The 126,895-nt window shown below is 45.0% G+C and overlaps 2 protein-coding genes across 2 annotated transcripts; one reads left to right on the top strand and one right to left on the bottom strand.

Moving 5' to 3' along the window:
* Positions 1-40,008: 40,008 nt before the first annotated feature.
* On the bottom strand, positions 40,009-49,976 carry MRPL14 (mitochondrial ribosomal protein L14). The gene is made up of 3 exons (XM_083175755.1): positions 49,458-49,976; positions 42,281-42,361; positions 40,009-40,427 (listed from the first exon to the last, which is right to left on the bottom strand). The coding sequence occupies exons 2-3, from the start codon at positions 42,355-42,357 to the stop codon at positions 40,061-40,063; spliced, it is 444 nt and encodes a 147-aa protein (XP_083031881.1). The 5' UTR covers positions 42,358-42,361; positions 49,458-49,976; the 3' UTR covers positions 40,009-40,060.
* An 81-nt stretch (positions 49,977-50,057) lies between these two features.
* Positions 50,058-99,330, top strand: ACTR2 (actin related protein 2). The gene is made up of 9 exons (XM_083175754.1): positions 50,058-50,297; positions 67,537-67,647; positions 76,257-76,472; positions 85,723-85,795; positions 86,630-86,766; positions 91,501-91,650; positions 92,748-92,893; positions 94,030-94,162; positions 97,085-99,330. Exons 1-9 carry the CDS (start codon positions 50,250-50,252, stop codon positions 97,253-97,255), a joined length of 1,185 nt encoding a protein of 394 aa, XP_083031880.1. The 5' UTR covers positions 50,058-50,249; the 3' UTR covers positions 97,256-99,330.
* Positions 99,331-126,895: the final 27,565 nt, after the last annotated feature.

Raw genomic sequence — 126,895 nt, 5'->3', positions numbered from 1 at the left:
TCACTAACATTAAACAATGCAAGAACCATTCTCAGATGATCTGTTGAGGTTTGGGAGATTTATTTCCCCACAGAGGAATGCACAGTGCTTTTGGAATAAGTTATGTAAGAGAACCACTCTGTGCCTAACTAAGGTTAATGAAGGCCAGCTTTACCAGCAATGGTTTTGTAACGCTTTACAACATCATAATCATCAAGATTTTTTTTTGTGCAATACTCAGAAATAACTTTTGGCCTTAGCATGATTCACTTCCACATCCCTTTATTGTGAAAAGTAGACTAATGGTGATACTAACATCTCAAACAACCCTTTTAACATACAAAAAAAGAGAAAAGAGGAATGTGCTGAATTAAGACAGGCAAATGGTTATAGTAATGTACAGCCGCGATGTGCGCGGAGCGGTTTGTGCAGAGCGGAGCTTTGTCTATTGTTCATAGGCAAAGCCCCGTGATTAGCAGGAAAGACAGTGCCAGAACTGTCTTTCCCTGCGGGCGATGGTGACGCATGGGACCACACACCATGCTATAGCGGCACCGCGGGCCGCGCATTAGGATACCATGCGGCTGAATGCTGTGCGATTTTGACTAACTTGCTATGCAATTTTGAAGTATAGTCAAAACTCGCACCGGGTGTCCACAGCTATAGAGATTCACTAGAACAGGGTTCCTCAAACTATTTTGCTCTGGGACCCCATCAGACAATAAAAATAATTACAGGACCCCAGCAAGTGACTGCAGAAGGTCATCACATCACATGTGTAGTCAGCAGACAGCACATACATGGCAGCATTGTGAAGGCACAAAATGATGGGAGGAGTCTAAAATAACAGACAATTCAACAGATTTTTCAGACTCCTTGAATCACTGACTGAGATTAGAAATGTCATCAGCCTGATGGTCAGCAACATGGAGTCATGACCCCATGCTGAGAAGGCCAGGACCCACTTTGGGGTCAGGACCCACAGTTTGAGAACAGCTGCACTAGAGATAAGAACACTGATGTGTAACACTAGAAAATTAGCAACTCAATAAGGATCAATGGTAATCAATGGTAAATATTAAAATATCAACAAATAATAATAAAAAGATAAATCACTCAAATTTATATCCAGTGTCTATTGTGATTCGATTTGGATTATATAGTCTAAATGGAATCGAAAATGACACTGAATCAAACAATGTTAGCTGCCTTCGATGCAGATTTGGTCCCGATGCGCGGCATCAGATCTAAAGCTGAAATAGACTTGCCTGCCTGCTTCGATCTGCCAGATGGAAGGCAGTTCAATGCAGCCCCCTCCATCGTCCTGCGCGCTGTCCTCAAGCCACCCATCCATCCCTCCTCGTCAATGCCGGCACCCCCCGGGTCCCAGCGATATTGAATTGGTATAGATGGCCACCAGGTTGAAGCATGTTTCCCCCTTTAAATAGCATCACATGCGTTTTACATGTTGCTAATTGAGCTCTAAATGAGTAACTAGGTAAATGTATCTATTTATATATAAGGTGCGCCCAAATGAAAAGGAGACTTTTGCTGTAGCGGCTTTGTATCTAATCGCAGTGGGTTAATATGTTTGACGATAGATGGCGTGTCGTTTATTCCCGGTTGCGCATGGGTAGTGAACGGCTTTGTCTCAGTCGGATGCGTGATGGGTTCTCTGCACAAACTTTGCCATACAACTTAGCTTGTTGTGGATTATGTGATGCACAGTTCCCTTGCTTATTGACAGTGCAGCAATGTCACGAGCGTCGATCCAACGATTCTGACAAATGAGATGCTCCAAAGCCAAAGTCGTGGCAGGGTTGGCAATAACGTGGGCCTGCCTGGGCTGTGGCAAGTCCTTGATGCTTTCGCATCCCACCTCATCACGCTGACACCACCAGAATACGGTGCACCGTGCGAGACACCGCTCTCTGTACACTGCCTTCATTCTGAGATACATTTCTGAAGCATGCTCGCCTACTGCATGAAGAAACTGGATAACAGCTCTTTGCGCTGATCTGGAGGAATCCATCATGCATCCAATCACGCAAAACAACTTTCCAGGAATTAAGAAAATAAGGCAAAGCCGTTCATTTCACATACGAAATTGGGAAAACCGTCACGCCATCTATCGGCAAACACATTAACCCACTGCCATTAGAGACTTTGTGCCCTTTCTCCGGAATTTATACCAGGTCTTGTGTACTTATTCGCAATAAGCGGAAGGGTTTACAGGAAATTAGACCTGGTGTATTTAAGGCCCTTATTCTGATCGGTGCGGCCCGATCAGAATATGCGGCCACGACCGTGCAGGCGAATCCCCGCCTTCCATACGGATCGCCACCTGCCGTCCGTACGCGGATATGTGGCGATCCGCATGAAAGTGGACGGGGATACGCCTCCTCCGTCTTGGGAGCAGCCCCTGCATTCGATGGTCGCCGAACATCGAATGCAGGGCCGCACGCTCCACTAGGTCCCGCCACACAAGACCACACGAACACTTGTCCGTGTGAAATCATGTATGGGGGCGGGCAGCTGACATCCGGCGATGTCAGATGCCCGCCCCCTACACACGCGTCACGGCTTCATTACCATGCATACGCCCCGCGTTTGCATGGGAACGCCCATGAAACGCGGGGCGTATGCATAGGGTAATGAGGCTAAGTAGCCTCTCACGCCCCTCTACGCCCCCTGTGCGGCGTGTTAAGAATACGTGCGGCGAAATCGCCTGCACATGCGCAGAGTAACCTCTGCACATGCGCAGACGATAACCATCGGCGGGACGACCGCATGCGGAGAAATCCGCACCGATCAGAATAAGGCCCTAAATGTGGTTAAGTACTTAGTACTGTGAAAGGATACCGCCACAAGGGTATCGGTCCAGCGTGAGAGATACGCTGATAAGATTCACTACGTGGTGCTACGCATTGGTTCAACGTAGTTATGTATAAAGGTAATACGTTTTACGGACACAGTACGTAAACTGCGCAACTCACTTATTATCCATTGGTTTGGGATTTATTCGACTTTAACAATTGAGGGCTCCTCCAGTCATTTCATACTTTAAAGCGCTGTACCATGCGTAGGACTTGAGCTTACCAGCAAAAGGGTGGAAGTGACGTCATTTAACCCTTGCTGGAAAAGCCAAGTCTGCGTCGATACAGAACTTGAAAGGTACTAAAATGTACCCGCGGACAATGGCCCTTTTTCAGATCTGATTGCAGTACAAATTTGTTTGGAAAATGGGCAAAACCATGTGCACTGCAGGTGTGGCAGATGTAACATGTATAGAGAGAGTTAAATTTGGGTGGGGTGTGTTGAAAATGAAATCTAAATTGCAGTGTAAAAATAATGTATTAATAAAGTAATAAAGTATTTACCCTGCACAGAAACAAAATAACTCACACAAATCTAACTCTCTCTGCACATGTTACATCTGCCCCACCTGCATTGCACATGGTTTTGCCCATTTTCCAAACAAATTTGTACTGCGATCAGATCTGAATAAAGGCCAATAAGTGATGTGTTTAAAGTATATGCTGTGTTTACATTGGGTTTGTTACACTTCTGTTTGCCACAAGTAGTTTAATGGGGTATCTGGCAGAGTAGAAGGCTGATGTCAGCAACACATTCAAAGGCACAGGTAAGAGTACACTAAACAGCACAGAGACAGTTGTTCCCAAAGCAGTGCCCAATGGTGCGGAAGGGTACAAATTTACCCTTTGCGCACGTTGGAGGCTCCTTATGGAAAGGTAGATAGAGATGGGGTGATACCTGTAAAGTTTATTAACATGCAGAATCCTTGGACACGATTGGAACGTTGGTCAATTAACTTAAATTTCCCTGATCCTAGAAGAGATCTGTCACTTTGTCAAAATTGTATTAAGGTTCTGGGAAATTCTGATGAACCCACCAATAAGGATTGGCGGAGCATATTGAGAGCTTGTCTCCCTTCACACATAGACATCCCGAAATTCATTCAGGATAGTGGTGTGAAGGATGATAAGTAGAGACAGGATTATATGCAACATAAAAAGCTAGAAATATGCATGCAAATATGCATGAAAAATACTTAAAATATGCATAAAAAGTGTTAAAATATGCCGCATTAAATAATAAAAAAGTAATTTTTAACTTATTTATTTAAAAATCAGCATACGATTAGTTGCAAATAAACCTCAATAATAGGCCCACAGCATTTGCAGATGTCTAGCGCTGTACACAGGATTTGTTTTCTTCCTGGCTGCTACAGCAGACTGCAGCGTCCAAAGCTCTTCTTGCATCAACTACACGGACCCTCATCTCCAGCGCCGATGGATCAAATGTCAGCATAATGTGTGAGGGCGGTGCAGTGGAAGGTTTCCTCCCTGCGCCGCATACTCACTGTGACACGGCATTTCCTCCGCGCCGCGTCATGGCACAACCCTTCCCATCACCTCCTCTGCTGCAGAAGTCTGTATCTTGGTGTAAAGTCCCAGGCCAGGGTCAGGCAAAGGTTCAGGAGCTTCATAATGGCATCCACCCGACTGACTTTTATCAACATGGATTGGCAGCCTAGAGCAGTGTCAGACATAGCGTACATCCAAGGTTCCCCACACTGCGCACATATTGCCCCAGCCTGTACACTCTACCATTACCTGACCAGCAGCAGCAGGGCAAAGCAGTGCTGTGACTCACGGGTGGGAAGAGGACGGGGCCTAAAATATGCACCATCACTAGATTGTAGGTAAAATATGCAATAACCAGTGAGAATGGGCAAAATATGCAAATGCATATGCAAATATGCAAATGCATATAATCCTGTCTCTAATGATAAGACTTTGACTGAGGAAGGCAACCAGGAAAAAATATGCCTAATAAATCTACAATTGGGTGTATATTTCCCTGCGAGGGTTGAGTATAAGAAGATGTTCACTATCATACAGAAAGATAGTGAATCTACCAGTGAATATTTCAACCAGGCATTACAGGCGGTGTCAAAACACACTGGTATCCTTAACCCCAAAAACAATACACATCTTAGAGGAAGGATTGTCTCTGTGCTAATAGAGGGGTCTTAAGGAAAACTTGAAGATCAGAATACAGACTGCTTTTCCTAACTGGAGAAGCATGACAGTAGATGCCTTGAAGGAATCTGCTATTGACCATGACAAAAATATTAAGAAACATCGAGAGATACAGACTGAGAAATGAATGACTGATAGCATCCAGAATTTCAGTAGTGCCGCAATCGAACGCACACAATACATGACATCTAGGGATGTAGGCAAGAAGCAAATGGTGTGCTTCAACTGCAATAAACAGGGACACATAGCCAGAAACTGCAGGTCAGGGAACCACAGGAGAAATGACACACTTAGAAAGGACTGGGAACCACACCGAGGGGAGACACAAAGATACCCACCACAAAGACAATGGGAGGAGACAGACAGGTCACAACATATGACACCCACCCCATCTGTTAGCCGACACTGTCCTAAGGGCGACACAAATGCGCTAATAGGAAGCAGATCACACCTGTATCCAACAGCCGTGTAGAGTGACGCAACATCTGAAGGAAGAGCCTCAGGTGCGGGTAAGTGTAGCAGGTGAAAAACAAACCTTTTTGTTTGATACAAGGGAGGCCTGGTCTGTTCTCAACATCTCCTCTTGATTTATGTTGTACCAAGCAAACGGTAGCTACAATTGGGGTAACAGGAAAGGTGCAGCATTACCCATTGACAAAATCAGCAGAGGTTATCGTCGGGCCCTTGCATACCAAACACTCTTTTCTGTTGGCTGCGGCGGCTCAGACTAATCTTTTAGGTAGAGACCTGCTCTGTAAAAGGGGCTGTGTCATTTACTGTACCCCAGAAGGTGTATTCTTAGATTCACCTGGAAATTTTGCACAAGAGGTGCAAGTTTTGCTGGATTCCCCTCAGAAATTAATGCTGCCCTCTACTGTTTCTAGCCCATCTAAGGTAGCTGAAATTACAGCTTAAATACAGAGTTCCCTTTGGACTAAAGATGGACAGGACGCTAGATTGATGGCAAATGTAACTCCAGTAGAAATCCGTTTAAAAGCTGGAAGAATAGCGCCCAAAATACTGCAATACCTTTTAAAACCTGAGGTCGAGCTGGGAGTGTACCCAGTGATATAGCGATTGTTGCAACAGGAAATCCTAGTTCGTACCTCTAGCATGGCCAATAGTCTCATCCCCTGTGTAAAAGAGTGGGGGGAGGGGCTACAGATTAGTGCAGGATTTAGGAGGGGTAAACAAAGTAGTTGAGAGCCAATTACCCATAGTGCCAAACCCAGCTTTCATCCAGAAAAAAATAAATTCTGCTCCACTGTACCCATCCCACTGTCATTGACCCCTGCTCTGTTTTCTCTTCTGTTCCTTATATCCTGACATCTCTAACATCTTCTCCCAGGTGCATAATTGCTTATAGTCCTTTCAGCCCATAAGTAACTTGATACTGATACAATGGGTCAATGATTTAGTGTTATGTTCTGACTCACCACTGTCATCAGTAGCTGACACTAGAGATCTACTGATGTAACTCTCAGAGACAGGACATAAGGTATTAAAGGACAAACTGCAACTATGCCAGACCAGGGTTAAGTATCAGGGACACTGTATTAACCAAGGGCTGAGACACCTCACTGATGACAGAATCCAAGCAATTCAAGACACACTCTTACCGCAGACCCAGCAGCAAATCCATACTGTCCTAGGCCTGTGGGGATACTGTCGTAACTGAATCCCAGGTTTCTCTATTTTGGGCATTTCTACTGCACAAAATGGTCTCCTCTACTAAGCCAGACCGGGTCTTGCATACTGAGAAATCCGAGCTGGTTTTTGAGGACCTAAAGTCAAGCCTAACAAGGGTTCCAGCACTGGGAATGCCAGATTATAAGAAACCATTCGAATTGTATAGTGCAAATCAGCTGTATGTGTGGCAGATGTTCTTAATCAAAACATGGTGATGCTAACAGACCGATAGCGTACTACAGTGGCCAACTGGACACAGTGGCACACTCACTCCCAACTTGTTTACTAAGGGTAGCTGAATAAGACTAATAAACAAGAGTAAGGAAGTGGTGGTAGGACATGATTTAACTGTTTATGCTCCTCATGCTGTTTCAGCTCTCCTACATTTTGCTCAGACTCGACATGTGTCATCAGCACGGTTCACCAAGTAGGAACTGGCACTGATGGCCCCAGTAAACATTACCATAAAGAGATGCAACACATTAAACCCAGCCACATTCCTTCCTCATGTGCCCTCCAAGGCACAAAGGGTGGGGGTTGATGGGAATGTTGCTGAAAATGTTAAGGCCGAATTTGGTGAAAGTGATGACAAACATGATCGCATGACCTACTTGAATCAGACTTTTACAGAACGTCCTGACATAAGCGACAGCCCATTAGGTGAGGTAGACATAACCTTTTTCACCGATGGCAGCTGTCATAGACAAACGGAAATGGGAGAGCTGTGCACATGGTATGCGGTGGTAGATGGAGAAGGTATTGTGGAGGCTGAACCCCTGGATCACTCTGCACAAGTAGCTGAACTGGTGGCACTGACCAGGGCATGTGAACTGGCAAAAGGGAGATTAGTCAAAATATATACTAACTCTAGATATGCTTTTGGGAGCAGAGCATGATTTCAGGGCCCTATGGCGCCTCTGAAATTTCATGACGGCGGTTGGCAAGCTAGTGGCGTATGCATCATACATTAAGAGACTTCTGGTAACTAACCAGCTACCAGACAGAGCGGCTGTTATCAAACAGAAGGCCCATACATCGGATAAGGATCCGGTGTCCTTTGGTAACAGCCGCGCTGATGAAGCAGCGAAAAATATTTTTATTTCTGTTTTTCTCTTTCCTCCTATAAACATTTGTACATTTAACATGATCTACATCAAAACTCACAGAGATGCAGAATTTGTGTTCCTCACAGGAGAAGGTGGTATGGAAATCAAAGGGATGTGGCCAAGAGTCCACCAGACTCTGGAGAGATGGACAAGGAAAACCAGTGGCCCCAAGAGCATACCTTCCTAGCCTGGCAGAAGTGGCTCATGGGCTGACCCATCTTGGCAAGGAAAGGTATGTGCAAATTGGCCAAGGCATACTGGTGTGCCCCAGGGTTCACTTCACAAGCAGGTAGAGTGGCAATGCCATGCCTCATCTGTTTGAGAAAGAACATTGGAAAAACAATTCCAACAGAGCCATCCCACATACCTCATATCATATAGTTGCCACCCTGTAAAAATTTAAAGTATGTATTAGATTGTGTTGACATGTTTTCCAATTGTGTGTAGGCATTCCCTGCTGCCTCCAACATTGCTACTTTCACTGAAAGGTGAATATGTCAAAAATTTGTTTGTAGTTATGGTATCCCAAAGGTTATCGAGAGTGATAGAAGCACTCATTTCATTGGAGAAATCTTCCAAGTCATATGTAAACTCCGGGAATTAAAAGTAAACTTCATACTCCACGTCGACCCCAAGCAAGTGCCAAGGTTGATAGAATGAATGGTACTATTAAGAATAAACTGGGTAAAGTTATGGCTAAAAAAAGGGTTACTATGGCCAGAGGCACTGCCTATTGTGTTGTATAGTATTAGAATCACTCCCAGAGCTCCACTTCATCTGTCCCCGTTTAAATATCGCTTGGCCGGCAGCCACACGTTATAATAAATCCACAGGAGGATCTTAGATGTAACCACGAACTGACTTTACAACACATATTAAAGATGAAGTGACACCTGAGAATGCAGCAAAGGAAAATGAACTTGTTGACACCTGACATGCCTGTTGAGAACTGTCATAACCTTGAACCAGGAGATTTGTTGTGTTCCATAATTTGCCACACACAGGTTGCTTGATAGACCGTTGGGAAGGACCATACCAAGTCTTATTGACCAGCACTACCTCCATAAAAGTCCTAGAGAGAGAGACTTGGGTATATTGCCACTGCAAGAAGGCCACAAACCTGTAAGTTCCTTGTATTGAGAGCGAAAGAGAGGAAATATTGCGAGAAGCATTGTTCTGGGAGGTCTGAAAAGCAGCAAAGGTCAAGCAACCTGTACAAGCTACAGAAAGGACAGTGTGACAAAGCCCCACTGGTAAAAGGACGGAAAGATTACTATAAACAGTTTTGGTACTTGTTTCCTAGAACGGCCACACCGATGTTGATCGGGTCGGTCGCATCACATCGATTGCATGCGACCAAATCACATGCGATGCGACCGATGTGATGGTCCAAATTTTTACATTGATTGAAATGTGAATAGGGTCCCTGGGACCCTATTTTACATTGGATTCAATGTAAAAGTCTCCCCAGACCCCAATTTTATCCCCCTCAACGGCACCCCACGATTGACGCCAACCCGAAGCGTGGTGAGCGTAGCGAGCCCGCGAGGGGCGGCGGTACGCGTCCTCCGACCTTTTCTTACCCCTACTATCCACGTCGGAGTGGAGTTAAGAATATAAAGTGTGGCGAGCGCAGCGAGCCACCGAGCCCGAATCGTGGCGAGCGGACGCGTATAACTTCACAGGTACGCCACGCTTTGGGCTCGGTGTCTCGCTGCGCTCGCCACACTTTATATTCTTAACTCCACGCCGACGTGGATAGTAGGGGTATGAATAGGTCGGAGGACGCGTACCGCCGCCCCTCGCGGGCTCGCTACGCTTGCCACGCTTCGGGTTGGCGTCAATCGTGGGGTGACGTTCACAATGGGGGGGGGCATATACAATGAGAAATGGGCCATATTGGCCCATTTCCCATTTTTTTCCCGATTACAATGTTAAAAATATTTTAACATTGAACCCTTTGGCACAATCGGGTGCATCGCGTCGGTCGCGTCGCGTGGACCTGATTTTGCCTTTGCCGGCAAAATGGACCTGATTTCAAAGGAAATCGGGTCTATCAGGGGTAATCGTATACCTTAAGTTAAGGTACACGATTACCCCCGATTGTGGCCGTTCTAGGAAACAAGTACCACAGTTTTTTTTCTCTTGGTTCTATTTTTGTTTCCCGTTCTCTTTCCCAAATCAAGGACATTGTTTTTAGTTGCTGTCAAGTTGTAGAACAACCGGGGTTCTGAAAGTGTGTTAACCGACCCAGATCAGGTTGAGATAGAATCTCTAAGTAAGCCTGATAAGTTACCCAGAACCAGAGTTGGTAAGAAGGTGTTATAGTGGTGATAAAACATACAGAAATCATGTGTATAAGGCCGAGAGACACCAATGAAGATGAGGGTTTGGAATATGACTCTATGATGGAAACCAGGAAATGTATATAATTATGCTACCCAGTGTTTTATTTTTTTGTCCCCAAATCTGTTTCTTGTTGTCCAATGTCCTCCGATCTCTTTTAGGTTAGGTGAAGTCCCCACGTCCTACCAATGGTACTAGGTATCCTGCCATGCATAGAAGGGTTGTTTCCCATTCCCACTTATATGTCCCCAATGAATAAATAATTAGGTAAATGTGCTCCCCATTTATCCATAATCTAGGATTAGCTATAGCGCATAATGATTAATTCCCCTTAAATGTAAAACCCTGTACCTCAAATATTTTATTATTGTTATGAATTTTTGTGTTTATAGATATTTTGAAATGTGACAGTTTTATTTTACTGTCAACGGGGGGGACTGTCGAAGTCGGTTGCATCCATGCCACACTAGCATGGTACGGCCGCCATTTTGGTTCGCTGAGTTACGTAATATAGAAACAAGCAGGAATAATTGTGCGAACCCTGTGTGCGTCCATACTAACACACATAAATTCATACTCCACACTCTCAAATAATAAAATATAGTTATATGGTTTAATACTGCTACACATAGTATTAATGGTAACACACGATCTCCACAAGACATATTTAGTACCTGGATGATCAGCGTCTCACACGCAGCTCTCCGGCTCTTGTATGAAATGCGCATCATTTACCATTCAAAAGTTATGGACATTATATCTATTAAACTATACATTGCCATGAGGAAAGACCCACAAGGAAAATTCAGTTGGAACCAGTTGCACAGCAGGAACCCCTAGAGACGATGACGAAGGATCTGAACAAAAAAAACAGCTGTGCATCTTTACTGTACCAATCAGGGGAAGCGAAACCTGACCTCTTGACCAATGGAGAACTTTATTGTATCCCTTTGCCTGGACCCTATATAATGATGCGCACGGAGTCAGGACAGTCTATTTGCTTTTTCTATCCCACTGTGCTCAGGATTCTGAATATAGTGCCCCGGTCCAGGTGAGGAGCGCCAGCGTGAGAGACGATAAACTGTGCCTTTTGTATTGTTGTACTTGTATTTGAGCTGATTTGTACTTGCATCTGTTTTTCCCCTTATTCATTAATCATTGTTAAGTATTGTATAGGGATTTATATATTATGTTGTTTCTTATTTCTGTTACCCCTTTGTCCATTAGGGACTCAATACATGCAGTGAAGGACTTTGTACCCTTTCTCCGGAATTTATACCAAGTCTTGGGTACTTATTCGCAATAAGCGGAAGGATTTACAGGAATTATACCTGGTATATTTAAGTGTGTTTCAGTACTGTGAAAGGATACCGCCACAAGGGTATCGGTCCAGCATGAGATATACGCTGATAAGGTTCACTACATGGCACTATGCATTGTTCGCCCCTAGTTAGGTATAAAGGTAATAAGTTAACGGACACAGTACGTAAACTGCGCAACTCACTTATTATCCATTGGTTTGGGATTTATTAGACTTTCAGAATTCAGGTCACAACATGTGAAGCAGAATCGGCCCCTATGTCTCCTATAACAAGATGGCGTCAATTTTAATTAAATCCTAAGGTCCAATTCAGGTTGGCTCGCTAGGCAGTGTACATTCGCTGCCTAGCGACCCCATAAACGCTGCTCTCCGACCAGTAAATGATTTTTTTACCCTTCGGTAATAAAAGTCAGTCTATACTGACTTTTATGTCTGTCAGTCATCGCCATGCCTGGTTCTTAAGGGGAGCACCCAGCATTTTTATGGGGTTGCCCATAAAATGCTGGTCCTTGCCAGGGCCGGTGTAAGGGGGGGGGGGGCACCGCGCTACTCCACCTGCTTGAGGGGGTGCTGGTGCGCTCATGGCAGGGGATGCTATACGGGGGCGAACTGGGGGAGGTTTGGTGCAGCCTGTGGCCGTATCGCTACAGGGCAGGGGGTCTGCGGCCGCCTCCAACCTTTTCCATGGGGGGGGGGAATGGGGTGCGTGTGGTCGTATCGCTACATGGCCACCTCCGACCTGTTCCAGGAGAGGGTTGGGGGTTTGTGGCACCGCTCACCTGGCTCCACAGGGGAAGGGGGTGCGGGCAGCCTCACCGCTCACCCACCACCGACCTGCTCCAGGTCCACAGGGGTGCCGCTCACCAGGCTCCACTGAGCGGGGGAGTGGCTGCTCCCAAGTGCCCCCCCAACAAATTTAACTCTCTCTGCACATGTTACATCTGCCCCACCAGCAGTGCACATGGTTTTGCCCATTTTCCAAACAAATTTGTACTGCAATCAGATCTGAGTAAGGGCCTATGTGTGGCATTCTCGTCAGATTATTTACAGCCATTTATTACAATCTTTCTGTCTGGGTATCAGTTCTACTGGATAAAGATTTCCAATGTGTACTTTGGAATTCACGCCTAAAGAGCTGATCGTGCTGAAACAGGTATCAAGTCCACACTGATTGGGTGATTCATAGCTATGATGCAACACTCCCATACAGTCATTGTGAATGTGCAGACCTCACTTTGTGCAAGGTGGTTGAGTCATCCATTTAGGAGTAACCAGAACATAATAATTAGTTAAAAACATAATAATTAGTTAAAAAAATATGCATCAGTATTGTAGGAAGTAAGTGATGTGCTGTCAGGGCCGTCTTTTCATATGGGCTTAATGGGCTCTTGCCCAGGGGCCCCATGTGTATAAGGACCCTATGCTGATAGCTGAGGGTCCCCTTTTTCCAGGGATACCAGAATTTTTAAAATCGGCCCTGGGGAACTGGAGATATCCAACTTCAAAGCAGCAGTCCACATCCGACCTGTTAATTGCAATTCCCAGTCATATTTCTCAGGTTCTCTCTGACATAAAGTTTTTCTGAGAATATATTCCAAAATATGGGATTCTCCCCTTTCTGTCAACACTAGAGGCTTGTCTCTATCATGCCCAGAACCAGAGATAGCAGCCTTCCAGCAGCCAGTCCCTGCTCCAGCTCCAAACGTCTGGTGTACAGTTTTATATTTTTGTCAATGGAATGGTCTGGCTCCTGATCAATGATCCCCAAGTTCCCAGCACCACCTGAAAGTTGGTACTCTAGGTTTTTATACTATTGAAGGCTAAGAAATCTATTTCCAGATAATGGCGATATCTGCAGTCATACAAGCTGCCCTTCCACCGGAAAATTACGAATATTAAGCCCACTCCATTATCCAACCCTCCCCTGGGTATAAAACACCCCCTACCTCCCTGGAAGTCATTTACATGGGACCCTTCATTCAGCTCAGTGCCCCCTTCCACACGTTAGTGTTCTCCCTCCCACCACCTGTGCAGTAAAGGAGTAATTAGCAGAAGTTACTGCTCCAGGTCCTACATGTTGAATGGAAGATAGAGCACCCCCTGCCACCCGTGGGACATCAAAGCTGCTGCTGATAGCAGCCCCCACCCCTAGGAGGGGAGAATGGGTAAGGGCCCCAGTGCATTGCTTTGCCCAGGGGCCCACTCTGCTGTTAAGATGGCCCTGTGTGCTGTTAGCCAATCCAAACAGAATCTTCTTGTTACATTCTGTCTTGCATGGCAATAGGGGCAGTGTGCTGCAAAGGAAACAGGGGTGTTCATTTGTTAATCCCAGGGAAGCCATACATTTGGAGTACAGATGCATTTGGAGTACAGGAAAGGTGTCTCTTATCTGCTAGATTAAATACATTTTTCCCCTGCAGCCAGGGACAGCTGAAGAGATGTGACTGATTAAACAGAGGAGCTGTGATGCGCCTTAAGAAGGCAAGTTGGGAGTGTTGTTTGCCTGTCAGTTTTTGAGGAAGAGGAGGAGTCTAGTGTGTAAAAGAGTGTCATGATGGATGTGAAAAACCCAGGGAAAAGTTGGCTGAGAAGACGACAGGGGACATAGACGACCACTTTCAGCCTGGTCCTTTAGCAGATTAGTGGTAGTCCAAGACTTACTCAGATGGTTCGGTTTTTGTGAATTGATCTGGAATGCATCGTTATTTGCTGTGCATTCGTAATTTTGAAAGGGGTGGTTATTCTTTCTTTCGCTGTGCAGAAGCATGCCAATATCTCCACTGTCAGAATTTGTATTGAGGCGGCAGCTTTGCTAATCTCAGGAGCTGCATGAAATGTGATCAGGGTTCCTTCAATAATCGGCCTTCTGAGAAGTGCAAGGAAAAACCATATATACTTTGTGTACAGACTAGCAGACCCCAAAAATGGCCACTATACAACAGTCCCTGTTACCTCCCCCAAAGCGTCCCTTCCTGTCCATTACTTTGCAAATGAATCCTCATTGAGAGCAACTATGATAATGGACTTTCACAGATGTGCAGGTCAGACATATCTTGGGAGAAAAGGGAGGTGTTTTTGCTGGTCGCACAAGACACAGATATGGTGGACCCCCTAGAGTGATTCGTACGTCATAATATGGTGTATCACTTAAATGGGGGTGTGCTACCAACGGACATATAGGTAATGGAGAATTGAAGAAGGAGAGAGAAGAAATGTCCTTAATGGGTGCACCAAGAAGATATTAAAACTTAACCTTTATTTATGATTATTCTAAGAACTGCAAGATAAAAATTATACACATATAACAACAGACAAAGGTGGGGTTCATACAATTTAAAAACTAGGTGGTGGGCAGATGTGGCAGAAACTTTATTCAAGTATCAGTGTGTTTTAGACAGTCTATGGTCCTGGTCTGTACAGATAGGAATAATTCTACTGTCAGTTTCAGGAAATTAATGCGAAAGCGGGTTCAAAATGAAAAACCTCTTTGGTATTAATGCTTTCTAGGGCGCTTAGCTCATACAATGAGTAAGTAAGGTCTGGTCGGCTCAAAAAAGTGGGGTATGGGCGTAATCATAGGATCAGTACACACTGTGATAGTTGCACAGTGTGTATGTGTCCATGCACTAATGACTCCGATAACGGAGGATCCCTAAACGCCGTGGCCCCCTTGGGGTGTGCGTGTTAGACCGGAGCTACTTTTCCACAGTAGTAAAGGGCCAATTGCCTCATATCTAAGGGTGCACTATCAGGCGTGGAGACGCTCTTAGATTAGATAGTGTCAAACCCTGCCTGTGGAAACTCCCACGGACGTGCCACTCCGTGATATGATAGTGTATATTCCTCACTGGTAGGGAGTAGCGTGGCTGCACTGCTAAAATGGTCTGTGCCGCACATTCAATGGAGCTGCCTCCGATTGAACTGTTGGACTCACACGTGAGCGCCTTGAAGAAGGCTCTGGCGTCACTTCACTGTCTAAGTACAGAATCAAAATACATCAATATGAAAAATAATCCAGACTAGATGGTGACTATAATTTATTTCTTCAGGTATACCTATGGGTTCTACAGTAGAAGAGGACTGGCCTACGTTGGAACCTATAGGTAAGTATGTGTGAGTGAATGTAATATGAATGAAAGGTTTTTTATTTTTCAAAGGTGTCTGTGTGTATTATTTGACTATCGGTTAAGTATCAGCTGGCCTTTTCATGCCCCGCATGCTGGGGCCAGGGCCGGCAATAGAAATCTTGGGGCCCCATACACTTATATCTCTGCCCCCCACCTCCCCAAATACTTTCACTGCGCCGCGACACTGCACCCCCGTGAGCCATTGTTCCCCGGCTAGCTTAATCACTAATGGGTGTGGGATAACAAGGAGCGTGTGGTGAAGGGCTGTGAGCAAGAAGGTGTGGGTAGCGTGTGTGAGGTGACAGGATGAGTGGGGACAAGGAGTGTGGGGTGATGGGCTGTGTGCTGAAAGGTGGGGTAGCAGGGACGGGCTGGGCCGGGGGGGCAGGGTGCCACATGCCCCCCCTGGCCAGTATCTACTGGCTGGGGCTTGGCCGGCTGTGTGCATCTTGCACATCCGTGCTGCCGCCTCTGGGTTCTGCCGCAGACAGCCTTCTGTAAGGCGATGGCCCCTCCAAAAATGGCCGCCACCTTGGAGGAGACAGACAGTAGAGGTACTGCCATACCCCTAGTGTCTGTCAGTGTAGCCAGCGCTACCCGGAAGTGCGGATTTGGGTAGCGCTGGCACGCTTTTTAAGGAATGGTGTAGTTCCCCTCAGTTACAGTTACTACATTGTGTAATAGCACTTTTTCATTATCCCAGCTAGTTCCTGTTTTGCAAATGTAACTATTTCCCCCCTGTATGTACCCTGGCTCCCCCATGCCAAAAAATATATCACTCCCTCTGGCAACAAGCACTCCCCCCTATGGAGTGCTACATGCCCCTTCCTCCAGCAATGAGCATGTAGCACTCCATAGCAAGAAGCATGTAATTTCCCCTAGCAATGAGCATGTAACATCTCCCCTGGCAATGGACATGTAAATCCCCCATGGCAACAAGAATGAAACCCCTGGCAAGAAGCATGTAACCCCTGGCAATATACCTCTGACAGTGAGCATGTAGGTAAGTAGTAAGTTATGTGGTATAATATGTAATACATTATTATGTTTAATGGGCATTATTGTGTTGGCTTTATGTTTAATGGGCATTACGGTGTTGGCTTTATGTGTAAAGGGCATTATGGTGTGTGGCATTATGTGCAATGGGCATTACGGTGTTGGCATTATGTGTAATGGACATTAAAGAATGTCGCATTGTTTATTGGGCATTACATTGTTGGCATTATGTGTAATGGGCATTACGGTGTGTGGCATTATGTTTAATTAGCATTACAGTGTGTGGCATTATGTTTAATGGACATTATGGTGTTGGCTTTATGTGTAATGGGCATTATGGTGTTGGCATTATGTGTAATGGGCATTACAGTATGGCATGTGTAATGGGCATTATGGTGTGGCATTATGTTTAAAGGGCATTACGGTGTGTGGCATTATGTGTAATAGGCATTACAGTGTAAAATTTTGCAACGTGCCTTCGGTGCGCACTGTCCCCGTTTCTGGTGTATGTGTGTATGGGGAAATGATTGTTTAATCCTTGCTGCATACTAGAGGGGAGAAGGGAGAGGGTAGGGTGGTGAAACAATGGCGATAGTGGTGTGCCACTTGCTTGTGTTGCCCCCCAGACTGAAAGTTGCCAGCCAGCCCCTGTGGGGTAGCATGTGTGGGGTGACAGGATAAGTGACGACAAGAGTGTGGGGTGGTGAGCTATGATCAGGAAAGTGGGGATAGTGTGCGTGGGGTGACAGGATGAGTGGGGATGAGTGGGGATGGAGGGCTCCTCCTGCATGGGGCTGCAAAAATGTTCAGAGAGTGACTTCATTGAGAGTGAAGAATAGATGCGGTACTCAGGAGGTGAAGCTGCTGGCAGGTCACTGTGACTTGTCCTGCCAGTCCGTGGGGTACAAGGTACCTCCCCCTATTGCGTGTAGGTGCCGGTGGCTGTGTCTCATGCAGGGGAAGTGGCAGCCGCATCTCCCTGTTTCGACCGGTACCCCCTGCCGCACTTGCTGCGCTGGTGCTCACTTTCTCCTACCACCTTATCTATATTTAGCTCAGCTGAAGCAGATCTGTGGGATGGCTGTGGGCAAACAACAGCATTCCGAGCAGTTGGCGGCTCTCAATGGGGCAGATGTATCATAGCAGCGCTTATCGCGCCGCTATGATACTTCCTGCTTCGCCTCAATAGCGAGGAAGGGACATCGACAAGATGTATTAACATCTTGTCTGCCGAAGCGGGGGAGCGCTAACTCCCCCCTTCGGCGATGTCCCTTTCTGAAGATAGCGCATCAGTTAATACTGATGCGCTATCTCCTGTCCCCCGGCCGGCCGCACTGGGCATGCGCGGGATCTCGCAGTTCACGCGAGATCACCAGCGCAGCCCACAGATGACAGCAGGGACAGCGCTGTCCCTGCTGTTTAGATAGGGCTTGGCCAGCCTGATGCTGGCGAAGCCAAATCCGGCTTCGTGCGGAACGGTCAGCGATGCTGACCGTTCATACATTCGGCCTGCTATCATTTTGATAGCAGCGCCGATATGGACAGGGGCGCATAGCGCCCCTATCCATTACCGCATCTCACCTCTATCATACATGGGGGAGAAGCGGTATCAGTGCACATAACGTGCGCTGATACCCCTTCTCCCCCATATCGACGGATCATACATCTGCCCCAATATGCTCTACGGTCCCTCAGATCACTGAGACCAGTCACAACTGTCCCCCTTGACCCCCCAGTCTCCGGGCCTGGCTGGGACTTGTGGTTCTCCAAGTCCCTGCATGTGGGGGAGGCTTGCTGGGACTTGTAGTTCCATAGCTTAACCCAATAGTTTATTAGTATACTTTTTACACATTTTGGCTATCAGCTCGGTGCCCAGAGGCACTGAGGACAGCCTCAGGCTTCAGGAAGTAGCCTGGGGGGGGGGAACACCCCTTTATTGTGAGGTCCCCATTCCCCAGGGTCCCAGTCCAGGCTGAACAGTTAGGGTTTAATGCTTTGGCCGGGGAAACTGATCTAAAAAGTTTCCCCCAGCTGTGGCATTACCCTGCTGACTGTTTGGGCCCGGTGCTGGTTTTCAAAATACAGGGACCGGCCCATGAGCCTGGTGCTGGTTATAGAAATACAGGGGACCCCAATTTTTTGGCCCTGAATTTCTACAACCAGAACTGGTTCACTGAGCCCGGGGCTGGTTATAGCCGGGTGGGGGGTTATTTTTCCATTTTTTTACACTTGGAAGCCTGCATGGATCTGACTGATCCATGCAGGCTTATGCAAAACACGCTGCAAAAACATGTTCTACTTGTCATTAGTATTTGTTGGTGAATTCATATGCATATAGCCGTGTTCTATCGATGGCGTATCCATTCGTAATAGCTGAATACGGCCTTATTACATACAGCCGATCAGCCGCATTCAGCTGATTATAAATCAGCCGGTCACATTGACCCCACCACATCCGATCTTAGTAAATTTACCCCATAGCATCTGCTCTCACTTATACTACATGCTTTATCACTCCAGTTGCTATATCATACTTCCCAACATTCAGAACTTAGGCTTCGGGACCTTTTGCGTGAAGGTGGGGTCAGTCCTAAAAGGGGGTAGAGCCCTGGGCGGGTGGGTGTAGATTTTTGTGGAGGGGGCATGGTCTAGTGCAGGGGTGTCTAACCTTTCACCTTCCCTGGGCCACATTAGAAGATGAAAATTTGGTTTGGGCCGCACATAAAATAAAATAACAGTAACGATACTTGATCATCCAAAAAAAACATAGACAACATAGTTAACATATTAAACTTAATTGGAAATGAAGTTTGTGAGATGTTTGACATTGTTTCTCACATTCTGACACAGAGAATAAGCCGAAATTCACATTCTGACAAAGGGAATAAGCCAAAATTCACAATGTGACACAGGGAATGAGTAAAAATTCACATTGTGACACACAGAATAAGCCAAAATTCACATTGTGACACAGAAAATAAGCTGAAATACACATTCTGACACAGGGAATGAGTAAAAATTCACATTCTGACACAGGGTGCCAGATAACACATATGCCCCCACAGTGCCATATAACACATATGCCCCCACAGTGCCATATGACACATATGCCCCCACAGTGCCATATGACACATATGCCCCCACAGTGCCATATAACACATATTCCCCCACAGTGCCATATAACACATATGCCCCCACAGTGCCATATAACACATATGCCCCCACAGTGCCATATAACACATATGCCCCCACAGTGCCATATGACACATATGCCCCCACAGTGCCATATAACACATATGCCCCCACAGTGCCATATGACACATATGCCCCCACAGTGCCATATAACACATATTCCCCCACAGTGCCATATAACACATATGCCCCCACAGTGCCATATAACACATATGCCCCCACAGTGCCATATGACACATATGCCCCCACAGTGCCATATGACACATATGCCCCCACAGTGCCATATGACACATATGCCCCCACAGTGCCATATAACACATATTCCCCCACAGTGCCATATAACACATATGCCCCCACAGTGCCATATAACACATATGCCCCCACAGTGCCATATAACACATATGCCCCCACAGTGCCATATAACACATATGCCCCCACAGTGCCATATAACACATATTCCCCCACAGTGCCATATAACACATATGCCCCCACAGTGCCATATAACACATATGCCCCCACAGTGCCATATAACACATATGCCCCCACAGTGCCATATAACACATATGCCCCCACAGTGCCATATAACACATATGCCCCCACAGTGCCATATGACACATATGCCCCCACAGTGCCATATGACACATATGCCCCCACAGTGCCATATAACACATATGCCCCCACAGTGCCATATGACACATATGCCCCCAAAGTGCCATATAACACACATGCCCCCACAGTGCCATATGACACATATGCCCCCACAGTGCCATATGACACACATGCCCCCACAGTGCCAGATGACACACATGCCCCCACAGTGCCAGATGACACACATGCCCCCACAGTGCCAGGTGACACACATGCCCCCACAGTGCCAGGTGACACACATGCCCCCACAGTGCCAGGTGACACATATGCCCCCACAGTGCCAGGTGACACACATGCCCCACAGTTCCTCTTCTTCACCCCCCCCCCCCAAACCACGCCACCCCACCCGACCTGTAATAAGTCTTACTATTTTTGCTGCGCCGTCCGCCCCTCCACCTTCAGCACTGCAGCAGGACCCAGCGCTGTCTTTATGCCGCCAGATATGCTTTGCTTTCCTTCCCTCCCTATGGCCGCCGACTGCACGTTGAGTGCCAGCCTCCACCAACTCCTTTTGGCGCCTGACCATCTTGTAAGCGCCGTACGTCAGTGCGCGGGTGTGTGATGACGTCACCCGTGCACCCGTGCACCTCCGCAAAGGACTGCTGGGACCGGGCTTCAGAAGAAACATCATGCCTCACAACAGCCATTGAAGCCCGTTCCCAGCAGGTTTTTTTTCTCTCTTTTCAGATTTTCCCAGGCCGCGAGTTTAAAAAATTGCACTGGGCCGCATTGCTAGCCGACCTGGGCCGCATGCGGCCCGCGGGCCGCGGGTATGACAGGCCTGGTCTAGTGGCACAAACCCCATTTTTTTTTGGGGGGGGGGCATGCCAACCTATACCCTAGCAGCTGGGCCGGCATCCTCCCTGCCCTCCCTCCCTCCTCCCTGCACTGAAGAGGTGCCGTGCGCAATTGTATGTAAAAAAAAAAAATCAATTTATTAAAAAATGTATTGCAAAATTGATTACAATTCTGTTAGAATAGTGCACCTGCATTCTTTCTTTTTGTGTGTGGCACTTAAAGTCTCAGCAAAGCAATACCTCTCATTACATGTAGTCATAGCCGGTGCAATCCCCGTCAGCACCCCAGGGGAGGATTTCAGTGCGGCACTAGATTATTGCCGGGGGTGCCGCAATGACCACGCCGCACAGTGCAGCACGGAGTTGCCACTGATGACCACCGGGGGGGGGGGGGGGGGGGTGCCCTTGGTGCCCTCCAAAATAAAAGTATACGCAGATGTACTTTTGGTGCTGGCGGCACTCCAAATGGGTCTTTTCATTCAAGCAAGTAAGAAGCTGACACCGTACACAGCTATAGTGCTAACAGTTTCGGAAATGTAATTCCTACGTCAGAGGCATTACATTTTCGAAAACTGTTAGCACTATAGCTGTGTACGGTGTCAGCTTCTTGCTTGCTTGAATGAAAAGACCCCTTTGGAGTGCCGTCAGCACCGTAACTACACATATATATATATATATATATATATATATATATATATATATATATATATATAGAGCAATGTAATGTCCGGCACTCCCCGCTTTCTGGAGCTCCTGTGCCCGGGTGCCTTCCCCAGTGATGAACTCACCACCAATACAGTATAGCAATAATGGGCGTCACTCCGGGGCTTGCGTGGAAAAACTCAGTGGAAGGGGACCCGCCGACGGAGGAGGACGCTATACGGCGGGTCCCCTATATGTAAGTTGATTTTTTTGTATCACATTGTTGTTTGCACTTGTTCCATACTTTGGTCCTGATGAAGGGTTTATCCCGAAACGGCGTAGACCGTAAGGAATAATAAACTTCCACTGAGTTTTTCCACGCAAGCCCCGGAGTGACGCCCATTATTGCTATACTATATATATATATATATATATATATATATATATATATATATATATGTAGCGAATAGATAAAGAGAGGGGCGCTCCATAGTGCATAAAAACAGTTTTATTCAGATAAACAGCAAACAGCAGCAGAAAATGGTCACAAGTTGCTCGTACCAAGTAATTCAACAGTTGTGGGCTGGATACCACATGGTCTAATCAAATAGATGTTACCAGGCCAAAGCAGGTCCAACGGGAGTCCGGGGCACCGTCAGGAGCACAGCCCACGCCGCTTTTCCCCAAAGGGATACACAGCGTGCCGGGAACCTAGGCAGGAACAGACCGCCGGAGGACGCCTGGAAGCAGGACAGCGAGCGTCACCGTAGCCACGCCCTACGTGGCTACGGTGACGCTCGCTGTCCTGCTTCCAGGCGTCCTCCGGCGGTCTGTTCCTGCCTAGGTTCCCGGCACGCTGTGTATCCCTTTGGGGAAAAGCGGCGTGGGCTGTGCTCCTGACGGTGCCCCGGACTCCCGTTGGACCTGCTTTGGCCTGGTAACATCTATTTGATTAGACCATGTGGTATCCAGCCCACAACTGTTGAATTACTTGGTACGAGCAACTTGTGACCATTTTCTGCTGCTGTTTGCTGTTTATCTGAATAAAACTGTTTTTATGCACTATGGAGCGCCCCTCTCTTTATCTATTCGCTACAGATTTCCTTTACTCCTGAGGATCCAAGGAGTCACCTTTTGAGGGAGCTGCAGTCTTATTAGGACTTGGTGCTTATACAGCCCTGTGAATCAGAGGCTTTCTTATGCTGGACTGAGGACTTTATAGCGCTATATATCCACTCTCTGTGTATATATATATATATATATATATATATTCATAGGCCGCTGGCTAATTACTTAGGTTAATCAATGTTATTATTAATTAGGTAGTAGCAGTAGTATAGCTAGGTGCCACGGTGCCCGGAGCATGGGCATGTTTCGAAATCCCCCCCCCCCCCCGGTTTGAAGTGGGCTCTTGTGCACCAAAAAGGGGGTGCAGCCTAACATTATACATCACACCGTAATGCCCTATTATCATGTAGTGTTCAAGATTGGTTACTAATACCATTCAGTGAGCTTTTTTACTTACTCAGTATTAACCCCTCCTTTGCATGCACCTGAGTGGTATTACTGAACTAATTGAGCATCTACCACTATCCATATGGGGATCAGATGATGTCAGCAGCCAACCAGTCTCAGTGCCGCAGGAGCAGCTGTGTGCGGCTGCACATGCGCACCAGCCCTAATCCCCCCCTCGCCGTGGCCATTTTTGGTTCTGTAAGACTGAGGCTGGAAGCGGCCATCTTGGTTTTGGGCACAGTGCTGCGGCCACTAACCGCAGGGATGGCGGTCTTGCAGTCCGCAGCACAGCCAGGGGGGGGCCCTCACTTAGTGGCTGAAAAATGCTGGCGCACCAGAAAAACCCTCCCCTGGCTCCTGTTACAATAATGTGCTAGAAGTATTGGGCCTGATTCATGTCTGTTAGTTAGAAAAAAAAGCAAGTCATTTTTTGTCTAGAACAAATCATGTTGCCATGCATAGTTTTTCTGTGCAAAGCAAATACTGGCTGCTTTTGCATGTAGACCACAAATGTGACAGCTTTATTTTTACACTGCAAATTAGATTTTATTTTGGACACACCCCACCCAAATCTAAATCTCTCTTTGCATATTACGTGTGCCCCACCTGCAGTGCAACATGGTCTTGCTCAGTTTTACTTTACTTACAAATATGAATCAGGCCCAATGCAATGTTCATCAAATAAAGTAAAATGGGAGACCTCTGCTGGTCGGGATTGGTACAGCTCCTTTGTGTTTATTTGCTCTCAGTACTGAAATGACCTTACACAGTAACTGTATCTTTAAACTATTTGCCACAAAGTTTCTTGTTTGAGGCATCTATAATTCCTGAAAAACAGGTTAACCATCTAACTGTCATTAAGCACATGATCGAAAAAAATACATTTGTTTATGCATTTCTGGTAGTAGAACACTGATGGCAATGAAACGCTACTTTATAATTAATAAGAACTTGAGTTCATAAATAAAACAAACCACCAGACATTTGTTATTGACAAAGAGCTAATGGCCACCTTCAGAAATCCTGTCAGGCAGAGACATTACTGATGAGATATATAACATTATCTTATTCCTTTGCTAACCTCCATTTTCACATAACCTAGGCCCTTATTCTGGTTGGTGCGGTAATATCCGCGTGCGTTCGTGCCGCCGATGTTTTGTGTCTGCGCATGTGCAGAGGCGTCTCTGCGCATGTGCGAGCGGGGCGTACGGCCAAATCCCGCATGACATGTGAACACTACGAACAGGGGGTGGAGAGGGGCGTGAAGGGCTATTTGGGCTCATTACCATATGCATACGCCCCGCGTTTCATGGGCGTTCCCATGCAAACGCTGGGCGTACGTATGGTAATGCGGCCGTGACGCACGTGTATGGGGCGGACATATGACATCGCCGGATGTCAGCTGCCCGCCCAGATCCCTGCTTTTGCACGGAAAAATGTCCGTGTGGTCTGAGGTTGCGGGAGCTGGTGGACCACTCGGTCCTGCATTCGATGGTCTGAGACCATCGAATGATGGGGGAGGTTCCCTGAGATGGAGGAGGCGTATTCCATGAAAAATACATGTGCGGTCCGTTCGGCCACCTTCTTACCGCGTACGGACGGAGTTGGCAATCCGTATGGAAGGCGGGGTTTCGCACGCACGGTCTTGGCCGCATATTCGGATCCGGCCGCACCGATCAGAATAAGGGCCCTAAATAGGGCATAACTGAATGTGTACAGAGGGTGCAACTACTATGGGGCCCTGAGCCTTGGGGGCCTGATAGGAGCAGCAAGAACAAGTGACACTGTATCGACAAACGACTTGCCACATTATTATGTATGTAACACACGGGGGGAGATATATTGCTCAGTTTCTCCTTTTCATCAGCGACCAGAGATGGTCGCTGATGAGAAGGAACCTCTGCCGGGCGGTGCCGCAGAGGGAATCAGCTGGTCAGCGATTAAAATGGGGCTGAAAACGGGAGCGCGCACCCGGCGATTTATCGCCGGGGCACACTTCCATCACTGGCAATATGGTCGCCAGCAACCATATTCCCAGCGATTATAGCCCCTATCGCCCCCGTGTGTACACAGCTTTAGATTTGGGTGGGGTTTGTACTTCAAACTGATATCTATATTGCAGTGTAAAAATAATGCAGCCAGTATTTACACAGAAACAATAAAACACCCAAATCTAACTCTCTCTGCACATTTTACATCAGGCCCCCCCCCCCCCACACACACACACACACACCTGCAGCGCACATGGTTTTGTCCATTAGAGAGTGATTGTGCCTTGCTGAGTGAATCAGAACAACCCCCCAATGTTAGGGTGATGTCATATGACTTCAGCGCCCGCCCCGAATTCGGCCATCTGTGGCCAGAATATAATTCAATGTAGACTTTTATTAGCGAATGGGGAAAAACAATCATTCAATGGTAAGGGACCATCAAATGTTTTTTTCCCCTAGCAGCTGCATTGGAGCAGATGTGTATGCTAAAGCATCTGCTCACATGCTAGTGAGCGGATTCGGATGGTGGTGGTCCGAAGTTCGATGGGTTGGGTTAAGCAGCTATACATGACTGAAACTAACCTTAATGAGCACGATGAGAGTGCCGGAAAAAATCAATTGCATATCTCCTGCCGCTTTAGATGGATCAGGCGCATATGACAATTGAATATATCACGATTAATGATCATTTTGGTGGCCTCAATGGTTCATCTTCAGTGGCTGCAAAATTGTTCAGTGGCTTATTAACTAAATACTATTGATTGTAGTCAGCGATGGACTGGGCTGCGCCCTGGCATTTGTGCATGCGCGCAACCTTTGCACCACGCATGCATGCGGGAATAGCGATGATGATGCCAGGCAAGCCTGGCCAAGGCTTGCCTGGCATCATCATCATCTGAAGCAAGTCATCTAAAGCAAGCAATGAGTTAGAACTGGAGTTTGGACTTGATTTGGACATAGACCGAAACACTGCCACATTTTATTTTGCTTTTCCCAAATTACTATCTGTCTCAGCCTCTGAGGAAAGCTATGTATTACTCTTTGTTTTACTGTTTCTTTACCATGATCTTCATCATATACCTCTACCCCCACTGTATGCAAAGCCTGTATGCTGTTCCTTCACTGATTACACACCCTGCCAGCAACAAGCTGGCAGGGTGTGTCAGCTTTGGAAGAAAAGTGGTTCATAAATACAAATATTATTACTGCTGCCTTTGAGCAGCATAATCAAGATGGCGCCGCTGATGGCTGCCTAGGAGCTGTGCAGCTCAGCCAAATATGTTCCCTGTGTGATAACTGTACTGTCTCTGCTTGTATTGTTACCTACCTGGCTGTTTCGGCGACCAGTGGCGCCGCTGATGGCTGCCAAGGCACTGTTCAGCTTGGTGGGTATGTGTTCCCTGTGTGATAACTGTACTGTCTCTGCCTAATGTTACCTACCTGGCTGTAGCAGTGACCAGTGGCGCCGCTGATGGCTGCCTAGGCGCTGTGCAACTCGGTGGGCATGTGTTCCCCACATGTAATGTCTTAATGTAATGTATGTAATGCCTTCTCCCCCCGCCCCCCCCCCCCTTCATCCCTGCTTGATGCTGCACTGTAAATCCACAAAAAACTCCTAGTGTGCGCAACAGTGGTGTAGCTAGGTGCCACGGCGCCCGGAGCAAGGGCATGTTTCGTTCCCCCCCCCCCCAATTTGTAGTGGGTGAGGCTCCTGTGCAGTGAAAAGTGGGCGCAGCCCAACATTATACCACACACTGTAATGCCCATTGCACATTTTAGCGAACTTTGTAATACCAATTACACATAAAGCCACACATGATGCCCATTGCATACTATATAACACACCACAATGCCCATCACATACTATATAGCACACCGTAATGCCCTTCGTATACTATATAACACACCATAATGCCCATTACATACTATACAACAAACCGTAATGCCCATTACACATTTGACACATATGTGCCACTTAACTAGATGCTTGATGGCAGGGGCTTCATGCTCGATGCCAAGGGGGACTGAAATTGCTTGTTGCCAAGGTGGACTAAAATTGCTCGTTGCCAAGGGGGACAGAACTGTGCAATAGGTCAGGATATCGACGTTGGCATCCTGACTATCGCTAGGAGACTGGCAGCAGATTACCAATATCAATGAAGATGTCAGGGTCGGAATCCTGACTTGTGGGTTGACGAATGTAATTATGCTGGCATGGGTTAGGGTTAGGGCGGAGAAGGGTAGGGAGTTAAGTTTAGATACTGGGGGGGTGGGGGGAATCAGGATTAGGCAGTGGTGACAGGGGTTAGGCACTTAGAAGGGGAGGGGTAGTGTTATGCTGTACAGTAGGGGGTTTAGGGGTTTAGGCAGCATGGTACAGAGGGTACAAAGTGGCACTCCAGTGCATTTATGTGTCTTGATAAAGTAGTACCATCTCAAGCAAGTACAGTATGTATCTAATAGGTAAAAAGCAGCACTCCAGAAAACTTATAGAGAAAGTACCTCCTGTTGTCCACGCTGCAGTTCTCAGCTTCTGTGCTGGGGTTAGGAGGGCAGCTGAGCTTGTGCAGGGGATGGCCATGAAGAGGAGGATAAACCACTTGCTGCTGAAGTCACCCAGGATACTGGCTCTGCTCTCCCCACATACATGCAACAGCCTTTCGACCTGCTGCTGCTCCCAGAGGCTGTCCCCTCGCGGTTTTGCAGTGTCCTTCCTCTCTGCCAGGAAGCAGCAGCTTCATGTGAAGAGTGAGTCAGCCGCCCGGCCTCATCGCTTGGCAGGGACCGGGCGAGCACGGCAGGAGGCAGCCGCCGGGCGCCGACGCACGCTGCCGGTTAGTACTATTTGCGTAGGGGGGCGGGCCGGCGGCGCCATTCAACCAATCGGCGCCCTGAGCATGAGCTCTGGTGGCTCCGCCCTCCCTACGCCTCTGGTGCACAAGCATACATGGCTAATAAAGTTGATTCTGATTCTTCTGATTCTGATGCCCCTCTCTCTCCTGGACCTCAGCAGCACACAGAGAAAGCCACTGGACCCGCCGCAAGTCCAGTGGCTCTCTCTGTGCGCCGATCGGGAAGAGGAGCCTCCTCTTACAAGAAGAAATCGTCCCACCTGACCATCGGCCCCTCTGGCATTTGCCAGAAGTCTAGTTCAGCCCTTATAGTAGTGGACAGAGAGATTGAATCTGGTTCCAGTTAGAAAGAATGTTAAATTAGGATTCCCATGCGAAAATTTAGCATGCAAATAAAATACAAATTTTATAGCGAGGTTGGTGGTTTGTAGTAGGATGAAAAAAGAACCAGTTCATTTGTAGCCATTTTGCGTAGCCGAGCAAAAACTGATCACCTTAAGGGGCCTACACATGGGGAGATGGTGAAGCGTTCAGTGCAGAACTGGAAAATGGTACCTCATTCATCGATTTTGGTTAAGTATGAAGGGTGAAAAAGTAGGTTTTATTTATTTTTATTTAAATTTTAGACATACCTCAGGTCCAGGCCTCTTAGCAACCTGTCTGCAGAGACAGGGAAGGAGATATCAGGGCCTGTGTGCCAGCCTCCGACATGCATCCTGCAGTGAGGCTGAGCTGCAGGAGCTCTAAGTAGGTGAGCAGGCTGTGTTAGGTGTCAGGTGGTGGGGGACAGAGACTGCACAGCGGTCTGTTAGCAGCACTGGTGGCAATGTGCCAGTGCTGCTAGTGTTTTTAGCGCATATAATCCGCCATATCCAGGGCAGCGGTAAGGTGGATTGGTGGAGCTTGACTTCATTTTTTAAACAAATAATACAATGTATTGTAAATTAACAATTTGTCATAAGTGGAGAACTTAATCTTTAAAATGGTACCTCATTTATGGATTTTGGTTAAGGATGAAGGGAGAAAATTAAATTTTCGCATGGGCCATCTAGTAGGTTTTATTTATTTTTCCTTAAATTTTAGACATACCTCAGGAGGAGCCCTTCCGCTCTTATTATAGAAAAGGGGTTGGGATCATTTGGTCTACAGCATTATGGTCGAAAGTCATTAGGTTGACACCATTAGGTCAACATGGGTCTAGGTCAACATGGTAGTAGGTTGAAAGGTCATTCGTTCGACAGGTTCAACAGGTCATTAGTTCAACAGGTCATTAGTTCAACAGGTCATTAGTTTGACATTGTCTAGGTCGACAGTCAAAAGGTCGACATGGGGTTTTTAACAGATTTTTGAGCCGACATGAGGTATGGTGGGAGAATAAAATAGGGGGGGGGGGGGGGGCAACGCCTGCACAGTGGTCTGGTAGCAGCATTGTCTGTAATGTACCAGTGCTGCTAGTCTTAGGGGGGTATTCAATGTCAGGGGCACGGCTGTCGAGCTAGCGCGACAGCCGTGCCCCTGTCCCGTTCTTGGTGAGCTCGCCTGGAGCTCGGCAGTCGGGATTCAATGTCCCGGCCGCCGAGCGGCGAGAAGGGGGCGTGGCCGCGAGTTGCGGCCGGGAAGTGACGAGCTGCAGCCGGCAGCTCGTCACTTCCCGGCTGTTCTCGGCAGAACGAGCCCGACAGCTAGAGATGTCGGGCTCGTTCTGACAGGAAACCCTGTTCAATGCTGTCGGGGAAGACAGCATTGAATAGGGCCCGTCGAGCATCTCCCGCGATTGAATCTCCCCCTTAGCACGTGAAATCCCAAGTTTTTCAAAAGCAGAGAGGATCCGGGGATCCCCCATGTTTTTCATACACTGAGCAGATCTGGTGTGGTGGGAAGGCGGAGCTTACTGCACCAAACTAAATTTTTAACTTTGATTTGTAAACAAACAATACAATGTGCAAATTAACAATTCGTTGGACCCGGAGAACTTAATCTTTCAAATTGTACCTCATTTATCGATATTCTTTAAGTATGAAGGGAGAAAAATACCTTCCTTTGAATAATATTCCAGTGGTTCTATACCGACGCAGCCTACTGCCCAGTATGAAGACTTTGAGGCAACTCAACAAGTTTAACCCTTTGAGCGCCAAGTGAATTTGTCAAAATAGGTTTGAAAATTGGCAAGCAAAATTTTTAATTCATCATAATGACCTGTGATGTTTATCTTATATAGGAAATAACAAGGGGTTTATGTCAACAGTGCTTAAATGTGGAGGGGTCACAGGCGTTTGTATATCAGCAGCCACTTGAATGAAGGAATGCCAGGCCCTCAATATATAAACAAGAAAAACACACAAAAATCAAGTGGCGCTTAAAGTACAAACAAACATCAATGATAAAAAATATAAATTTATTTTAAGCAGCATATATTAATATACAGAAAACCTCCCGGGGGTATTAGAAATAGCATATATTAGTATAGTACAATAAATTCATAGAAATAACACATAGGAGCAATCTCTGATGAGAATGGTTGTATCTGATAACTGTCACCCAAATATAATCCACAATATGTCAAACGGAGAAGCATTGGAAAAATTAGATGAAAGGATTGTTCAAGTGGAAATCTGCAATTTCACGGGGATTAAAATATTAATGAACAAGTAGTCAGTGCAACTGAATTCAATACCGTGTACCTTTAGGTGCCAATGGGGTGACATGTCCCAGTCAGTGGTAAACCCCCGTTTCTGACTGTGCCCACGGTCCGAACTTTGGTAGTGTCTAGATCCCCTTCAGTTTTGACAATTTTCCCATCATGCCCTGGGTCCACGTATACCTGGAGGGGGAATATAAATCTGTGGCGAGTGAAGCGAGCCACCGTTCCCGAAGCGTGCGAGCGCAGCGAGCCCGCGAGGGTACAATACAGCTAAAATAAAACAAAATAACCTACACCTACATGAATTACAGATAAAATAAAAAACATTCTGAGGGCATCTAACAACTTCCGCCCTCACTGAACATCACATCCTGTAATCAAAACTGAAGGGGATCTAGTCTCTACCGTCCTACTTTAGCCTCCTTTATATAAAAAGGGTTCGCACAGCCGATAGTGTTATTACATGCGCTGCCTGGATCTTGTTATACAGAAGGCTGATGTACCTCTCAGTTCCTGGCGGGGGCCTCAGTCCACAGTGGCTACAATTCCCACCTGCAGAGATGAGATCTCCAGGGGTGCTTGTTCGGTTCGCTGTGAGTCTGCATCACTGATGGAGTCTGGAGCCCAGGACCATCTTATATGCTTATTAAAATAAATTTATATTTTTTTATCATTGTTGTTTGTATTTTAAGCGCCACTTGATTTTTACACAGGTAATATAGAATTTTTTTCACAACATTTTTTATTTGAATTGAAATAACAAATGTGAGAGATACTGCCATTTTTAGCAGATATTTAAATATCTCTCACAGCGATGTTGGCACTCAAACGGTTAAAAAGTTCTCATTAACCCTGTGGTTAATTCTTGTGAATGAGTGGACACACCCGTGCAAGCAGAACCGGTGCATTTCATTTCACTGACCAATTTCATAATCAAAGAAAATCTCTATGAGATCCATCATTCTGGGGACGTTTCACTATAACAGAAAAGAAGGTTGCAGCTGCTATCCAAAATCGCTGTGTGACCTAGATCATTTACCTTTTTATAGAACAAATACACTGAAAGTAAAAATGCAGAAATGTGACTTCGCATTGGTTGCTAACCTACTTAAAAAGAAAATGACATTAATTGGGCGCAGAACCTGTCTGTAGAAGGAAGAGGAGTGTTACTGAAGTGAACTAGCACAAGAGTCCTTGTGACAACCACAGATTCTTCAGTGCAGGAAGGACCCAGCGGAAATGTATTTGCTTCCTGTAGGGAAGTAACAAGCTTCTCTAAAGATGTGAAAGGAATGGCGCTGCTCTGAATGCAAAGAGGACAAAAACTGAATGGGAGTGGTCCCATTTTGTATCATACAGTATGTGAACCCAAATAATCATCTGTAACATTGTCTGGCTAATGAATATAACTTTTTACCATTGTCACATATTTAATGTTTGTAAAAAATGAAGTAAAGTGTAAAATACCAGCCTATTGCTGGGTACACACTGATGCGATTCCCACGGCTGCTGATATAGCTAACTATATCGGCGATTCTGCAGGAGACTGATATAGTACATAGCTCTGCCAGACGCCCTCTAGTGGCTGCCAGTATACCACAGAGAAGCAGCGTGATTGCCAGTACACATGGGGCCCGATTCTGGTTTATTCAGTCGCTGGCATGTCCGCACCGGGGACCGATGTTTCTGTCCTGCGCTTGCGCATATCTGCATGTGCCGGGCTTCTGTGCGGGTGACTTCGGAGATTTGCATAGTCTCTGTGGTGCTCGCACAGGGGGTTGCGGGATGGAAGTGATCAGGGGACGTTCACATGCAAACACCCTGCATTTCCTGGGCATAGCCACCAAAACGCTGGGTGCGCCCATACAAACGCAGATGGGCACCTACCTTCCAGGGGGCGGGCAGCCAACGTCACATAACGTCGTCTGCCCGCCCAGTTCTCTGACCTGGACGCCGCAAGTGGTCTAAGTCAGCCCAGACTGGCTTAGATTTGCAAGCGGGTAGAAATCATGGTACTTGTGTAGTTTCACGGCGGCAGTTGCGTGGTCAGCGTAGCGTCCCTGTCAGAATGAGCGTAGTGTTCCTGCAGCCAGCGTAGTTAAAAGTAGCGCAGTGTTTCCGCAAGCGCCCCTGTCAGAATCAGCGTAGTGTTCCCGCGGCCACTTCGCGTAGCCAGCATCCCTGTCAGAGCCAGCATACTGTTCCCGCGGCCAGACACAACTCCATCCACTTCTGCTGCAGTTTCTGTCAATGCAGAATCAGAAGAAGAACGGTTTCATTTTTTTTTCTTTCTTCTTGATAATTTCTATATTATTGTACTTTAAGTTGCTTTCTTCTTCTTCTTCTTATTAACTAAAATCCAGTTACCAGTTAACACATGTCATCATTACTGTCTCAGATGTATGATATGGCAGGTGTGAATGTGTTCCTGAAATACCCCACTATCCACGTCAGCCCAAAGCGTGGCGAGCGCAGCGAGCCCCGTGAGGGAACGCGGATTACTTTACATGTATTCCGTGTCCGCTCGCCACACTTCACGCTCGGTGGCTCGTCACACTTTATAAAATCAACTACACGCCAATGTGGATAGTGGGGGTATGAAAAGGTCGGGAGGACGCGCAACGCGTCCGCTCGCCACGCTTCGGGCTGGCGTGGATAGTATGAGTTTCAAATCGCACGTGCTACCGAACCCCTAACCCTGTCGGCAGGGTTGCTGTACCCTGCCGCAATAGCTACTCAGACGCAGAAGCGTATCAGATGCTCCTGCATCTCGGACAGATGGAGTGCCTCTCCGCCGGCGCCCGCATGATCCCCACTCCGCCAGAGAGGTGCACACTAGGCTTGCCAGGGAAGCCGGGAACAGAGATGCAGTTCTCAGCAACAGTACAGTGAGTAGCTGCCTCACGGGGACACTACGCTGACCATGCAGGGTTGCCGTGGAGTCACTACGCTAGGCAGCCGTTGGGCTACACTGATAAGGTAGCTTAGGCTGCCGCCGTGAAACTACACAAGTAAGGCAGCCGTTGGGCTACGCTGATAACGTAGCTTAGGCTGCCGCCGTGGAGTCACTACGCTAGGCAGCCGTTGGGCTACGCTGATAACGTAGCTTAGGCTGCTGCCGGTAAACTACACAAGTAAGGCAGCCGTTGGGCTACGCTAATAATGTAGCTTCAAACGTAGCGTAAGCTGCCGCCATGAAACTACACGTACCGAAATCATTTGATAGTCGGCGACCGTCGAATGATTTCGGACCCGCACTCTACCCTGTGTATGGATGTTTATGAAAAACATTCCTTCACAGTGTGGCCGGGATATTTGCATAGCGGCGGTGGACGGGCATTCGTACGCCCGGCAAGCGGTGTTAGAAGGCTCGCTAAGCAGTGAACTACCGCTGCTTAGCGAGCCAACCAGAATGACCCCATGGTTCGATGTGGTCTATTTTTCTATTCAATTTAGGCCCCATGGCATTGATATTGAATAGACTGTGCAGACAAGACTATATAGTCCATATTGAATGTGTTTGCCTAGTGGTGTGATTCGATCAAATCTGGATTGAATAGCAAGGCATTCGCACCGTGTGTACAACCCTTCAGGCTTGTATTATATAGGATATATGTTATCACTTTGGAATGTAATGACAGTTGGTAGAACCTCTGACCAGGGACCAGGGACAAACTTGGGCTGCTTTTCAGCCCTGGTGTTTGAGCATGTGCCAAGTAGGGGGCAGGTAGAGAACCAGAGTTCTGCGCTGTGTGTAACGAGCGGCTGTGGAGACAGATAAAAGTTTTGTGATAATTAAATGTCAGATAAACATGAGTTTGGTTTAGTTGCAGATGTATATAAGATGCTCGCAGCACAGCAGATGCCCAATTTGGTCTGTGAAGCAGCACAATTTGCTGGGCCCTAGATTTTTCCAAAGACAATACAGATGTGGTTCAGATTTTGGAAGGTCAATAATCATTTAAAAAGGAGTATATGGGAGTATCCAAAGGGTGACTCCATGAACTCTGAGTCCCCTGCTGTGCCACTGATGAAATTTAGTCATGTACAATTAGACTGCTGCCAGTTAATGGTATAAGTGCACCAAGATTTAAATCTATGCTCAGATCTCACTATTACTGGGTATACACATCACTGCCCACCAGGAGGCTCCCTGTATGATGCTAGAACAGTGGTTCCCAACCCTGGTCCTCAAGTGCATGTTTTCCAGGTCTCCGAACAGAATCACAAGTAAAATAATTAGCTCGACCTGCGGATCTTTTAAAATGTGTCAGTGAATAATGAGTGCACCTGGCGGGTGACCTAGGAATCGTGCACTGTTGGGGGTACATGAGGACCAACTAGAAGGTAGCTGAAGACTGTTATGGATAAGATACCTTAGTGGTGTATTCTTGCATAGACGTTGCATGTTCTGTGGACACAGAATATGAGAAATCTGATTTTGCCCAATAATGTACATTGGCTGATACCCTGGGACTAGGGATGCCAATCCAGGGGCATTTTTTATCTTTTTGGTACTTGTGTAGTTTCACGGCGCCACGTTAAGCTATGCTGTCAGCGTAGGCCAACCGCAGCCTAGCGTAGTCAGTGTAGTGTCCCCGCGGCAGCCCTGCGTAGTCAGTGTAGTGTCCCTGCAAGCTGCAGCTCTGTCCCGAGCGTCCCTGGAAAGCCTAGTGAGCGCCTCTCATACAGCGCCGGTAATCGCCAGATCCCTGGCGGATGCTGGCGGAGAGGCGCTCCACCTGCCTGGGACGCACAAGTGTCTCATATGCAAGTACGTCTCAGTAATTAATGTGGCAGGGTACAGCAACCCTGCCCGTGTCCGCTTCAGGGAGATGGTCAGGGTTAGGGGTTCGGTCGTGTGTGCGTCTCGTGCACAAATGGGGGTGTGCAAGTGTGTCTCATGGACAATAAAGGATGCATTTGCCAGTGCTTCAGGTTACATACTGGCAAATGCCTCCCTTTCAAACCCCCACTATCCACGTCATCCCAAAGCATGGCGAGCGCAGCGTGCCCCGCGAGGGGACATGGTACGCGTCCTCCCGACCTGTTCATACCCCCACTATCCACATCGGCGCGGAGTTAATTTTATAAAGTGTGGCGACTGCAGCGAGCCACCGAGCCAGAAGCGCGGTGAGCAATGCGAGGGAATGCGGAAAACAAGCCCGAAGCGTGGCGAGCGCACGCGAAATACACCTAAAGTAATCCGCTGCGCTCACCACGTTTCCAGCTCATTTTCCATGTGCGCTCTCCATGCTTCGGGCGTGCCACACTTTATAAAATAAACTCTGCGCCGACGTGGATAGTGGGGGTATGAACATGTCGGGAGGACGCATACCGCTTTGGGCTGCGCTCGCCACGCTTTTGGCTGACGTGGATAGTGGGGTTGTTTCAGGAACACATTCACACCTGTCATGTCAGGCAGGTTAAAAATGGACAATGGTTCCCACACAATGTAATAAGGGTTGAAGTATCCAATCCTGTGATTTCTGGCAAGCTGCTCACCTTTCATAGACCTGGTCAGCACTTGTTTCTTCAGCTCAGACTTTGCCTCAGATCCTCCTATGGCTGTGCCTTCTGGCTATGTGCGACACCATAGGGGTCACCCCATGCGGCTGCATGCCAGCCCGCCTGCTCAGTGAAGTCTTCTATAGGCGGCTGGTTATAACTAAGCAAAGAACTGACACATGGGTAAGGCCCATACACACATGGTGACTTTGAGCTGAAATCAGCTCAGTTATGCTGTTTGAGCTGCTGTCAGCTCAGAAGCCGCCCAGTGTGTACTGCCTGGTGATGAGTGGTGAGCGCTAATGCACACTCCTGCATTGCTGGCTCATTTGATGGTACTACCAGCAGATGAGCGACAGGGTGGACAGCTCTCCATAGCATCCTGCTTTGGAAAGCCATCTACTCCTGGGAAAATCGCTTAGACAGGCGAAAATCGCTCTGTGTGTATGCACTGAGCGATTTTCCCCATCATCGCTGTGCATACATGCTGGCCAAAAAACGCCCAGTTTGTATGCACCTTAACACCAAGGGGTATATTCAATGCCGGGGGCGAGCTGTGACAGCGAGCAGGGCTGCGTGCTCGCGGTCACAGCTCGCCCTGTCAGTAGTCAACTGAACCCCCGTGCATACGCCAGTTCCCACTTGCTCCGTTTTTGTAGCGAGGGCGAATCGGCGCATGTGGCCATAGAAGCAGCGAGACTCACGGCTGAATGCAGCCGGCTCCCTGCATTAGCCGCAAGCCTCGCTGTTTGGGGGAATCCTCGCTGTCCTGTGGCAATGAGGATTTCCCCGGAACATAGAATAGGGTGATCGGCCGGCACAGGGGTTAAACAGCGAGGATCGTTGGTTTTCTGCGATCCCCGCCGTTTAACCCCTTTGCTGACCGCACTGAATACGGGCCCAACAGTCTATAGTGTGAATCAAAACTCAGGAGGTATGGGAGCCAGTGCTTGCTGCTAGTGCAGGCCTAGTCAACCTGTGGTTCTCCAGCTGTTGTGAAATTAGACATCCCAGCATGCCTTGCCACAGTTTTGCTATTAGTGAATGCTAAAACTGTGGCAAGACATGCTGGGATGTGTAGTTTCACAACAGCTGGAGGGCCACAGGTTGGTTAGGACTGGCCTAGTGCTTGGGCTAACCCTGCAAAACTTGCTGAAGTGCCAGTGTGCTGTTAGGACGGTGAGGAAAGTGAATGTGTGACCGTGTCACACACAGTCACACATTTATGTGTGTGAGGAGCTGAGGAGGAGGTTGGAGTGATATTTTTATATTTTTCTTTAGAGGCTAGGCTGTAGTAACTCCTTTTTAGGTTAGAAAAAGTACATAACCGCAGTTTCATTTAGTAACTCATCACTGGGAATCCCAGGATTGAGATTTTTTTCAATTCTGGGATTGTATAAATGAGGCAGTATCGGCTTCTCTAGTCCAGTTGTTGTTCAGATCAAACATGAAAGAAGAAATTTGACCATAGAAAAATTGCTGGTGTCATACAGGGTGACCGAGTATTTCAAACTGCATAGCTCTTCATGCACTGAAGTCTGTAAAAATGTACAGGGAATGGTGCAAAACACAAATATTATTCAATTAGTGGCAGCTCTCGTGAGAAAGGTCAATGGAAAGTGGCCACAGCAGGTCAAGCTGACAGTTACCAAAATAACCATGTGGGATGCAGAAGAACCGGTGGGCTAGACACAGAAGACAAACCTACTCTACTGGTTACACAGACTGTGAGGCAGAAGCAAACCCCCATATATTAGGACAAGTCGGACCTAATTTCCCCTGAGCTCCCCTGGCAGCTGCCGGGAGAGCTCACTTCGATTTCACACTTGATGTGCTATTTTTTACATGGGATAAATCGCATGGAATAAATATCATAATTCCTGGGGAGCTGTGGGGGCAGGAAAAACAAAAACCTGGGCAGTGTGGGGTCCGTGCAGTGTGAGACTCCCGGGGGCTGGAGGTGCAACAGCGGGGCAGGGCAGCCTGCAATGTCTGGGAAGAGCTGAGCGGAAACTGCGGACAGCGTGCTCTCTTGCTCAGGCCTATCTTTTGAATGCTTCACCACTGGCACACACCTACGGATCGGACCAACACATCGTGGGTGCTAAGAAGCACCCGGGATGTGCCGCTGATGGCTCAGATCTAACCTGCAGCAGGTGAAAATCTGTAGGGTCCGACCCGATGCGCACGGGACCGCACATCGGGTCAGATAGGATGTCAAACACATTTGAATAGGCCCGATTTCTTGGCCCGATCCGTCGGAATCGGCCCAAATCGGATAAGTGTATGGGCACCTGAACATAGGGCGATGTTTAAAAGATAAGGCCCCTTCCTCATTACCATCAACAATCCAAAACTGATCACAAAAATGTGGCAGTCGGATGTAGAGGTTGCACTATTGTGTATCCATAATGCACAGGTTCTCAAACTCGGTCCTCGGGATCCCACACAGCGCATGGTTTTGCAGGTCTCCTCACAGAATCACAAGAGAAATAATTAGCTCCACCTGTGATCTTTTGAAATGTGTCAATAAGTAATGAATGCACCTGCCGGGTGACCTGGAAAACCTGAACCGTGTGGGGTCCTGAGGACCGAGTTTGAGAACCACTGCCATAATATGAAGGTCATAAGTCAATCCTGCATATACAACACTGTAACAGGTATAAAAAGCTGTGGTTTGTGGAAAGTGCAGATTTCATTGAATAAATGGTGAGGCTTACTGCAGCAATGTGGCGTCTGCTTTGCCATTATAGAAGAAAAAAAAAAAAAAAGACCCTGCCTCTTATGGATCAATTGTCAAAATCTCTGCACTTTCCACAACCCACATGCTATCTGGCCATCAAAATGCTCTTTCTGTAACTTTCTGAGCTTCTGAAGTAGGCGAATTTCTTGGTGCCCGCAGTATTAAATTGCCTTCAAACACCCCAAAGTGTCCACACACTCTTATTACTTAAAACAAATAAAGCAGAACTGAAAGGGAAAAAAAAAAAAGATTTTGTTGGAATGGGTGGAACAGCAGCAAAGTGGCAGAAGACTTAAGGTGTTTTATCCACGCATGTTTTATCTTCAGATCTGGCTGGTTGGAACAAAAACATGGTTATGGATGAGAGCAAATGACAGTTGACCATTTGCTTGGAAATGCTGGAAAACTGACAAACTGTCACTCATCCATAACCATGTTTTTGTTCCAACCAGCCAGATCTGAAGATAAATCTTACTAGTGTATGGGCACCATTAGAGTGGGGACTTTGCATGCCCAAGAGATTTATAAAAAACCTTGATGTATGCCAGGCGGTCAATTATAGAACATTGGGGCAGATGTATTTAGCCTGGTGAACTCATAAGGTTGAAGGTGATAACGCACAAGCCAATCAGTTGTGTTTGAATAATTACAGTTATGAGCTGATTGGCTGGTGCGTTATCACTTTCCACTGTATCACTTCACCAGGCTAGATACATGTGCCGCAGTGCTGCAAAGCCAAAGTGTTTTGTGCTGAGCATCAGAAACTAGATCCAATGGTGGAGAGCAACATTAATCTACAACGATGCACCAAGAATAATTATTTCTGAAATAAACCCTGAGAACTGTATGTACATAGATTTATATAGGTTTATTGAAGAAAACTGATTCAAACAGGTCACAATCATACCAATGTCTGTGCAATGGCAATCACCTTGGAATATTTGCCGTCTGCCTTTCTTAGGCAGGATGAAATTGGGGTCTTTATTCTGGTTCCTACTGGATTCCCATTGTCCTCTATAAGTACCACATTGTTGGAGTCAAAGCGTGGAGTCATGTTGGCGCCCGGCATCTTGTGGCCGACTATAAGAGCTTTCTTTTTTTGCCCCTTGATGGCTAAGAGGATTTCATCTCCGACCTTCCCTACACCCGACTTGTTATATACATGGATACAGCGAGGGGCCTTGTGATATGGTGTATTCCCCAGCGCACTGTTATCCACCACTCGGACTCTAGTCAACTTCTGGACTGCTCCAACGGATGCAGAGAAGCTGAGGGACAGAAAACATGCCGTGTCACAGAATGTGGAGAAAGAGCCAAATGGATGTGTAAAGGAACAGGGGAGAGGCAAGTGCCCTGACGTCTGTGTGCTAGGAGGAGGGGATAGGTCAGTGTTGTCATGAGTCTGTATTAGGAGGAGTAGCGATATCTCTATGTCCTGATGTCTGCGCGGTAGGAGGAGGGGAGAGGTCAGTGTCGTGATTACTGTATTAGGAGGAGTAGAGATTGCTATACAGTATGTCCTGATGTCGTTGTGCTAGGAGGAGGGGAGAGGTCAGTGTCGTGATTACTGTAATAGGAGGAGGGGAGAGGTCAGTGTCGTGATGACTGTATTAGGAGGAGTAGAGATATCTATATGTCCTGATGTCTGTGTGCTAGGAGGAGGGGAGAGGTCAGTGTCGTGATTACTGTAATAGGAGGAGGGAAGAGGTCAGTGTCGTGATTACTGTAATAGGAGGAGGGAAGAGGTCAGTGTCGTGATTACTGTATTAGGAGGAGTGGAGATTGCTATACAGTATGTCCTGATGTCGTTGTGCTAGGAGGAGGGAAGAGGTCAGTGTCGTGATTACTGTAATAGGAGGAGGGAAGAGGTCAGTGTCGTGATTACTGTATTAGGAGGAGTGGAGATTGCTATACAGTATGTCCTGATGTCATTGTGCTAGGAGGAGGGGAGAGGTCAGTGTTGTGATTACTGTAATAGGAGGAGGGGAGGGGTCAGTGTCAGGATGACTGTATTAGGAGGAGTAGAGATATCTGTATGTCCTGATGTCTGTGCGCTAGGAGAAGGGGAGAGGTCAGTGTTGTGATTACTGTAATAGGAGGAGTAGAGATATCTACATGTCCTGATGTCTGTGCGCTAGGAGGAGGGGAGAGGTCAGTGTCGTGATTACTGTATTAGGAGGAGTGGAGATTGCTATACAGTATGTCCTGATGTCGTTGTGCTAGGAGGAGGGGAGAGGTCAGTGTTGTGATTACTGTAATAGGAGGAGGGGAGGGGTCAGTGTCAGGATGACTGTATTAGGAGGAGTAGAGATATCTGTATGTCCTGATGTCTGTGCGCTAGGAGAAGGGGAGAGGTCAGTGTTGTGATTACTGTAATAGGAGGAGTAGAGATATCTACATGTCCTGATGTCTGTGCGCTAGGAGGAGGGGAGAGGTCAGTGTCGTGATTACTGTATTAGGAGGAGTAGAGATTGCTATACAGTATGTCCTGTTGTCGTTGTGCTAGGAGGAGGGGAGAGGTCAGTGTCGTGATTACTGTAATAGGAGGAGGGGAGAGGTCAGTGTCGTGATTACTGTATTAGGAGGAGTAGAGATTGCTATACAGTATGTCCTGTTGTCGTTGTGCTAGGAGGAGGGGAGAGGTCAGTGTTGTGATTACTGTAATAGGAGGAGGGGAGAGGTCAGTGTCGTGATGACTGTATTAGGAGGAGTAGAGATTGCTATACAGTATGTCCTGATGTCATTGTGCTAGGAGGAGGGGAGAGGTCAGTGTCGTGATAACTCTGTATTAGAAGTAGAGAGGAGTCCTGATATCTGTGCATTAAGAGGAGGGGAGAAGGCAGTGTCCTAGGGTTATATTTACAGAGGTGGCTTTCAGGCGAACATTTTAGCGGCACTCGCAATAAAAGTAAAACCAGGTTTTACACCTAACACGAGTGCCACTTATAACTTTCACCTAAAAGCTGCCGAGAATTAGTAGCTTATTAAAGTCTCCGCTTCGTAAATATAGCCCCTGATTTCTGTGTATTAGGTAAAAGGCAGCATCCAGATGTCTCTCAAATAGGAGTAGGGGAAACATCTGTAAGTCCTGTCTGTATAAGAGCTATGTCAATACACTTACCTGAAGGTCTGTTTGTGGACAGCCTGGTGCCAGGACTGGGAAATTACAAGTCTCGCTGCTCTGTCCAACATGGCCATACTCCTGCCGGCAGATAGAAAGGATTAGTGAACAGCGAAACATTTATATAGTAACTCTTTTATTGCTGGATAGAATGAGGTTGTGGGTGGAGACAACTACTATGTATCTTGAGCACATTAGTAGCATACTGTACATTTCTAGCACCTGTACATTTAGATTTACCTTTTTCCATGCATCTAGTGCTTACTGCATTATTAAACCAGCTCACACGACCAGCTCCTCATTAGTTAAAAAGATATAATATAGACAACCTTGAATAATTACAGCTGGTACTGGAGGCAGCATTATTGGAAGAGGAATTGATTCCATTTTTTACTGAATCTCCATGAGCACCTCTCAGGGGCAAACGCAGGATTTTCAGAAGGGGGTTTCCAGAGGGGCAGAGCAAAGCCGGGTCAGTTAAAGTATTATAGATAGACCAAATGTATATAAATAATAATAACTATATATAGTGGAGTTGGCTTATTATTCATAATTTTCTGGTGGGAGGACAGCTTGCTTGTCTGCAGATATCTCCAGTTCCCGAAAATAGATTTCTTAGATTTTAATGGAATTAAAAACTAGAGAATCCCACGGTATTGGGGACTAGGGGATCATATTTCAGGAGGCAGAGCAATCTGCCAACGAGTATATAAAACTAGATACTAGGTGTGTGGAGCTGGAGCAGTAACCAGCTGCTGGAAGGCTGAAATCACTGGTTCTGGGCATAGTAGAGACAAGCTACTTGTGTCAATCAAAGGATGAGAGTCCCTGCTTTTGGAATATACTCTCAGAAAAACTCTAAGTCAGACAGAACCTGAAATATCTGACTGGGAAGAGCAATTAACAGGCTTGGATGGGGACCACTGCTTTGAAGTCAGATATCTCAGGTTCCCAAGGGCCGATTTTTAAAATTCTTGTACCCCTTGAAAGAAGGGACCCTCAGCTTTCAGCCTAGGGCCCTAAGACTCCTAGGGGTGTTTCTGTGTACTCAGAAACCCCCCCTGCATGCGCTACTGCCTCTCATAGTAGGGAATTCCATAGTCTGACAGACTGCCCCAATCCTGACACAGAGATAATGGACTTCCTATGAGGGACAGTGCCACCACTGGAACCTTAGCAACATAGTGCTCAATATGAATACCGCTTGTCCACTACCACAATAACACTTGTTATTGCTGGGTCACCGCTCAGCGGAAAAAAAGACTCTGAAAAACTTATTTGTGTCCAGTTACCCAGGAATCCAACCTAGGCAGCTACAAGGTTAGAGCCCTGGAGGGACCCGTTAAAATCCTATGGAGAGCCAATCACCAGCACTTAGAGATGATCTCAGCTTGAAGTGTCGGCAGAGGCAAGACCCGCCACTAACCTATGCACAGCCTGCGGTGTGAATAGGATTTCAAGAAGCTGTGACACAACATGAAATACGTGTTCACTTACTGGGATCAGACCTGGGTTTTAAATAGAAAAAGGGTATAATATTCTCTCCCTTTGACTACATTCAATTTCATGTGAGCATTTTTTAATTCGTAGGACAGCAGGGTCATCTGAAATTTTATATATATATATATATATATATATATATATATATTGCTCTGTGCCTGGACTTCCCTGGTAATGTATGATTGCCATCACCTGTGGGGAGCTAGGTAATGGATAAGAAAGGTGTTTCACCACAGGTGATGGCAATCATACATTACCAGGGAAGTCCAGGAACAGAGCATTTTCTCCCTGAAGGACAGGGTCAGGTAGGCCACCCTGATATATATACCAACGTTGATGTAAGAGCTGTGAGCAACGCTGGCATTTTTAGTGGATATTTTGAAGATCTCCCACATTTTACATCTGTTCCCCTGCAGTGCACATGGTTTTGTCCATTTAAGAAGGAATTTGCCAGAAGGAGTGAACCAGAATAACCCCCATTGTCCTCCATCCATGACCTTGTCATCTCCAACTCCCTTAGGGCAGGATGTACTAAGCCGAAAATGCGGTAAACCCCCCGTTTTACGGCATTTTCATATGTACTAAAACCCCACCGCCTCCACCGACCCCCCTCTCTCTGGCTTACCTTGCATCAGGCCTCCTGGACCCAGAAGGTTAACCCTTCCTCCCCCTAGTAAAGCAGCCGGACGTCCTTCCGGGTGCAGGGGGGAGAAGGAAGGAGGGGCCGGGGACAGCCTGCTTAGCTGTGCCCGGCATGAGGGGAGGAGGCGCCCAGGAGGTGACGGAGACATTACAGGTATCACGGGGGACCTCTGTCACCGCACCGCGATGCCAACCACATATGTTAGTACATATGCACTGGCATCGCGGTGGACGGGCATTGAAGTATATTAATACATCCTGCCCTTAACCTCCTCCCAATGACAGAAATAAGCCTGTACTTAGCTGACACCCCTTATTATGCCTCATTCTCATTTGGTGTCCTTTCCTTCTTTTATTCCTCTAGACCTGGTGACTGCCATCCTGCCATCTTTCTCCTGCTGCCCCTTCCAGCGTATGGGTCTTAACTCCATCTTGTCTACTTTAACTTCATTCCAGCACTAACCCCCTTTCCCACCCCGATTTTGCCAAAAGCGTGGTCACTAAAGGCATGCTCAATGCTCTTGACCCTGCCATCACCTCCTCCACACACTCCAACATGAATTTCAGTTGATAAAATATCCTATCAGGTACTACCAAACAGTCTACATATTTCACCTCTAGCTTAGCCACCATATACTCCTTCTGTCCTCCTATCTGGCCATATTCTCATCCACTTCCCCACAATCTAATGTATCATCAATGACACCGATCATGTGATTGTCTACTCTACCACATCACCATCAGAAGAAGGTAGACTGTGGTTCCATTGCATGTTGAAACCTTCATAAAATACTAGTCCATATAATATGGCACATTTACCGCAAAAAATAGGAGCAAAATGTTACCGTATTCTACCTATGTAAAGACACATTCTTGCTCTGAGACCCAATCTCTTTAATATTGTACTGTGCAGGTTTACCTTTCAGATGGCATTAGCCATATCCTCTTGTGGGGTACTTCAGTTAGAATACAAAATTCCCAGCTATAATACTTGGTAATGGTTTTATTTATTTTACCAAGGTGAGCCCAAAGAGGTGCGCAGTAAGCAGGGCAGGATTAAAAGGGGCAAAGGGGATCAGTACCCCTGGGCCCCCCTCTAGCTAGGGGCACCCTGTGGTTGGCATGTATTTTACTTTTTTTTTTGTAGCTAAAGCAGTGGTTCCCAAACTGTGCGCCGTGGCTCCCTGGGGTGCCGCGGCGCCAGTGTCCCTAGAGCAGGGACGAATATAGAGGGGAGCAATCACCCCCCACCCCAGGCAGCCAGAAGTCCTGCTCCCTCCCTTCCTCTCACCCCGCACATACAGAAATGCAGCAGCAGTGTCCCTGCCTGGCATCCTACTACTGCCGCCTCCGGCCATCCCCTACCCCTCCCTCACTGTCCATGTCTCTTTACCTGCAGTCTAGCAGTGCTGTCAGTCTCACAGTGGAGTGAGCTAGGTCCCCAGCACTGAGAGTGGAGACCCTGCCGAGTCCTGACCTCCGTGCAGGGCCCTGGCTCACTCCGCTGTCAGACTGACAGCACTAGGCTGCGGGTAAGGTGCCGTGCACAGTGTGGGAGGGGAAGGGGATGGCTGGAGGCGGCAGTAGTAGGACGCCGGGCAGGGAAACTGCTGCTGGGTGTCTGTCAGTGCGGGGTAAGAGGAAGGAAAGGAGCATGACTTCTGGCTGCCTAGGGGGGGACGATCGGAGGCTAGTGTGCCAGGAGGTGGGCTGCAGATGGTGCAGTGTGCCAGGAGGTGGGCTGCAGATGGAGCAGTGTGCCAGGAGTTGTGGGTGGAGACAGGGTGTTAGGTGGGTACTGTTGGCAGGGGTTAAGCGAGTACAGTGTGGCAGTGTGGGTGGTTTAGGTGAGTGCAGTGGGTTAGGTGGGTACAGTGTAGCAGGGGCTGGCAGTGCAGGTTGGCACAGTGGCGAAAGGGGTTAGGTGGGTGCAGTGGGATAGATGGGTGCAGTGTCCTGCTCGCTGCTGTCCCTGGCCACACCGTGTGTGCTAGGGACCACTGGTCGCATGGAAATTTCCGCACGGGCCACCTACTTACCCATATTAATTATTTTGGCTTAAGGGTGATTTGAAAAAGTCATGGAGACCCAAAGGTGCCTTGGACTGAAAAAGTTTGGGAACCACTGAGCTAAAGGTTTTGTGCATGGGAGCAGAGGCGTAGCTAGGGCGGAGCGTGAGCTCCGGGCGCTGTAAGTTGACATGGCGCTGGAGCCACGCACCGCGAACGGCATCCATGCCCTGCCCTGCTGTATACCGCTCGCCCGCTGTCTTCTGAGTTTTACTCAGAATTGAGTCTAAGGTCTTCAGAAAAATGTCCGCCGGCCTCCTGCACTGAGGACATGTCTAGTGCAGAAGGCCGGATGTAGGGGGCTAGCAGGAAGTAGCCTGTGTCGAACACACTTAACTGCTGCCTGCCTTGGTGTCCACTGTGTCCAGCATTGAGAATTAGGTAAGACAGGGGGAGCAGCCTGTGGTGTCCTGTTGAAAGACAGGGGGAGCAGCCAGTGGGGTCCTGTAAATATACAGGGGGAGCATCCTGTGGTGTCCTGTTGAAAGATGGGGAGCAGCCTGTGGGGTCCTGTTGTTATACAGGGGGTGCAGCCTGTGGGGTGCTGTTATTATACAGGGGGAGCAGCCTGTGGTGTCCTTTTAATACAGGGGGAGCAGCCTGTGGTCTCCTGTTATTATACAGAGGGAGCAACCTGTGGTGTCCTGTTATTATACAGAGGGAGCAGCCTGTGGTGTCCTGTTATTATACAGAGGGAGCAGCCTGTGGTGTCCTGTTATTATACGGGGGATCAGCCTGCGGGGTCCTGTTATTATACAGGGGAAGCATCCTGTGGGGGTCCTGTAATTATACAGGGGAAGCAGCCTGTGGGGTCCTGTTATTATACAGGGGAAGCAGCCTGTGGGGTCCTGTTATTATACAGGGGAAGCAGCCTGTGGGGTCCTGTTATTATACAGGGGAAGCAGCCTGTGGGGGTCCTGTTACTATACAGAGGGAGCAGCCTGTGGGGTCATGTTGGTATTATTATTGTACAGGGGGAGCAGCCTGAGGGTGCATACATAATAATGTAACAGGGTGGTGGTGGCAATCATTAATGGTGCTGAGCATCGGGTTCCAAGGCACATTGCAGTGCATTACTGGGAGTTAACCAAGTCCCATGACACTTTGCACAAGAGGGCAGGGGCTGGAGCTCATTACATGCTTCTCTGGCCCATGGAGGACAGCAGCAGCAACCTAGCCATGGGAGGGTTTCTAATCAGAGGCAGCACTGAGCCTGTGAGGTCTCCTACAGAGTAATGCTGCTTTCAGACCGCAAAACTGGCTTTGACCCTGTATTTGGAAACGTTTCCAAAAACGGGTCTGCCAGGTAAAACCCCTTTCACACCGCATCTCTTAAACCCCCGGGGGGTTAACACCCCCAAATCCCCCCCCCCAGGGCTTACAACCCCCCCCCCCTCCCTAGGGCTAACAACCCCCCCCCGTGCAGCCGGTACCTCCGTTGCGTGATCCGGCACTGCAGTTGGTCGGGGAAGCACTTATGAAAAAAAGCGTCTTTCAGAAAATGGCTGCCCCATAGGAAAACCAGTTTTAAAAAACTGTCTTTCGTATGGGGGCAGCCATTTTCCGAAAGTCACTTTTCTTATAAGAAAAGTGACTTTCGGAAAATGGCTGCCCCCATACGAAAGACAGTTTTTTAAAACAGGTTTTCCTATGGGGCAGCCATTTTCTGAAAGACACTTTTTTTTCCATAAGTGCTTCCCCGACCATACTTCACTGCCGGGATCCACAACGAAGGTACCAGCTGCACGGCGGGTGTCGACACACGCGCCGCGTGGGGTGGTGTCGACACATGCACAGGGGGGGGGGAGCGATACGCGCGGGGGGGGGGAGCGACACGCGCGGGGGGGGGGGGGGGGGGGGGGGGGAAAATCGACACGCGCGGGGGGGGGGGGGGGGCGGCGGCGGGCGGCTCCAGTGCTGCGAATATTTAATGAGTGCTCATTAAATATTCGCTGCTCTGAATTTAGGACCCAGCTCATTGATCCCAAAATACCGGGTCTGAAACGGGTAGGACCCTGCATTTTAACCGGTTTGAAAAAACTGTATTTTCAAACCGGTTAATTGGATCTGCACCTTTCAGACCGCACAGATTACCGTTTTAAAACGGTAAAAAAACGGCAATATACCGTTTACAAAGTGCGGTCTGAAAGGGGCATAAGGTGCAGAGGGACAAACACAGGCTTTTCATGTAGTATGTATATCCACCCCCTGCAGTTACCCATTGACCAAGTTTATACTGCCTTTACTCTGTGTTTTGACAGTGCAATATTCTCCCATGCAGTTTGCAGCCAGTAATGACAAGTGCAAGGGGGCCCCCCTGGCTAAAGTGCCCAGGGCCCCCTGAAGGCTTAATCTGGCACAGGCGGTAAGGCCTGGTGGGTAGTGTTCATTCTAGCACCCTGCATCTTGAAAACCCATGCAGTTCCTCTTCCCTGCGTGGGGTGTCGCTCTCTGCTGTGTTGCTTGTAGCACATGTCTGGTCTGCATATCAGTTCTGACATACAGTCCACACTGTGCTGGAAGCACCACAGCAAAGAAGATACTCCCATACAGGTGAAAAGGAACTGCACAGATTTTCAAAAATGCAGAACGCTAAAATGAACAATACTGATGGGCATGTAGGAGGTGAGCAGCGAGAGCATGTAGGGGTGATGTTGAAAGGCATTACAATTAAAAGGTGTCACATTTTTTTATGAGGATGTGTTGCCAGTAGCAACCAATCAGCTTCCATCTATCATCTAGCTATAGTACTAGAAGATAACTAGGTTGCTATACACAGAATCCCCACGTGTCCCCTTTAGAAGGTTTGATACATGTCCCCCCCCTTACACCATGACTGGGGGCTACCACTACAATATCAGAAACTTGCACTCACATCTACACTCGCAACGATAGGAGTGTGAGCAGATCCCCGGCACATCTACCTGCTCCATTATACAACCACAGAATCCCCCAATGTCACTTACTGTCTGACCGTGTGCTCCTGTCTGTCGTGTGAGGGGACAGCTGGGGCTGCCTGAGTTGCACTCCGGCTCTTCCTCACTAGAAGCACAACTCGGTCTGACTCTGACTACGAATCGTCCCCGCTCTCAGGCCACTGACATTGCTCATGCTGCGCAGGACATACGGTCACTGGCTACAACAAAATGTCTCCCGGAGGCAACGTGACTACAGCATCCCCGCTGTCACTGCTTCTGACGTCCTCACTGGCGGCCATGTTTACTGATGGAATTATAGCCAGTTTGCCTTGGTTCGTAATAGACCTACCACAATACAGATATGCGGGTTCACATAATCTGGATCCCCAAGCAGTGATAGATATACCCCTATACTGTGTAAGGGCAGCACACTGAGCCACAGTGTAGCCAGAATTACGCTCTAGTGTGTGGCGTATGGTTATCTAGGAGGAGTGAGATGTGGGATACTACACAGCCATTAACCTATAGTAATGCGCTAAATACGTAGCCAGGAAGAAATATGGCGTCAGCGGGCTATGAATGAGCAGCCGGCTGAACGGCTCGCCTCTCTCCATCCACGCTCACCCAGCCACCGCTTTCGATTCGCCCGCCCACACCCACGGCGAACGTCCTGTGTGCTGCTCTCTGATTGGCTGGTCGCGGGTGACGCGTCGGATCACGTGCTCGCACCCACCGGAGGAGAAGGAGAAGTACTAGTGGCGGTGTCGGGCGGGGGACACACTTCCGGTCTAATCAGTAACTGAGAGCTCGGCGGCTCCGGCGGAGGAGGGAGGCACCGACATGGACAGCCAAGGCAGGAAGGTGGTGGTGTGCGACAACGGGACGGGGGTGAGTCCTGCAGCACGGGCGCGCATTGGGCGTTGGTTGTCACCCCCCCCCCTAGCCCGGGCAGTCAGTGGGGCGTCTGCAGCAGCACACCCAGTGCCGGCATTGCCAGCATCCCGGGATGCTGAGCCCACAGAGGGGGCCCTGGGGACCTTACACCACTGTGATCCCAGATTCTTCTGCTTCCACCGTACTGGCTGGTGAACGTGACCCCAGTATTTGTGCAACCCTGTTCTTGTGTGTGTGTGTGTGTGTGTGTGTGTGTGTGTGTGTGTGTGTGTGTGTGTGTGTGTGTGTGTGTGTGTGTATGTATGTATATATATATATATATATATATATATATATATATATATATATATATATATATATTTCCTTTGACTTGTCATACATAGTGTGTACACTATAGAAAATGAACTACAGTAGGTGTGTATGTAAAACACTACTGAACATGTTACTGCATACCTGTGTGCCCCCCCCCCCCCCAACCGGTGACATATGACATTGCATTAGTGAGTGGCACCTGGAAGCCTCTGGCAGGGCAGGGGTTACAGTCCTGTCCCCGCCTGCTGGGCTGGAATGAGAGCTGCAGGCCCCAGCCTGATCAGAGGCTCTCTGTACCTTGACATGTGTAGGTGGCGGGGTAGCCTTTATCTTCTATCCTGTATCAAAGAGCACAATACCAGACTGTGTCAGTGACATCCCATCACACAGAGCAGGCATGTCCAACGTTGGCCCTCCAGATGTTTTGAAACTACACATCCCAGCATGCTTTGCCACAGTTTTGCTGTTAGAGAATGCTAAAACTTTTGCAAAGCATGCTGGGATGTGTAGTTTCAAAACATCTGGAGGGCCAACGTTGGACATGCCTGACACAGAGCATCTTCTGCATGCTGTGCCTAAGCGCTGAGTACTCATCATTCTCAGTGGTCTTAGCCTGTGTGCTAATCCATTGCTGCTGCTGATCAGTTGCTATATTGGGGAGAGCTGTCAGCAGGGATGCAGTGCTTTGCTGTACACTTCCCTCCTGTTGTCACAGGACAGGGTAGATGGGGTGCTGCGTATACACTGCACATTATGTATCTTCATTCCGGTAATGGTCTCTTACGCTACAGAATTTCTCATTTCTACAGAATATGAATGAGATGTATGCTTGGATTGGCCGTTTATTAGGTATGCCATGTCTGGGTGTGTTTAGATTACAGGCAATGAAGGTGTTCTTGAGTTTGGTACCTTTGCTTTCTCTGACAACAAGTAGGAAAGCTTCTATTGACTTTGTTATATAGTTGTAGCTGTGTGTGCTTGAGGAATTAACACTATGAAAGTATGACTTATTTTTTTTCCTGTTTCTCTTTTTTTCCTTTTTATTTTTTTTTATTGGTGCAGGTCATTTTATTTCTACCAAATGTTCATTGGTTAATCCTATTATATTTTGTGTGAATTCTTTCCAAAGTTGATACATTTTATATCAATCCTGCCACCCATTTTTTTCTTCCTGGAGCAGTTTCTGAATATTCAGTGTGAAGCTGGGGGTTAATACATATTTATATATAAAAAAGGAGCCTATCCCTTTAAAACCTAATCAAACGTTTGTTCTTTGTTGGCTAGAGGAAGCCGTAAATGACGAAGAGGAACTGAACTGCGCAAAAATAACTTTTACATTTCAGTGACTTATGGGGCCTACACACATCCCGATTTTGGCCAGAGATATAGCATGCCAGATTTAGCATAGCAGATTTCCTTTGAGCACAAAATCATCTATATCGCTTAGAATGTGCAAAATGTGTCAACGATATGCCTCAGCGATTCTGCTTAGCGATTTAAGCATGCCAGATTCTTCTCAAGCATGGGAAAAAGAAAAAAAAAACTCATTTAAATAAAAATGGGCAGTTCAAAGGGCTGGGGGAGTTCTTGGGGAGTTTGAAGGGGAGAGAAGTCAGGAGAAGTGTTGCAAAGAGTACCTGTTCATAATAGCACCTTACCAGAGTGTTTGCAGTACTTTCTCTTCACTCCTCACCCCTTGAAAAAGATTATTTTTCAAGGGGAGAGAAGTCAGGAGAAGTGTTGCAAAGAGGAACCATACCTGTACATAATTGAACTTAAAATTAACAATAAATAACATTTTGAAATGAAATGACACCATACCGTGTTTTTAATAATTTATTATAAATAGTATAAAAGTATAAAATTGAACACCACTGGGTTCATCAACAATATCAGGCCGAGAAATGCCTCTGGCCCAAAGACTTTTCAAACAAACAAAGGGATCAGGCCAACAAACTCACAACAGTATACTAGAGGCAACAGAAGTGATGACTCACAAAATGTGCAAAGAAGAGATAGCAAGGGTAAGGACAGTCTTCAGTGAAGGACACACAACAGTGACTGATAACGCATCATTCTGGAGTCAGGGCCAAATGACGTATACAAGCAGACATTATAGTCTACACGTAATCGAAAACGCATGGAAGAGCAATTTTTTCAACTTTTAAAATTTGGAATTTTTTTGGTTTTTAAATTTATAATGGATAATAAACAGCATCGTCCTGTCCTTGTGTACTCGAGAACGCTGAGTACATTCCACTGGACAGACTGCTGGTGGTGGCTGATGTGGGCGGGTTGGGTGAAGGGGCTCCCGTCGTGTTAGCTGGGGCAAGCTGCGGAGGATTTGCCGCCGGATTAATATAGGGTTGGTGGTAGGGATACTGTGGTGAGGGTCCGCAAGATGCGTAATGCATCGGGTCGCGCATTAATTTGAGGTCATCAGGAATGTTTTTATCCTGTGCCCGAATTATTGCGTCGTACACGATGCATTTGAATTTCCGACGAGTGTCGTCGTCATCCATAGAACGCATCTCCGAGTCTACAGTGTTTGAAAATTGGCTAATTGAATCAATAGGCTTATTAAGCCTTGCCTCCGCAAATTGAAAAAATTGCTCAGAGCTGCCGGCTACAGATCTTTTGGCTGTCTTCTTCCTCTGCCTGGGTGGTGGCGTTGGCAGGGGGGTAGAGGTCAAGGGTTCCACTTCCTCGCACTCTAGATCTGTAGCCGCTGTAGGCTCGGACGTCTCCGCAAACAGCTCCGGAGTAGCATCCTGTAAAATAAAATACTTTAGGACCATGAATAATGATGACATGTCGCATATCTATATGTGTTCACACTTACCAGATCCTGGCTCTCCTCCTCTTGCCTAATTGGAGGCACAGGATCCATGCTAATCTGTCCATGCGTCTTCGATTCTTTCTCCAGCAGGAAGTGCATCTGGTCGTAGTACCATAACGTTGGCTTGTATACGTCATCGGCACCGGCTCCAGAACTCTGCGACTCAGTCACTTTTGCGTGCTCCTTCACAAAGACGGTCCTCAAATTCGCTATCTTCTTCTTCACACATTCCATGGTGGCATCACTTCTGTTGGCTTTAGCATAGGCCAGCAAAGCATTGTAGGCCTGATCCCTTTTCTGTTTGTTTGAAAAGTCTTTGCTTGTAATTTGCCACAGGCATTCATGGGCCCGATATATGTCGATGAACCCAGTGGTGAATTTCTTGGAAGTATTCTGTTTTGCTATTTCTGTGTGAATAATATGGTATAAAATGTAAATACATAATTAACAAATATGCATCCACCATTATGTACATAAACAGTCCAAACTAGGTCAGCTTACAATCTATTGTCCCGACCACATGTACATGCGCACACATTCACTGTTTTTAAAGGGGGTCTGGTAAGACAATTTACCCCATCATAGACATGCAAGTAAACAACACATGACTAGCTTTTGCAATGTGCCAACACCCCAGAGCATGCATGTTAAAACCACATGACTAGCTTTTACAATGTGCCATCACCCCAGAGCATGCAAGCAAACACCACATGACTGGCTTTTACAATGTGCCAACACCCCAGAGCATGCAAGCAAACACCACATGACTGGCTTTTGCAATGTGCCATCACCCCAGAGCATGCAAGCAAACACCACATGACTAGCTTTTACAATGTGCCATCACCCCAGAGCATGCAAGTTAAAACCACATGACTAGCTTTTACAATGTGCCAACACCCCAGAGCATGCAAGCAAAAACCACATGGCTAGCTTTAGCAATGTGCCATCACCCCTCTCCAAACTTGCGGGCATCACATGACACCCTCACCCAGAAGCATGCTTTATTTTATAACATTGGTGGCACAGTGGGCGCATCACATCCCCCCAAACATCATTGTGCCCATATTCTTGCGCTGGGGGGGCAGCGCGCAGCGGGTGCAGCGCGCATCACGTGACACCCTCACCCATGAAGTTTACATTGACATATGACATTGCATTAGTGTGTGGCACCTGGAAGCCTCTGGCAGGGCAGGGGTTACAGTCCTGTCCCCGCCTGCTGGGCTGGAATGAGAGCTGCAGGCCCCAGCCTGATCAGAGGCTCTCTGTACCTTGACATGTGTAGGTGGCTGGGTAGCCTTCATCTTCTATCCTGTATCAAAGAGCACAATACGCAGACTGTGTCAGTGACATCCCATCACACAGAGCATCTTCTGCATGCTGTGCCTAAGCGCTGAGTACTCATCATTCTCAGTGGTCTTAGCCTGTGTGCTAATCCATTGCTGCTGCTGATCAGTTGCTGTATTGGGGAGAGCTGTCAGCAGGGATGCAGTGCTTTGCTGTACACTTCCCTCCTGTTGTCACAGGACAGGGTATACGGGGTGCTGCATATACACTGCACATTATGTATCTTCATTCCGTACTGGTCTCTTACGCTACAGAATTTCTCATTTCGACAGAATATGAATGAGATGTATGCTTGGATTGGCCGTTTATTAGGTATGCCATGTCTGGGTGTGTTTAGATTACAGGCAATGAAGGTGTTCTTGAGTTTGGTACCTTTGCTTTCTCTGACAACAAGTAGGAAAGCTTCTATTGACTTTGTTATATAGTTGTAGCTGTGTGTGCTTGAGGAATTAACACTATGAAAGTATGACTTATTTTTTTTCCTGTTTCTCTTTTTTCCTTTTTATTTTTTTTTATTGGTGCAGGTCATTTTATTTCTACCAATGTTCATTGGTTAATCCTATTATATTTTGTGTGAATTCTTTCCAAAGTTGATACATTTTATATCAATCCTGCCACCCATTTTTTTCTTCCTGGAGCAGTTTCTGAATATTCAGTGTGAAGCTGGGGGTTAATACATATTTATATATAAAAAAGGAGCCTATCCCTTTAAAACCTAATCAAACGTTTGTTCTTTGTTGGCTAGAGGAAGCCGTAAATGACGAAGAGGAACTGAACTGCGCAAAAATAACTTTTACATTTCAGTGACTTATGGGGCCTACACACATCCCGATTTTGGCCAGAGATATAGCATGCCAGATTTAGCATAGCAGATTTCCTTTGAGCACAAAATCATCTATATCGCTTAGAATGTGCAAAATGTGTCAACGATATGCCTCAGCGATTCTGCTTAGCGATTTAAGCATGCCAGATTCTTCTCAAGCATGGGAAAAAGAAAAAAAAAACTCATTTAAATAAAAATGGGCAGTTCAAAGGGCTGGGGGAGTTCTTGGGGAGAGAAGTCAGGAGAAGTGTTGCAAAGAGTACCTGTTCATAATAGCACCTTACCAGAGTGTTTGCAGTACTTTCTCTTCACTCCTCACCCCTTGAAAGATTATTTTTCAAGGGGAGAGAAGTCAGGAGAAGTGTTGCAAAGAGGAACCATACCTGTACATAATTGAACTTAAAATTAACAATAAATAACATTTTGAAATGAAATGACACCATACCGTGTTTTTTATAATTTATTATAAATAGTATAAAAGTATAAAATTGAACACCACTGGGTTCATCAACAATATCAGGCCGAGAAATGCCTCTGGCCCAAAGACTTTTCAAACAAACAAAGGGATCAGGCCAACAAACTCACAACAGTATACTAGAGGCAACAGAAGTGATGACTCACAAAATGTGCAAAGAAGAGATAGCAAGGGTAAGGACAGTCTTCAGTGAAGGACACACAACAGTGACTGATAACGCATCATTCTGGAGTCAGGGCCAAATGACGTATACAAGCAGACATTATAGTCTACACGTAATCGAAAACGCATGGAAGAGCAATTTTTTCAACTTTTAAAATTTGGAATTTTTTGGTTTTTAAATTTATAATGGATAATAAACAGCATCGTCCTGTCCTTGTGTACTCGAGAACGCTGAGTACATTCCACTGGACAGACTGCTGGTGGTGGCTGATGTGGGCGGGTTGGGTGAAGGGGCTCCCGTCGTGTTAGCTGGGGCAAGCTGCGGAGGATTTGCCGCCGGATTAATATAGGGTTGGTGGTAGGGATACTGTAGTGAGGGTCCGCAAGATGCGTAATGCATCGGGTCGCGCATTAATTTGAGGTCATCAGGAATGTTTTTATCCTGTGCGTCGTACACGACGCATTTGAATTTCCGACGGGTGTCGTCATCCATAGAACGCATCTCCGAGTCTACAGTGTTTGAAAATTGGCTAATTGAATCAATAGGCTTATTAAGCCTTGCCTCCGCAAATTGAAAAAATTGCTCAGAGCTGCCGGCTACAGATCTTTTGGCTGTCTTCTTCCTCTGCCTGGGTGGTGGCGTTGGCAGGGGGGTAGAGGTCAAGGGTTCCACTTCCTCGCACTCTAGATCTGTAGCCGCTGTAGGCTCGAACGTCTCCGCAAACAGCTCCGGAGTAGCATCCTGTAAAATAAAATACTTTAGGACCATGAATAATGATGACATGTCGCATATCTATATGTGTTCACACTTACCAGATCCTGGCTCTCCTCCTCTTGCCTAATTGGAGGCACAGGATCCATGCTATTCTGTCCATGCGTCTTCGATTCTTTCTCCAGCAGGAAGTGCATCTGGTCGTAGTACCATAACGTTGGCTTGTATACGTCATCGGCACCGGCTCCAGAACTCTGCGACTCAGTCACTTTTGCGTGCTCCTTCACAAAGACGGTCCTCAAATTCGCTATCTTCTTCTTCACACATTCCATGGTGGCATCACTTCTGTTGGCTTTAGCATAGGCCAGCAAAGCATTGTAGGCCTGATCCCTTTTCTGTTTGTTTGAAAAGTCTTTGCTTGTAATTTGCCACAGGCATTCATGGGCCCGATATATGTCGATGAACCCAGTGGTGAATTTCTTGGAAGTATTCTGTTTTGCCATTTCTGTGTGAATAATATGGTATAAAATGTAAATACATAATTAACAAATATGCATCCACCATTATGTACATAAACAGTCCAAACTAGGTCAGCTTACAATCTATTGTCCCTACCACATGTACATGCGCACACATTCACTGTTTTTAAAGGGGGTCTGGTAAGACAATTTACCCCATCATAGACATGCAAGTAAACAACACATGACTAGCTTTTGCAATGTGCCAACACCCCAGAGCATGCATGTTAAAACCACATGACTAGCTTTTACAATGTGCCATCACCCCAGAGCATGCAAGCAAACACCACATGACTGGCTTTTACAATGTGCCAACACCCCAGAGCATGCAAGCAAACACCACATGACTAGCTTTTGCAATGTGCCATCACCCCAGAGCATGCAAGCAAACACCACATGACTAGCTTTTACAATGTGCCATCGCCCCAGAGCATGCAAGTTAAAACCACATGACTAGCTTTTACAATGTGCCAACACCCCAGAGCATGCAAGCAAAAAACACATGGCTAGCTTTAGCAATGTGCCATCACCCCTCTCCAAACTTGCGGGCATCACATGACACCCTCACCCAGAAGCATGCTTTATTTTATAACATTGGTGGCACAGTGGGCGCATCACATCCCCCCCAAACATCATTGTGCCCATATTCTTGCGCTGGGGGGGCAGCGGGTGCAGCGCGCATCACGTGACACCCTCACCCATGAAGTTTACATTGGTGGCACAGTGGGCCCCTCTCATTACCACCCCACCCCACCTGTGATCAGTGCGTTGGTGGTGCATAGTACTTACCAGCTCCGGAGGGTTCACAGCGCGTGGTGTCTGACAGCAGCAGCATGTGCAGAATGGAGAGGAGGGCTCAGGGAGTGTCCAGATGAGCAAAATTGGTGGTCACTTGAGCACAAAAAAAAGACACCACACAAAAGGCACCCGATATGCAGGGTCTTGCTAAACGATTTTGCTAGATTGATGGGACATGCTCATTCTTCATCTTAATGCGATTTAGACGCGCGGGGCTGCGCATCTATATCGGTTTAGCCCCCACACACCCCGATGTATGCTTAGTTTCTAAGCGACCTTGCTAAATCGCTTAGAAAATGCCACAAAATCGGCATGTGTGTAGGCCCTATTACTGTTTGAGAGACTCGTAGGTTATATTTATAGAAATAGTAATGGTATATAAGGGCCTAAACTAATGAAATGAAACAAAAGAAGGTAACGCCATGGTGGAGAAATGTCCTTGCCATGGATAATCGGCTTTAAACGGCCATACACTATACTGTCCGATGTTGTTACCTTGTCATTTGATGACACTGGCGAGGCTGAAGGAGAAGGGGCAACTTCTTGGACTACACAGTGCCACAATGGAAGAAGTGACCGCTGTTGCCTGGGACACTGACTCCCACTGTCCATGCATAGATAGACAGGGCATAATTCACAATTATTTTGTAGATTATGAACATAGTTAATGTAGATCTAAAGGCTTCTATAGCATCAGAGCCCCCACAGAGAGTTCCTTTTGTTTGCTCAAAAAATAAATACTAAACCCTTATTTCTGTAGAACATTATCTAGTGGTTCAATAATTAAACAGGAAGCACATTCAGTGTTATCAAGCAGTACATCTTTATAATGACTGCAGAACCTAAAACTTATAATGGAAAAGGTTTAGAAAGAAATGTGTATGAAAAGCCGTGTCCGTCTGTAAGGCTTTGCTCTTTTTTTTTTCTTTGTACTGTGCATACGAGCAGCATTCATCCTCTTTTCTTCCCTTTTTTTAAACTGATGGAAAGAGTTGACTCATCTTTCCTGTCCAGAACTTCAGCAGATTTGCAATTTCCCCAAGGATTTCTACTGCTTGGTTTAGTAGTTGATGTTCTCTTGCCAGCCCAGAGTAAGTAACCCATTCTGGCTCACTTTGGATGGAGTCCATCCTTTCTAAATAGTCTGCAGACCACAAGTATTTATTTTATTACTGTAAGATGTGCACATCTGGTCTCATAGCTCTGGTATCTGCTGAGCCGGACTGATTTAGTATTTTCCTCCTGTCTGTGTAGTGCGCGAAACTTATCTCATTTGGGTTGAGAGAGAAAAACAGTTTTTCCTCTTTATATATAAATTGAATGTATTTATCAACACATCTTTAGATATAATATTAAATGGCGCAACAATTTGGGCCTTTAGTCTATTATTTCAACTGAAAACCACTTTGCTCAGCTAGCAACTCTGATAATTCGCTATTAAACTTGTTTTTAGTAAGTCTGTAAACTGTTACCTTAGTTTACTACTAGTAAGCCCGCTCGAGGCAAAAGCTTCGAAAGCCAGTCTGCTACCTTCTGTGTTTGTGTGAGAAAGAAATGTAGTTTCACTTTGCCTTCAGATTGCAGTGTTTCTGAGACTCCCAGACAACCCGTGCCCCTTTTTTTCATACTTGCCTCATCCCCGGTCCCAGGGGTGAATTGCGTGAGTCCACGCAGGTGATATCACGGGCGTGCCTGCACAATGTTCCCCTGGGACCAGAGATGCCGCTGAAGGCTGCCGTGGACATCGGGGCACCACCATTGGTGGACCAGGTAAGGATGGTAAAAAAAATATTCTGAAATCCAGGGAAAAAAACTCCCTTACTTGTATCTAATACAGCGTAGCAATACGGTGGCACTCCCGGTAAATAAACGTCACAACACAGGTGCACGGTACAATGTTTCGAGGTTTATTGCCTCATCAGGTACTGATTTATCTATCTATATCTCTATCGGTTCTGGCCTCTACTGGTAACCTACACCGTACCCCAAACAATACAGGCCTATTGCAGAGTGACATTCTGCTATTCCTTTAGAAGCTGTAAACCTTTTGTAATACCCTAAAATTCAGTGTATATCATGGCTATCCTGTTACACAAGTGTCAATCTGCTCCATGTGCAACACAGTGCTTTCACAGTTTGTGACCTGGAAGAGACCATTTCCCATACAGTATTCTGTAACCATTCGGGAACAAATATTAACATTTATGTAGCGTTAGAATATTCTATTGCACTGTATAATTGGGAGATTATACAGTCAGAACATTGCGGCACTTACAGACTTAAAAAACCCCCCTCAGCATTCTAAACAGGAGTAAAGGTGTGTACACACTGGCCAATTGAACAGCCAATATATCGATGGAACTAGTGTTCACTCTAGCTTTTCCGGGGGGCGGTCCTGGGCTGCTGGCGTCACAAAAGGGGGTGTGCCCGGGCCACGACATCCTGAAAAGGTTGCGGTCCGGCCGCCGCCGTCACTAAAGGGGGCGGGGCCCATCCGCCGACTTCACTGAAGGGGGCAGGCCCGGCCCCACCAAAGATGCCGGGAAGAGCCGGGCATCGCCGTCTAAGGTAGTGCTGGGCTTCCCTGTGCAAGCAGTCGGGGCAGGCACCAGGCTGTTTTAGCGGGGCAGGGCGCATTTTGCCCTTTAAAAATCGGACAGGCGCAGCCTAGCGGGAACACTAGGAACATCAAGCAGTGTGTACCAGCGATGTTTTGGCCCCCTGATCAGATGAGCGTTCTATCTTCTAGGTTTTACAAGCATTTAACACACCAATTCATGTTTGGGCCAGGTATGGTAATGCTGACTTGGCAAGATTCCCTTGCACCGCTATGGCGTGCGGTGCCAGCAGAAGACATTCTGGTTCGGCACATCAGATTGATGTCTGTAAATTGAATCCACCCATTATTGCGATTGAAAACAAAGCCTGAAAGGTTTTCTTTATGTCTAGAAGTGGCATTAATTATTCTTCTATACAGTGGAACTGTAAGACATCAATGTGGACTTCTGCCGCACAGTGTTCATTTTTAGTTCTTTCCATGGTTTATAGGAATACTCTTACTGCTTATTGCCATTTACTGCTAAAGCCTTTTAGCTTGTTAGTGATCGTACAGTGTCTCTGGATGAGACTGATGGGTTACTATGATGTTTGCAAGCCTCCCCTGAGGAGTACAGATTGCAAGTATGCTAGGAAGGAAGCTGATCAGCTTTTATCTGAAAACACTGGAACAGGTTATTCTTCTCCGGATACGATGGTAGTATAAGGACAAGTTACTCAGTACACCCATTCATTCATCTCAAACACTGGAGCAAAGTGTTAAATTCCTTAGCAACTAAATATGATCTGGAACACCAAATAAGAAAAACAATCTGGTTCACTTATCATTTATATATGCAGGAATTCTGTTTTCGGTTCAGTTTTTTTTTTAATTTTAAGCCATTTAGAATGACCTGCTTGGGTGGACTAGACTGTAACAGGGATATATTAGGGAGAGACGTAGCTGCATTAGAGGCTATTTATACACAAGTTTTTAGAAACATGTTCTGATTAAAGCCTCAGCAAGGTTTCCTTATTGCCTGCTGGATTTGCCAGTCTTTTATCCCCTCTGTGATCCTCTACATTGGTATTTGTCACACACGGGTTTGCCCTAGCTTACTTCTAGGAGGAAACGGTTTATTTTATTTTTTTCCATTCCTTTATTTGATCTGCTTCTAGTAGGTAGTGTGATGGAAACATTCTAAGGGCAGTATTCAATGCGGCCTGTGTGGGGGTTAAATTGGCGGGTAATTGCCGAAAACAAGCGACCCTCACTGTTTAACCCAGGGGTTCCCAATCTTTTTCTATTCACGGCACCCTAGAGTATCAGAATTTTTTTCCAAGGCACCCCTAGGCCCCAAAATATATATCAAATGAAGTAGATTGTGTTATATATGTGCTTCTTAGGTTCAGTTATGTGGTAAAGGGCAGGATTTGGTTCTGATTGTACACATTTTATGAATGGCAGCCACCAGCACTGGTTTTGTTTAGAAATAATTGATCATAAATTATTTTAATTGGTCCTGGACGACCAACCTGAGGCACCCCTGCAAGCACCCCTGCCTAGGCGCACAGTTTGGGAACCACTGGTTTTACCCTGTGTGGGCGGCTCACATTTTCAATGTTCTGGGGGCACCCTCTCTGTCGGATGATGGTGAGGAATCCCCCAAACAGCGAGGTTCACAGCTAATGCCTGCTGCATTTAGCCATAAGCCTCGCTGTTGAGGCGGCCGCACACACCATTTCCATGTCACTGTAAAAACCCAGCGAGGTGGAAACTGCGTGTGCAGGGGGTCTGTTGAGTACTAACTGTGCGAGCTGTGACAGCGAGCAGTCAGCATTGCGTGCTGTCACAGCTTGCAAAAAGCACTGAATATACCCCTACGCCTGCTCACGTTTGTTTTAATAGCATATAGCTATATATCCTATCTATAACTTTCAGCTAGTTTGTGACAGATTAGAAATTCCTTACTTTCCCTCCATTTTATAAGACTGTAGGATGAGTGTTGGATGTGTAGATGACCGATCCGACGGGCGTCTGGACCCTACGTCGGAAATTGCATATACATTTGCACATTGCAGCGGAAGAAGGTGCATTCTCACGTGCCATGCTGGCATCGTTGGGATAACTTCTGGTTGACCCTGCAGCAGGCACGACTAGAAGATATCTACTGCGTCCGCAGGGCAATGCCAATCTGAGATACACGACTGATTTGCAGGTGTGTTGTGTGAGAGACATGCAGCTTCCATCCTGCAGGTATGATGACCATATATAAATATTGGTGTAATTACAGGTGTACATTGATTTCCACCGCCTCCCACCACACCCATTTCCCTGAGTGTGTGCCAGACTGTGAAGGCACCCAGTAAGATCTAGTGGCCTGAAATGCAAAGCAGCAGACCAGACTTGTGCTTCATCTTCCCGGAGACCGGAACCTATTCACCCCCTCCCCCCCCCCCCCCCCCCCCTTCTCTGTAATTTCCTCTTCCTCTTCTTTCAACCTCTTCCTCTTTACATTCAAACCTTTCAGCCAAACCTTAGCGATGTTGCGCTAATTTGCAGTCCGTTATGAGACACATGGTTACCAAATAATAGCTGTTCTTTCACAAGGAGGCAAAATGGAAAACAGAAGAAAGCTATATTTGGGGTCTGATGCGGGTATGACTTGGTGGATGTGCACATCTGCCCCTGCATAATTCTAGTGTTAACAGTGGCAGTCCTGGGGGTTGGGGCTTATCTATAGAATTGATAGTTTTTACTAGGGATACCTGTCTGCTGGCACTTACCGTGCAAATACAGTACATTCCTACATTCTTAAATATAGAGGTCACTTCATTAAACCTTGGACTGGTGTTACAAAATCACTGAAGTCAGCTTATAGGGGGTCATTCTAACCTGATTGTACGGCTGCAAATTCGCAGCATTTAGACGCCCCGCTAAAGTGACATCCTGCCGCGCTAATGAATGTTAACGACTGCAAATCTATTTGCTACCGTGCGAATATCTTTAAAAAAAAAAAAAAAAAAAAAAACAATTCGGCATGCCTGTGCTTTTCCTGACTCTCCCATGAGATGCCAGTTACCATCCACAGACATCGACTTGCTACTAGAAATAGCAGGACTTTATCGCTGCTAAGCATTGCACAAGCACATTGCAGCTCATATACGCAATGTATTGATGATCAGCTGCCGGGTGAATTGCGCCCCTTCCGTCAGGTCTGAATTACCCCATAGTATGATCCGGCATCTTCACTAGTCTTCCAATTCCATAAATGTACCACAGTACAGCAAATGCTGAATGCTTTTGGCTAATGCTGTCATTTCTTTAGAGGAGGTCTAGGTGAGATGGCTGGGTATAGGTCTGATGTATTGTTTGAGCCCCTGGTATTCCTAGTCGTCTTTACCATTTAATAAAGGATTACACTTTAGCTATAGACTTCAATCTTAAACATTGATTCTTATCTCTACACATCTGTCTAGAAAATCAATGCAGCCGTTCTCATTATTTTAGAAAAAATTCTCTGTAATTTTTTTTTTATTTTTATTATTGTTCCCTGTTTTATGCCATCTCTGTTTTCCTGTTGGCAGATGTAGAAGCAGGCGCCAGCTCTTGTTAAAATTGATATCCGGCACAAATATATAGTTTGCTCCGGCCACACCTTTTACTTCTGTTTACTGATATCGGAGAGCTTACATATCTGTACTTTGACCTGTGGAAGGCATATTAGCATAGCTGGTGACTTTCAGTGCGAACAGGCTCTGGGAGGTTACAGGTTTTGTGAGCTAGAGGTGTTCTCGGGATTATAGGAAATTTATTGGTGTTTTTTTATTTATTTTTTTTATTTTTATTTTTATCTTATGTATACAAGACACCCATTTACCCATAGAGAACCCTGATGGAAGCCAAGTGTTCTGGTCTTTGTTGTAAAAATGTTTACCAGTCTGAGTGTCAGTGCTTTTTAAAAAGGTTTAAGTATAGGACTAAGCTTTTTTTTTTTCTGTTATCAGGATAATAATAAATAAAATAATTATTAAAGTCCTGATTTTCTCCCTCTCAGAATAGAAGCGACTGTGAAGTTGACACACATTGTAGTCAGTAGCTGTTTGTCAGTGTAGCAGTACAATCCCATCACAGGTATCTAGTTACCTAGTTGGGACATGTTCAGATAAGATTCCTGTGGAATGTGTGCATATCCTCCCTGGTGACCTCACATAGCTCATTCTCTCCATTTACTTTCAGCATGAAACCTGCCTATAACAATTTATTAGTCACAAGAATGTGAGGTGTGTTTTACAGTCTCAATGTCTGCTTAATGTTATGTCATCTTATTGGGTCAAAACCAGCTCAATAAAGTTTTTTTTTTTTTTAATAAACACTTTACACACATTATTCAAATTAATAAATTGGGAAGGAAATATTGGATACTTTTTTTTCTTTCTAATATTTTGACATCTGGGATCTGTAAGGTTAGTGAGTGAATTTGCAAACAAGCTTCATCATGAAGTTCAAAATAAATACATCTCAGGAGCGCTGCATGCTGGAAACTATGGGATTTGTTTTTACTAACTGGGAGTTCTATTGAAGATGGGGTGTTGCTATGGGCAACCCATCAGATTCTATCATTTTCTTGAAGGTGCTTAATAAGTAGATTGTGGTTGCTATAGGCAACATCCCACGTTCAATAGGACTCCCTTCTTAGTAAATAAACCCATCTCCGTGCTTTGCGCCGCCCCTCTCTGGAAACCCCCTTCTGAAAATCCTGCGTTTGCCCCTGAGGGGGTGGAGCTACACAGGATGGAGGGGCGGGGCTACAGGAGAGCAGGGCTGAAAAATGGAAGGAGAGGAAGAACCTGCCAGTCAGAATTAGGTAATTACAGTGCGTGTGAGAGAGTGCTGCTGTTGGCAGCTGTGGGCATGATGTATAAGCAGTGCCCCCCCCCCGTGCCAGCCACTTTCTGTATTAAATGTTATGGGTGAATCAGCGAGGATTCCCCCAAACATCGAGACTCGTGGCTAATGCAGGTAGCCCCCGCATTTAGTTGTGAGTCTCGCTGCTTCTGCACGAGCGAGGGGGAATCGGCGTGTGTGCTGGGGAGGGGGGGGGGGGGGTGTCAGTTGAATATGGACCTGGCAGCACTGCTCGCTGTCACCGCTCACCCCCGGCATTGAATACACCTATAAGTGCGTTTTAAGTGGCTGAAATCGCCCCTAGACCAATTGTTTGCACAAACCTGAACATACAGTATGATGAGGCTGCTGCAGAACCTTGCAGCCAGTGAATGAATGAGTGGCAGGGAATCCCATACCCTTCTAATCCCTGTGCCTGCATTATAATCACACCAGTAAGTGGAGTTAGTGTTTATATAGGAGCGACATGCCATTGTATGAGCACATCGGAAGCATGTGTGCTACTGTTCTGCAAGGCAAGCGGAACAATAAGTAACATGCTGCCAATTGATACAGCACAGCCTGAGTTTGCAAAATGATTTTTTTTTTCTTCTGCTCCTTTGGCTGCGTATGACTCAATAGGAAGTGAACCCACACATTTCCATATATGGTATGTGAGCTGCTACATGCACTTCGTAGCAATGGAAAATCTACCTCACAAGTGTCCACATTAAGGAAATGAATGAACAACAAAGTGTTAAAAGCCCCTTAAGGTGGGACGCTGCATTGAAGCTTGGTTTGGCTGGTGATAAATCAAAGAACAGGCCGTATTCGGACCTGTGCGTTAGGCTGCGCATGCTTGCAGAATGCGCAGAACACCCCCCCTTCCTGGGCCCCCGAATCCCTGCATTTGCATGTGAGGGGGGTGCGTACACAAACACATTTTTTGCATGCGGTCTATCGGAGGACAAATCATTTGATGGTTGCTGACTATCGAATGATTTCTGCAGCCTTCGCTCTGAAAAGTAAATCCATAAATTTCATATAGCCAAAAAAGGGGGCAGGTGCTGATGTCATGTGATGCCAGTCGCCAGCCCCTCGCATGCATCGACACACCTGCGTTCTCTGGGGAACGCCTAGCTGCTTCCCCCTTCCCAGAATGAACGTCCGTTCACCCCCAGGGTTTGCGAGTTAACAGACCCCGAACATTGGGGGGAAGGGGCTGAATTCAGAACCGTACCAATGGATCTGAATCGGCCCCGGTTTTGTTTTCCCCCATATAGAATCTTATTGCTGTATATCTCACACTGGGGTAGATGTATGAATCGGTGATAAGGGAGAAGTGATAAAGTGCCTGGTACTTAACACCAGCCAATCAGCTCCTGACTGAGTTAGAGGCTGGGTTTAAAAGGGGACAGTTATGATCACTGCTTCATACCCTGTTTCTTCTCGTGGGAAAAGCTAGAACAGGCCCCCCCCCATCCTCCGTCACCAAAGTGACAGTGTATGGAGATAAAGTACCAGCCAACCAGCTCCTAACTGTCATGTTATAGGCTGCATTTGTAAAATGGCAGTAGCTGATTGGCTGGTACTTTATCACTTTCTATGTAGTTGGATTGTGTGATGTCTGGTTTGAAATGTCAGCGTTGTTGTTTTTTTTTTTTATCTTCAGAAATTCCATTTTTATAGTAAGAATATAGGTGTACATGACAAGGAATAAGTCCTGTTGCTGGTTCCATCTGTAGGTATGCCACTACTTTACCTTGTGCACACTATTTTAAAACCCTGTTCACATATATTTTTCTTTATCTTTTTTATGTTTTTTAGTTTGTGAAATGCGGATATGCCGGCTCCAACTTCCCAGAGCACATCTTCCCGGCTCTGGTCGGCCGACCCGTCATCCGTTCTACTGCCAAAGTGGGGAACATTGAAATCAAGGTAACTGAATGACACAATCAAACCAGTATTGCAGTGGTTGGTATTGGTCTATGGCTTTTAGTTACATGGAGAGTCTTGGATCAGTAGAAGAGCTCAGCGTTCCGTCTGATAGAGGACATATGGCGCTATTCTATGTCTGAAGTTCTGTAACCTTCTACCTTTCCTGCCTTTAGAATTGTTTATGCAATATAGACATTACAGTTTAGACCCCCTTTATTTCAAGCCGCGGCCTAAATAGTAAATGCAGACTATTTATTAAAATCCAAACTTCCAAAACTCCACTTTTGAGGAACCAGTTTCTCTGTAGATTTTATAATTTGCGATTAACATATTAATCCTTAATACTTTAGCCGTGCACGGGCCTGAGGTAGTTACGGTGCGCCCGGCAATCACGACCAATCACAAAGCAGATTTCTGCTTGTTCCTCAGTACGCTGTGAGCAGAAACCCGTAATGAATGCAGCCACTGGTCTGGCCATAGGAATGAATTAAATAGTTCCCAGGCACTTATTTTGGGAGCTAAATTCCTCTAACATTTGGATCATTTCATAAAGTATAAGAAGTATATTCAACAGCAAAAAAAGACATGAAGTCTTACTGAAGAACTTGGACTGCACAGATGGGATAAGTAAATGGTACAGGAAAATTAATTTAGAAACTTATATGGCCATGGTAATGTCTATACGGTAAATGGGGTACAGATGGGGCGATCGTAGATGGGCAAGGAATTGATTAGCTATAGGAGGGCCATAGAAGAACCTGAGGGCACCGAGGCAGATTCAATTATAAGAAGACCTTAAGAAAAGGCAATTTTTAGCGCTGACCTAATTAATGTCCACAAATAACTTCTAGGACAAGGCAGCTATTAGTCTGGCAAGCTGCTTTCCCTCATGGCTGTGCAGGCGACAAGGAGACCCCTATGATGGCCTCTGGAGGGAAATGCCCTTGCCCTCAGTATAGACAGAGATTGCCAGTTGTGAGGGTGTACTGGGAAATTACAAGGGAGCAGTAATCAGTCACTGGATTGGTGTATAAAGGATTGAGGGGCAGATTTATTAAGCTTGATAAAGTGTCTGGTTTTTATTACCGCCCAATCAGCTCCTACCTGTCATTTTTCAAACCAAGCCTGTAACTTCACAGTTAGGAGCTGATTGGCCGGTGATAAAAAAACACTTTCACTTCACCGAGCTTAATAAATCTGCCCCTAGTGCTTTTGGCTCTTATATAACACAATCTATGTTTCAAGGAATTTGAACCCATGTCTCAATTAAGATATGGCTCTACAGTCTTGGTGTGACTTCATACAGTAACACCGTATACTGTGTTCCTTCATACTTTAGGTGCCCACACACGGTAAGATATTTTTTAAACAATATGGCCATTTCTGACCGATCAGAATGACCAATCATTTAAAAACTTACTGTGTGTGGGCATGATGATGATTCAATACGGTTTCCTGCAGGTCGTTCATCGAGCTTGCTAATCCCTTCAGCAGGTGGAAGGATGAATGACCCGTTGGGCTGGATTTGGCCATGTGTAGACATGATGAACGATGTGGCCATGGCAGTGGCATCTCCCGCACCCCTGCCACTGGAAGATAGAGATAGAGCCAGTGGCAGGCAAGGGATTTCAAAAACTCCTATTCAAATGAATTGGTGGCCACTGATTAGCTGAGACACACTCAACCAATCAGCTGCCGCCCAGTCATTTGAAATCTCCTCCTGTGAGGCGGTCAAGATGCGGCCGGGGTGTGGGTGGGGGAGCAGCAAACCTCGAACACTCCTCAACATAGCCACACAGAGGTATTGAGTAAACCCTCTGATCGCTCAATTAATCATTCTGTGTGTGGCCATGATCAGGGGTGTTTTGGATTTCAAGGAAAACTGGATAGATAACAGATTTATTTATTTTTTAAAATAAATAATGGTTAAAAAAAAAAAAATTCTCTAGAGAACTGTCGCCCAGTATCCAAAGCGGTGGTAACCTACCGCAGCTAATGGAATTGGCTGGGTCTATCTGTTAATCACAATTAAACTGCAGCTCACAGGTATTTTGTGAGGCACCTGAAGCATAATCCGGAATAAGCAACTTTTAGAGACCCATTTTGGAATAACTCATGTCTCCGGGAATTTATCCTAGATCCCATGTATTATCGTCCAAAAACGGGTCATTTACTGCACCATAAAAACTGATATAATCAATTGGATGCTCGGAGCCGCCGAGAGGGGGGTGGGTGGGTACAAATTGGCCGGGCTTGGTGGGCCCCTCCGTCCTTCCCAGGCAGCAGCACACATCTACAGCAAGCTCAGAGACACATTTAAGATTGTGTTAAGGTATAGTGTTCCCTTTGTAAGTCTGAGTCAATTCCTACTTGCATTAAATCCTAGCTCACTAAATTCTGAATATACCTCTTGGGTGGTTATTGTTCCTTTTATGATTATCAGTATTAGACTTTTATTTTCTTAATAGTAATAGGTATTTGATAGCAAGCCTGGGTTACAGATCACTTATTAAATAAGCCTGGTTCATGAAGCTTTGCTATCATCTGATTTAGTTCCTCTGTCTTCTTTCTTCCTGCTTATTGAAATCCTCAAGTAGAATAAGAAAAAGATGGTAAGTCGGGTCATAGTGACCTTCCGCTGATAGTGCTTGAGATCGCTGAACTTTGTGCATCTTAATGGTGCGTATTCGGGCATCTAATTAACCATAATTCAGGAATTAGTATCCTCCGTTCCTACTAGCATCTGCATGTTTATGTAGCATGTCTATGTAATACTTGCTCTATAAACATGGCCGCAACAACTAATCTAAACCATGGTTTTTATTGAGAAGTGCTAAGGGTGTAGGAAGAAATGGAATACGTGGCAGCATACCAAATTAACAGGAATGAATAAAAAATAAACCGTATATGTGCATATTTCATTTATGCTATATAAATTGTTAGTACATGTTCCAATTGTCAACTGGTGGTGATCTAGAACAATGAAGGGTACTTGTGTATTAGCCGGGTGCCCAAGTAGCATACGTACGCAGGCGTAGGCTAAGCTACGCTGTCAGCTTAGTCCAACAGCTCAGCTCTGTCCCCAGTGTCCATGGCAAGCCTAGTTAGCGCCTCTCACACAGCGCCGGTAACCGCCAGATCCCCTGCGCTGGAGGACGCCGGCGGAGAGGGGATCCTGTGGGCACCGGCGGAGAGGTGCTCCAGCTGTCTGAGACGCAGGTGCGTCTCAGTAATTATTAGCACGTGCGCCTCATGCATAAAGGGGGTATGCGGACGCAAGTGCGTCCTATGCACAGTAAAGGAGGCATTTTCAAACCCCCACTATCCACGCCAGACGGGAGCGTGGCGAGCGGACGCGTTACGCGTCCTTCCGACCTGTTCATACCCCCACTATCCACGTTGGCGTGGAGTTGATATTCTAAAGTGGAGCGAGCCACCGAGCCCCGCGAGGGGACGCGGAACACATGTGAAGTAATCCGCGGGGCACGCCACGCTTCAGGCTTGATTTTTTTTAAAAATAAACTCCACGCCGACGTGGATAGTGGGGGTATGAACAGGTCGGGAGGATGCATAACGCGGGCCTCGCTGTGCACGCCACGCTTCGGGCTGGCATGGATAGTGGGGGTGTGTCGGGAACACATATCTGACAGGGACGCTGACTACTCTGGCTGCGGGAACACTACCCTACTTCTGACTGACTACGCTGGCCACGGGAACACTACGCTGATTCTGATAGCGCTGCTACGCTAACTATGTGCCGGGCGCCTTCTAATACACAAGTATCCAATAAAGACAAATGGTGTTAGTGAGATGAAATGGTATAAGCTAAAAGAAAAAGGGCTCTACACACAAACAGTATTGTTCATACTAATAGGTATAATAGCCTTCCACATTGTATAGGTAACACTGGCGTAGTGACAAATATTCTGCACTGGTACTTTATATAACTAATGAACAAACCCTTTTTGAACATACCATGTATCCCAACAAACCAGGTGTATCATCTGCGTATTGCTCATTGCTGACTGCAGCACAACTAGTAACCTAAAATATCCGGGTAAGTATTATTCCAGTTGTGTAAAGGACCCCAAACATTAGTACGATATGGCCCTTTTTTACATGATTTTGACATATCCGGCTGATAAATCGGATGTGATGTGTCCTATCTGTATGCCATTTAAATCCGCATCCAATGCACGGCACCCAGCAAATTGGATCCAGAGATGGTCTCCGCTGCAACGATATATCTCATCCCTCAGCGGTAAAGGGCATTGCATTTGATGTATTGTGTGTGTGAGATCTAGCTACCTTGTTGCGGTATTGAATGCAAGGCTGCATGCGATACTGTACCTCAGCAAAATGTATGTGCACCTTTTACAGCAGCCGTAAAGTGAGCGCTTTCTCCCAGGAACTTACTCTGATAGCGTAGGTTGTATTTAGGTAGCATGAATTTACCTTGACGCATTTCTCCCTTCATCCCAGGCTAGCAATGTCACAGCATTCCTGTCGCGCCAGGTTTCTCTAGTCCTGGAATGTACACAGTTGCATTGTTTGAAAGTTTAAAATGCCCTGTGCTCTTTCTATGACACTACAATTACTAGAAGGACCAAACCACAAAGCTATCCTAATTCGGATAAGGCTGCGTGTATTTCTGTGAGGGCTGCATGTTATCTGTAGTTTTTAGAAGTAGCTTCCAACAAAGCAAAAATTCTTTCAGTTTGTAATAAATGCTTGTCATGTTGAGAGATTTGTTTTTCGTGGTTTCTCAAATGTTTGTGCACTGTGTGTGCGTGACTTCATGTCTTGCATATGAAACCTGAGCGTAGTATTACTGTCTTCTGAACATGCATGGTCTTGTGGTACTCTCCACTAACCTGTTCTGCAGGACTCTTGCAGTGCTTAGAATTATCGACAGCATCTGTTAATTTAAATCCAGAGTGTTTCAGATATTGCCACACAGTAATACCCCTTTTACACCAAGGAATAACCCAGGTTGGACCCAGGTCAGTGTTGGTGTAAAAGGGGCCAACCCAGGTCCAGTAACACTGGTCTCCTACCCAGGTCCTGACCAGGGTTGAACACTGGTTCGACCTGGGTCGTGGGCGGTGTAAATGGTCCCAACCCAGGTTGGGACATCCGGGTAGTGCTGCAAGGATACCAGAAGTGCTGGACGCCTTTCCACAGTGCGCAGCAGTGGCAAAAGACAGCAGCCAGGAAGGATACGGGCAGTGCACACAGTAATCATAATTGGATGCAGTATCATTTATATTAATTTTTTTGGGCGGGGGGGGGGGGGGGCTGGGGGAGCACATGGGAGAAGCTGCTCTTTTATACCGCTATGTATGCTTGAGCACTGAATAAAACTTTTTGAAAAATATTTTTCAAAATAGACAAACCAACGTTTTTCAATGCTAACTTGTGTCTTTTAATTTTAATTTTTATTTTAAATCATTGAGGGAAGGTTGGATGGCAGTTTATCAGTCCTAAAGTTTTTAATGTCATCCATAGGGAAAAGCAGTGCTGACCCAGGTTGTGTAAACGGTGCAGACCTGGGTCACAGTGCTGTGTAAATGGGGTATGAAGCTGGGTCCAACCCTGGAAACTCCTGTGTTCAAAGACCAGGGTTCGACCAGGGATTTTGGTGTAAAAGGGGTATAACTAGACTCCGGTTGATGCAAATAAAGATATTCTCATGTTAAACGCTATAGTACGAATGTAGGTGCAAGCAGTTGTACACACTGGCAAATGCAGGATTTTTAGAGGGGGGTTTCCAGATGTAATCCAAAATCTCCCTCTCTGCAGCCCATTGGAGTAAGTACGAGAGTCTGGGGGAGCGGTAACCATCTTGAAAATTGGTCTTTTTATCGAGTGCATACTGCATGGAACACAGTATTGATATTTAACCGTACAGATGGTCTATAGTATATGTTTCAATTCTTTAAATAAGATAAGTGGTCAGGAAAAGATTAAACAAATCCTAGTTAATACACAAACAGTATAAAACCAATATTGCACTTACTAAGCTCACAATCTCCAACTTCATGGTAAGGATCCTGTCTCTTCCTCCTGGCAGCTGCTCTCTGGTCCATTGTGATGTATGAGGGCTCAGATCCACACATACAGTAAATGTGGTAGAAGAAGCTGGTACACTGGGCATGTGCAGCAGCTCTGCTCTGTCCCTAAAGGTGCGTACACACGGCGGCGATTTTGTCCAAAATCGCAGGAAATATGGTCGCTGAGCGACCATATTGCCCGTGATGGGAGTGTGCACCGGCGATATATCGCTGGGTGCGCGCTCCCATTTTTTACCCCTGTAGTGATCGCTGGTCGCAGGAACATGCTCCTGCGACCAGCTGATTACCACTGCCGGGCTCCCCCGGCAGTTTCTTTTTCATCAGCGACCATCTCTGGTCGCTGATGAACAGGACAAACTGAGCAATGGGGGGTTATTCTGATTCACTCGGAAGGCACAATCACTCTCTAATGGACAAAACCATGTGCACTGCAGGTGGGGCAGGTGTTACTTGTGCAGAGATAATTAGATTTGGGTGGGGTTTGTACTTCAAACTGATAAATATTGCAGTGTAAAAATAAAGCAGCCAGTATTTACCCTGCACAGAAACAAAATAACTCACCCAAATCTAACTCTCTCTGCACATGTTACATCAGCCCCACCTGCAGTGCATATGGTTTTGTCCATTAGAGAGTGATTGTGCCTTTCCGAGTGAATCAGAATAACCCCCAATATATTGCTCAGCCATATATTGCTCAGCCATATATGGCTGAGCAATATATCTCCCCCTTGTGTACACAGCATTACACTGCATGATGTGGTGGCAGCTCTTGATCGTATTATACACCAGTGCTATTGTCATAATTTAAGGCACTTGTCAAAAGGAGGGGAGTTTCGGGACAACCAGATAGCCACAATGTTGTAGCAGTTTGCTGTAAACTATGCCCGATTTTTTAATTCTGTTCATTGAGTGTAAGTGCAACTACTTTTTTTTTTCTTATGTGATGTAGTTGTATTAGGCTGTTAAATGATCACTGTTTTGACTGCACCATTATGAAAGCACTGGAGTTCTAAGAAGAATCTTATAGTGTTATGTTACAGAAAGCGTCACTACAGGGGGTGGACCGGGCACGCCGACGTCACTACAGGGGGCGTGCCCGGTCCGCCGACGTCACTACAGGGGGCGTGCCCGGTCCACGACGTCACTACAGGGGGCGTGACCGGGCCGCCGCGTCGCACATGGGGGCGTGCCCGGGCCGCCGCGTCGCACATGGGGGCTTGCCCGGCCATGACTACGTCACTGAGCTGCCGGGACGTAGCCATGGCCGGGCATGCCCCCTTCAGCGATGCGACGGCCCGTGCACTCCGGCGGGACAGACTGCAGGCTGATTTAGCGGGGCGCTGCTAGAGGGGCAGGGCGCATTTTGCCCTTTAAAAATCGGGCAGGGCGCAGCGCCCCGCTAAAACAGCATAGCGGGAACACTACTCTGGAAATCACAGAGGAGATGGCTCTCACTTTGCTGCAGGAGGCAGTTTAACTAAAGCTGGATATACACCTAAACATTTATCTGTCCAATCTATCTGGTGGGAACAAAAATCTGGTAATGAATGGAAGCAATTGAGAAGCGAACATTTGTTCCCAAACAATTGATAACGGACAATGTTTATTCTTTCAAATTGATTAAATCGATTTGATTGAACAAATGTATCGGAACAATCCAGCATTTAGGAGCAAAAGTTTGACTGCCCTATGCTCCCATACGTTACCAGATTTCTGTTCCCACCAGACTACACAGGGAGATCTTAGGTTTGTACCCAGCTTGGGAGATCTATGCTTAAGGCATTTTCACACTCGGCGATTTTGAGCTGAAAGCAAATCAGTTTTGTCATTTGAGCGGCTTCCAGCTCAAAAGCCGCCCAATGTGTACGGGTCAGCGATGAGCACTGATGCGGGCTTCCTCGTCATCGATGGCAGGCCCCACTCATCTTCTGATGGGTGACGGGGTGGACTGCTTTCCGTAGTGTCCTGCTATGGAAAGTCATCCACCTTCGGGAAAACTGCCCCGTGTGTATGGACCTTAACTGATGTACGTGCTAGTTATCTAATATCAATGGGTGTGTGACTCAAAAGAAATCGATCATTAGTATCATCAGTCATATTCTAGTTGAAAGAGAAGACCATATTTGTTTCTATGATTTTTTAAATACAATTGTAATTTCCAGTACTAATAAAAACTAAAAAAAAATGAAAAGCATGGAAACGGTTGTCCTGAACAACACAGAATTATGGTAAATCTGACTCCAAGAGCAGGAAGCAATGGAGTTTTGTTTTCCACCATTACTATTCTGGGTTTAAGAATGTCTAAGCTTAAGATGAAAAATCTTTTTTGTATAATTGTATTTCCAGTTTTCTAAATAAAAACTACTTTGCGAATAAGCTTGAGCACAGTTGGCTTAATTAGCACCTGAGTCAATTTGGTTTAACCATCTGCACTGAAACATGGATATCCTTAAAACCTGTACTGTAATAATGGAGTGTGTGAAACACTGCTAATGTCTGTTTATGGACTGAGTGAGCTTTATTTGTACATTTCAGGACCTTATGGTTGGCGATGAAGCCAGTGAGCTGCGTTCCATGTTGGAAGTGAACTATCCTATGGAGAACGGGATTGTGCGGAATTGGGACGACATGAAGCACTTGTGGGACTACACTTTTGGGCCTGAAAAACTGAACATTGACACCAGAGACTGTAAAATCCTCCTCACCGAGCCTCCGATGAACCCAACCAAGAACAGAGAGAAAATTGTCGAGGTAACTGTTTCGGATTGGATGAAAGCAATCTGTTTCTGTTGTGTTTATAACCCATATGCACAATTCTGTATTACAACACCCCTCTCCTACAGTGGACTTAGTGTTGCCATTAACAAGACTGTACCTGTGCTACATCTACTACAGCTTAACTATAGACTTTCCCCTTACCCTACCTGCAGGGAGCATAACCCACTTTAGTATATTAGAGACCGAGGTCTACGTACTAAGACTCCGAGATACAGGCATCAATTTACGAACTGGCTAGTTACAGGCTGTTTGAATAATTACGTTGAGTAGCTGTTTAACTGGTACTTTATCTCCATCCAAGGCTAAGTAGTTAGACCCTAAAGTACCAGCAAATGGCTATTAACGGTCATGTTTCAGGCAGTGGGGCAGATGTATTAAAGGGGCACTTATCGCGCCTCTATAACACTTCTTGCTTTGCCTCATTAATAGGGCGAAGCAGGAAGGGACATTAACAAGATGTACTAACATGTCCTGTGGAGCAGACCGTGAATCAGCTCACGTTGACCCGCTTTCTCCTTCCCTGTGGTCGGCTGTATGGGGCATGCGCAAGATATCGCTACTCACACAAAATCTCCAGCGCAGACTGCAGCAGGAACAGCGCTGTCCGTGCTTTGGGGGATTGGATATCGCGGGTGACGCTCAGTGGGGATCCCGACTGCCGGTGCTTCGACAGGGGATCCCGACTCATGGGCTATTCTCCCTTGTGGGAGTCCACGACCCCCATAGAGGGAGAATAGAACCTGTAGTGAGCCACCGGGCCCACAGCGTGGCGAGCCCGCAAGGGACCCATACCACACCCGGGTATTGCCACCTGCAGCTGTTGCTATGGACATTGGCGCATAGCTTACCTGTCTTTGAACAAAGTGGTTTTAGTGCACATAATGTGCGCTCATTCCCCTTCTCCCCCATAATGCAAGTTAATACATCTGCTCTTCGCTTAAAAAATAAGTTAGGTGTTGGCTGAGTCTATTTACTAAGGTTTGTAGAGTGAAAAAGTGGGCGGAGACAAAGTATCAGCCAACCAGCTCCTATCTCCTTTTCCAAACACAGCCTGTAACATGGAAGTTAGGAAGATATTGGTTAAAATTTAATCTGTCTACTTTCTTTCTTCAACCCTTCGTACAGAGACCCCTGTATTTGTTAGTCCATATATTACTGAGCCATTTGTGTGTCTTTCACACCTGTATATTTTCCTTGTGGCTTATTGTGACACTATTGTCATTATAATTCAGACCAAGGATGGTTATCAACTTTTACCTTATTTCATCTTTTTGTATGTAGAGATCAAGTGTTGGATGCCACAGGAGCACTTCCACACTCAGACTAGTGCTCAGCATACCATAGCCTGGTGTACACTGGGCCGAATCGGAATGACTTGGCTGGCATATACAGTGTATAGGCAATATGTGGGTGCCGTGGTTGTTAGTAGCATATACCTGCTGCCCAACTAACCATGTAATACCAGCATTTGAAGGAAGGCATGATTTATCGTTCTCTCCTTCATTAGAAATCATTTCTACTGCAGTTAACAAAGTTTGGACTGCCATACTGTCCATATATATTTTAATGAAAATACTCTAAAAAGTTATGTATTAAGTATATTTTGTCCCTCATACAAAACACAGATCAGCCATACTTTGGACACAGATATGTGTTTGCTATGCTCTGCTTAAACACTTATTATACATATTTCTTTAAGAAATGTCTTTCTTTCATAAGAGTGCCCCAGAGAAGAGTGTTTCTTCTTCCTTTGCCTTTAAACTTATTTTACTCTCTAGGGTGCACCTCCACGACAACTACTACTGAGCAGAACACTTCTCATCATAAACATAAGGAATTGTGTATGGCTAACATCAATTGACATTACCTTATTTTTTAGTTATTAACAGTTTCTTATATAGCGCAGCATATTCCGTTGCGCTTTATTTACCTGTGCGCTGGTTTCCCCTTCTCCCCCTTTCACTTATCACAATACAGTCTGTGTGTACCCAGCTTAAGGGAGAGAACATTTCTAGCCTATGGAGATACGACTTCTCACTATTTTTTTTGTTTCTTTCGCTCCACAATAACTCAGTGTGCGCAGCAGCACATCTCGCGGTTGCAGCTGCGCACACTTATTTCGGAACAGATGCAGAACTGCTGTATCGTCATCTGAATTTAGATTTGTTAAGTTTCTTGTATAGCACATTCATATTCCGCAGTCTTCTGAATTTGTCGGTTTATTTATTTTTTAAAACTTGAGCATTTATACACTAGCACAGTGATGACACTCCAGCTGTTGAACTACACATCCCAGCATGCCCTGTCTCAGTTTTTAGCATGGCCAGATAGTAAAACTGATGCAGGGCGCGCTGGGATGTGTAGTTAAACAGCTGGAGTGTCAAGGTTATCCATCACTGCACTAGCAGGTACATGCCAAATGCACTGCAATCTAAAATGGATGGAATATCTTACAGTAAAAGCTAACCGTCAATTTCAGTTAGTTGATGATGATACAGATGATGATGATACAGTTGATGATGATGATACAGATGATACAGATGATACAGATACAGATACAGATGATACAGATACAGATGATACAGATGATACAGCAGATACAACAGATACAGATACAGATGATACAGCAGATACAACAGATACAGATACAGATGATATAACAGATGATACAACAGATGATACAACAGATACAGATGATACAACAGATGATACAACAGATACAGATGATAAAACAGATGATACAACAGATACAGATGATAAAACAGATGATACAACAGATACAGATGATACAACAGATACAGATGATACAACAGATACAGATGATACAACAGATACAGATGATACAACAGATACAGATGATACAACAGATGATACAACAGATACAGATGATACAACAGATACAGATGATAAAACAGATGATACAACAGATACAGATGATACAACAGATACAGATGATACAACAGATACAGATGATACAACAGATACAGATGATACAACAGATGATACAACAGATGATACAACAGATGATACAACAGATGATACAACAGATGATACAACAGATGATACAACAGATGATACAACAGATGATACAACAGATGATACAACAGATGATACAACAGATGATACAACAGATGATACAACAGATGATACAACAGATGATACAACAGATGATACAACAGATGATACAACAGATGATACAACAGATGATACAACAGATGATACAACAGATACAGATGATACAACAGATGATACAACAGATACAGATGATACAACAGATGATACAACAGATACAGATGATACAACAGATACAGATGATACAACAGATACAGATGATACAACAGATACAGATGATACAACAGATACAGATGATACAACAGATACAGATGATACAACAGATACAGATGATACAACAGATACAGATGATACAACAGATACAGATGATAAAACAGATGATACAACAGATACAGATGATAAAACAGATGATACAACAGATACAGATGATAAAACAGATGATACAACAGATGATACAACAGATACAGATGATACAACAGATACAGATGATACAACAGATACAGATGATACAACAGATACAGATGATACAACAGATACAGATGATACAACAGATACAGATGATACAACAGATACAGATGATACAACAGATACAGATGATACAACAGATACAGATGATACAACAGATGATACAACAGATGATACAACAGATGATACAACAGATGATACAACAGATGATACAACAGATGATACAACAGATGATACAACAGATACAGATGATACAACAGATACAGATGATACAACAGATACAGATGATACAACAGATACAGATGATACAACAGATACAGATGATACAACAGATACAGATGATACAACAGATACAGATGATACAACAGATGATACAACAGATGATACAGATGATACAACAGATGATACAACAGATGATACAACAGATGATACAACAGATGATACAGATGATACAACAGATACAGATGATACAACAGATACAGATGATACAACAGATGATACAACAGATACAGATGATACAACAGATACAGATGATACAACAGATACAGATGATACAACAGATACAGATGATACAACAGATACAGATGATACAACAGATACAGATGATACAACAGATACAGATGATACAACAGATACAGATGATACAACAGATACAGATGATACAACAGATACAGATGATACAACAGATGATACAACAGATGATACAACAGATGATACAACAGATGATACAACAGATGATACAACAGATGATACAACAGATGATACAACAGATGATACAACAGATGATACAACAGATGATACAACAGATACAGATGATACAACAGATACAGATGATACAACAGATACAGATGATACAACAGATACAGATGATACAACAGATACAGATGATACAACAGATACAGATGATACAACAGATACAGATGATACAACAGATACAGATGATACAACAGATACAGATGATACAACAGATACAGATGATACAACAGATACAGATGATACAACAGATACAGATGATACAACAGATACAGATGATACAACAGATACAGATGATACAACAGATACAGATGATACAACAGATGATACAACAGATGATACAACAGATACAGATGATACAACAGATACAGATGATACAACAGATGATACAACAGATGATACAACAGATGATACAACAGATGATACAACAGATACAGATGATACAACAGATACAGATGATACAACAGATACAGATGATACAACAGATACAGATGATACAACAGATGATACAACAGATGATACAACAGATGATACAACAGATGATACAACAGATACAGATGATACAACAGATGATACAACAGATACAGATGATACAACAGATGATACAACAGATACAGATGATACAACAGATGATACAACAGATACAGATGATACAACAGATGATACAACAGATACAGATGATACAACAGATGATACAACAGATACAGATGATACAACAGATACAGATGATACAACAGATACAGATGATACAACAGATACAGATGATACAACAGATGATACAACAGATGATACAACAGATGATACAACAGATGATACAACAGATGATACAACAGATGATACAACAGATGATACAACAGATGATACAACAGATGATACAACAGATACAGATGATACAACAGATGATACAACAGATACAGATGATACAACAGATGATACAACAGATACAGATGATACAACAGATGATACAACAGATACAGATGATACAACAGATGATACAACAGATACAGATGATACAACAGATACAGATGATACAACAGATACAGATGATACAACAGATACAGATGATACAACAGATACAGATGATACAACAGATACAGATGATACAACAGATGATACAACAGATGATACAACAGATGATACAACAGATGATACAACAGATACAGATGATACAACAGATGATACAACAGATACAGATGATACAACAGATACAGATGATACAACAGATACAGATGATACAACAGATACAGATGATACAACAGATACAGATGATACAACAGATACAGATGATACAACAGATGATACAACAGATGATACAACAGATGATACAACAGATACAGATGATACAACAGATACAGATGATACAACAGATACAGATGATACAACAGATGATACAACAGATGATACAACAGATGATACAACAGATGATACAACAGATGATACAACAGATACAGATGATACAACAGATGATACAACAGATACAGATGATACAACAGATGATACAACAGATACAGATGATACAACAGATGATACAACAGATACAGATGATACAACAGATGATACAACAGATACAGATGATACAACAGATACAGATGATACAACAGATACAGATGATACAACAGATGATACAACAGATGATACAACAGATGATACAACAGATGATACAACAGATGATACAACAGATGATACAACAGATGATACAACAGATGATACAACAGATGATACAACAGATGATACAACAGATGATACAACAGATGATACAACAGATGATACAACAGATGATACAACAGATGATACAACAGATGATACAACAGATACAGATGATACAACAGATGATACAACAGATGATACAACAGAAGATACAACAGAAGATACAACAGAAGATACAACAGAAGATACAACAGAAGATACAACAGATACAGATGATACAACAGATGATACAACAGATACAGATGATACAACAGATACAGATGATACAACAGAAGATACAACAGAAGATACAACAGAAGATACAACAGAAGATACAACAGAAGATACAACAGAAGATACAACAGAAGATACAACAGATACAGATGATACAACAGATGATACAACAGATACAGATGATACAACAGATGATACAACAGATACAGATGATACAACAGATGATACAACAGAAGATACAACAGAAGATACAACAGAAGATACAACAGATACAGATGATACAACAGAAGATACAACAGAAGATACAACAGAAGATACAACAGATACAGATGATACAACAGAAGATACAACAGAAGATACAACAGAAGATACAACAGATACAGATGATACAACAGATGATACAACAGATACAGATGATACAACAGATGATACAACAGATACAGATGATACAACAGATGATACAACAGATGATACAACAGATGATACAACAGAAGATACAACAGAAGATACAACAGAAGATACAACAGAAGATACAACAGAAGATACAACAGAAGATACAACAGAAGATACAACAGAAGATACAACAGAAGATACAACAGAAGATACAACAGAAGATACAACAGAAGATACAACAGAAGATACAACAGAAGATACAACAGAAGATACAACAGAAGATACAACAGAAGATACAACAGAAGATACAACAGAAGATACAACAGAAGATACAACAGAAGATACAACAGAAGATACAACAGAAGATACAACAGAAGATACAACAGAAGATACAACAGAAGATACAACAGATAGATACAACAGATAGATACAACAGATAGATACAACAGATAGATACAACAGATAGATACAACAGATAGATACAACAGATAGATACAACAGATAGATACAACAGATAGATACAACAGATAGATACAACAGATAGATACAACAGATAGATACAACAGATAGATACAACAGATAGATACAACAGATAGATACAACAGATAGATACAACAGATAGATACAACAGATAGATACAACAGATAGATACAACAGATAGATACAACAGATAGATACAACAGATAGATACAACAGATAGATACAACAGATAGATACAACAGATAGATACAACAGATAGATACAACAGATAGATACAACAGATAGATACAACAGATAGATACAACAGATAGATACAACAGATAGATACAACAGATAGATACAACAGATAGATACAACAGATAGATACAACAGATAGATACAACAGATAGATACAACAGATAGATACAACAGATAGATACAACAGATAGATACAACAGATAGATACAACAGATAGATACAACAGATAGATACAACAGATAGATACAACAGATAGATACAACAGATAGATACAACAGATAGATACAACAGATAGATACAACAGATAGATACAACAGATAGATACAACAGATAGATACAACAGATAGATACAACAGATAGATACAACAGATAGATACAACAGATAGATACAACAGATAGATACAACAGATAGATACAACAGATAGATACAACAGATAGATACAACAGATAGATACAACAGATAGATACAACAGATAGATACAACAGATAGATACAACAGATAGATACAACAGATAGATACAACAGATAGATACAACAGATAGATACAACAGATAGATACAACAGATAGATACAACAGATAGATACAACAGATAGATACAACAGATAGATACAACAGATAGATACAACAGATAGATACAACAGATAGATACAACAGATAGATACAACAGATAGATACAACAGATAGATACAACAGATAGATACAACAGATAGATACAACAGATAGATACAACAGATAGATACAACAGATAGATACAACAGATAGATACAACAGATAGATACAACAGATAGATACAACAGATAGATACAACAGATAGATACAACAGATAGATACAACAGATAGATACAACAGATAGATACAACAGATAGATACAACAGATAGATACAACGTATGAAAAAAGTAAATGTATAAAAACATACTAAATTATTTCTATTTTGTTGTGAATAAAAATACTATGAGAAATAATGTTGAAATAATACCACTTTCACACTGCCTAAACGTTTTAAAAACCAGTATTTTGAAAATGTATTCAAAACGGGTCAGAGCCTTCACATTGCAGTAGATTACAGTTTAAATACCATTCACATCAGTCAACCCGTTTAATCCCCTGAACACGTTTCAAGGCAGAATGCAGGGGACAGCCTATCACAGGTCTGTAATCTGTTTTTACTAAATACCGTTTCAGAGCCATTCTCACTGCATAAAAACCGTCTCTGAAACGTGTAGGACTCTGCTTTTTAAACGTTTTGAAATACCGGTTATCTTTTACCGGTAAATCAACTCTGGCGCTTTCCCACTGCAGCCTTTAAACTTTTTTATAAACGAAAAAATGGCAATATACCGTTTAACAAGTGCGGTGTGAAAGGGGTATAAGAATGCTTGGATCCGATATGATTTCCCGGCGGTCGGGATCCCGGCGGTCGGAATCCCGACACTGGAATCCCGACCGCCGAAATCCCGCCAAGGGGGGGACATGGATCGCCCCCCCTTGCGGGCTCGCTGCGCTCGCCACGCAGCGGGCCCGGTGCCTCGCTACGTACGGCACGCTATTTTATTCTCCCTCTATGGGTGTCGTGGACACCCACGGAGGGAGAAAGTTTCGGGATTTCGGCGGTCGGGATTCCAGTGTCGGGATTCCGACCGCCGGGATCCCGACCGCCGGGAAATTAACCGCATCCCGAATGCTTGTGGTGACTTATGCCTTTTAGACTTTTTGATATTTATATGCATTTTCCTGTAAGGTGTATGTACTCAATATTCTTAAAATACATGTATGAATAAATACATGTGTGGAAAGCATCCCGATCAGTAGTTTTATGACCTCAGTGTGCCTCTACGCCTTTATATCCAATGTTCAGTAGTGTAAATGATCACACAGCCTAATATTTGTTCCATGTTTTGCAGGTAATGTTTGAGACCTACCAGTTTTCAGGTGTTTATGTTGCCATCCAGGCTGTTCTCACATTGTATGCACAAGGTGGGTAATCTGAAGTTTAAGCACAGAATACTTAATAATACGGCTGAAACAAGACTTGGTTGTTCTTGCTTAAAAATGTCCGATACTTTAGCTGTACTTTGACCTTTGAAGAATTCCATGTCCAGAGGAGAGGGACAATCAATCCCAACCATTGCAAACGGATGTGTGTGGTTTTTTTTTACTAATGCATTTAAACTACATTCATTAATACTAGTGTCCTTGGCCATACATGCATGCATGCATGCATACATACATGTCATAGCAGCCGCAGTGAAACCTATGTAGTCAAGTCAAAACATTATAAATATTGTAATTTAAAATTCATCACATAGAAAACACTTGTAGGCAATAAATCTAGATTTTTCCATGTTTCTGGTATGCGTTGTTTTAGCCTCATCGCTGGTGTACATGGGAGGACGGATATGTAGAAATCCCATCCTACGCAGTTAACTAGTTCTTTTCAAGAAATAATCATGCACGAAGCCTCCAGTTTCCATGGTAACTGCCATTCATTTCATTACCCCAATGATGATATTTTGGTCACAGTGCGCACAGCACTTGTCACACTAGGTTATGCAGCTTGTTATAGGTGCCCTGTCACATCTGTGCAGCACTGGTTACGTCCCTATAATAGGTGTTACCCTGATATTACCTTCATATCTGGGTCGTCCTCACCAGGCTACTGATAAAACAATCTTGTTTCAGTTTTTAGAAATGTATGCAAAATACAAAGGTTTAATTCACTGTGTAGGTATATAGTAAGGACTGTGGGGCAGTGTGTAACCAGGTAATGTGTACCCTGCCAATGCTATAATTGTCTTCTACCTCCCCCAGGTTTGCTGACTGGCGTTGTGGTGGACTCTGGTGATGGCGTCACTCATATTTGCCCAGTTTACGAGGGTTTCTCTCTGCCTCACCTCACCAGGAGACTGGATATCGCTGGCAGGGATATCACCCGCTATCTCATCAAGGTAAAACCTACAACGGCATTGGTCACAAATTTTTGTCTTTTTTTTTTTTTTTTTTTTTGAGCTACATCTGTCCTCCTTGAACTGTCATTTGTAGGACCAGTTACACAAATGCTCACATAATATTTCTTGGCTCCTTGGTGTTCTGCAGACCGTGGTGCCTATGTTTTTCGATGGGCTCTCCATTTCATCTTTAGTTTTTATAAAACACCAGACCTTTTATACAGATGTGTCCACGTACATCTACCTAGTGTCCACGCTAGACCAGGAGCAGGGCACTGTGATGTGGTGAGGGCTCCGGAAAAGAGGGAATGGTCAACCAGTGAGGGAGCGTGTTAGGGAATTTTGACAATTAAATTAGAGACAGGGCGCCCTTCTCAAGCAGCCTTTCCTCAAGTTGTGCCCTACAACAGAAAAACTTTCCACCAACCGTCCAAATAAAACCGTGCCCCCCACACCTGACTTCATCACACCAGCCAACTTTTTTCAGGAGACTGTTGACCTTCTTCTAAAAAAAAAAAAAAAAAACACAAAACAAAAAAACCCTCCAGAATACCTCTCACATCTTTGTTATTATCATTATTGAAAAGACAGAACCGAGCAAAGTGCTTAAAGCACAGCTTTTAATCTGAATGGAAAAAATGTTTCAAAATTTTTTGCATGGGCCAGATCACTGTATGTGGGCCCCAGTAAGCATTCACACCAGAACAATTTGGCCTCAATTGCTCCAATTTCAAAACAGTCTCGACCAATTGTATGTAAATTGGGCATGTTTTAGATCTGTACTGTAGTTCAGAAACTGTACTATACTGATATACACACGTACTTGAACGCTTGAGTTTAATAATTGCCCCTCCAGCTGTTGTGGAAGTCACATCATGCCTTGCCACAGTTTTGATATTAGACCATGCTAAAACTATTGCAAGGCATGCTGGGATCTGTAGTTTCACCACAGCTGGAGGGCCATGTGTACAGACTGTTGGTGGCCGTAAGCAAGTATAGATGGTTATATGGGATCACATGGTTGAATTTTGCAACCGTTATAATAAAAAAAGAAACCTTCAGCTATTGTATTTCAGTAAGTGTCTAGGGGTACTTTTAAAGTGGTTGTGTATATAAAAGGTTTTTTTTTATATATAATAAAGTTGGGGGAAAATGTCTGTAGCTCGCATCTGTAAGTTTAGAAATCCTATTTCCTTTGCCTACTTTGGAGGCTCAATGTTGCAGTCCTTTAAACTCCCATTCATTGCTACCCTCATTAATGTACATTTCTAATAAGCGTTATAAGACATGTTTTGCAGATAACTGTATTTTCCCTTAAATTATCTTTCTATAGCCATTGTTTAATGGTCATCAAAATCTTTCAGGGGGGTTCTACAACTGGGTTCTACAGCTTATGACATCTCTTAGGTGCCTAGCGCCAATATTCCACACAGTAGAAAGTTTCTACCAGGAGCCCAGAGATAAAATTAGTCTGAAATGGTCCTTTTTAATTTTCAGCATTGCTGTGAGCCAGGCTTATAACATGGCCAGTATTGGATTCTCTAGCGCCACCTTGTGGCTAAAATTTAAAATTAAAAATCCACAAGCAGCACAATAACATTTAGCTCATGTCTGCCCAGTAATTATTTTATGCACATTTACTGTATGTTCAAAGTGCTTGCAGTAAAGAGTTTAATATTAATAAGCTAGTTAATGTATATCTAAACACTGGTTATTTAATACCAGGCTTTTGCTGAATTGTTTGTAATGCCCACTGCAACCTATTGTTATTACTCACACTTTTACTACATCCTTTTTTTTTTCTAAAGGATTACTCTGCATAGCTATTCAATACAGCATTAGTATTGCATGCAGCTGTGTATAAATAGGGGTTTACCCAAAGTAAGAAGTTTGACATAAACAAGTCAATTGGAGGCTTGGTTGTATGGAACTGTTAAATTCAATATTGAGGCGATAGGGAAATATAATTCCGTACCATAGTAACGGGTAAATGGTACTACACCGTGATATGGACAGTCACTCCGGGGAGGCCCCGAAACAGAAACAGCGGGTCCAGCAATGTCCGAGAGAGGGACATTGGGGTGGCACAGTATAGCTATATAGTACTGTTTAAAACATAACTTTAAATCACGGTGATGATCCATTGGAAAGCTATGCTACATGAGACTGCCACCCATTTGTACCCATGGAAGCGAATGAATCTCGGGAGCCAGCATTCTCTGTGTACGCTACACAGCAAAGCTGTGCCTTACTCCAGTCCTCAATTACCGCCAGCAGTTCAGGTGTTTTGGATGACCTATTTGGGGATACTTGATGATTGGTATTGAGAACCAATGACTTAAGGCCCCCATATACCTGAAAGTAGCCATGGGCAAAGCGATGTATTGAAATGAGTTGAGACACCAGGCTCAGCTCAGTGTAGTGTGTTGAATCAGTGACTCGGCTCTCGGATCACTACTCATATGGAATTACAGGCACACTCAGGGAGTTGCAGAGGCTTAGTAACTCAGGGGTAGATTTATTAATGGTCAGTGTGGGGCATATGCGCTATCCCCGTGCTCTAAAGCAGGGGATAGCGCTTCCCCTCATCTATTAAACCCGCTGTAATGCCGGCGGTGGGGGGGCTGTGACATAGCGCATGTACTATTTTAAGTACAGCGCTCACCAGTGAAACCTAAATTATGAACGGTGAGCATCGCTGACCGTTCCGCCGCCTGCAGCTATCGACTTCGACAGCTGCAGGCGGCGATGTCCTATACCTACAGCAGGGACAGCACTGTCCCTGCTGCTGGCGCTGAGATCTCGCGTGAGTATCGAGATCCCGCGCAGTCCAGCCGGCCGGGGGGGAGGAGACAGCGCGTCAATGTTAACTGACGCGCTGTCAGCTGGAGGGGACATCGCCGGAGGGGGTAGTTAGTGTTCCCCCGCTTCGGCGGCAAGATCTTAGTAGATCTTGTCGGTGTCCCCTTCTGCTTCGCCTCGCTAATGAGGCGAAGCAGGGAGTGTTATAGTGGTGCTCTTAGCGCCACTATAATAAATCTACCCCTCAGTGTGCTGGCAGACAGGAAGTAAGAGTGGCTGGGCTCATGACTCATGGAATTACAGCAGGCACAGAGAGACCGTGCACGGCTCACAGCACATTTAGGGGCAGATTTATTAAGCTTGGAGAAGAGATAAACTGGAGATAAAGCGGAGAAAAGGTAAAAGAAGATAGAGCACCAGCCAATCAGCTGTGTTTGAAAAAGACAGTTGGGAGTGGATTGGCTGGTGCTCTATCTTCTTTTACCTTTTCTCCGCTTTATCTCCAGTTTATCTCTTCTCCAAGCTTAATAAATCTGCCCCTCAGTGTGCTGTAAAGGCCCCCATACACTATGAGATTTATCTGACCTGTAAAATTGCATCTGATTTCCCTTGAATTTCCCTGGCAGGGCGGCTCGAAACCCCGTTCTTATATTCAGCAGCAGGGAAGAGAGAGAGTCCGGGCTCTGTCATTCCAGCTTGAAGCAGGGAAGAGTGTGTCACTGCCGCCCCCTCAGCCCTCTTCCCTCCAATCGCGCCTGCCCCTACCTGTGACGCCGGCTGCTGCTACTGTCACTGACACTGTTGGGGGATGGCCGCGCACCTAAAGGAGGTACCTAGAGTTCTACATATAGATATATCGCATCTGAAACATCGTGGGTGCTAAAAAGCACCCACGATGGCTCAGATTCCGATATATCTTATGTTCTGCAGGTACGACCACCTGATCCAATCTGATGAGCACGGGAACGCGCATCAGATTGGATCAGATGTCACAAACATGCGATTTTGGTCCGATTTCACCCGATTTATCGGCCCAAAGTGCCGAAATCGGGTGAAATCGGACGAAAATCGCATAATGTATGGGGGCCTTAAGACAGTGGCTGAGCTCACAACTCATATAGGATTGTAGGCACAGAGGGTTCAACTCCTTCCTCCTGCTGAGCCAGTGACGACTCAGAGAGGAGGGGCTGAGCCTGGCTGCTATGCTATAATGCTGCTGCTGCCTCGACTCATCCAACAGAGTGAGTGTGTCGAATCATGCAGGCAGCTTAATGATTCGAGACACTGATTCGAGACAACGATTCACTAGCCATCTCTACCTGAAAGACATTGGACCCAATCATACAATCTTGAGGGATTGTATGCAGATTGTGTGCACATAGTGCGCACACAATCGTGCAATGCGCGGTCCTGTGGGTTGGAGGATTGGTCCTCTGATCAGATGTGCTGCATCAGTTGATCAGTTTGGATTGGGAACCGATTGCATGTGCTTTAAACCATATGCAATCGGTCATTTGACGACTCATACAACCAGCGTCATTTGAGTGGCAGTTTTCAGGCAGTTTAGGTGCATACAATCTATTGTAAGACAACCGGTCATATGCAGCAGCTGGATTGTATGACGGATTGTGAGTACATTGTGTGTCTAAAAACCACCAAGGACTGCCGGGGAGTTGAAGGGGAAGTTGGACACAGTCATGATTGTAAGCGTGTCTTTCTGGTGTATGGCCACCTTTAGAGCAGCCTGGCCAACTTATGGCTCTCCAGCTGTTGTGGAACTAAAAGTCCCAGTTTCGCTATAAAGGTGATGCTAAAACTACTGTATGGCAAGGCATGTTGGGATGTGTGGATGTCATGTCCTGTCTCATGTACAGTTCTTTGAACTGTTTCTATATTGAGAGCCTTGTAACTTGTATTTTTCTTTTCCCCCAGTTACTCCTATTGCGTGGATACGCTTTCAATCACTCTGCGGATTTTGAGACTGTTCGTATGATTAAGGAGAAGCTCTGTTATGTTGGGTACAATATAGAACAGGAGCAGAAATTGGCGTTGGAGACCACAGTCCTCGTGGAATCGTACACGGTGAGTATGCTGCAGATGGCCGCACACCTGTTTCTCCGCTTTAAAGCCTTGTTCCTTTGGGTTCACAGAAGAGCTGCACTTACAGCTTGTGTAAAAATTGGACTTATACAGTCGGCTGTGTATTTGTCTGTGATGTTGTTGGCTATGAATAAACCCTTGTGCACATAAGTCCTGGCATAACACACGTTTTCATTGTATCAAATTTAATTCGATTGGCATTTTGTCAAAAGTTCTTTCCTTTCTTGTTGGGATGAAATTGGCACAAGGGTGTGTGTTTGTAACCATAGTAAATGTACCCCTTGAGTTCTTCACTGTACAGTCTATTTTGGGTAGTGCGTGGATCATAAGAGGGCACTTCTGTGCATGCATGAAAAAATGGGTTTCCCCTGAGCGGGCGTGACGGTCACATTCCCCTTTTGATCACTTCGTGGGTAGCCCAACATCTCCTTTTGAGCTTGGTGCAGTATCCAATCTCTCCCCGCTCTGTGGACCTATTTCAGACTGTACCAAGCTCTAAAGGAGATGCTGGGCTACCCACAAAGTGACCCAAAGGGGGACGTGACCATTTTCTTAAAATCTGAAACCTAAATTGCAGTGTAAAAATAAAGCAGCCAGTATTTACCCTGCACACAAACAATAACTCATCCAAATCCAACGCCGCAAAGATATGCTTTGCGAACCAATCTGAATGAAGCCATGTGTACAGATGCCGTGCGAATGGGATCTACTCACCTAGCCTGTGATCAGCGGGGTGCCTCCATAAGGGTGTGGCTGAGACAGGCTAGCAAGTTAATTTATTTACTATACCTCATGCTGATTCTTGGCAGCTATGAAGGCTGGATTTAAAAGGGCAATAGTAATACGTGTAAAGTCAGCCTTGTTTTCTGTCTTTTACTAATGCTCCTTTAAATCCAGCCTCAAAGGTCTATAGAATCAGTGGCTTTAAAAAGTAAAATTCTGAGTATGTAGTAGAGTATTTGATTGGAACTTAATTCTGACACAAATTGGAAATATATGTTCTTCGCTAATTCGCGTAGTAGCTCCACAAAGAATAGATGGTGACTGTAAATGCTCCATTATTCCTCTGTATTGTACAGCTTCCAGACGGCAGAGTTATTAAAGTCGGCGGGGAGCGTTTTGAAGCACCAGAAGCTCTGTTCCAGCCTCATCTGATCAACGTAGAAGGTGTTGGCGTTGCGGAGTTGCTGTTCAACACCATCCAGGCAGCGGACATTGACACTCGGTGAGATTTTCTGGCCTTTGTCATACTGAAGGTGTAACACATTTCTTTTCTTGCAAGCGAGAAACTGCTTAGAATTAACTTTTCAGAAGACCAGGTTGGTACATGGAGCAAAGAAGCCATTTACTTGGGTGTTATGCTGTTCTTTCCATGGCATTAATTGCAGCATATGTCACATTTACGGGATAGCTTTTTTTTTTTTTTTTTATGAACTCCTTGGTGTTTAGCCTCATTTCTTTTTGTGTGAGGAGGCTATTGAATAGCTTGGTCGTATAGTCCAGCATATGTTTTTGCTTGTCTTGTCTTGAGATGTGGAAGGGTCAGAATTACTCAAATTTGCACAGACTGGGATCTTTCAATGGCGAGTGAATTGCGTATGGATTTGCAAAGAGCAGGGATCTGTTGGGAATTCTTTCGTAGATTTGCATATTGCGTAGGGTTTACAAACTTTCTGAGCGGTGGCTAATTACTCAGTCACCTGTAAATGTGCACGTGAGCGATCAGGATCGAAGACCTGATTGTAGCGACCTCTGGGAACTGTAACAATGTCCTATGCGGTAGTGAACACAATGCGGTTTCTATAAAGGCGGTTATTTTGGTTCACTCCTTCTGGCAAATTCCCTCTTAGACGGACAAAACCATGTGCACTGCAGGTGGGGCAGATGTTACTTGTGCAGAGAGAATTATATTTGGGTGGCGTTTTACTTCAAAGTGAGATCAAAGTCTAGATGTATTTACCCTGCACAGAAACAAAATAACTCGCCCAAATCTAACTCTCTCTGCACATGTTACATCTGCCCCCCTGCAGTGCACATGGTTTTGTCCATCTAAGAAGGAATTTTCCAGAAGGAGTGAACCAAAATAACCCCCAAAGTGAGGTTGCTATTAGGTCGGGTAAAATCATTTGCCCATAATTGAATTACCCCTTCAATGTGTTTATCATAAAATCCAGAGAACCCTTTGTTTTGTAGTAATGACAAAAATGAGCGCAATCCTTAACCATTACCTGTCTTCATATCTCTAGCCTGTTCTAGATCCATAAGTTATCATTATTATGAGACTGGAGAATAAAAGCTATTTGCATTTTAGTTTTACATGCTTTGTATATTGACGTCATGTATGTTTGCTTGTGTTTGCAGGCCTGAGTTCTATAAGCACATTGTGCTGTCTGGGGGTTCCACCATGTACCCCGGTCTGCCATCTCGCCTGGAGAGAGAACTTAAGCAGCTCTACTTAGAACGAGTCCTAAAAGGGGATGTGGAGAAACTATCGGTAAGAACTGAGAATATACACGTATCCTCTTAGTGCCTCGTCTATCACACGCTAAGTACACCTTTAATGTCTGTATGCCCAGAGGAAGTAGAATTTAGCAGATGGAGGGTCTATGTACTTATGCAATGACCTACAGTGATGGCTCCAGTAACCGGTATCAGCCAACCAGTCCCATGTTTCCCTGGTCTCTGAACCATGAGCATTACAATGTAGTTATTGACCCACTTAACATTTGTCCATCCTAAAGTAATTGTTTAAAATCTTGTGCCTCCATAGGACTGTCCTTACAAGAAAACCCATACCTTCTCACTCCTTGTGTGACTTGTTATGGTGCCCATACACTAGGGCGATGTTGCATACAATCCTTCGATTTCTACCGCATCTGTGCGATAAATCGAAGGATTGTATGCACGTTAAATGGGTCACTCAACATGATACGCGGTCCAGCCAGTCGAATGTTGCATCGATAGATATTATGTGCTGCACATAATAATTAGAGAATTTTTTTATTTTTTTAACCAAATCCGATTGCGTGCAATATGGGCGGCAGGGGCGCTGGTGGCGGGTTCGGGGAACAGGTGGCAAGAGTGCTGGTGGGGGCAGGTCAGCGGCGGTAGAATTTGAAAAAACTATTCAAAACACTGGGTGGCCCTCTGATTGGCTGAGAGCTCTCTCAGCCAATCGGAGAGCTGCCCAGTGTTTTTAAATATTTTTTTTTTAAATTCTGCCGCTGACCCCTGCCAGCCCTCCTGCACAGCACTCCACTACACCACAGCCTGCCGCCAACCCTCTTCCAGCACCCGATGTGGCATCGCAGATGGTATGTGACATGTGCTGGAAAAACTGTAAGATGCGATGGGACGTCTCTTGTTTCTATGACTAATGGAACACGCAGCAGCTGCTGTTATGCGGTTCTTCAGATCGTTTACACTTACAGGAAGTGGCGGAACAAGAAGAAAAAAATCAAAGCTGTGATAAGTTTTTAAAACTGCGTCTGTTCCTGTCGTCCGCTTTACGCAAATAGCTGCTGCGTCGTGTAAGCTAAATGGCTGTTAGGCCCGTCGAGGAAGCTTTTTGCACACGACTTGGCGAAAACAAACTTTTACTGTTGTAGATCCACGTTTTAGAACATGATATAGTATACGTACACCTACAAGGAAAAACATCTAAAGCAATATATTTTACAAACACTGGTTGTATATGTAAAAGGCAAAGTTCTGGTAGGCCACCTATATTCGAGGAACAAGTGGCTCGTGCCCATGAGATCTAAACGCACAACCCCAAGAAGTCGGTAAGACGTGTAAGTTCTAAATTAGATTGCACAACAGACTATTTGTAGCTTTTATACAAAAACATTTGTAAAAGTTTCTGCCAAATGTTCCAGTTACTGCAGCGTTTAGGCAACAATGACAAACTCCTAGATTATTCTTTTTGTACGGACAGACATTTCCTCCATGTCCTGTAAGTGTAAACGATCTGAAGCAACATATCACAGTGACTCTTGCTGATGAGGAAATGCTCCACTTTAGGAAGAATTGGATTATCGTATTGATATCTGTTGTGTGACAAGACACACACACACACACCATTTGCAACTTATTCATAGATGCTTACAGACATATACTATAATATCCATTTAGTATTTTGATTAGATCTGGCTTATATAAAAAATGTTGAGTTGTCTATTTCTTATAGTAACCCTGTAGATACATACGTTTTTATGGTGATCCAAATCCTGCTGGTGGTTCTTCTGAATGGGTAGTGTTCCTTAAATGGTATACCGTTTAAATAAAACCATATATTGTCTTTTCTTCTGCCACTGCAGTACTTGGTTCACGTGTTCATTCTGATTTTTTTTTTTCTCGTGAGAAAAATACATTAGTAAATTCATCATTTTGCCAGTAGAGGGCGCACTTTAATCTCCACAATTTTTTTTTTCCACTTACAGTACTAGAACTACTAGATATTTGTATCTTGTTACAGGATATGTACATCTTGGTTTACAAATGTGTTGGTTTCTTTTGAAAGTCTTTAATTTTTTTTTTATCTATACTAATTTTTCTTTTTATTGCAATGGGGTTAAATACATTTGCCTTTACATCAACATTTGTATCATGAGATTCATTAGAAATAGAGGATGGTTTTCAGTTATTTATCTAAAGGCCACTAGTGCAATATGGGTACTTTTTCATTTGATTCCAGTGCATTGTTGCGATGGATCACATGAAGTGTCCTATCGCAGGTCCTCCTCTTCTTGAGGTGCGAGGCACATTGCAATCGCAGATCTCAATGGTTGCCACAAGGAACTAACAGATCCCACATCCATGAATTGTATCGAATACACACCATCTTATGCAAAAGAACATATGATGCATCATATGTGATCCAGGTGCCAGGTTAGATGGGGTGGTACAGCATGTGATACCTACTACTTGTGGATGGCGGCCATAAAGCTAGTAGAGTACATTTATGCAGGAGGTATTTAAAAAAAACCTTTAATTTGTTTCTTGAGACCACTACCATGGCAACCACAGTCACATGGAACATTATATGAACAGACTACTTTTTAAAGTCCTCTCCCTCCTTCTATTGCAGGCATTCCCAACCACAGTCCTCAAGGCACACCAACAGTGCAGGTTTTAGTGATATCCAGGCTTCAGCACAGATGGTTTAATCAGAATCCCTCAGATACTAATTAAGTCACCTGTGCTCAAGCCTGGATATCTACAAAACCTGCACTGTTGGTGTGCCTTGAGGGACCCTATTCTATTGTAACAAGACCTGTTTAGAGTTATGCAAGCCAGCTTCTATGGTTGGAAGCCCTAGATTTTCAGACGTTGTAGCATGCTTAAAAGGTACTTGGTTAAATGATTTCAGAATATTTGTATATGGGATGCTGATGTCCATTTTCTCTTGTTGCAGAAATTTAAGATTCGCATTGAAGATCCTCCCCGTCGTAAGCACATGGTATTCCTAGGGGGAGCAGTGTTAGCAGACATTATGAAAGACAAAGACAATTTCTGGATGACCCGACAGGAGTACCAGGAGAAAGGCGTGCGTGTGTTGGAGAAGCTCGGTGTGACTGTCCGATAAACTCCCCCGCCATCTTCCACTGCTTCTCTAAAGCTTTCCTTTCTCCCCCCTTTATTGCCAATCTTTGAACTCATTGAGCTACATGGCTTGGAAAGTCTGTGCCCTCTTGACCTAAAAGGTCCGGTTTTGGGGTTTCTCCTTTTTGTCCCGGTTTCCCGAGAGGTGGGTGGGGGGAACTTTGTTCAATGTTTGTTAATGTGGCCTAAATTTTTTTTTTGTTTTTTAATTTGCCCATTTCTATACAACTGCAATAGCTACAGAGCCAATCTGCCCCATGGCCTATTCCTAGTAGGGATTTGGCTAAAAACAGTATGCATTTTCCCCCGCATAGTATGCTGCTTTATGGATGCTGGCTTTTTCTTCTGCTCACTGGGTGATTTGGTTTTTAACGCTATCCAGAACTCTCCCAACATCTTGTAGCATCCTTCGGGTGCGGAATGTCGCACTCCATGCTGCAGTCACACTGCCCTGGCCCTTCTCCCCCCTCGATATATGATACCAGTATCTTCTTATTATGCTATCAACCACGCTGGGAATTTGCCAATCCAGTTCTATACAATATTGTTTTTCTATGTATAATTTTGGGAATATTTATGGTGCAACTCCATATATTATACTGTAAAATGGGAAGAGGTCCTAACTCCCTTGTTAGAATTCATTCCCGGGAACAAAAGAAAAGTTGAGTTACAAACATGTATGTGATCATTTCTAAATATAGAGTATTGTATCTATATATAAAATGAACTTGTTAGTCGTTTTTCCCCCCCCCTCCTTGCTTTCATCTTACACCCTTCTCCTGCGCCCCCATGGTGGTAGTCATGGCACCTACGCGTCTATTGGAAGCACAGTGACTAAGGCCCATTTACCATGTAATATTTGTGGCTAATTCCCCCAAAACACCCATTTTCGAGGGTTAGCAGCAAATATTAAGTATCCCCTGCATGTATCACGGAGAGACCGCAGCAGGAATTTCCGATCACTCCTGCCCTGCCGGTAGCCACTTACCCCATAGGTTTTTATAGGGGATGTGATGCTGGCTGATGGGAGCATCACAGTGGGTCCCGTGGGCTACAAATCACACTGCTGGTGGCGCAGTGCATTCAGTGGTAGGTCAGCACTGCCCGCACTTGCGCAAACCCCCAGGCGCTGGACGGAGCACAGAGCCAGAGACTTTTCGTTAGGAGCGCCTGTTCCTGCATCTGAAGGGTAATGCATTCTGGCGAAAGGATCACATATTTATCGCAATCCCTTAATAAATGGGCCCCTAAGGATACCTATTAGCCAGCGCCAATTCCGTTTTTCAATGACTCAATATAATTATATTAATGCTGGGAGTGCACAGGGTAAGGCTGTTTCGTAAAGTATTTGCTGTTAAGAAATACAGCATCATATATATTATATATATGTACAAGTCTATCTAGTAAGGTGGTAGTTTACAAAAAGTGTTCCTAAATCGCAAATAGTGTTACGCGCTTAGGTAGTGATGGCGTAGACCATATTTTGTTTCTGTGGTTGCTTGCTGTAATGTGTAATCCCATTCACGCCAATATTGAATTATTCATGCCACTGGAGCATACAAATGGATCTAATAAAGGCCTGCGCCAATTGTTTTTTTATCTTGAATTAAAGGCCAGTAACCTGTTGCAAAAAAATCTGTTGGTCAACACCCCCATTTTTTTTTTCTTTAACACTCATTTCAACACTTTTAATTAGTCCCATACTAGTAAACATTACCAGCTCTAGGTCTAGAACGGATGCTTTCAGCTGCAATTTTTGTTTTTCTTTGTCTGATCTAGAAAATCTAATGCTGCTCCTTCCCAGCCTTACTATGCATATGGTTAACGCCAGGATTCCAGGTTACTGGAACGGTTAACAAACCAGTTTAAGGGAAATGTGGGCTGGAACAGTCTTTCTAGCGGTTCCTTCCCATTACATTTGCAGCGTCTATAAGACAGGTCCCCCAGTTTGCTTCTAGGTTTCATTTTTATTTTGTTCGTTTTTTGTTTCCATGATTTTTATGTCATTAAATTTAAAGGTAATTTTTAAACTAATTTGGAATAAATTGGTCATTCTGAGTTACTTGTCATCTTCTTTCTAGCTCTTGCAACAAAACATCAAAGAAATCTAATATCATTGGGATCAAACATACATGCTAATTTTTTGTGTGTTTTTGCACTTTTACGTTGATCAAATCTGCTAGTATGCAATTAGTAAAAGAAACGGTTACTTGTGATGATAACTAATTCTGTTCTAGTATTGATCGGCTAGAACAGGGGTCCTCAAACTATTTTGCTCTGGGACCCCATCAGACAATAAAAATAATTACTGGACCCCAACAAGTTTAACTGTAGAAGGTCATCACATCACATGTGTAGTCAGCAGACAGCACATACATGGCAGCATTGTGGAGGCACAAAATGATGGGAGGAGCCTAAAATAACAGACAACTCAACAGATTTTTCAGACTCCTTGAATCACTGACTGAGATTAGAAAAGACATGGAGTCCCGACCCACCTGAGAAGATCGGGACCCACTTTGGGGTCAGGACCCACAATTTGAGAACCACTGGGCTAGAAGGGTGGGGCAGCCTATAAAAGATGCCCAGTTGTGGCATTTCTGGTTATGTTAAAATGCCACTGTCTCAAACATCTGGAGAATGGTCTGACCTCGGTCAGACCATGTGGATGGCCAAAATCTATTTACACTGACATTTGTTGCATCGCTACCAATGTGTGGGCATTTTGCGATGTTCTCCATGTGTAATCTGAGTATTGGCCTTGAAGTGGTAAAGGAGATACAGAGGTTCCTTCCCTAAATGTAAGATTTATCATTTATGTACAGGAGATGTTTTTTTACATTCATGTAACTATAAACATTCGGTTTTTGGACCTTCTACTTCTTTGTACAAATCGGTTGCACACTGATGGGATTCAGGTGATTTTAAGTTCTGAGGCTCCCTGGTTTGTGCTGCCATAGACACCTGTTCTGCCGATTGCTCTAGAACACTTGGTTAAAGAAGTAATCACCACAGGTGTAGATGCAGGTTCCTAGCGTTCTCTCTGTAGACCCATTAAGTGCTGCTTTGCAATATCCTTGATCTAGCAGTAGAATTGGCAGAATGTGATTGCTTTAGCCACAATTAACTCCTTCCTTGTAGTGTCCTTTCTCTGTCCAGGGCTGTAGTGATGTTCTCCAGGCTGTGTAAATGGTCCCGGTACAACAATAAGGTGGGTACTCTATACAATTTGCGTTAACATTTATGCACAATAGCGAACATAGGTCCTTATTCTGGTTCACTTGCAAAGTCAAATGCCTTCTCAAATGGACAAAACCATGTGCACTGCAGGTGGGGCAGATGTAACTTGTGCAGAGAGAATTAGATTTTGGGTTAGTTATTTTGTTTTTGTGCAGGGTAAATACTGGCTGCTTTATTTTTACACTGCAGTATAGATCTCACTTTGAAGTAAAACTCCACCCAAATCTAATTCTCTCTGCACAAGTAACATCTGCCCCACCTGCAGTGCACATGGTTTTGTCCATGGAATTTGCTCTTTGCTCTGCAATTTACTGCCCCTGTACTGCAGAGTTTGCACAGGACTCTGTAATACCATTCACAGATTATCTGAAAGTTCTTTTCTCAGAGATTTATGATACTTCCTTAAGTGTCACCTCTGTCTACTTACTATAACAGTCTACAATTATTGTTATAAACAAGTGATTGCATTAATGTACCCAGCTTGTTTTTTTCAGTGTTCTATGTCATACTTGCCTACCAGGCATATTACGTGAGTTTATTTCTGTACATCTTCCATAATCTTTTTCCATACGCCCACTCCATTCTGCTACACTATCTTCTCTGTGCATGTTCAAAGGAACAAGATAGTTTCTACACCAGAATCACAAGCGTACAAGTACTTCATTTGTTAGACTGCAATTCCCCAAGGATATTTTCCTCCATATCTTTGAGACATGCAGGCACCCACGCAGCCCCCCCAACCACCCTCTTCCAGGTGAAAATGGGGTAACTTTGTATATCGTGAAGCTGAGGCTGTCCTCTAACCTGATTGGCCTTAAACGAGTGCTTGTGATTGGCGTGTACAAGCTGGCAAGAAGTTGGTGTATGTGTAGCTTTGATCAAACTCTGGTATATTGGAAAAAAATAAATACACACACACAGGAACTGGCACTCCAAAATGCTGTGCTGGATACAAAATGCCCCGGCGCCTTCTTAACGCCGAGGGTGCGGCACTCGGAGACGGAGGTATGTAGAAAAACCCCAAACGGTGGTTTAATGGGATTCAGTATGAAATCCCGGCGTTCAAAAACCTGACGCCGAAATCCCGACAAGGGGGGACGTGGATCGCCTCCCCTTGCGGGCCCGGTGCCTTGCTACGCTAATTTATTCTCCCTCCAGGGGTGTCGTGGACACCCACGGAGGGATAAAGTGTCGGGATCCCGGCGTCGGGATTCTGAACGCCGGGATCCCGACCGCCGGGATTTTAACTGCATCCCGTTTAATGTGACATGTAGCAACGTTACGGGGCTGCGCCCCTTTCTCAAGCAAAGTCAAACAACAAGTATATATATAATTTTCCCCTATATAATGCACAAAAATAAGCTACAGTCTCACAATAAATGCAGACCATTTTATTGGGTTCCTGCGAAGTGGACGTCATTACCGGCACTGCAGTTTTTCTTTATATTTTAAGCAAGGTCCTTGCAGAAGCGATTGTGGAGAAAAGTAACAGTATATGGTTGTGTAAGGTAGGCTGCCACTTCCCGTAGTATAAATAATATAAAAGTGACTATATAGGGCTTGTTATGACTAGAAAAAAAATATACCTTTTTAGCGTATAAATATTTTATTACATTACTTATGTTTATGTGGTTATATAAATGTATATTTCCAATGGAAATAAGGTAGTTGATCGAATCGCACGAAATAAAGTAGTTGAACAAATCGCACGGCTCCGTCTACACAATTTAGACTATATAGTACAGATCTGTACAGTATTTTCGATCGAATTGGGATCAAATCTAATGCATTTTATTACATTTTGCTTGTATAAGCAAAATCAAATAGAAAAATTGTCTATATCGAACAGTGTGTATGCCCTAATACTGTGGTGATGGTAACCAAGGGCTGAAAAGCATGGTATTTTCATCGGAGTGCATCAGAAGTGAGGAACGGTTTCCAGTCTTGTAGCAGTTGACGTTAAGGCCCCCTTAGGCTGGTTTCACACACTCCGGCTCCTGCCGGACGGTGAAATCCCGCACGGCCAGGGAGCCGTGCCGCACACATTAGTTGTGAATGGACACTATTGTGTCCATTCACACGGGACGGCCCGGCCGCACGGGTGCAGCCGGATCCCACCACTGGAAGGGACGGCTGCCGGGCTGTGGCCATCCCCTCCATGATAAAGTACTGTGTGCGGCACGGCTCCCTGGCCGTGCGGGATTTCACCGTCCGGCAGGAGCCGGAGTGTGTGAAACCAGCCTAACACTTGTGAGATTTTGTCAGATTTGACCCAATTCAGATGGATTGGGCCAATTTATCTGACAAAATCTGATGTGCCTGATGCTGTAGGATCCCATGCGCATTGGGTTTAACCAAGAGATTGATGCTCCTGCACATAGGATAAATCTCAAGTCAATCAGGTCCAACTTGTTGGACAAGTGTAAGGGGGTCTTTAACAGCATGGATAGAGAACAATGGAAAAGGGGGTGAGTGCTCGCGCTAAATACCTCTTGTGGCGAGGGAGCTGCTGGACTGGAGTGGTCCAGACTCCCAGAAATATAGTATGATCGCAGGTGGGTAGCCTAGCGCTCACCTCTTGTGTAATACAGTGGTTAATGCGGCAGATATGCAATGAAGTGAACGAAACATACTGTTCCTTTAGGAGGTTTATTAAGGTATACAAAAGATAATAAAATATGCAATGTTGCAATGAAACCCCGTCTGACCAACCAGGGGCTGCTGCACGGTGGTAATAGTACAGGCTGGATGGCAGGGGGGTTGGGGGTATGCCTCTGTGATAATGTCTCACAGGGTGGGTAAGGGGTGGGTGGCAGTGATGGAGCCGTACGAGCAACAGAGTACTGGATGGTATGTCCAGGCTGGCACTGATGATGGGGGAATATAGGAGACTGAACTGTAAGTCACTGGTGTCGTATCAGGTGACAGCAGGGCAGTCTGTGCGTGAGGTCAAGGTGAGAGGGTGAGTGTCGCCGGGTGTTGGCGTCCCAAACCACCCGGTGATACACTACACTCTTACCCGATACCTGGTCTCGTCGGAGTACGGTCCCACGCCGGAGGTCTGTGAGGGTGATGTTGCGGACTTGTGCAGGCGGCGGCAGTAACACACTGCTCAACGGCGTCTTCCGTCACTTCCGGGTTCAGCTGGTTAGCTTGCGCCTGGAGTGTCAGAGTCAGCCGGAGCTGTGTGATCTCAACTCCTGTTATGGAGGAGACTTGAAGATGGAGATGAGGCGAGTGTGGCTGTGGCCAACGCGTTTCGGCCGGTAACGGCCTTTTTCAAGGATACAAGTGTGCATTCATGGAGTGGACTAAATAGGGTGGTGGGTCACGCCTCCAAAGTTTTGATAGGTGAATTCAGTAGTCACTCAGGTGCGTTGTGACAGCATCGAGAGTGGGTGTGTCTATGACTCACTGTTTGGAGTGATGAACCGTCTTTGCTCAGTATTTCATGAAAAGTAGGGTACATCCTGCAAGGGTATGAGACTTGTAGTATGGGGATATGTAGCTTTTATCCTAGGTGCCCATTATGAAAATCGATGTTCAGGCCATTGGGTTGTAAGGTTTTTAGGGTAAAAATCCAGTAAAGCTCCCTTTTGTTTAATAATTCTACATGATCCCCCCCCCTCCAGTTGGTATTGGGTGACTCTATGGCTTGGAATGTGAGTCCCTTTGGGTTGGATCCATGGGATTCAAGGAAGTGTAATGAGACGCTATGTTTTCTGTAACCTATTTTGATATTTCGGATATGTTCGTAAATCCTGGTTTTAAGGGGTCTGATGGTCCTACCCACATATTCTAATCCACAAGGGCATCTTAACAGGTATATAACCCCTTTGGTTTCACATGACAGATGTTGTGTGAGTTTGTATGTATCTTTAGTGGTACTAGAAGTCCAACTGTCAGTTCCTTTGGTCGTTATTTTAGCAAGGTTTTTGCAGCCAGCACATTTGCTGCAAAAGTAGAATCCCTTCCTGTCTGTCAGTCTTGTTTGTATGAGTTCTTTAGGTTTGATGTGATTTTTAACCAATTTTTGCCTAAGGTCCGGGGCTTTCCTAAAGACTAGTCTAGGTTTGTCTGTCAGAAGCGTCTGTAATTGATGATCCTGTCCCAGGATGTGCCAATGTTTTTGTAAAATATTTTTGAGTTGTCTAGAAGATTGATTGTATTGTGTAATAAATGTGATTTCTTGTTGTTCTGTCTGTATTCTAGCTGATTTGGTTGTCAGTGTCTCTCTTCTGTCCAAGTTTTCTATTTCCTTGTATGCTTTATCAACTATGTCATGGTTGTATTTTTTCTCTATGAACTGGTCCCTTAACTGTAATGCCTGTATCTCGAAATCTTGTGTTTTGGAGCAATTCCGCTTAATACGGCGGAACTGACCCTTAGGTATCCCATCTAACCAGGGCCTATGGTGTCCACTTGTGTACAGAATAAAACTGTTGACATCCACATTTTTGCGATAAGTTTTGGTATGTATGGTGCCAGATTCAATAAAAATTTCAAGGTCAAGAAATTGTACTTACAGATTGTTTACTTATTTGTGTTGTGAATTGTATGTTCCTGTTGTTACAATTGAGATAGTCCATGAAAGCTATTAGTGAGTCTTGGGTGCCTTTCCAGATGAATATGCAGTCGTCAATATAACGCCGCCACAGGATCAAATTTGATGCCCAGCTACGGTCTCCCCAAATATAGTCCTCCTCCCACTTTCCCATGAACAAATTAGCGTAGCTGGGCGCCACTTTTGATCCCATGGCGGTCCCGGTTGTCTGTAGATAGAAGGTACCGTTAAACCAAGTGTAATTGTGATGTAAAATGAAGTTGATGGAGTCTAAAATGAACTGTATCTGTTCTTTTTCTAATTGTTGTGACTGTTCCAGAAAGTGTTGGGTGCTTTGTATTCCGTCACTGTGTTTAATGATAGTGTAGAGAGAGGTTACGTCACTGGTTGCCAGCCAGTAATCGTCCTGCCATTCTATTGTCTGTAGGATGTTAATTATGTCGGTGGTGTCTTTGAGGTGAGATGGGAGGCTTTTGACTATGTTTTGTAGGAAAGTGTCTGTGTATTGTGCCAGATTGGAAGAGATAGAGTTAATGCCGGATATGATGGGTCTGCCAGGTGGGTTATGTATGTCTTTATGTATTTTAGGTAAATAATAGAAAAACCTTACAACCCAATGGCCTGAACATCGATTTTCATAATGGGCACCTAGGATAAAAGCTACATATCCCCATACTGCAAGTCTCATACCCTTGCAGGATGTACCCTACTTTTCATGAAATACTGAGCAAAGACGGTTCATCACTCCAAACAGTGAGTCATAGACACACCCACTCTCGATGCTGTCACAACGCACCTGAGTGACTACTGAATTCACCTATCAAAACTTTGGAGGCGTGACCCACCGCCCTATTTAGTCCACTCCATGAATGCACACTTGTATATGAAAATGCTACATTAGTGTTTCTAGGAAAACTGTCTCAGTTCATATGCAGATACAGCTGTGGTTGCACGCAGAATATAGGCATGCTGTATATCATTTTAATCAGAAAAGGCTGCGACCTATTCGCTCCATTTTTTGCGAGCAAGATGCCCTTTTAATGGAGAAAAACTGTGCTACCATATCATAGCAAGGTGTGATTTAAGAAGGGCTATGTAACGTGCTTGGAGGGTATATGTACTGTAAGTGGATGTGTGTAAGTAATTTCTATTGAGCCCATATAAGGGAGTTTAATTGAATCAGGTATTTTCTAAAATTAATTTAACAATATCCTGTATGTTTTTGTTACTTGACTCTGGACAGGATCAGGCTAAAGTTGCACAATACACAAAAATCAAGCATGCTTGTTGGTCATATGGTACTCATGAGCGCCTCGTGCGTTATTCATTGTCGTCATTGTTCACTTGTCCTTCACCAGGTACAAAAGACAGCCCCCCCCCCCCCCCAAAGCTTCACATCTCTCCATAGTCCATGTTTGCCCTCGCTGACCTTACCACTTGTGCGAACGCCCTGCCAGAACCCTTTAAAAAATAAATAAAGTATAGAAGCTATAGCCCTCAAGTCCCGGACACACTTGAGGATATAGTAAAAGATATCGCTCAGAAAGGGGCCTTTGAGCGATAACTTTTAAAATATCATCCAGTGTGTACACTTAATATCATCAACGATGAGCGTTTCCACACATCAGTAGCGACCCCTGCTGTTGGCTGAACATGCAGGTCAATTTGGCTTTATATCCAATGACTCACATGTTCAGTGGATCCTAGTGCCGTTACTGAACAGTCACACTTGTCTTTGATATCTCAAGATGAACGTAGAGAAATTACCGAATTACTGAATTTGCCAGGTAGGTCGTAGGTCCCAAAATACATGCAAAGGATTGAAGTTGTTAAAATAAGTAGTATGTGCAAGAAAATAGGAACAAAAGCCAGTCTGAGCCCTTAAATCTAATCTAGGCAAAAAGTCAGTCCAACTGCTGTTGGACTATGTATCCCAGTATGTACTGCTGAGATGTGTGGTTCTACAGCAGCTGGATTGTTACAAGTTGCCGATCCCTGAACTAGATAATCTCTATTGTATTTTTGCACTGCTGCCCATGACGTTGTCAGCTGTTCTTACCTCAACTCAGGACTTCGTGTTGGTGGTCTACCACCTGTCTGGGGGTTTAGTGAAGAGGGGGCAGGGGTCAGGTCATTGTGATTTGTGAATCTGTAATCATCACATCCCATTGCATACTAGTAAAATGCATAGACAATTATTGTAAGCCAAGTGTTTGAATGTTTGTTCCTTTGACGTGATTCTCTGTTCTGTGTTGCCAAGGTAACATTGGAAAGTTTAAACGGGGAAAATTACACAATAATATCCTGTGATGTTAATGCATGTACCCTAAATTAACTGCATGGGCAAACCAGGCACATCACAGTAGACCTACAGCTTCAATAAGGGTTTATAAAACTGACTCTTAAAAACAGGAATTGTGATAGTTGAGCTGCAATTATAATCTGAAGTGATGTGTAATCATTCCTTACCCTACAGCAGGGGTAGGAAACCTTTTTTGTGCCAAGGGCTGTTTCTATGGGGAAAAAAATCCTTCGGGGGCCATATGTAAAAATTTCTCTTACAAATTGTCCTGCTGCAGCCGTCCCACGCTCCGGCAGCTGCCGCTAAATAGGACTGACAGTCTCTGGCTGCTGTTGAATAAGAGGAATATCGAGAGAACTACCGACCTCTCGTGAGAATTCTCCTCTACTTGACTCCCGGCAGAGCCCCCAGGTGGGTGGGGGGGGGGGGGGGGCACTCCTACCAGCTACAGGGGCTGCATACGGTCCCCGGGCCTGAGGTTCCTCACCTCTGCCCTACAGAATTGAACATACAAATGCCACAAATTACCAGTTATTTATGTAGTATACACACACACACACAGTCCACAATGCTTTACAGAGAATATTTGGCCATTCACATCAGTCCCTGCCCCAGTAGAGCTTACAATCTATATTCCCTACCACATGTACATGCACACACAGACATTCTAGGGTTAATTTGTTGGGAGCCAATTAACCTACTGTACCAGTATATTTTTGGATTGTGGGAGGAAACCCACGCAAGTTACAGGTGCAGTTCCAGAGGACTGGAGAAGAGCAAATGTAGTTTGCACAAAAGCAGAAGCAAGTAACTACAGACCAGTGAGCCTTACATCAGTAGTAGGGAAATTAATGGAAACACTAAAGAAAGAATAGTGGAATATTTTAAATTAAACAATTTACAGGATCTAAAACAGCATGGTTTTACTGCAGGGAGATCATGCCAAACAAGTCTCATTGACTTTTTTGACTCCGTGACCAAAATACTAGATGAAGGGGGGGCTGTAGATGTGGCATATCTAGACTTTAGTAAGGCATTTGACACTGTCCCACATCGCAGGCTGCTAAATAAACTTGAAAGTGTCGGATTGGATTATAAAACAATTAAATGGATAATAACATGGTTGCAGGATAGGAAACAGACAGTTGTAGTAAATGGAGTGCATTCTATGGAGGGACATGTTACCAGTGGAGTGCCCCAGGGATCTGTACTTGGACAAGTGCTCTTTAATATCTTTGTTAGTGACATTGCAAATGGTATTGAAAGGAAAGTACAGTATGCCTTTTTGCAGATGACACAAAGATATGCAACAGAGTAGACACACCAGGAGGGGTAAATCAAATGACTAATGATCTAAGTAAACTTGAGAATTGGTCAAGAGCATGGCAACTACAGTTTAATGCTAAACAAATGCAAAATTATGTGCTTGGGACTCAAAAACCCAAAAGCTCAATATAGTATCAAGGGTACTATAATGGAAACTGCTGAGGAGGAAAGAGATCTAGGAGTCACTATTTCAAGTGACTTAAAGGTAGGAAAGCAATGTAGCAAAGCAATGAGGAAGGCTAGTCAGATGCTTGGTTGCATAGGGAGAGGAATCAGTAGCAGAAAAAAAGACGTAATAATGCCACTTTATAGGTCATTGGTACGACCTCATCTGGAATACTGTGTCCAGTTCTGGAGGCCATATCTTCAGAAGGATATAAATACATTGGAGAGTGTACAAAGAAGGGCAACTAAAATGGTGCATGGCCTACATCACAAAACTTACCTGGATAGACTGAAAGATCTTAACATATATAGTTTGGAGCAGAGAAGGGAAAGGGGGGACATGATAGAAATCTTCAAATATATCAAGGGTTTTAACATAGTACAGGAGGGAAATTTTCTTCAATGGAAAACAAGTAATAGAACACGAGGACATGCACTGAAACTGGAGGGAGGTAGGTTCAGGGGAAATGTGAGGAAGAATTACTTCACAGAACGGGTAGTGGATAAGTGGAATAGCCTCCCATCAGAGGTGGTAGAGGGAAATACAGTAGAACAATTTAAACATGCTTGGGATAGGCATATGAATATCCTTACAAAGAAATAAGGATCAAAAAAAGGGTTGAGATTACCTGAAGGGTAAAAAAAGGGGCAGACTAGATGGGCCAAATGGTTCTTATCTGCCCTCAAATTCTATGTTAAGTACGGGGAGAATATACAAACTCCGCACAGTTAGAGCCATGGTGGGAATCAATCCCATGACCTCAGTGCAGTGAGGCAGTAATGCTTATGATTACGACTGCGTGCTGCCATTGTTGGATTCCGACATACAGTATCACCTCAGTTAATCTTAACCACTGTGATCCACATAATTATGTTTTGCTATCGGCAGTTCAACGTACAATGATTTTGGCATCTTTGTTTTGATTTTTTTTAAGTTCTGGCAGGGAAAGCATTAGATAGATTTAGAGGACTTGATAGAAAAATAGCATATAAGTAAGAAAAGAGCAGCAGACAATGGGGGGGATTCTGGTTTACTTACTATATAGCACGCATTTCCAAACTCTGGCCCTCCAGCTGTTGTGAAACTACACATTCCAGCATGCCTTGCAATAATTTTAGCATTTCCTAATAGCAAAACTGTGGCAAGGCATGATGGGAATTGTAGTTTCACAACAGCTGGAGGGCTATGTTTAGGACATGCCTGCGATATAGAGAGCTCGTCCCCATCCCAATGTTTTGGGGACTGGGGATCTATTATGTACATGTGCAGCTCCCCTTTGCGAAAGGCTTCGGTGACTTGCATAATCGCTGAACCATATGTAAGCATCGGGTTGGGCCTGGGGCTTACCCATGGTATGTGGGAGGGCCGATGCTTGCCAGGGACAGGAGGCTGGTGTCACAGGACGTCAGCCGGCAGCTGTGTCTAGCTGCATGCAGATAAGTCAGTTTTCACTGACTTCCATTTGTGGAGGTAGATGACCATCGAATCATTAGTCCTGCTGCTGAGGCATGTGTGGGGATGTGTTTTCTTTACACACCCTCTCACATGTTAACGAGGGGAATCGGCGGTGGAGGGGGTGTTCTTTCGGGCGGACGGAGTCTCAGGTGCTCAGGAAGCTGTGATGTTCGCAGCTTACTGAGCTAAGCTGAATCGGGCCCTATATATTTGGAAGTAGCATGTGCTGTCTCATAAGCAGACTGCTCCTGCATGCAACATCCAGTGCTGCATCCAAAAACACTGCACCAGCTCACTTGTGACAACAACGGCTGCCTGTGTGACCCATGGGGTAAGATGGTAGCTGCAGCTACTGCTAAGACCAGGACATTTCCTTTGGAAGACCGATCCCTTGGAATTCCCACAGACCTACGATCAAGACTGAATTAGGCCCTATCTGGATTTGCTATTGACACAATTTCTGAAAAAAAATCTGTATTTCTGTTATCCATATCCTATATTAAATTCAATCAGAAAATGCAAAACAAATAAAATAATAATCATGTATCAATTAAACAATATGTGAAATCTATGGTAAGTGAACATGGAGGTTTAACCATTTACTGTGTGTGTGTGTGTATAAAGGAGCCCATACACGGTCCGTTGCGTCCGGCTCCGTTCTGTACTATGCGATGCGCGCTCCCGCGCATCACATAGTACGGTACAAAAAGTATGTGCTGCACATAGTTTTTGTACTAGGTACACATCGGATCGCAGTGCATGCACACTGCATGCACTAGGGATGCGATCCGATCCGATGTGTGCTGTTTAAGCACACAACGGATCCGATTAACAGACCGTGAATGGGGGGCTGTATGTGCAGCACATACTTTTTGTACCGTACTATGTGATGCGCGGGAGCGCGCATCGCATAGTACAGAACGGAGCCATACACAACGGACCGTGTATGGGCTCCTTTAGCCATATCAATCAATAACCATGCAATCATCACAAATAACCTCTAAGCTGGTGTTCTAAAGTAAACTCCAATCAGCAGCCTCTATACTACAGATAGAAAATCCCAGAAGCGCTCATTGCCACAACTGCATCCACTTAAGAGTAGCCTAAATAAGAACCAACAATTCTTATGGAAAGAATGGGGTAAAACACAGAACTTCCACAATAAGATCACATTATTATACATCGTTTCTTTATTTACCATTTACTTATTTAACTTTTTTGTTACTTTATATTCTTAAGTTAAACCACTTACCCCCCCCCCCCCCCCCCCCAACAGTTATATTGTAGTTCAGTCTATTTAGCATAATATAATTATATTTGCAAATCTGTTTTACTTTCTTTTGGTAATCATATGCATCTCTCTTATTTTCCCTCAGTCCGTATATTTTATTACTTTGTAATTATTACTCATGCTTTATAATGATGTACTTCTACAAATGTATTTATTATCTACAGTGTGGAAAAATGATCATATTGCACAGAACTATATTTAACGGGTTTCATTATTTAATTTTTTTTATCAATCTCACTGATCTCTTTCACTTTCGTTATTTAGAAATATTTACTTATTAACCAGCTCCGACCTAGTGGGTCCTATTTTAGGTTTGAGAATCAGAAAAGGACGTTTCCCTCACCTATTTCTATTCCTGAGAAAACATTTGATGTCCAGACCCCCAGAAGGGGTAATAGATGTTTTAACCACAAAAATCTCAGTTGCAAAGGGTTGGGATCATATGGTTGACACCTTCAAAATGTCGACATGGCTTTAGGCCAACACAAGCATTAGGTCAACATGGGCAAGGTCGACAGTCAAAAGGCTGACAAAAGAAGTGAAAAATCCATGTTGACATTTTGACTGTCAACCTTGCCCATGTCGATCTAATTCTTGTGTCGATTTAATGACCCTTTTGACCTTAAGCCACGTCAACCTTTTGAAGATGTCGACCTCCAGTGGTCAACCTAGCGACCGTATACCGTTGCAAATCCCAGGAGGGGTCCAGGAAGCCTTAAACCCAGGAGGGGACTCAAGAGGCACAGCCACAGAAAGGGTTTCCAGATGCCATAGCTCCAGGAGGGGATCCAAAGGCCACAGTCTTAGGATGGGACCACATGCAGAAGTCACAGCTTGTTTTTGTTTGTTGTTTTCCGCTGTTTCTTTGAACCAGCTTGCCGGGTTTTCCTACGTTCATGTTAGTATGAAGTTTCTGGAAAACCCTGATATTGGGGTTCTTTGACCCCTTGTCAATAGGGGGGTATTGTTACAAGCTGCTTGCAGCGCATCTGTGTAACTACACCCCAGGAGCCAGATTTCTGCATTTATCCCTGTGTTCAGCCTCAGCTGCTGCATAATCTGCACTTTGTGTCTGTGTTGCCTCTGAGTTTGTGCTTCAGGAGGCTTGCCTTCCCTGGTGTTTCTCCCTTTATTACCCAGCCTTCCCTTGTCCTGATGCTAGTTATACTGCTAGTTCCTAGTGCTATTTCTGGTCACATTCCTGTATACCACTGCTGTGTCCTGAGTGTCCACTGTTGCTTTATGTAGTAACCTAGCTCCAGTCATGTGTCCGGTAGGTACCTGCTCTAACAGAGTTTCCCTATACGTCCTTGTGGATATACCAGTGTCCTGTTTGTATCCAGTATGTACCTGCTCTTACTGAGCTTCCGTCATGGTCCTTGTGGCTATACCTATGTCTACTTCTCAGTCCTGTAATCACTATTAGCGACTATTCCGTAATACGGTCCTGTTGCCTGTCCATACTAACCAGTGCTGCTCCCCAATCTGTCCTGTTGCCTGTCAGTATCTATCGGTGCTGATCTGTATTCCTATCCTATTTGTTTGTCTGCCTGAACTGGTACTGCTCTGCAATCTGATCTCAACTTTCTGATAACCACCACTGGCATGGAGATGCTACTGGCTACTGGATCGTAATTACCTTGCCGATGCAGTTTCCCTATCCAGTACTTGCATGATTACATCTCCAGTACAGAGTTGCTAGTATGTACCATCTGCCACAGTGGTCCCTTGCCAGTCATAGACTGGTATGCTCCAGCCAATACCTAATCCTTTGTTGTCCCTGTCTACTCCAAAAACTTTCCTTGCCCAGCCTCCGATAGTCTCCTTGTCCATAATAAGTCCTGGGGGCATCTGAGAACCAGGTAGACCTTATCCATCTGGGAAAGGTGGTTACTATAGGTAAAACCTTAGTTAGCAGGTGACCAGAGGATGGCTGGGCTAGTGCAACACTGCTCTTCTATCTGGACTCTGACCTCCAACGAAAGGAGCACAAGAGAGTCGTTTGGAATAACAAAAGAAAGAGAGAAAATAAAACCGGAAAGGGATCGGATGAGGAGACACAGGTGCAAGATTAATTTATCCGGGGTGAAACAAAAATCAGCAAAATGACAATAAATTAGCAGGAAAAAGAATTATACTGAAATATAACATAGGACAGAAGCAGTATAGTGGAAAAATTGCTCGGTGTCTCAGAAGAAATATCACCAATTCTGGAAGTGTAGCAAGTACGGAGAAGCACTCAGATTATTTAAAAATGGATATTGTCAGTTTTAGATTTCTTCGTAGATATAATAAATGATGGTCCATATATATCTGTGAGCGGCATTGTTCTAAATCTGTGGCTTGGTAAATAAAATTATTTTACGACTAATGACCAGTAGAGGGTCACTTCTGATGCTACTATGTTTCACTATTTACAGGAATATAGGCCCTCATTCTGGTTGACTCTGTAAACTGCGAAGCTCGCAGCTACGCTCGCCACACTAATCTATTCTCAACTCCACGCCGACGTGGATAGTAGGGGAATGAAAAGGTCGTAGGACGCGCACCGCCGCCCCTCGCGGGCTCGCTGCGCTCGCCACGCTTCGGGTTCGCATCAATCGTGGGGGTGGCGGCCACAATGGGGGAACATTATTTTTTACACACATGACGGGGCCATACCCAATGAGAAATGGCCCATATTGGCCCTTTACCCATTTTTTACTATGTTAAATGGACTCAGTTTCAATGTTAAAATAATTTAACATTGAAGCCTATGGACACGATGGACCCGATTTCTCCATAGGCTTCAATGTTAAATTATTTTAACATTGAAGCCTATGGAGAAATCGGGTACATCGCGTCGGTCGCGTCGTGTGCGTTTTAGTATGCACCCGACACGAATGACACGATTTTTTCCGACACGACCACCACGATAGAAATCGTTGTGGCCGTGCTAGGAAACAAGTACCTAATTATCCATAGATGTGCTACAATTATTTGACTAACCCTGGGACATTACACATGGAGCATACATTACACTGTGCTAATGCAAACAACATAGCCATACGTGCACTAAATGTGGAATTATAAGGGAGTGAATAATTCACATTTAAAAGCTTTACATGTGGCCGAAAGCCTTATTTCACTATGACTTGGCAGAAATCTGTAAGTCTTTTGTTCACAGAAAAAAAATGTATCCGTTGCAGTTCTCTCCGGAAACAACAACGTTATCTGTGTTATCACTTCCCTGCCAGTGTTGTGCTGTGGTTGTGATATTCCTGTGAGTATCCGGGAAGGCTGATAGATTTTTTACTAAGTGATTATACAATATATATGTTGTAGGTGCTTCTCACATAGGGGGAGACAGCGACAGACTGGGCCACCGAATCAGCCCTGGCATTTGTGCACACGCGCAACCGTTGTTGCGTACATGCACACGCCTCGCATGCACGTGCACACATGCACTGCGCATGCTGCCTCTTGTGGCATACAGGAGAGAAGGGAATAGCGACCTCAGCAGTGCACAGAGAGAGCCACCGAAAACACCGCAAGTCCACCAGCTCTCTCTGTGCGCTGATCAGTAGATGGAGCCTCCACCTTACAAAAACAAATTGGCCCCTCTGGCATTTGCCAAAAGTGCCAGGTGGCCAGTCCGGTCCTGGGGGGAGATGTATCAAATCTTCTAAAGAGGACAGAGGAAGAAGTTGCTTATAGCAACCAATATTTTAAGGTGGCCATACATTACTGTGACTTCTCCCCTCGGAGAAGTCGCAGCCGAACTTCCTTGAGCCACAGGATCTCATGCAGTCCTTTGGCATGTGCTACATTACTTGCCATCCTGCTCCCTGCTGCTGGGAGGCTGGCCAAGTCTATGTCGGATGTGCAAGCCGGTCCAACCTCTGATCCAATACTCATCGTATCAGATGTCAAACATATCCAATTTGGGCAATTTTCACCTAATTTCTTGGCGCAATCTGTCCGAAACGGTGTATGGCCAGCTTTAGCTATAAAATTTTCTGAAGATGACAGGTGAAGTAATTGCTCATAGCAACCAATCATATTTAAGCTATCATTAAAGAATGAACATGGTAGATGATAGCTAGAAGCTAGTTCATTGCTATGGAAACTTCTCCACTCTCCTGATAAGAACAATACATCTCTTTTGCTTCAAAAGGGCTTAGCTAGTATATATATATATATATATATATATATATATATATATATGCTAGCCCTAAGATATTAACAGCCACCTGGATAGCTGTTACTACAGTGGTCCTCACTTTTTTTTTGTCTTAATTATGTATTTTTTAATATGGCGAACTTTTATATAAAATACTGTACGTTTTTTATTTTTTTAAATAACCTCCATCTAACTAGCAAAATTGCAGGCTGTGTATGGTCATATGTCCGCTGGTTTAATAAGGCTGATAAAAACTGATAAAAATCTGATAAGGCTGATAAAAATCCCTGCCAGGGGTGTCCCTGCAGTGCAGGAGCGGTCAGGGGTGTCCGTGCGGCAGTGGTACCTGCCGTCAGGGGTGTCTGTGCCGTAGGGGTACCTGCGGCGCCGTCATGTGTATAAAGCTGGCTGCGGCCGGCGGGGTCCCTGCAGTGAATAGCAAATAACTAGCGCTTCCTGCGCCGCCGCGCGCATAGCGCTAGTTATTTTCTATTCACTGCAGGGACCCCGCCGGCCGCAGCCAGATTTATACACATGACGGCGCCGCAGGTACCACTGCCGCACGAACTCCCCTGACCGCAGGTACCACTGCCGCACGGACACCCCTGACCGCAGGTACCACTGCCGCACGGACACCCCTGACCGCTCCAGCAAGTTTTTTCCACAGCTCGCTGGGGGTGAGGGGCGAACTGCCGCCCTCCAGGTGCCGGCGCCCTAGGCAAATGCCTAGAGCTGCCTAGTGGTGGCGCCGGCCCTGGTGACATAGCAGTGTTGGCTTGGGGTCAGTAGGATGGAATGTGAAGAAAGAGAAAAATAAGTGAGGGTACTGTTTGTTTGGATTGTACTGTGAAGAAGGAACTGGATAGAAAAGGTTTGCAAAGGTTAGGTGGGAGGTTCTGAAATTTGATAAGCTGCCTGAAGAGGAAAGTTTTCATGGATTGTTTGAAGGTTTGGAGACTAGAGAAGAATTTTATTATACATGGAAGGGCATTGCACAGAGTGGGTGCAGCCCGAAGAAAGTCCTACAATCAAGAATGAGAGTGATGTGGGGTACACACCACGACGACCCGCTCACGATGCACATTGTGAGCGGGTCGTCAGTGTTTCTTCCGACCTGCTCACAATGACGCGGGGGGGGGGGGGGCACGACCCGCTCATGATGTGCACCGTGAGCGGGTCCGATCCGATGGCGACCCGCACCCGGCAGTATGGCCATTATTCAGATCCTACCTGCAGCAGGTAGGATCTGAATAACGACCGACCGACCCGCGGGACCACGCATCGGATCGGTATTGGTCCACACCAGGACAGAAAAGGGCCCAATCAGCACACAATCTACATCCAATTGGTCGGATTTGGATCTAGATTGAGGGGATCGGGCCCTAGTCGTCCTGGTGTGTACTGGGCATAAGTCATAAGTGTGGATGAGAGATGTAGATCTTGTGAAGAGTGAAGAGTCTGGGTTGGGAGATATTTTAAGATTAGTAAAGAGATGTACATTTGTGAAGTTTTGTTTTTATGGCCTTGTGCATGAGAAAAAGTATTTTATATTGAGCAGAATACAGGTAACCAGTGGGGGAACTGACATTGTGTATTTACAGACGATTAACATTTAGAAAGGAATATTAGCCTTGCAGCAGGATGGATTGTAGTTATCAGAGTAAGATCAGTAAAATCAGTATCACAATAATGAATGTGGGAGATGATGAGGGCATGGATTACAGTTCTAGAAGTGTTTTTTTGTAAGTAAGGTCCTGTTTTGGATATGTTTTTAAGATATATGTTGCGTGATTTTGAGACAGATTGAATGTAGGGAACAAAAGACAGTTCAGAGTCAAGGATGACCCCTAGGCAGTGAGCTTGTGGAGTAGGATTAATTGTCGAGTTCCCAACAGTGATAGAGTTATCACATTGGTGACTCCTATTGGCTGGTGGAAATATAGCTAATTCTGCTTTGGAGACATTAAGGTGGGGGGTGGGGGTTTCAATGTCAGCAAGCTCGATAGCCATGCCCCTGTCCCGTTCTCGCTTTGCTCGACTTGAGCTCGGCGGTCGGGATTCAATGTCCCGGGCGCCGAGCGCCGAGAAAGGGGCATGGCCACGTGTTGAGGGCGGAAATAGACGAGCTCGGGTCGGGAGCTCGCCTATTTCCGGCTTTTCTCGGCAGAACGAGCCCAACAGCTTGTGAAATCTGGCTCGTTCTGCCGAGAACCCCTGTTCAATGCTGTCGGGGAAGACAGCATTGAATAGGGCCCCGCAGCCATCTCCCCCGTCGGGAGATGGCTGCGGGAGCACAACAAACATTGAATACCCCCCTTAGTATGGGTTGGCAAAATTACGTCCAAGATAAAATTTAGTGACACACCCAATACCATATCTTCCAACTTTCCCGTTTTCTGCAGGAAAGTCCCTTTTTTTTGGGGACAATTGTTTTTTTGGTGACTTTCCCACGTCCTGCCTGGGGCCGGAAGTGGGGGGGGGGGGTGTGGTTGGGAGTCCCCACCTGTTACCCATGAATAGATGCTGTGTACCTGAGTGCACCTGTGTACCTGCCAGGTGACCTGGAAAATGTGAACTGTGTGGGTTCCTGAGGACCAACTTTGAGAACCACTTCAGGAGTCTAGTGTGTATGGGGGCTATATAGTAATACTAAAAAAGTAATTTTCAGCTTTGAAATGCAGCATACAGATAGTATTATTTAATATTTTTCTTCCTGTTGCTTGAAAGTAAAATTCTACATTAAAAAATAAGATTTTTACATTTTTGCCGAAAGAGAAACACGATTTTGTCAGAGCTGAATATTACATTGAAACGATTTCCAACTTGTTTACAATTTTTATTTTAAAACAAGTGGTATTACACGTTTCCAGCAACAGTTTCCATGGTGATGAGAAATTCTTTTACTCTCTTCCTTCCTGCCTGTTGCTAATACTGTTTACTGATCTGACCAGCCAAGCAAAGCAGATTGTGCATTTTGCAGGATTGAGAGTCTTGTTGCTGAGGAACTGGGATTTTCTTCATATTTTCATTTTACACTTCTGTATTCCATTGTTTTTTGCTGTGCGGACCTAGGGCCTGATTCAGAGTTGATCACTGTTGTGCAAATTTACAAGCCGTGATTATTGATTGAATGTGCAGGCATTCGCATTTGACTGACAGGAAGTTAGCAGTAACGTCAGTGCTGGCCTCAATCAGTCTGTCTCTGTCGCAAAGATGTGGAAGAGTCAGACTTAAGGCCCCCCATACACTAGTCCGACTTGTCCTAAGGTCAAGTCGGACCAGTTTGCCCTTGAGACTTCACCTGCAGCTCCCCGGGAGGCTTGCTTATTATTATTATTATTATTATAATTTTATTTATAAGGCGCCACAAGTGTTTCGCAGCGCCGTACAAAGGAACAATACAGGGAGACAAAAACTTGGCATAACATTGAATAAATAACAAAAATACAGTACAAATAAAGAGCACCACAGTTCAATACACATTACAGCTTAAATGTAAGTAGTGAGGACCCAATCAACATACAACTAGAGGCTTGAGGCCAATGATGGAGATGAGTATGAAGATGGTCACTGAGTGTTGGAGTAAAGGAGAGCTGTGAGTGAAATGTGAAGAGAAGTGGGCTTTGACAACAGGAGGGAAGAGGGCCCTACTCGGAGGAGCTTACAATCTAGTAGGAAGGGGAGACAGACAGATTACAAGAGGTGCAAGCGAGGGGGTGGTGGTTAGATAGCAGGATGTAAACAGGAAACAGGCAAGGGGTCGGAGAACCAGCTGGTTTATGCAGTGGAAGGGTACGCTTTGATGAATAGGTGAGTTTTCAGTGCCCGTTTGAAGCTTTGCAAGGTCGGGGAGAGTCTAATGGAGCGAGGGAGTGCGTTCCACTGAAGGGGTGCAGCACGGGCAAAGTCCTGTACTCTAGCATGGGAAGCAGTGATCAGGGTGGAGGAGAGACGACAGTCGTCAGCTGACCGTAGAGGGCGGGAGGGTGTATGAATGGAGATGAGGTTAGAGATATATGGAGCAATGGAATTAGAGATGGCCCTGTATGTGAGTGTGAGGTGTTTGAAGAGGATTCTGTAGGGGAATGGAAGCCAGTGCAGATTTTGTTGAAGGGGAGTAGCAGAGTTAGAGCGGCGGGAGAGGAAGATAAGCCTGGCTGCAGCATTGAGGACAGATTACATGAGGACTTGATTACATCGCATGCGATTTATTGCACATATATATCCCTGAGGAGCTGGCAGTGGTGGGGGGCGGGCAGTGGGTTCCAAGTGGCGCGGAGCAGCCAGCGGGGTCCTTGTGGTGCTGGCTAGTCAGTTAGCAGGGTCCGTGCAGCGGCAGCGAACTAAATAGCGCTATTTGCCAGGCGGCGGGGCAGGAAGTGCTGATGAATTTAAAAACATTTTAAAAGACTGGCCGGACGCTGATTGGCTGAATCTCTCAATGAAAAAATTCAAAATCAGCAGTGCTTCCGGCCCCTCCGCCCCGCAAATAGCGCTATAAGCTCTAGCCGCCACTGCCCAGATCCCTGCTGCCTGGACGCCACTTCCCAGCTGTCATTGCTTGGATCACCGCTGCCTGGACGCCGCCACCAAGCTGCTGCAGATAGGTGTGTGACAGCGGTGTTTTACCGCTAACAAACACCTACGGATCGGACCAACACATCGTGGATGCTAAAAAGCACCTGCGATGTGCCGATGACGGGTCCGATCCGACAGATTGAACCTTCAATCTGTAGGGTCCGACCCGATGCGTATTGGACCGCGCCTCGGGTCGGATGAGGTTTCACACACATCCGATTTGGCCCAATTTGGATCCGGATAAATCGTCCCAAATCAGACAAGTGAATGGGCACCTTTGCTCACATTTGCACAAGCTGGTAAAATCATTAGATCATTCTTGATTTTTTTATGGATGTGCAACAGGATTGCTGGATAGGATATATTAGTGATTTTCTAGCATTTCCCTCGCAATATCGTTTCACAGTCATCTGCAACTTTGTCAGCGAGCAATCAAGTCTGAATCAGGCCAATACTCTTGTAAATATGCAAAAATGTATCTACGTGTGTCAAGCAATGCTAACCAGATAATGAATTAAATTGTGTAAAACTGGAACAACTTCCTACCTGACCTTTCACCGTGACCAACATATTTTTCCTGACATATAGGGTTGTAGAACGCACCAAGTCTTGATTAAGTATCACAAGGGCCTGATAATAATCCAGAACGTATTGCATGATCTGATTAGCTGTGGCCAGCTAGATGGCTGGGCATCATCACTGGGCCAGGATGTAATGGGCCTTTTTTCTAATATAGAGGCCTGAGGCTGTATCCCAATCTTATTCATTGTTAATTTGTCCTTGAAATGCACCATAATAATGGTGGTTGAACACAACTGAAAGGACCCCAAAGAAAAACAGGTGAAATTGTGTGCGGTATTGTTAAATGCACATTTCGGTAATAGTGTTCTCATATGCATCCTCTATTATGTATTAATACATCTTTCTTTTGAAGGAATAAAGATCACATACAAAGAGTACACTAACAATAGATCTATGAACCTTATTGCTCACAGAAATAAAAAAAATATATTTATATATATATATATAAATATATATATATATATATATATATTTATATATATATATATTTATATATATATAAATATATTTTTTTTGTGTATATATATATATATATATATATATATATATATAAACGAGGGGGGGGATATATGGAAAACTCCCCCTTTTCCATATATATATATATATATATTATATACACTTAACATCGGCACTCACCTTTCCTAGTTTTGGGGTGCCCTATGGCTTGTGACCACATTGTTTAAACAGACACACTAAATTAACTGATAATAAATAGTGGAGATTTGGTTCATGAATTGATCAATGCTTTTAAGCCTGCAGCCCCCTTCATGGGACCCCACTTTTCTGCAGGTCCTAACGCTATCGCTGAAAATGGCTACAATACACATAGCTATCACATCAATGTTTGATTCCAAGCATGCTATCTGGTCTGAAGCTCACAGCACACTTTGCTTTTATAGGTGAGCAGCTACCAACACACCTGTCACTAATCATCTAGGGAAATGGTTAACATAAGCTATGGAATCTTAGTTAAACAGGGTGCATGAGAGAATGTGACCACAATAAGACTAATTTAAAAAACGAATCTAATAAACAATATATACACTTAACATCGGCACTCACCTTTCCTAGTTTTGGGGTGCCCTGTGGCTTGTGACCACATTGTTTAAACAGACGTGTATTGTAGCCATTTTCAGCGATAGTGTTAGGACCTGCAGAAAAGTGGGGTCCCGTGAAGGGGGCTGCAGGCTTAAATGCATTGATCAATTCATGAACCAAATCTCCACTATTTATTATCAGTTAATTTAGTGTGTGCAGAGCCCCTACAATGTCTATATATATATATACTAGGTGATTCATCGCGCCCTACGGGCGCTCTTCACACCGTCGTAAGGGGCTGCGCCCCCTTAATTTGTGAACGTTTGTATATGAGAAATATGGTTAGAATTGTATGAAAGATGCCCTGTATTGCAACTTAGGTGTCCACGAATCGCGGGAGGGGGGGTCGCGGAGGGTGCCGCGAATTGCAGGAGGGGGGGTCGCGGGGGGTGCCGCGAATTGCAGGAGGGGGGGTTGTGGGGGGGTGGATGCTGCGAATCGCGGGAGGGATTGCAGGGGGGTTACGGGGGCGGGGGTTGCGGCGAATCATGGTAGGGGGGGTCGCGGGGGTGTGCCGTGAATCACGGGAGGGGGGGTCACGGGGTGGGGTGCCGAGAATCGCGGGGGGGTGTGTGTGCCGTGAATCGCGGGAGTGGGGGTTCAGGGGGGGTGTGACGCGAATCGCCACAAGAAAAAATCAACACAGAAAGGTCAACACATGTAAATGTTGACAAAGTGTGGCACTTCATTGGTGTCCATGTCGACACATGAGAATGAATATAAAAACATTCAAAAAATGAAAAAAAAAACTTCAAAAACTCATGTCAACCTTTTTCATTGTCGACCATAGCCATGTCAGTGTTTTCCATGTGCAATTTAATTCTGGAGCTGCCGCGAATCGCGGGGGGGGGGGGGGGGGGGGGGGGGGGGTGCCGCGAATTGCGGGAGGGGGGGTCGCGGGGGTGGGTGCCGCGAATCGCGGGAGGGGGGGGGGTCGCGGGGGTGTGCCGTGAATCACGGGAGGGGGGGTCACGGGGTGGGGTGCTGAGAATCGCGGTGGAGGTGTGTGTGTGTGTGTGTGTGCCGTGAATCGCGGGAGTGGGGGTTGTGGGGGGGTGTGACGCAAATCGCCACAAGAAAAAATCAACACAGAAAGGTCAACACATGTAAATGTTGACATAAGTGTGGCACTTCATTGGTATCCATGTCGACACATGAGAATGAATATGAAAATATTCAAAAAATGAAAAAAAAAACTTCAAAAACTCATGTCAACCTTTTTCATTGTCGACCATAGCCATGTCAGTGTTTTCCATGTGCAATTTAATTCTGGAGCTGCCGCGAATCACGGGGGGGTGCCGCGAATTGCGGGAGGGGGGGTCGCGGGGGTGGGTGCCGCGAATCGCGGGAGGGCGGGGTTCACAGGGGTTCCGGTGGGGGGTTGCCGCGAATTGCGGGAGGTGTGGGGTCACGGGGGTTGCCGCGAATCGCGGGAGGGGGGGTTGCGGGGGGGTGTGACGCGAATCGCCACAAGAAAAAATCAACACAGAAAGGTCAACACATGTAAATGTTGACATAAGTGTGCCACTTCATTGGTGTCCATGTCGACACATGACAATGAATATGAAAAAATTAAAAAAATTAAAAATAAATCTTCAAAAACTCATGTCAACCTTTTTCATTGTCGACCATAGCCATGTCAGTGTTTTGCATGTGCCATTTAATCCTGGGGCTGCTGCGAGGGGTCGTGGGGGGGTTCTTTTTGCAGCGAATCGCGGGAGGGGGGGTCGCGGGGGGTGTTTTTGCTGCGAACCGCGGTAGGGGGGGTCGCGGGGGAGCGGGTGTTTTTGCCGCGAATCGCGGGAGGGGGGGGGGGGGCGCGGGGGGGGGAGGTTTTGCCGCAAATCGCGGTAGGGGGGCGCTCACCTGGTGGCTGTGGAGTAGCAGTGCTGGGCAACATGGGAAGGCAGTGGGTGTCTGGCACTGTCTGTGGGCTCACTGGGCTGGTTCTCTGTTCCATACCTCCCAACATGACCCTCTCCAGGAGGGACACAATGCTCTGTTTCTAGACTTCCCCTTAATGTATGATTGCCATCACCTGTTTTAAACAGGTTAATTGCTCAGAAAGGTGTTCAGCACAGATGAAGGCAATCACACATTAAGAGGAAAGTCCAGGAACAGAGCGTTATAGACACAGACACCCACTTTGAGTGACAGATGTAGCCAAATATATAAGAGATATATATATATATACATATATATATATATATATATATTAGCACGGGAAGCGCTAATTATCTATAGCCAGATGACTTCTGATGGATGGATGGGGGCAGTCATCTGACGAAGTTTTAGCAGATATCGATAGGTACAGTGCCTTGCTACGCCCTAGAAAAAAAAACACATTTATTTAAGGAAAATGGGAAATTATATTTCTTTTACAGTGGCGTAGGTTTGTTACAGTTGCCCGGAGGCAAGATATATATTGGTGACCACACACACACACACACACACACACACACACACACACACACACACACACACACACACACACACACACACACACACACACACACACACACACACACACACAACCCTATATAACCTTATATAAAATATATAAATTTCTGTTCAGAATATAGATAGATAGAACATATATATATTTCAGAACTTAGCCACAGAAGCTATATCGTTGGCTTTTAAATAACTGATTTAAATTTCCAGGGAAAGGTGCCCCTTTGGGAGCAGGAGCCCGGCGGCATATGACTCCATTGCCTCCCAGAGTTCTGCCTCTGTTCTTTTATTAATTCATCTTAAGGCCAGCGGATAGACAATGTTTTTTTTTTATTTGGAGTAAAAACATATACATTTTTCGGTGTGACAACTCTGGAGCAAGCCACATACAACTGGCCTTGTAAAAAACATGAATTTTCCAAATTTAAGCCAGCAATAGTCAACGATTGGCCTTGTGCTTTGTTGATGGTAATAGCAAAGGCAAGACGCAAAGGGAACTGGAGCCGCTTGAATTTGAATGGTAAATCGTTGGAAATCATCGGTATGCGTGGAATCAGTACGTCTTCGCCTTTGAATTTGTCACCGATGATTGTTGCCTCGATTAAATTTGGTGACAATTTTTTGATGGTCAATCTGGTTCCGTTGCACAACTTTGGTAAATATTGCTAAAAAATATATATATATTTCTGTTGATCCGATCGCTACCAAACTTCACAGGATCACCCACTGGGATAATCTGAAGATTGCCTGAAACTTTCATTAAAATCGGTCATGCCGTTTTGGAGTCCATAGGGAACCCGTTGCACAACTTTGGTGAAAATTGCCCAAAAAAATAAAATAAATTCTGTTGATCCGGTCGCTACCAAACTTTACAGGATCACCCGCTGGGCTAATCTGAAGATTGGGTACTTGTTTCCTAGCACGGCCACAACGATCATAATCGTGGTCATCGCGATTTCCCCATAGAGAACAATGTTAAATGGCTCAATTTACCCGCGATGACCCCGATTTCCCATAGGAAACAATGTGAAATGGATCAATTTACCCAAATTATCATAGGGAACAATGGTAAATGGGCCAAAAACACCCCTGAACATAAAAATGTCCCCCCAAAAGTACTATACGCCACCCCGCGATCAACGTGAACCCAAAGCGTGGCGAGCGCAGCGAGCCCGCGAGGGGCGGCGGTACGCGTCCTCCGACCTTTTCATGCCCTACTATCCACGTCGGCGTGGAGTTGAGAATAAAATAGTGTGGCGAGCGCAGCGAGCCACCGAGCCCGAAGCGTGGCATGCGCAGCGAGCCACGCGAGGGGACGCGGATACCTTCACAGTTATACGCGTCCCCTCGTGGACTTCACAGGTGTCCATGGCGACGCGGACACCTGGGAAGCCCGCGAAGGGACGCGTTTACCTGTGAAGGTATCCGCATCCCCTCGGGGGGCGCGCTGCGCTCGCCACGCTTCGGGCTCGTTGGCTCGCTGCGCTCGCCACACTATTCTATTCTCAACTCCACGCCGACGTGGATAGTAGGGCATGAAAAGGTCGGAGGACGCGAACCGCCGCCCCTCGTGGGCTCGCTGCGCTCGCCACGCTTCGGGTTCACGTTGATGGCGGGGTGGCGTCAACTACTTTTGGGGGGACATTCCACTGCTCTGTGGCTTTTTGGGGGGTTTCTGGCCCATTTACCATTCTTCCCTATGCTGATTTGGGTAAATTGATCCATTTAACATTGTTTCCTATGGGAAATCGTGGTCATCGCGGGTAAATTGAGGCATTTAACATTGTTCCCTATGGGGAAATCGGGGGCATCGCGTCTGGACCATTTAAGCATTTTTAGGTGCACACGACGCGACCGACCCGATTTTTCACTGTTTTCAATGCATTTCAATGGAAAAATCGGGGGCATCGCGTCGGTCGCGTCGCAGGCCACTCAAATTACCCCCGATGGCCAAGATTTGTGGCCGTGCTAGGAAACAAGTACCGAAGATTGCTTGACAATTTCGTTTTGGAGTCCATAGGGAACATACACACATCGATTTTTAGATATATAGATATATATCTATCTATATCTCTCTCTCTCTCTCTCTCTCTCTCTCTCTATATATATATATATATATATATATATATATATATATATATATATATACACACAAACTGGTATAGGTGCGCTGACACCTGCAATCAACAGTACATAAAAACACTGGTTAACAGTGTCTCAAAAGCACTTGTCCATGGAGATCTTGGACCGCCAATGCCCTCAGTCTTCCTGATTCCCGCAGACTTCTTACAAATCCATCTATAACATAATAAAGGGGGCACCTGATAGTGCAGTTTCATTTTTATTAAAAATTAACATTTTTTTAAGACCATTAACATTTCAGGTATAGCATCCGTACCAAGTTG

The sequence above is a fragment of the Crinia signifera genome, chromosome 3 (assembly GCF_055691185.1).
Source record: "Crinia signifera chromosome 3, ASM5569118v1, whole genome shotgun sequence".
In the NCBI taxonomy this organism is placed as follows: domain Eukaryota; kingdom Metazoa; phylum Chordata; class Amphibia; order Anura; family Myobatrachidae; genus Crinia; species Crinia signifera.
This window is presented reverse-complemented; position numbering and strand designations above follow the sequence as displayed.

What these genes read in the sequence shown, in the direction of transcription:
- MRPL14 (XM_083175755.1), bottom strand. Translation starts at nt 42,357, where the DNA reads ATGGCCATGTTGGACAGAGCAGCGAGACTTGTAATTTCCCAGTCCTGG. An exon ending in GTCCACAAACAGACCTTCAG is followed by an intron (nt 40,428 to 42,280) that starts GTAAGTGTATTG and finishes TCTGTCCCTCAG; the next exon opens with CTTCTCTGCATCCGTTGGAG.
- ACTR2 (XM_083175754.1), top strand. Translation starts at nt 50,250, where the DNA reads ATGGACAGCCAAGGCAGGAAGGTGGTGGTGTGCGACAACGGGACGGGG. An exon ending in ACAGAGAGAAAATTGTCGAG is followed by an intron (nt 76,473 to 85,722) that starts GTAACTGTTTCG and finishes CATGTTTTGCAG; the next exon opens with GTAATGTTTGAGACCTACCA. An exon ending in TCCTCGTGGAATCGTACACG is followed by an intron (nt 91,651 to 92,747) that starts GTGAGTATGCTG and finishes TGTATTGTACAG; the next exon opens with CTTCCAGACGGCAGAGTTAT.